The 144179-nt window shown below is 34.2% G+C and overlaps 3 protein-coding genes across 3 annotated transcripts; 2 read left to right on the forward strand and 1 right to left on the reverse strand.

Annotated features, from left to right (window-relative positions):
• The first annotated feature begins 861 nt into the window (after positions 1-861).
• On the forward strand, positions 862-23100 carry LOC129223045 (membrane metallo-endopeptidase-like 1). Its single transcript, XM_054857609.1, has 8 exons — positions 862-989; positions 9424-9524; positions 11926-11967; positions 12193-12246; positions 14743-14895; positions 18559-18639; positions 22873-23003; positions 23056-23100. Exons 2-8 carry the CDS (start codon positions 9425-9427, stop codon positions 23098-23100), a joined length of 606 nt encoding a protein of 201 aa, XP_054713584.1. The 5' UTR covers positions 862-989; position 9424.
• Positions 23101-24670: 1570 nt separating this feature from the next.
• On the forward strand, positions 24671-85157 carry LOC129223046 (endothelin-converting enzyme 1-like). The gene is made up of 15 exons (XM_054857610.1): positions 24671-24738; positions 27567-27653; positions 28650-28789; positions 37397-37616; positions 40367-40465; positions 43142-43222; positions 48059-48168; positions 48505-48545; positions 48818-48869; positions 54921-54991; positions 59885-59988; positions 65883-65948; positions 72966-73067; positions 82322-82398; positions 85031-85157. Exons 1-15 carry the CDS (start codon positions 24679-24681, stop codon positions 85131-85133), a joined length of 1413 nt encoding a protein of 470 aa, XP_054713585.1. The 5' UTR covers positions 24671-24678; the 3' UTR covers positions 85134-85157.
• Positions 85158-88470: 3313 nt separating this feature from the next.
• LOC129223047 (NADPH oxidase 5-like) lies at positions 88471-136065 on the reverse strand. Its single transcript, XM_054857611.1, has 13 exons — positions 136034-136065; positions 134015-134135; positions 126661-126811; positions 120012-120222; positions 116453-116670; positions 111506-111694; positions 109702-109871; positions 107788-107976; positions 104103-104235; positions 101767-102587; positions 94473-94682; positions 91009-91275; positions 88471-88643 (listed from the first exon to the last, which is right to left on the reverse strand). The coding sequence occupies exons 1-13, from the start codon at positions 136063-136065 to the stop codon at positions 88512-88514; spliced, it is 2844 nt and encodes a 947-aa protein (XP_054713586.1). The 3' UTR covers positions 88471-88511.
• Positions 136066-144179: the final 8114 nt, after the last annotated feature.

A 144179-nucleotide genomic window follows, 5' to 3' on the forward strand; every position in this document is an offset into this window, starting at 1 on the left:
AAGAAAAACATAATTATAAGTATCAGGTAATTGAGAAATTTTCTGAAAAACGAAAATGTTCCAAATTCCCGGATCTAATTTAAATTCCTAAGAAAAAAAAAACATTTTTTTCTGGAAACCCCCCTGAAATTTTCAGATCTTTGCATCTTTATTCCTGATTATTTACGCATTCCTGAATAGTTCTTTCATTGGGAAAGAAGGATTTTCATTTGCTGTTCATCAAACTGATTGCTTTCTTGCAATTTATGAAAATAATCGTCGTGAAATTAATGCGCAGATAGTCTGAAACCCGCGAATGAACTTTTAAAAGATGCTTTTCGGATATTTTAATACATTTCGTATGGATAAAGCACGAAGTTGAACAAATTTTGTTAGATTGTTTTTACTCAGTGATAGCCTTTAAAACACAGTATGCTTAGACAATAATACAAATGCAGTCAAGCACCGCTTATACGTTCTTGAAGGGACTATGAAAAAACGTATAAATGAAAAAATATTATAATTGGTACATGTTAATATGTGTCGGCATTACAGCGACCAATTTAAAAAAAAAAAAAACGTATAAATGACAAAAACGTAAAAAAGAAAATTTTATAAATGGTGCTTCACTGTTATAATATTTCATATTATAATTCTTATAAAAATATTTGCCAATGTGTTTGAAAAATGCAGAAAAAGAACTACTCTCATTCTTAAAAATAAAAGAGAGAAATTCCTTAAAGAAAAAAATGTTGAAGCTTGTTATGGCAGGTGCTTAATTTCAAAATCTTTGCTGCCTTTACATGTGAGTGCGATCTTGAATTCATTCTGTTTCTGGGTCTATTCAACTTTCTTACAGCTTTGTTTAGAGACATAAACTGAATGAATCTTTAAGGCAAGGAAGGGGAAGTTTGTTAAATATTTCTTTCGAATTGAAATTTAAAAAAAAAAAGAAAAATGTTTAACTGAATGAAATTAAAACGTACATTTTAAGTAGCGTGAGAAAAAAAGTAAGTAAACAAAATATTTTTTTTCATTTTCTTTTCATGTTTTATTTGCTCTTTTAAAATAGTTGTATCATAATTGTATTAGTTTACGTGTGCGGTGTGCCCACCCACAAACCCACTTTCAACCTTAGACCTTTCATTTTTGAGTTGTGCAAGATACATGCGCACATACGCGCATACAGACGTCACAAGCAACTAGTGATAATTAACTCACAAATGGTCAGAATTCCTGTTTAGGCTGTTCATATGCTCTTAAATACATGTGTAGATGCGGAAGGCTCGAAAAACTATTCAACGTTTATTCGAGGTGGAGTAAAATACAAATTTAGGCCGAAATTTGAGCGAAAAATATTTTCCGATTGCAATACTTCCTTTACTATGCAAAATTAAATTAAAGTAAATGATTTCTAATACATAAAAAAAGTTATTAATGCAGATTTGAAAGCGCTCCCGGAAGTACGTGTCACATGCCAATTTCTTTTGCACTTTCTTCATATTCTTCCTGAGAACATAACAGAACAGGGAAATGTATACAGGCACGGATCCAGGATTCGGCTCAGGAGGGAGCATTTTTTCCCATTTCAGCGCCCCCATTCACCCGGCATCCCCCTCCCCCCCCCAAAAAAATTGAAATCTCAAAGAGGAAAAATCAAATTTTTGTTTGCTATCCATATTTTCTTTACTTTTGAACATTCAGCTATTTTTCCGTTAGGTTAAAAAAATAAATAAAAATAAGTACGAATAAAAATACATTGCTACTGCATGTAGCTGCTCAGGACTACTGCATACATTGCTGCTCAGGAGGGGGCATTTTTTCCCATTTCAGCGCCCCCATTCACCCGGCACCCCCCTCCCCCCAAAAAAATTGAAATCTCAAAGAGGAAAAATCAAATTTTTGTTTGCTATCCATATTTTCTTTACTTTTGAACATTCAGCTATTTTTCCGTTTGGTTAAAAAAAAAAATAAATAAATAAGTACGAATAAAAATACATTGCTACTGGAAACGAAAAATAATTTAAATAAACTGACGTAGAACGTAATGTGATTTTATAGTGGAGTTCCCAGAGCGGGTGATACCTAGGACGTTAATTGTGATGTCACCGCTCCCCTCCCCACCCGGAAAAATAGAAAAAAAAAAAAAAAAAAAAGCGTAGAACAATGCAATGTGATTAATTATTGCAAGAACAGAAATTGATGCGCATTACATTTTCATTGTAAACAATTGCTTTAGTGCCTTAATCACAAAATGCAAAAATAGAAAGGGCAAGCGCGGATGCAATGGGGGTTATCCTTTGAGGGACTGTACACCGGCCGTTTTTCGACATTGTAATTCAAAAAATGCAATTTCAGACGATCTTCGAGGAAGTTAGGGGATGGCGAGGCGAATGGGGATTCTACAAAAATGTTTCGGAATTGTAGTCCTAAAAACACGATTGCATTCCATCTTTATTGACGTGAGGGGAAAATAGAGGCTTCAAAACTCTCTCCCGAGAATAAAAGTTCCAAGAGGAGACAGTGGTGCAGCCTGAAAATAGTTTTTGTTTTCCTTTCAGGGGGGGGGGCACTTTTAAAATTTTTCCCTCAAACATATTATGTAATATATACACAGACATACAAAAACTAAGAGGACCGTTGAGAGGTCAAAATTATTATGGAGACGATCGTTGCTAATGTTAAGGGAAGCAAAGGTTTACCATTTCCCCTCATGTCTCCGATTGATTTTTTGAGTCGATATACCACCAGTACCCACTGTTTCAAAATTGAAGATCCAAAATCGAAATTTTGGATAATCTAAAGATATAAGGAAAGGGGAGTCCCGGGGGGGGGGGGGGGACTCTCAAAGCAAAGTTTCTAGATGTTCTTCAATGATGTTACAGGGAGAAATTCAGAGGTTCTTCCCCTTAAAACTAACGAAATTGTAGTTTTAACAATACAATTTTCGTTATTCTTTATTGATATTAGAAGGACGGATTTCGAGGGAAATTGAACTCTTAAAAATGCGGTTGTATGCTTTTGATGAGGTTAAGGACCAGTGGCGGCTCGTGCCCTTAATTTAGCGGGTGGGCTCCGCTGTATAAAGTTTTCTCAATAATATTTATACAGATACAATGGAGAGGACTGCAGTTAGTAATGCTGAACAATATAAGATAGTCCTTATTGCAGTTGCTTCATTTCGAACTTCTCTTCCACTTCAAAGTTGAAATTGTTTTAGACAAATATCCACTTAGGCATTTTTTGAAAATTCAAGGTAAACAACTTAAATTTAAAGATAAGACACCCATCCCATTCGAAATCGAGAAAAAGCGCACCTAGTGAGTGACCTAAAGCCAATAACTTTTTAATTAATTAAACTAGAGCGTTGAAACTCTCTTCATAAAGTTTGAAACAATCTGAAGTTTAAAAATAAACAATAAAGAAAATCGAATAGTTTGGTCATTTTTGAGGATATGTGGCCCAACAGTGTAAAAAAAAATCATAAACTTTACGGTTATTTCCGTGGAACGTCTCAGGATTTCACTTCTTTCCCCGTAAAAACAAGTATCTTCGCAAAAAAGTTTCCTGAATCGCTACAATCTGCACGCATGCAGACTTTTCACTGTTGAGGAAAACATTTTTAGCAACCAGTTTAAAGATTGAATGAGCGTGCTTATTAAGTGTATCGGCCAAGGCTCAATTACGGTCTGTCCAGATTGACTTGATTGATCTCAGTGAAAGCAAAAAAGTCAATGGATAGCTACAGCTTTGCGAGGCAGGAATTGCAGGCAAGAGATATGCTTGGTTCTTTCTTGCATAGCTTTGGCCGTGGTCGCTCTAATTTTTATGGAGCTTTCTTGGTAAATCAGGAAGGTGCTAATCAATTACACTAAACCTACTTAATATTGCTAGAAGGCTCTAGAGACAAGCCTGGCTTTAAAAGTGGAGCTTTCGCAATTCTTCTAAAAGTTTCAAGGTTAATTTCAGAAAGGTTACTGACTTTTAGCGAAAAACGTTCCTGGTTTTTGCAAAATATGTTACTGGCAGAATTTGGGCACATCAGCAGCCGATTATTTTCCAGGAACGTTTCTGAATCGTTTTTACAGTGTACGCCTTTAAGGACTTAAAGCGATGTACCGGATCAAAAATTGAAATAATTTAGGTTTGTTCCGCCTTAGAGTACTACAGAATAGAAAACACATATCGATAAGACCTATTATACGATTAATACTTATTACTTTAGCCAAATATCAGAACAAAAAAGAAAGCGTTGAATAGATCTCGCACAATTGAAGTTTTTTTTTTTGTAAAAATTCAGAGTTTTTCACACTCAAAACCAACTATTCGAAAACAAACTCTTCATTCAGAAATTCCAATCATATTAGTTCCAAGCAGAAAAATAAATAAATAAAAATATGCATGCGATGCGATGCGGTTTAATCGGGAGGAACGCATAAAATGGAAATGCCTGTTCCAGATATTTACAGCCGTTTAAGATTGAAGACAAATACAAGAGGGCGGTTTTAAACGATAAGAGCACTTTCTTTCATTCAGCGGGCTAGCCGTTTTTTTTTTTTTTTTTTTTGCCCTTTTGAGCTGTTGTTTCGTACAAGTGACGTGTGTCAAATCCTTCCCCACCTGCTATTGCCCTTCTACTGCTGTTAAAGCTATTCTTTGGAGGGCTAGGTAGCTGGAGCCAACGCAGCAGAAATCGGAGAGACCCGGACTTGCCGTTTTGGTGTCTGGTTGAATCGTCGTGATTGGTTAGGAGCGTAGGTGTGGCAAGTGAGTAGAGGGGCAAACCAGTCGAAGCCCCAAGAATCATTCTCAGAGCTTGCAAGCGCAAACGCGAACAGATGGAAAACTTTTCACATTTTAGAAGCGATATGCAGAGTGTTAGAGATTTAAAATGTGTTTCATGTCCCCAATTCGATGTTTTTTTTTTTTTTTTAATTTTTAGCGAAATATTAAACGTTATTTTGACATGATCTATTTAGTTGTGTACAATTTTTCTGGGTGGGCCTGGCCCACCCGGCCCATAGTGACGAGTCGCCCCTGTTAAGGACCTGGTAATTTTTCAAAATTGAAGATTCAAAATCACTACTTAAGGCGATCTTCGGTGCTGTTAGATGGCGGGGTGTTCGAAAGTTCATCCTTCTGAATAATCTACAAAATTTAAGACCAGGAAACAAAATTTGAGACCATCTGTAACGATCTCGCATGCTTCGCGCACATCATTCTTATTTTTAGAAGGGAGGCGGAACAAACTAGCAGACCAAGAATCTGTTACTGTTAAAGGCTTTTAACTTAAAGATTTCTTATAATTAAGGTTTTTTTCCCTAACATTTCTTTTCCTTGTTAAAATAATTTTGCTTTCTCCAAGACATGTTCATTTCTTCTCTTCGGTGTAAGAAAGAATACTTCTTAAAAACTAATATATATATATATATATATATATATATATATATATATATATATATATATATATATATATATATATATATATATATATATATATATGTAATTTAAGTCTATCTTTGTAATTTAAGAGAGATGTAATATTATTATGTAATTTAGATCCTGTAATTTAAGTCTATCTTTAATGATATTAGGGAAATGAGTGGTTTAACGTACTTTATATTTTTCAAAACTTAAGTCCAGAAAACGCTATTGTAAGCTATCTTTCTTAATGTTGAAGGAAAGAATGGAGTTTCACATGTGCATTTTTACTTCCTTTTACAAAAAAGGAAGGATTTTATTCGCGAAAAAAATCTCACTCAAAAATCGGCCTTAATTTCTATTTTGCTCACCCCTGAATGAATGTTGAGTTTTTTTTTTTTTTCAACCCGATCACACGTGGATTGTAAACCTAAGAACGTATAGACCACCGAAATATCCATTTTGACAATCCCCGAGTTAATTACAACGAGTTTTCTCGTGATGTCCGTAAGTACGTATGTTCGTATGTGTGGATGTGCGTATGTGCATATGTATGTCGCATAGCTCAAAAACGGTATATCCTAGAAAGTTTAAATCTGGTGCGTAGACTCCAAATGGGGTCTAGTTGTGCACCTCCTGTTTTGGTTGCATTCGAGTGTTTCTAAAGAGCCTTTTGCACCTTTTTTTGGGGGATATCATTGTTAATTTCGATGCAAACTCAAGTGGTGTTATAATTTGGCAGACACTTGGTGATACATCGCCAGTCTTTTGGTCGCCAAGTTTTGTCACCAACTTGGTGACAAATTTGGCGATTTTTTTTAAAAAATCTGGTTTCAATTTGGCCACTGTTGGTGATATTTAGAGAGTTAACTACTGAATCACATTAAAATTGCCAATAATAGGGAAATAACATTAAATTGGAGTAAAAGGAAGTCATGTGATGCACACATCAGCTCGTTTTGAAAAAGTTTCATGAACGCAATTTCAGATGATCTTCGATAATGCTTCGCAAAGAGATGTTAGGAGGAAGGAGGATGGAAATTTTGTCGAAATTGAAATTCTAAACACGTAATTGTAGAATCTCTTTGATGACGTTAGATGTTAGGGAAAAGGTTTGGATATGGAACTTTCTCCCGAACAATTTTCGAAATTGAAGTTTCAAAAACGCAATTTTTGACGATCTTCGGTGATGGCAGAGAAGGGAGAGGCTCGGTCCGTCCCCATTTTTAAAATCTAAAGACATAAATAAAAACAAAATTCCAAGCCAGCTTTAACGATAGACGAAGAGATGGAATTCTGAAACTCTCTCCCGGAAATGTTTCGAAATTGAAGTTCCAAAAATATAATTTTTGGCAATCTTCTATGATGTTCAGAGGATAAAGGAGGGCCTTCTGCGCCCCGCAGTTTTTTGTTGCTGAAATGCTAAAAAAAAACGTAATTTTAAATAATAGTTAGGGAAATAATAAAATATGGGACAGGGGGGATGGCGGGGGGGAGGGGGTCATAGTTTTCTTGCGGAAACAATTGAAGACCGAAACTTTTGAATTCATCACTTGTAACCAGGATATATAGCAAAGGTTAAATGATCAAAATCAATCGCCTCTCACTTGGAAAGTTTCTGTATCCGCTGTTGAGAACGGGCAATTCGCCCTTGGGAGACGCAGACGTGCCCCACTCCTCACTGGTTGAAAAACGGTGAATGAATCAAAAATTTCTTAAAATATCTTTCTTTTGTACCCACTTCCAAAACTCCCCTTAAATTTAGAAGGAAGCTCATAAGTTGCCGATATTTCGCTCTTAGGGGACGCGGACGAGCCCCACAGCTTGAGAACCGGTGTGAAAACCAAACACATTTTCCAAATGTTTTCTTTCTTTTTACCCAATTCCAAAACTTTCCCCTTAAATTTAGAGATGCGGATATTGCGCCCCTCTAGAGGTGCGCGAAAGCTGCCCACTTCCCACACGTTTTGAACCGGTGAAAGAGACAAATAAATTTTCCATGCATCTTTCTTTCTTTTGTATCTAATTCCAAAATTTCTCTCCCGGATTTCGAAGGAAAACTCATTAGTTGCGGATATTACGTCCCCTAGGGGATATTGCACCCTATTCCCCACAGATTGAGAACTGGTGAGTGAACCAAATAATTTTTCTAAATGTCTCCATTCTGTACCCAGTTCAAAAACTCCTCCCCCCTAAATTCAGAGGGAAAATTCATAAGTTGCGAATATTGTGCCTTCTTGGGGGAAGCGGACGTGCAATACAGATTGAGAACCAGTAAATGAACCAAATTCCTCAAATGCTATTGCTTTTTTCCATCGAACGGATGGGGGGAGGGAGGGAGTTACTGCAGTTTTTTTGGTTGTGCTTTTGTGAATAATGTTCCTATAAACATAATTTTTTTAGAATCCTTCTTAGTGTTTAGGGTCACTGTAGCTGAAAGTAGTAATAATCGGGGGAGCCTTCGGCGCCCCCTTCTTACTTGCGCCCCTGATTTATCCAGGGAGACGCAATCGCCCCCATTGCCTCCCCCCTTGGATCCGCGCCTGAGTGTATAATGAATGAGAAACACAAAGGATATATCAGAAGTTCTGACTAATGATTTAAACACGAACGTATATTCACGAAAATTATGCAGTTACGAATATAGGGTTAATATCAGGACAAGCGCAAAGTCCCAAAAAAATTTCCTAAGCACTTTCAATTAAAAATCCAAAAAAACCTTTTTTTTATGCAGTAAACATCGCCTTACATTCAATCCATGGCAAAATTTTGGGTTTTTGCTTATATCTATGATACTGGAGCTCGTTTTGTTGCTTCAGAATCAGATCCGCAACGTGTCCCTCGTTCGAACCACGATCTTCAAAGAAATGCTGTGTACTATGAAACATCGCAGCAAAAAATAAAAACAAAGCAAAGGAAATAATGTGCTTGATATTCATCTATGAGAATTGACTCTTGCGTTTTAGAGAAAATGAATTTATATCGATAAAAAAAGCAACTTATGCTTGTGTGTTCCAAGTTTTTCATAAGTCGATAACGCTGATTTCCGGAATGTTTATTTCTAGTCAAAACATTTATTTGGCACCATAGGATTGTGCTGGGGTAAATCCTTTTTTCAATTGAAAGTTTCCACTTTAGTTGCATAGAATTACAGGTTAGACTTTAAAAATCTTTACTTTTCTGTCTCGACCAAATGAAACATCATGTCGGTATTGCCAGTTGAAACGCGAAATAAATCAATATTTCAAACTGTTTTTGCATAATTGAACAGAAATTCATTGCCATAAAACAAAAATGCGCTTTAATTTTAGAATCTTTTATTAGCGATTTTCAGCAGTCATATTGCGGGAAATTTGTCATGTCTGTAACGATCAAATCCGGTAACATCATAGCAGAAATCATTTTGTTGCTGTACTAATGCGTGAGTTTCCGATGTTTCTTCATGACTTTTTCTTTGTGCAAAGAGTTGATTGAGTTGAATTTTGTTGTAAAAAGATTAGTTTAAACGTATCGCTTCTCCTGCACGACTACCTTACGTTTTAAAACTTTTAATTTCTTAAAATATGCTTCAAAGACATTATTTCCTCCTTAACAGCTCAAAAATAGCACCTTTAAAATGGGGGTACGTGTTCATCTTGATGTTGCTCCTAATTTAAAATGAATCTGTTACTAATGTGTTGCTAAAATGCCTTTTAACTTTAGTTTCTAAATTTCTTAAAAAATCGAAAAATTTCATGGCCAAATTGGCTCTTTTCCTGATATTCACCCTCAAACAATTTCTCTTCTAAGCTCAAAAGTCAAAGTTTTAACTTCAAATGAGGATCAAAATTTTTACAGAAGATGACTCCTTTGTCCATTAATAGAAAGTACAGATTTTAAAAAGGATTTTTTTCTTGGATATTGCAATGCTGCCGACTACTTAAACGTTTGCTTTAAACCTTTCGTTTAAAGTTCAATTCTGCTTATCACGAATTTTTACTAACTTTATTTTTCATTTTTAATTGTACTTCTTTCCTTTTTTAGAATGTCACTTCAAAAGCGAACAATATATTTTGCTTGCAGTCTTTTGATAGTACTGTTTGTCGTCGTCGCCTACATTCTTTACTTAAGACTTGTGCATGAAGGTAAGCCGATAAAAAATGTCAGACAATTTTAATTAAGTTTTAGTTATTTCTATAGTTGAGGCAAACCTAACCTGGCAGCGCTGTAATGCTGTGATTAGGACCTGCGTAGCCCTCACTATGCTCCCAGGTTAGTTTAGCCCAACTATAAAAAAATTTCTTTAAATATTTCCACTTCCAGTGAAACGTTTTTTAAGCTGCCATCCTCTCTACCGAGATTATGCAACTGAGTGTGAGAAATAAAGAGTCCAAAAGTTTTACGATTTCGTTATTGCATTTTTATATCAATTTTATTTCAAAGCTGCAAACGGTATTCATTAAGATATCATAACGAGTTACAGTTTTTGGTAGGGGAGACTGGGGAGGCTTGACCACACGGGAGGTTTGACCCACCCCGTCATTTTCATATTCAAACACATTTGTAACTGGTGAGCACCGGAGGGCAGCATGATATTAAGTCAAATTGAAAGCTGTGTCCTTTTTTTAGCCAATTTGAAGTAAAATTAAAAAGAAATCACGTGTAACAGCTTTTTCACACAAAAAAGCAAAATTTTTCGTTGCAAGTTCATCTCTTCTGTGCGATTTGCCATTCACTCATACAGCAGTAAAATGCATTTTTTATATACTCTGTTTAATGTGCTAAAAGCTTGTATACTTACTTTTTAAATTCAAAATTTATTTTAATGCGTTTTTTTAAAATATTTTCTAAAATGGCTATTAAGGGAGGATTGACCCACGTGAGTTACAGGAGGCTTGACCCGGGTGAAACCTCCAAATTTAATTTCATTTCATGATGTAACAGTTTTAAAACTATGTACTTTATTTTATTTGTTTCAAGTAAAACTGTGTTTAGTTCAAACGAAATAAATGTTGCTCTTAAATAGTAATTAACGTCACTTTACATGCAGACAATAGTCATTTGAAACACTTTCTGTTTGTGAATATTTCTGATCAAACTAAACACAACTGAAATCTGCTTTTTTACTTTGCTTAATATACAGTCGGACCTCCATATATCGAAGTAGCAAATTGCCGGAAAAAATTCGATATATAGAAATTTCGATACATGGAAACGATCTTATTTTATCATAAAAGTATCCTAAAGCATTAAAATAAAAGCTAATTTTCGTGTATGAAACCCAATTTATAATTTATACGAGTATCGGATTAAATGAAAGTTAATGATTAAAAAATTAACAGAAATTACATTTTTACGCCAACAATACATCTTCATATTCTTCGGCAATTCAACTTGATCGCAACATTAGGGGATTTTCGTTTTACCAATGGTGATCGGGAGAAAAGTATAAACAATCTATCTGCTTAACTTGAATGATTTTTACTGAAGCTAAGAAGACTAGAAATGATAATTAACAAACAAAAAAGGGATAATTTGAAACTGATTTTACAGTGCTACTGGTTACAGCTAAGATTTGAAATAAACTTGAGGGAATTTAAGAACTTCAGAACGAAACAACGACTTAACTACACACCCTTCAACCCCAGATTTCTTATGAGTCCCGTAGCAACCTTTAGTGTGAATGTAATTTTTTCCTCTAACCTTTATTTTTCATGAGACAAACAGTCTAAAGTGGAAAAAAATCTACGAATGTCTCGAAATTTTTTTCGATATATAGAGATTTTTTCGATATATAGAAACATTTTTTCTATATAATGAACATAGAAATTTGCTGCGATTTCGATATATAGAAAATTTCGATATGTGGAAGTTCGATATATGGAGGTTCAACTGTACTTATTAAGATATTCAATACACACAGGCCCTTATTAATCCAATTCACAACTCGTAACACCTGAAGAGCTGCGCCCATTTTCCAAAGCAGGATCTAGAAAAGGCAAAGGAGGTAGAAAACGAATCACATCTAGAATTTTAACAGACACCTCTATCAAAATTGAGATAGAAAAAATGCATAATATGTCACATACCAGCTGAAGCACTGCCTTCTAGACTAGTCTAGAAGGCAGTACCTCAACTGGTATGTGACGACACACTGTACCACCTGTTCTGTTAAAAGTAAAAGTGCAGTGGATACATGCCTTTGTTAAGAGATTCAGACTAAATTTCAGACGCATAATTAGAAAATGTCTCTGACCATAAGTATCTAAAAACGTTGCTGATACTACGAAAACAATTCCAACAGTTGTTTACAGAGAAAACCTTTCTCTGGCAGAGATGGTAGAGCAGTTTTACCAATAAGAACTAAGCATGCTTTCGAGAAACTTCTGAGCTGAGACTATTCACAAAAATATTCCGAACGATTTCAATCGTCTTGAACAAGAGAGTATGAAACCAACAACAAATCTTACATACATTTATATTATTTTCTAATATTTTTCTCTTCCAATGACTTGCTGAACATTAATTAAGAACTTTTTTTTTTAGGTTACTACAGAAATAGTGATCAACAAATATTAAATTACGAAGGTAACGTTTTGCGAATTCTCACTTGAATACTCATTTATTTAACATGTATATATGACGGAAACCTTTATTTTGTATTATGAAAGAAAATGAAACAGAAGGAGTATCCATTAATGAAGAAAAATGTTTTGTGTAGATTCACACCTTTATTTGAACATTTAAATTTTACAGAATAATTTCGTGTCTCTAGTAATGCATCTTAACTTTCATTTTTTATTAATGTTTCAGCTCTAATTTCTCAATGTCATCCAGTATGTGCATCGAAACAATGCACACTTGATTGTAAGTTAAATCAATTTATTCTCTTTTTCAAAACATTTATCTTGTGTTTGACTAGCGGTACCCGTACGGCTTTGCCTGTAGTGGAAAATTAAATGGCATTTGATACGACTGTATATTTACAAATAATGAATGATGAATTTCTCGCCAATATGCTATGTTTCGCTCGGTAAAATCTTAAAATTTGAATAGAAAAAGAACAAAATCGAATTTTCGAAAATTTGCTTCGAGGCTATTCTACGAACTAATTTCTAGCCAAATTTCATGAAAATCGACCCAAGGGTCTAGGCGCTATGCGCGTAACAAACTGAGATTCAGGGATACATATTTTTAGCTTTATTATTAGTAAAGATGTGGAGATTTTTGCCATTTTTGTAGCGATTGTTTCTCTGAAACCAGAATGAAATTTGAGCCTGGTTGAAAAGAAAGAAAGAAAAAGAAAAAGAAAAAAAAAGCAAAATTATTATGTGAACAAGGCTTTGCAAGTGGGGAATAATAGAAATGTCAGTTTAAGACGTCATGATGGGGAAACATTTATGCACTAGTCTCTTGTAAGTCAGTAAATAGCCTGTTTGACAAACAGAGGATTTAATTGCAACGTTTTGATTTCTCTTCATGTATTGACTTTTGAGCCAATAACGAGGATTCAGCGTGTGGCATCAGTCAATTTGCATTGCTGCTTGTTCGAAGAAGGCAGAAGAATCATCTTAAAATCCGCTTATTGACTTTCTTAAGAAGCCTTTGGTGAACTGATGACATGCGAGACATCCTCAGACTGTAGTCAATTTTAGTTAAAATAATATTAGTTTTGTATTTTAATTTCCATTTTTATGCCACGTTTACTGTTTTGAAAACAAAAATATATTAATTAAATATTTTTTCATCACTGGGATATGGTAATGACCGACAAGAAATATAATAGCAACATTTGTGAACTTCAATCTTCATTTTTAGATGTAATTGAAATTTTCTAAAGTCATTTTCATAAATGTGAAAAAAAAAAAAAAAAAAAAAATGAATTTTGACATCTTGAATTCAAATTATGTTTTTCGCAATCACGAGTGTGTGTAATTAGGCGTGTGTGTTTGTGTGTGCGGGTATGTGTATGTGTGTGTAAGCATGTGTGTATGAATGTGTGTGGGGGGGGGATGTGTATGTGTGTGTAGGCATATGTGCTTGTGTCTGTGTGCAGGCATGAATGTGAGGGTAGTTGTGTGTATGTTTTTGTGTATGTGTAGGTGTCCTTATGTATGCGAGTGTGTATGTGTTTGTGTGTGTAGGTGTATGTATGTGTTTGTGTGTGTGTGTATATGTGTGTAGTTGTGTATGTATGCGCGTGTGTGTAGGACATGGATGCAACCTGGAGACAGCTTTCGCTATAGGAGCAGCATCGTGAGGAACCGCATCGGTGATGGTGCGGAGGGTGGCGGTGGGAAAATAAAATGATAGAGAGAACACGCCAAAAACAGTCAAATAAAAGCAATAAACAATCGTGGTTGCTCAAAAAAAAAAAAAAAAAAATGAAATTGCTGAAGAGGAAGGTAATTAGAAAAGAAGCACCTTCTTTCTCTCCCAAAGTTCATTGCATAAGAGTAAATCAGGCCGAAGTCATTACGATACCTGAAACTCGACTGTATAGCAAGCTGAAAAAAATTTTAGCTGAGGAAAAAATAATAAAACTATCATTATCATGTTCCTATTTAAACACTAATGCTAATGTTTATTTCAAATTGTCCCACGCCTCTTTATAACTCAACAAGTAGGAAATTTGTATTTCAGAAATAATATTATTAATTAATACTCTCACTGAATATACAAATAAATAAATAAACAAGTAAACGAAAATAACAATGAAATAGTTCTTACTTCCTTATAGCTATTTAACTGTTGTTTTTACTTTAACCTGTCTAATTCTAAAAAAAAAGTTCTAATAATTAAGTCAGAAGCTTGGGGCAAGTTTTGGTAAACATTTATGCTTTGTATTATTATTATTATTTTTATTTTGAAAATTTATTTTTTCATGGCTAAACAAAAGTATAGTGTTGTTAGCGTGCGACACCACCACCACCACCAATAATAATAATAATAATAAACCGTCTATGTTTTAACAACATTGATGTTAGAAATTAAAACATCTTTGGCGTCGCCCAGCTTTAAGGATAGTGGGGGCATAAGGGCAAATGATTTATGCACGAAAAAAGAAGTTTCACTATGAAAGGAAAGCAAAACAATTTGATACTCATTATTTTCCCCCCCATTAATATGGTTTCCTAGCTAGAATATGTTCGTAATTTTCTGCGAATTTCGGTTTTAAAAAATAACTCTTAGAAAACTATACAGTTTGCCTTCGTGGTAAAAAAGCTTAGATTGATACTCATCTTTTACACTGCATGATGAATTGCCTCAAAGCATTTTACTCTGTTTTAACAGTACTATGGCATAAATTCAAATTCTGTAATAATTGAAGATATATTAAAAGAGATTTTGTTTGATTTTTAGCACACTTTATACGAAGCAATATAAATGAAAGTGCCAATCCGTGCGAGGATTTCTACTCATTTTCTTGTGGTAAATGGATGGCAAGATACGGAGAGGAGGACAACTACTCTCTTTTTGAAAGGGTAGACTCATCCCTTAAAAGAATAATAAAAGGTAAAAAAATCCTTTGTTTATCAGCTTTAAGCATCCAAAAGTTTGAACAACTGCTGAAACATTTTTTTTTCATTTAACAAACGGCTCTTTAATGCACATTTAAAAAAACTGTAATGAAGAGATGAATTTAAGAAATTTGAAATTTCCACTATCAATAAACAGCAAAACGAAAAATAAAAAACGCACATCAGTGAATCATTAATTTTTTTAAAAGATCAATGGATTATGGCTCTTTATAGTTACGAGGGAAAGTAGATTCAGTTTATTTGGAGCAAGTTGAAAAAAAAAGTACTGGTTTATTTTGAAAGAATCTGAATTTTCAAATGACATGACCTGATTAATTTATACTTTTACTCCAGTGATCGACTGACAGACTGGCTCTGATAAAAGGATGCTTGACTTTGAGAAGCACACATTTACGTTTGGATGGAGAAAGAAGAAATTCTTAGTTTGACACAACGCCAACAATTCGCCAGGTAAACGGCAGTATCTGCAGACATGCGTTTCCGAGATACTTGAAAAAACGCGTTTTGGATTCAATATTAACAATAGGGAAAAGTTTAAATTAGTCGTTTTTTTCGTTCTTTTTTTTCAGCAGAAACCAAAAAAGCAAGCCTTACAGCAATGCTAACGTACAATAGATGACAAAAATGCATAAAAATGAAAAATTTGCAGTAAGTGCCCTTTACCTGCCGACGCAGAATATATGTAGGCAACTGAAAATTGTGTAGTTTGAAAAAAAAGTACCGCATTTATTGTTTAATCTTCAGCCGATCGGAAGCCAACTTAGATCAATGACTATAACATCAGCTCTAGAGTAGTTGATAAGAAACGGTGTCTGTAAGTAATTAGCAGCGAGACATATTATTGTGTTTCAGTATTAAAAAAAAAGTTTGGGATAAGTTAAAATTACTCAGGTTTGTTACTTATACTGTACTCAATCATTTTTACTTCCTTTTACAAAAAAAGTAGTATTGTGTTCGCGAAAAAAATTTCACTCAAAAATCGACCTTAATTTTCATTTTACTCACCCCCGAATGAATATTGAGTTTTTTTTCGAGTCGACCACACGTGGATAAGTGCTTAAGAAAATATAGACACGCGAAATATCCACAATGACGATACCCGAGTTAATTACAATGAATTTTCTCGTGACGTCTGTATGTACGTATGTATGTGCGGATATGCGGATGTATGTCGCAAAACTCAAGAACAGTAAATCCTAGAAAGTTGAAATTTGGTACGTACACTCCAAGTGGGATCTAGTTGTGCATCTCCCCTTTTGGTTGCATTCGGGTCTTTTGCCTCTTTTTGAGGGGAAATCATTGTTAATTTCGATGCAAACTCAAGTGGTGTTATAATTTCGCCGATACTTGGCGATATATCGCCAGTCTTTTGGTCGCCAAGTTTTGTCGCCAACTTGGCGAAAAATTTGGCTTTTTTTAAAAAAAAATCTGTTTCAATTTGGCCACTGTTGGTGATATTTAGAGAGTAAACTACTGAATCACATTAAAATTGCCAGTAATGGGGAATTGACATTGAATTGGAGTAAAAGGAAGTCATGTGATGCACACATCAGCTCGTTAATTTACTGGAACTAGTATTTTATCACAGTCAATTCACGACAGCTCGAATTTGGCAGGACCGATTGAAAATTTCTACCCATCGCAGGATGGACTTACCAGTAGGTTTGGTTCTCCAATTTTTAATGATTGAAACCTTGAGATATTTTACTGAATATGTAGATAGTATTACAGAATTATAAATTTTAAATTCAAAACGTAAATTATTTTATTAAAAATATATGAAAAATAGATACATATATCTTATTTTGCTTTTCTTTTACTGGGATTTCATTTTTCCTCAAAGCAATCCGTTATATTAGGCGGGAATAAACACTTTAACGCGATTCAGAAAATAATAAATTTTCTATATTTCGCACTGCTTATGCTATACTGCCGTTTACACTACGAAAGCAGTATCTCTCAAATTGTTGGTTTCGAGAACGAGCATTTAAGCTCTTTGATATTGCAAGATGGACACGGGCATAACTTACTGCAATCTGTATAGTGTTTTTTTAAAAATATTTTAGTGCTCCTACTGCTTTCTAGCGCTGTAGGATAACATATACCATCATACTAAACCTAGAAAGTGCGTTAACTACAAAAAAAAAAAGAGACACTTCTTTTTAAGTTTGGCCATTAAGTAGAAATAACTGATGGATAGAGTGATACTTTCAAATTTTGAAGCAAGGATCTAAAGTCAAGTGATATATTTTAAAGAAAAGTATCGGAAGGAACCAGGTTTCTTTCACTCGTTTCACGTAAAACATGTCTCACATTCTTCGTAGTAGAACCATGCGACTTGGGATCTTTGCCTCAGTGTTTTCTAAGCAAGTGATTGGACTTGCTCTCTACAGTTACTAATTCCTGCTCTAAGGTTCTTGTAGTGTAGGTGCGATAATCACATCCTTCCATACCTCTGAATCATTTTAAAAGACGCATTTGCTTGTACTATGCTTGGGATCAGTACGTCTGATGTTTCTTCTTCAGAAACACACTTCTAGCACATGATATCTTTTGCAGGTAGCTGGCATTCCACTTAGAACTTCATAAAAAATAGCTTTGCATTTATCAATTAATTTGAGCAGAATAGTAAATAACATTATTCTTGTTGTCGAATTCTACAGTAATAGTCAAACAGCAAACGTTAGAATGAAAGAAATATTGAGGGTACTTTTTAATTTTTTATGTGCTCATCTTTGTTCGTATTCCAGCAACATTTCTTAGCGAAAACAATTCAGCAAAAAAAAAAAAAAAAAACGAGTTACTTGAATCTCCACCGGTGATACTACACCTTTATTACACATCCTGTCTCAAGAAATGCTTTGATTTTTAAATACACTGTTCTTCTCTAAATCGCAACTTGAAAAGAATAGTGAACAACTCATAAAAGCAACTTTTTCAGGAGACAATTTTTAAAATTGTTGTGGGGGCTTCAGTGGCCGAGCGATCTGAGTGACTGCTTGACATTGGCACACTTGAAGCGGTGGGTTCGACTCCCACCCTCGCTCCGGTTGTACCTTCCCTTCTTTGTGATGCAAATTCTCTCATGTGTTTATATGTGTAATAAAATATATCATGCGTAACGGAGGCAAAGCACTCAGATTGTAGTCCTCATCAAAATAAACCTGTGCAATTAAGCACCGAAAGAAAGAAGAAAAATTGTTGTGATTTTTAATTTATCGTTCTCTCATTCATAACAGTTCCAAATTATTGTAATGCCCATTAAAAATGGTTCATACTATTCTTTTTGTTTACCTACTTTATGCAGTTTTTGGGTTAGCTTTTAAGGGTTCTTAGAAATTTTAATCAAATTTAGGTCAAATTACAATTTAAAGTTTCCATCGACCGACAACTTTGCTATCTACGACTTGTGTCTTTATTCCATTTAAAAGATCAATTTTTTAAAAGCATTATCAATTACAAATCTCATTTTCGGTATTTTTTGAGTTGTGTCACTATTTTTTTCAAGCGACGAAATGTCACGCAAGTTTTTTTTTTTTGAAAACTGCTAAGTTTTTTGCACCAGTTTGAACACTATGTATGGAAGTTATTTATATAAACTAGATTTTTGTACTTACAATACGTATTTATCAAACAGGAATTTTAGAGGATACAAAAGGCGAGTTAAGTACATCATCCATGAAAATGAAAATTATGTACGATTCCTGTATAAGAGAAAGTAAGTAACTTTCAATATAGCTTGTTTTTACTGCTGAGCTTTGAGAAATATAACATGGAAAGTTCTATGTGTAAGTTAAATTTCAAGTAAAATTTCACTTGCTCAAGTTACAATTTTCTTTTTTTCACCTCGTTAAGTGAATATCATACTCGAATAATATTATGTTGGACTCTTACTCAAATTAGAATAACATAGTCAAAAAGACAAAAGAGCAGATTTTAAATAGGATTAAATTGCCGAAGAAGTTCTTCGGTGTTACCTGGCGTACGATCTTAAGATGGTCTTACCCATTTCTTACAAATCATTCTCTAGATTCATTTTTGGCTAGGGTTCTGAACTCTCGTTTATCGCTTCTAATAATGTTTCACCTAAATTTGAAGTCACCCAGAGCTTTAGTCTCCATTTAATTACTGGAGAAGCCACATAATTTCCTGTGGTGTCAATAAAGCTTCAGATCAGTATTAAGACATTGTCTAATACTGACACTATGATAATTTGACTTGATTTCTTTATGAAAAGTTGTTCAAATAAGATAGTTAATATTATTATAAACCTGTTGCAAAATGTTGAAATCCAATTCGTATTTCTGACCGTGCTTATGAAGTTTGCGAGATACCAAATTTGGCCATTGCATTGGTAAACAAGATTTCTGCTCCCCACTAAGTAAGTTGCGACTTTTATATTTTGGGGGGTTGCTGAAAAAGAATATGACAAGAAAAATATTACATCACACACAGATTTTTGAAAAATCCAAAATCTTTCAAATCTCAATTTAATGCCATTTATTCAACACATGTACAAATTACGTCATTTACCATTTTATATAAACAATTACAAAGTGTAAAACTAATATAAAACACAAAAAATATACATTGTTGAAATGGTTGAAGAAGAATAAATTCGATTTTTGACGAAAAAATACTGATTCCCGTAAAAAATCCTAAATATCATTTGTAGCTTTTGTAGCTGTAAATGCCTTTACTGCGGATGTTATCTTATAGGCACTATCACGTACTTCTCAAATAAATTCCAACAGCAATCTCGAGCATATTAGGAGTAAACCGTCCTTGATATCGTGCTTCAACTGCAGAAATATTCTGGTGGAAGCGCTTCCCATGCTCTTTCCTCGCTCACTGCTCCTGTACTTTCAAAGAAACGAGCTGATGTGTCCATCACATGACTTCCTTTTACTCCAATTTAATGTCATTACCCCATTACTGGCAATTTTAATGCGATTCAATAGTTAACTCTCTAAATATCACAAACAGTGGCCACATTGAAACAGATTAAAAAAAAAAAAAATCGCCAAATTTGTCGCCAAGTTGGCGACAAAACTTGAGGACCAAAAGACTGCCGATATATCGCCAAGTGTCCGCCAAATTATAACACCACTTGAGTTGACATCGAAATTAACAATGATTTCCCCCCAAAAAGGGGCAAAAGATCCTTTTAGAAACACCCGAATGCAACCAAAAGGGGAGGTGCCCACTAGATCCCACTAGGAGTCTACGTACCAAATTTCAACTTTCTAGGACTTACACTTCTTGAGTTATGCGACATACATTCGCACATCCGCACATGCATACGTACTATATACAGACGTCAAGAGAAAATTCGTTGTAATTAACTCGGGAATCGTCATTATGGATATTTCGCGTGTCTATATTTTCTTAGGAACTTATCCACGTGTGGGTCGAGTCGAAAAGAAACCTCAATATTATTTAAAAAAAACCTCATTCGGGGGTGAGTAAAATGGAAATTAAAGTCGATTTTTGAGTGAAATTTTTTTTGCGATTACAATACTTCCTTTTTTGTAAAAGGAAGTAAAACTTAAGTGAGATTCCAAAAAATAAATTTTCAATGACATTAAACATCCCATTTTTTTGTAACTTTTTAACATGTCATTAATTAATTTTACATTGTTGGAACTTCTATTATATCTTAAGAATCGTGTCAAAACATTTTTTAAATCAATCCATGCTCTCCAATTCCTAATCACCTAAACTAGTTGTCCTTATAACTTTGTTCAGTTTTAACAATGACATTTTTTTTATTAATCATGGTAAAACATTTATATTTTGTATTTTCAAATGTTCTGCAATCCACAATGATTTCTAACATAAAAAGGTATTTTGTGTGAGAATTTTACTGATTTTTTTGAGAAATATTTTTTTTACTATGCAATTTTCTGTGTGTTCTTATAATTCTGACCACCAAGGTAAAATGTACTTAAAAAAAGGCTAATCTTATACACAACATGGTGATTTGGAAATTTTCGCTAGACTATCAAGTAGTATACCTTGGACCCATGAAAAATGTTGCACCTCAGACAGATCCGAGATACATTTAGTTACCTAGACTTACTACAAAAATCAGTAGGCTGTCTTATTATATTTACCCACGAAAAATGTTGCACCTTAGACATATCCGAGGTACATTTAGTTACCTAGACTTATACAAAAATCAGTAGGCTGCCTTATATTATATAAATATTTTGATTTTTATCGGGAAGTAAAACTTAGTTCATTACTAATATTAATTTAAGAGGCAGCTTTAATATAGGATTAAAAAACAAGATTTTAATAATAAATAAGTAGAAACTACTAGGGGGGAACTAATATCTGCAGGATTTAGATTTTTCAAACCTGGTACAAGATACATTACAACTGGAACTAAAGAACACCCACCAGTAGTGCACCTTGGCCCTGTTTACATTTTTTCAACTTTCAGTACTTAGGCACTGAAATACTTCAGTCGAAATTCATAAAAAAATATGCGTTATGCAACAAAAGGCTAACAATATTTTATTGCAAGTGAATGTACAATTAAAGGGCAAAAAGGGAAAATATGTTCAAGGTAACCCTCGTTCCCATATACTCATTAGTCTGATGATTTCATCTCATTATCGGAAGCTCTGTTGGTTCTTAGGCTTTTTTTCAATTCTTTTAACTTACTAGTGGTACCCACACGACTTTGCCCGTAGTTGAAAATTAAAAGGTCATTCGTTTCGCCTGTATATTTACAAATAATGGATGACAAATTTCTCGCCAATTGGCTATGTTCATTCGCTTTCCCATTCCACGTCATGATAATTTCGTAATTTACTTGTTCATCTTATGATAATTTTGCTCTGGAAAGCGTTCTTAAAATTGAAATAGAAAAAGAACAAAATCGAATTTTCAAAAATCGCTTCGAGGTGCACACCCCCATGCTGCAAACTAACTTTGTTTCAAATTTCATGAAAATCGGCCGAACGGTCTGGGCGCTATGCGCGTCACAAACGTCCCACAGACATCCAGACAGAGAGACTTAAAGCTTTATTATTAGTAAAGAAGAAAAACCCGAGGCGCCTTTTTGACAATTCTGATGGAAAGATCTCCGCAGTGCTTTTTCTTGCTTGTCCAGGCTTTAAAGTTTAATTTACAAAAGAAAATTGTTTTCGTCGTTAAAGCTTAGAACGCAGATCAAGTTTCATTCAGCAGAAAGTACTCTTTTGCCCTGGAGGCAGGACGTTCGATCCTTGAACTGAAAATGGGGCGAAAAAGGTAAAAACTTTATTCTTTATCTTCGAAACTATAAGTTTTTACTTACTAAATGAATTTTAACATTCTGAGTGATTGAAGTGGATATTTATTAAATTTTTAAATTTTAACTTACGGACTAACTATGCAACATATATTTTGCATAACTAAAGTAAAACGCCTAGACTTACTGAATTACTACGGTTTCTTCGATTAATATATTAACAGTTACTAAAATTTGAAGTCCTATTTATATCCAAAAATCTTAATCTAAAAAATTCCTTCACTACCTGATTCTTTTTCCTTCCGTTTTGAAAGGAATAATTACTAATGTTGAAAAATCCTTTTCTGTTAATATGAGGGAAGAAGCTTGGTTAATATAGAAAACGCCCAAGAGCTTTATATTAATGATTCATTTAATAAAAAGGTTTCTTAAAACCAGGGGCGTGCATGGGGGGGGGGAGGACACCTGTTGGCCCACGCCCGAGCCTGAAGGGGGGGCCCAATAGTTTTAAAACTAGGCTTGAAATATAGGGGTAAACAATACGGAGGGGGCCAAGAAAATTCATTTGTGACGGGATCCAAAATTTCTGTGAACACCCGTGGTTAAAACAAGGCTGAGCTTGGTCATAACTGTTAAGTTACTGGATCTTTTTCAGTCTTCAGTTAAACCACTATTACATATTGAATTAATTATTTTGAAAATTTTCAGGTTCATCAGAAACTGAACCAGTTTCATCTATGTTGAATTTTTTGAACAAGACAGGAATATACAACTGGCCGCATTTACTCCCTTACTTTGAATTTGAGCAGGGATTAGAAAAAACCCTTAGCTTGATGGCAGTTTATAATGAATTTTCTTTCATTATTTTTCAACCATCAAATGTTTTTTCAGAAAATCCTAATGGAACAAGACGTCATCATCTTAACGTTGTTGTAAGCATACCTTATATATATATTTCAAAAATAATTAATCGCGAAGAGTGAAAACATTTTACGCAACTATTCTAAGAATTCTATAAAAAGTTTCTAAGAATTTATATTCTTCTGCGGCGTTTGCTCAGAGAAGATCGTATATAAATAGACATTAATAGAGCTGCGAACGTGTTTTGACATCCAATAGAAATTTGAAGACCGAACTATTTTTCGTATAATTAACCACACAGATATTTTCGTTGAAATGGAAAAGAAAAAAAGTTTTGAGCTGAGCAGATATTCAGTTAAATAACTAAAAATAGATTCTCAATTTGAGTTTATGATTTCAATGAATCCTGAATCTTTCATAGTAAAATTTATGTAAGTGTTCTATGAATTACATTATGAAAAAATTAAATTAAATTAGTAATTCATTAATCATATTATAATATTCATATATTTTAAATTAATTTAAATATTAATTAAATTTTAATACATTTTAATTCCTTAATTATATTATTAAGTTATAAATAAGAGTAAAATACAGATCCAGTCTTCTCTTTCAAATGCTTTATGTATTTGTTTATTGTTGGTGATAAAAAAAATGGTTTAAAAAATGAGCTAGTTTTATGACTTTTTCGACTCTCTTTTAAGGGGATTGCTCCTTCAAACATAACTAGTTAATTTTTTTGGAGAGCTCAGTTGAAAAAAAAAAAAAAGGGGGGAGGGGGGGGATGTACTTGGATTAAGGAGGGTAATTTTGCATAATAACCGGAAAAAATGTTGTCAGAAGCATTTTGAAGTTTTTTTCCCCCGTTTCGTGTATCCCAATAACTCAATATTTAGGGGTAAATTCCACCCCATTAAAAGTGTTTATCCCCTATTAAAAAACACGGGTTCAATATTTTAAAGTGTTCCAAGTGTACAGTTTTATTCTGTAAGTGACACTTATAGGTTCACTTGTAAATTCAAAATATATTTCATAAATTATCGAATAAAAACTTATTTCTCAAAGTATATTGTTTCCCTGTTATTGCGATATCAGCATCTTAATATTATCTTTAAAAAATATTATTTAAAAATACGCTAAGTTCATTGTGAAAAAATCGCAAATGAAATATACAGCAATTGAACGCATCGCATTCATACTAACATGCTTTTACATTTGTTCAATGTTACCTCTTTATTGAAGATTAATTTAAATAGCGTCATTAATTATCCAAAAATTACTAATTAGAAGTCAAATATTGGAGCTATTTTAGCTATTTGTCTGCGTAACGGATCTTGTAGACTCATAGGTCAGACGAATTTACATTAAATCTATTTAACTAATTTTCACAAATATTATTTGTGTCACCATTTAATAGATTAATTCATAAAAAACGTCCATACTCTGCCTTGAAATTTATAGTTCTTATAGCGTTATTTACATTTTCAATATTGCTGTTGCTTTTATGTAAATATATGTTTCGTTATGTTAAAATTTTTTTTTCTTCTCAAGGTAAAATACCAGTATCCAGCTGCTCATGACGAGACATTGTCTCAGAAATACAAAGATATTGTCTTAGAAATGTTAAACTACTTTGATATGAAAATAGAAAGTATGCATCAAGTTTGGGAGGATTTTGAAAGTATCGATAGCGTAGTTCGAAATCTGTATTTGGTAAGTAATCCATATCCATTAAAACTCTTAGCAGTTCTTTACCTACTCAACCGGTAAACAACATTTGTAATAGGTAACGGGTACCCTGGTTTATAAAGGGTGTTTTTTAGAGGTATAGAACTTCAAGTTGGCAACACTGTTTGATATGTGTGCCATTTTGATAGCTGTCACTTGTTTTGTGTTCAGTTCGGTTTGCCATTTCATCATGAATAGACAACAAGGCAGTGCAACATGCCACACAGCGCGTAACACAATTGATTTATTGAAAGAAATGTTCGGTGAACGAATAATTTCGCGTAATGGACCCGTGAATTGACCTGCAAGATCATGCGATTTAACACCGCTGGACTACTTTTTGTGGGGCTATGTGGAGTCTCTGTTCTGCACCGAAAAGTCACAGACGATTGACGCCTTGAAAGAGAACATTCGCCACCTTATTACTGACATACGGCCTCTATTGCTGCAAAAAGTGGGAAAATTGAACTTTCCAATTGGACTTTCTCCGAGCCAGTCGAGGTAGTCGTATGCCAAAAATCATATTTAAATAAAAATAGCAAAGAATCATCTTTGCTATCTTTCGAATAATGCAACACTCATGGCAATTAACAACATTTAACTGTGTTTTATTTGAACCTAAAGTTCTCCACCTTTAAAAAAAAACACCCTTTACTAAACTGAGGGGTTATGTAATGAGGAGTCCATATAGTGAGTACCAATTAAATAATGCTAATGTAGGGGATAACGGGGAATGTTGAAAAATTCGAGATAGTAGTTACTTGAAAATGCACAGAGAGTTCGGGTAGCATTTATGTGATGCGTCTTAAGAATATCTACACTCACTAGTCAATGAATTAGAAACCCAAGATCAATATTTTATTGGACCACCTTTTTGCTCGGATAATTGCGCTAATTCGTTTGGGTGTAGTCATTGAGAAGAGATAAAATGGAGGGAGTGACGACTTTCATTCGTAAAACCCCCAGTCACGTGATGAATTTTAAAGCAAAACATTGGAAGAAATCGGGGTTTTTTTACTTGTTTTACGCAAAACGTGCCAACCATTCGTCGTTGTTGAGTCATGTGACTTGGGGTCTTTGAGTCAGCTTTTGCTAAGCAAATGATTGGACTTGCTCCCTCCATTTTAATTCCTGCTCTAAGGATATAGTGGTTTGAGCATCGAGTTTACAAGTTTCTGGAGTGCATTTACATCCAGAGAATACCATGCATTGGTTATGCAGCTTTTTAGATCTTGTAAATGAGATGGAAGAGGAGAGTGCTCTCTGTCGGATGCGTCTTTCCACTATATCCCACACATTTTCTATTTGGGTAAGATTCGGGCTATGTGGTGACCAGGGAAGGTGTTGAAAGTCTGACTGATGCTCAGTGAATCAATTTTCAACACTTCTGGCACGATGTATAGTTGCATTATCGTCCATGAAGTATCCGTCGCTATCAGGATAAAAATGCAACACTGCAGGGTACACTTGATCTGCTAGTATATATTGGTATCGCATGGCTGTTTGTTTACCCTCGAGGAACACCGGGCACCACTTCCATGCCAGCAAAACAATGACCTACGTCATTAAAAAAAAAAAAAAAAAAGAAGTATACTTCATCTCTAGTACGCATTCAAATATAAATCTCAAAGGTTTCTAATTCATTGGCCAGTGAGTGTATTATCCATGTTGTTTTCAGAGCTGTAGGTCTTGAATATTTTCTGGCCGATAGGTATTTATAGTTTGAAGCAATATAAGATTTTTTTTTTCATATTTTTAAAAATATTGATTAGTTTCTGAAGTCTGATAATTACCTGTGGTCCAAAGCTATCTAGTCATTTTTTTTTCGAACAACCTAAAGAGGGGGCATGTTGAAAGAGTGCTCATTGTGTCCCCTCCCTTATCTCTTCTTACTTAGAATAGTGTATTGAAATAATTTTAGTTGCTGCGGTTCACTCATTTTAATCGAGTTGATTAAAAATGAAAGAAAATCACTGATGTAAATCTAAAGTTAAGTCTTTAAATGAAGAAAATTTTTTTCAAGGAATATGATTGCATTTATAGTGAAAGTATTTTTGGATACATATTGTTTATATCAAATAGTAGATACATCACTCAAGAATCAAATTATTATTGAGGAAGATTGCTTGTTCCTTTGAGTTTCAACATGCCCCAGACCCTGGGCCAAGTTGAAGCACTTTCCGGACTGTTAAACTAATGTTCATTATTTTTTTACATACGGATATTTAAAGAAAGCATTTGATTTAGCTAACATTTATAGTTAAAGTGTAAGCCTAAGTGGGTCCACCAATATCTTTAATTGATTAAGTTACTGATCAGAGAGTAAAAATTTTTTCAACATAATTGGCCCTTCCCTAAACACAGTTGCACCAAGTTTGCTTTTCCAGTGTCTATTTAAATCACTTGAATTAACTTGTTTTGTCACAGTGGAAATTTAAAACAAAAAATCACCAATTTTAAACCTAAAACTTGTCGAACTTTTAATTTAGCATTTGTCTTGTAGTTGAAATTATCGCATTTAGATTTGCCTTTTTTGGTATGTTTCTGGTTTCAGCCAAAAACAAAAATAAATATAAGTTAAATATATTTAAAAAAAAAAATGGAGGGGGGACTCAATAAATACATTTTTTTTGGGTAGAAAGGCAGTTAGTAAGCGATAAAGCTACTAAAATATGAGTTGAGCAGTTAAAAATCAAGATTTCTCAATCAAAGTTACTCTGAATCACCGTATTCATACCAGAGAGGTTTTAAACATAAATTTATATTGTTTTAAAGCAAATATCTCACCATTTTTACACTGTTTATTTTTCAAGCGAAACATTCATCAAATTGATGCTTGCGGAGAGGATGCTGAGAAAGATGGTTTAATCGTAAGATGTACTGATGCAAATAATACACTGGTAAGAGCAATAATTTTTGCTTCTCAATTTAACTGATTGATGTAGAATTTGTACCTGTACTGTTCAGTTTCAGTTTATCTTAATTTTTTCCAACCTTTAAAATCCTCCCCCCCCTTTAAATATATAAAAAAGTAAGGTTGAAGCACAAAAGCAGGGGGGAAAGAAATTTCGTGTCGGCGAAAAGTAGGGGACACTTACTTTTTAACTATGCTCCAAGTGAGAATGTGGATTATCCAGATGCCAATTATCTGGATGTTCAACTGACTGGGTTGATAAGGATTTTTTTTTTTTGACTGTCTTTTGCAGTAAAAAATAGAAACATCTGCTAGTAAACAAACCGCTTTTAATACACGTTATGATTAGGCTCTGGTAATTTGATGCGTGTGACTTGGATGAGCTCATTTATGTTTGGTTTTAAACAGGAGAAGTTCTTTGACTGGCATATTACCATTAAATGCTATCGCAACGAAAAGCGGCTTTCCTCGTCCCTTTTTTAACAAATGGAATTGTTTAAGCCTCTGCTGATGTCAACTTATTAGGGTCAACCTATATTACATTTCTTTTCCTAAACCAGAAAAAAAGGAAGGGAAGTTCCTAAGAGTGAGGGCACACCCCCTAAATATCGCAAAGACTCCCCCCAAAGCGACAACCCACCAAAAAATTGAAAAATGCCCCTCAAAACACCCCCTAAAAATTTTAATGGCGCTGTCTGCGCCATGCCCTTCCCCCTAGGTGGGCACCCCTGAGTTACATAAAAACAATTTCCATAATCATTTTTTAAAGTTGTCTAATTATCCGGATTTTTAGTTTACTGGATCTGCCTAGGTTTGGATAACCAGTGTTTTACTGTAAAATCATGTACTTTACATATATATAATGCTTTTGGTGACAGTTGCATCATAAATTGCTTTTTACACTTAAAATTATTTACTTTTGCTTATTAATGCATCAACTTTAGCAATTCTGTGGTTATATATTTTATTTTTTCTTTTTCAGGTCAACCTATGTAATTTGATAAAATTTATACTTGAAGAACAAAACTTAAGTACTTATTCAAAGCAAAGCATTTTTATACCTTGCAGTAGCAGAACGTATGTGGAAAACATATTTTCATCTATATCTGATTTTTCTCACAGGTATGATATATATACTTCTAGTCTTTGTTAGTTTCATTTTATTTTTAGAAAATTACCAATACTATTTATTTAAAAAACTTACTTTCTATACAACTTTCCGCATTTGTTTATTTGGGTATTTTTTTTTCTATTTTTGGTAAGAGTCAAAGGTATATAGTTTAGATATTATATCCACTTAAATAAATCTAAATAAATTACAAAATCCCTTCCATTTAGCGCGATAAACTTTTTGTAAAATATTGGGTTCTCAGTGACTCTGGATGGTTGCTCAATGATTTCATAAGTTCACAGAACATACCTAAGTCGGAAACAGAACAGGGTAGGGAAAATAGGTGGTTTAACAAGTTGCCGAGCATCAATAGTTTAGTAGGAGAAAACACTTAGTCGACATTACTGGAAAGAATAGAACGGTTAAAACAAGCATTTGTTTTTTCAATTTCCTACACTGACGTCACGAGACGAACGGAAGAAGAAATGATTATTTTTACGGCAAAGCATGACAACGCAATGTCTAATGAAGGTAATATTGTTATAACAATTGCTGGGCTAAAGCTAACTTGGCAGTAAAGACGATTACAGAAATCCTGATAACATTTATGTGTACGCAGCCATGATAGTCATGCCCAGCTATAATAGTTTTCCTTTCTTAGATCGTTTTCTCGCGTCACAGTGTAGAAAAAAACGAAAAACAAATGCGCGTTGTAACCTTTCTATTCCTTGCCTTAATGTTCCCAAAGGTTCTTTTCGTGCTCAATTAATTTTCTTCTTCAACTTTGAAAATCTGTTTCTCCTTTTTTCTTTCCGTTTTCAAGATAGGAATGCTTACACCGCAGTTACCAACAGGCGGCTACGTAAGCAACCCCGTTATTATGAAATTAGGGAGGCGATGAGGTCAACTGAGGCAGTGAGAAGCAAAGGGATGCAAGTAGTAGATGCAGGCAATTTTAAGTTTCGAGTAAAACGCGTTTAAAGATTAGAGCCCAGGTAGGCTTTCATTGAAATTTTTTTCTAAATAATGCTGTACAGCAGCACCTACCAGGGCTACTAGTACAATCTCTTGCCCGAAGACAGAGGAGAGGTTCACCTACCATTTGTACTGGTTATCTACAAATTTTTAATTTTGCCACTTGAATTCCTTTGCTTATCACTACCTCAATTGATCGCCGTAATTGCCCAAATATATTGCCCTTGGATTATGAAAACATAATGCAGTTATGCATTTTTTCTTGTATTTTGATGCTTTTTTCCTATTTAATGCATTGAATTCATACTCTTTGCACCCCTTCCCCTGAAAAACTTTTAAATGACGAGCCTGTCTGTAGGTGACTTTATTCAGCAGCACATGGCTACTTGACAATACTTTGATACTTTTTTTTTGAAAATAACAGCCGTTGTGACGCTAAGTGGGTGGCAATGTACTTTAGTGGGCATACTGTAAGTTAAATGCTGGAAAAAACTGGCGGGCTATTATATTAAAACATATGTGGTGTTTTCATTTCTTTATATTTATAACAACAACATGATTTTGAAATTCCTTTCGAAGTCATTCAGCGTGCATTCGGTCTTTTAGGAGTTGCAACAGAAAGCTGCATTATCGAACTTATATTTTTCACTTCCCACTTTATTTTACTAAGCTAGAAACATTAAAGACTTCGTGTAAGTTCCAAAAAGATATTTTTTATTTAGTATTCAGGTTATATTCTATCAGGTGACGCAAGATTCTAATAACAAACTCAGAATAACAAATATGAGCAGGTAAGAGATATCAAAATTTCTAAACAAAATAAATCGAAGCGTCAAGCTATTGCTCTGATTGCTTTTAAAGAGCTTTCAGTAGAAACATTAAAAAAGTCGATATTGACTTGTTCTTAATGTTTGATAAATGAAGGTAACATTCTTCGAGAAGTAAAAAATTAGAAATAACCTTCGAAAAAGCACATTCTCTCTCTCATTCTTTGATGTAACACTGGCATCAATCATTGATTTTCTAACGATCGATCGCTTAAAAAGAAAAGTATCTGTCTTTCACTATTTTTGAGGATAATGTTTTGTCCCAAGGATTTTTGGTACTGAATGGATGTTTGATTATTTCTTCCTGAAAATTCTTTTACTTTTTTCGAGACTAAATTTCAAAAAGAATTTTGAACAAAAGCAGTTTTTACTGAACTTCGAAAATGAAAAATTTTGCTTCTGAGAATTGTTGCAAAAAAGTTTGAAAGAAGGAACATTAGCATCGACGCCAAGGATTATAAGAAACGGCATAAAACTTTCAGAATATATTAGGGTCATTCTACAAAAAAAAAAAAAACGCGCTTTTTTAGGTCCAGGGTGGTTGGTTTGAAAAGTATTTATCTTTAACCACTTTTTTATGAGATTTAGAAAAGTATAGCAAATTTTGAAAACGATCAATACAAACTAATAATGTTATAAAAAATTTTAAATGTTTTTTTTTTCACTGAATGGAGGGATACTTGTATGCCTCCGTCACATGTCCCAAAACATTTCTTCCCATGTACTTTTTCATTTATTTACTCAATACAAAAAAATATAACAGATTTAATAGTGAAATTTGAATCATTTGATGTTTTTTTAATAGGTTGAAAGAATTATGTTATAAAATGAAAAAAAAAAATGTATAGCATTCATAATCTTTTGAATCACTGTCACAGTATTTGTTGTATCCTCAGTTCAGGATTTAATTAAGTAATAGAATTTCCTATAGACGGCAGTACTGGCAGTTCATTACAGAGTTTTAGTAACACAAGTTAGCCCTTTTCAACTCTGGGTCTGCATCTGCATAGTGAAGCTAACGAATTTAGTGTGAAAGAATTTCAGCATTATTCTCTTTGAAGTCAAATAGGTCCTGTACTTTGTGTATCCTCCATTCTTGATTAAAAAAGGAAAGAATTGTTTGTGTACAAAATTTTTTTTATAGTTAAAATTGAATCACTTTTTAAAGTAAATTCTGAATAACCTGTTGCGTTAACCCTAAATCAACACATAGCAAAACATAAGTATTTGTATCCTCCGTTTCTGTATAGATGTAATGGAGGATATACAATCAGAATTGGAGCATTCAACGTTCTTTAAAAATCCATTTTAAGAAAGATGAGTACATTTTAATCAGTTCAAATCGTATTCCTCATACAAGATGCAATGTTTATTTAAATGAAAAGTTTAAAAATAACATTTAAAATATATATTTACTAAACGTTACCCTCCGTTCACATCAAAAATTTTAACTACAAAAGAAAGTTACAAAATAAACAATAAAGAATGTGACTAACTATGTGAGAGTAAACAGGTGCCTAAAAGGAACAATATAAATTAACTTTCAAAAAAATTAAAGATTTTTTTTCATGAATTTCAACTTAAAAAACCTACGTTTTTGCATAATGACCCATTAATAGATCGGATAGTGTTGTAGATACGCTTTATAAAGAAAAATAATCACTTTAGTTAAATGGAATAAATTTTATGAAATTAAGCTGAAAATTGCTGCTTTATTCATTTTATACTCATCGCTTCTTTTTTTCAGAAAAGTTGTATGTGAATTAAGTAGGGTGTAGTTAGGGTGACAACAAACTTTTTCTTTTTTGCAAGAAAAGACGCTAAAATGAGAACATTAAATCTAGTTTAATGAATTTTTTCGCGCATTTTGTATACATAGGATTCATTTTGATTCAGAATCAGAACGGGTTAATTTTTTTTCAGACTGTTTTCTCTTATTAATACATTCAAAGAGCTTTGATACCCACTCTTTACCCTATGGTAGGGTGAAAGGGGGGGGGAGGGGCTATATAAATAAAATAACGCATGTTTAAACAAAAAACATGCAAATGTTGATTTTGCAATAAAAATACAGTGAAATAAATGCTTTTTGATTGTATTTAAGGGTAAAAAGTTTTTTAAACACATATTTAAGTAAAGAAAAATTGTCGGTACTTATAAACCTTAGTTTTTCAATCGGTTAGGAAAACACTAGAAAATTCAAGAAAAATCTACTATCATCCATTAAATTTTAATAGTTACCAAATATCGTAAAGCTCGGCAATATTTGACGATTTCTCACCAAGACGATATCAAAGTTGAAACCAAAAAGTTCACCAACTTTGTGATAGATCGCAAATTTCGGTACAAAAGCCCGTATCCCGTATACCTATACGTAAAACTTACATTATATATATAGTGATTGCAATACCGGTATACCAAATACCGGTATTTGGAGCTATTTTGCAATTTCGTAATACCGGTATTTTCTGGGGTAAAATACCGGTATTTTCGGTATTAGCTAAAAATAATTAATAACTTTTGATAAAAAGAGTTTTTAATTTAACTAATTAGATATCTACTGTTATTTTAAATCTCAATTTCTTTTCGGTAAGACAGTATCAAAATCAAGCTATTGAAGTAAAAATTTGGCTTCAAAAGGAAGAATTTATAAAATGTCAAAGAATGAAAATAGCCAAAAGATTACAAAATGATGTTTATATCACCAGATGGTGTGACGAATCGCACTTTCGTGAGTTTATGCAAAACATGTTTTTATTTTCTCTTACGAATGTGTTTGTGCTAGAAACAATTTATTCCAACCATCAATTGCAGCGATTCTTTTTGATAATTTATAAAAATATTTGTCTCAACTGTACTGAATTTTGAAAAAAAAAAAACTTTTTCTTGTTATTATAACAAAAAGTGATTTGTTTTCGCCGGTATCAGCGTGCTGTTCTGTCTCGCTATTCAGCTTTATATCGAGCGAGATAATACTTATAAAATCTTGAACATTTGCAAAGAGGTAAGGCATAATCAGTTGGAACATGTTTTCTGACATTAACATAACCGTAAAAAATTTCGAAAAGAATATGAAAACGGAAGGAAAAAAAAAGAAAAAAGAAACTAACAAGATGGAATTCATCGAAAATTTCAAACCAAAGGATTGATAAAAAGTAAACACAATCCTTATCTGACTAAGAGAAATCGTCGAAGATGATGTTAATACAAGAAAAGAATTGTCGCTCGAAGAATAGTTACAATTAGATATAAATAATAATGGAAAAAAAAGAAAATACCCACAATACAAAAGGAACACCCACGCTTACAGAAATGATTTTCTCAAAACCAAATTAAGTTAAAGACCAAATTATTTGAAGATGAAGGACGTCCAGGCAACTGCATGTTTGCGCATTATTAACAGTACCATCTGCCTGCGTGAATTCAGAAAGAATATTTTTAACTGCAGGAAAATTCTTTCACTAAAGTGAGTTCCATGCTTAATGACAGTAGTATGTTTCTTGCTATTATTGATTTTTTATTATAATTGTTTCTTTATTTTATATTTGTTCACAATAAGTAAATAATGTACTTTTTGTACAAAATAATAAAATATAGTTACGAAATATTATGTTCTTGAATTTTTTTTTTGGGGGGGGGGGATTTCTAATACCGGTATTAATACTGGTATTTCGGTATCACGAAAAAAAAAAAACCGAAGACCGGTATTGAATTTTGGTCCGGTATTGCTGTCCTTAATTATATATTATGGTAAAACAGAGAAAAAAACCTGCATGTGTAATTTTGAACAGAAATTAGCGAAATGAGCGCCAAATTTAGCAAAATTGCACTAAAATAAGCACATAAAAATGAGATCTATTTACAGAATTTGCAACAGTATGATACAACATTTAGTTAAACCTTACCATACTCGACAGAGGTTTCGTATCTACCAATCGCAAAGACTATATATTTGAAATTGTTGAGTTAAACGTAAGGCGCCGGGTAAAATGAAAGCAATATGATATCTTGAGCGCTCAAAGGAAAAAAAAAAACTTTGCTAATTCCGTCAATCACAAATGGTGTGTATGGGTCAGTTCACACTAGTTTGCTTGCAAATTGTACAGGGAAACTAATTTACAAAATAAATTTGAAGTGCCTCAAGACATTAAATTACGTCAAATATTTGGCGTGATTAAATTACTGTCACGGATTTGAGTTTAAAAGATTTTTTTTTTAAACTACTACATAAGTAGCCCAGCTCAACTTAGCTCCAATTATCTTTCCCGACTACACCAAAAACAGGTAAGCATTGTGAAGATCATAGCTCAACTTAACTGACCCACACTATATTTAGTCGATTAACTACATTGTTCCACACATAATATCATGTCATGGACATAATGTGCACAAACCGATCTCCCAATGGAGAACTTACAAGCAAACCTGCCCAAGTGTGAATCACCGATTGGAATAAAACTTTGCACATCGATAGAACCAGGGGGCGCCGACTTGGAAAAATTATTGGGGGGGCCGGATGTCACCGGGGTCTAGGGAGTATCTTAAAGCACGGAGCCCCGCCCCCCCCCCGAAAAAAATTCAGATTTTTGTGCCTTGAAAATGCCAACTTACATATTTTCGGTGTGTATAATTTATACAAACAAACATATGTGACAGGGCGTTTTCAAAGTAAAACAATCTAAAAAATTGGTACACAAATTTTCTGCTTCAATTAGATCATGTCACTTGCCTTAAGTGAGGGATAATTTTACAGTTCCATTTTGTAGGGAGACGTGCAGTACCATAGCTAGGCTACGCCACTATACAAGGTAGTGCACTTGAATTGCATGGAAAGACACTCCCAGTGGCACCGATTCAAAACAACTATTGGGGGGAGGGTACCATAACGGGGGCCTTGCCAGGGTAAATTTTCTAAATTTGAGATAAAAAATAGTGAGTTTTATAGTTTTTTAAGCATTTTAGAGTCATATGATCAACATTAGAACCCCAAAAACTCGACTCTCGGTAAATCGACACTCTGATAAATTCGACAAGCCGACACATTTCTTGGCTTTGGAAAAAAAAAAGAAAAAATGGTATTTTTGTGAAAAGCCAATTTAATTTACACTAATAATTATACTTTTAGTCTATTAGCAGTGAATATATAGCTCTGAAAAGATTGAAATGATATTTAATCAAATCTAAACTATCATTAAAAGAATAAAGCAAAAAAGATTGATGTCGCACTTTGATTACTAAAAGTGAAATAACTAATTTAAGCTTGCTTTGAATAAGGCCCAGAGTTCATTAAATAAAAATAATGTCTCAAAATTAATGCTTTAATAGAGTTAAAAAAGTTAATAAACAGATTACTTCATTAACTCTAATAATTAAAGAAAACTATCACGCCTTCCATTAAATGTATACAAATCAAACCCTGATATATTTTTTCCAGATCAGCAACACTTAGATGAGAGCTCCGCCAGCGAGACTTCATCCGAAGGTTTGCGCACTGGGACAAATTCTATGAGTGCTCACAGCACCGTAACACTATCCTTATTCACACCACTCGTTTTCAATTAACCTTCTTACTACAGCAATAGTTATTTGTTTTAATTCATTACTAAATGTATTTTACAATGTAACTATCTTCAAACAAGGAAAGTAAAAAATACCAACATAATTTTGTGATTTTAGAAACCATAATATGACAAATTATGTTCTTAAATTATTGAGGGGGCTCTGCCCCCCAAAACAAACTATTGAGGGGGCTCGAGCCCCCTCAAGCCCCATGGAGTCGGCGCCACTGGATAGAACACTTAAAAATATCAAACACGTATTTTTTTTTAACGGCAGCAAACACCTTTAACGGGGTGAAATTGATCCCTAAGTATCGGATAATTGGGAGTTAGAGGGTAAAATGTATTCTTTTACTTCAAATTTTAATTACAAAATTTCAAATTATGATTGAAAATTTGAAAAACAAATTGAACATTCAGGATTTTTCTGAAAATACTATTAATAGGGGTAAACCATCCTTCGCAATATTACCCCATCACGGTGAATGATCCTAAAACTTAAATTTGTCGTAAGAAAGTCACGTTATGTATCAATTGAAAGCTCTAATTTTTAGCTTTACAATAGTTTTTGAATTTTCATTCAACAAAAATTAGAAAGAAGTTACCGTCATTTGCAAGAACAGGCTTTTCATTTTATTGAGTTTTTTTTACTGGTTTATATTTCGAACAATTTTCAACATAGAAATCTAAAAATTGGCAGGACTACTTATCTTGTTATATGTGTCCTTCATGCCAAATTTTATTAAAATCAGAAATGGTGAGGTCAAGATGGTAATTTTTCTGACATGAAATTCCTTATTGGCAACTAGCCGCGAGACGGGGTAAGATTGCGAGGCATGATTTACCCCAACAAATAGTATTTTCAGAAAAATCCCAAAACAAGTCATTTCAGTTTGTTTAGTTTTTTCAAATTGTCAATCATTATTTAAATTTTTGTAATTAAAATTTAAAATAAGAGAATATATTATACCCTATGAAGAATATAGAATAATTCCCAATTATCCAATATTTAGGGCTGAATTTCACCCCGTTAAAGGTGTTTGTTGCCCACTAAAAAAAAAACCGGTTCAATGTTTTTAAGTGTTCTGGTGTGCAAAGTTTTATTCTAATCAATGATTCACACATGGATGGGGTTACTTGTTAAACGTCTAAATATAATGCGTCATTAGTTTTCCCATTGAATTTTCAAAAGGAAAATATATGACACAAATTAAATAACTTCTGCTATACTTATCACTAATTTCTATTTCATTTGCAGGTCTATAGCTAATTATCTGGCTTTAAGGTGCTTCATTGTGCATTTGGATGACCTCAGTTTTATTTTCCGTAAAATTCATTTAAATCATCCGCATTCTTTCGCAAAGAAGACGCAGTTAACGAAATGGGAGCGTTGTGTTGAGTGGATTTCCAATTACATGCCATATGCACTCGGCACGGACTATGTTCCGAAGATGTTGCCTAAAGACAGTCTTAATGGAGTAAGTACGAAAGCAAAACTTGAGTAATTCTATAAATTTTGAACAAAGGATCTTTGTGAGCAATAAGTAAAATGTTTATTTTAGAAAAGGAGATTATATTAGAAAATCATATTTTTATAATTTTATGATAGACATGAAAAATTCCACATAGCGGGCCCTTTCTTTGATAAACTTTTTTTTTCTAACGACTATAAATACGAATGGTATAAAGTTGGAAATGCTTCCTTTAAAAATGAAATTCCCTAATCTCAATACAATATTTTTTATCAAAACAACAATTATCAAAAAAAAAAAGAAAAGAAGAAGACTTGTGCCCTTTGCTAAAATAATCGATTCAAATGGAGGATTAAGCTCTGCAGCAGATCGTTTGGGAAAGCTTTGAAATGAAAAATGATAGTGATGTATACTTTTTTGAAATGCCTCTGAAAACGAAGAAGGGGGGGGGGGTGAACTTTGTTGCAATGAGTCGATTGCGTTGGGAACAATATATAAACATTTTAGATAAGTAAATAAATCTATACTACTAGCTAATCTGGGCAAAACATGCGCCGGGAGATGTAAAAAAGGAGAACTTTCCGGTTGAATTTATTCTAAATTATACAGTCTTAACTAGTTTGAAGCAAAATGCTTGCTTTAAAAAGGCTACAAAGGCTGACCGCTGGAACATGTACTAGAGTTTTGGACCTTTCGATTGAATAACTGACGCCTACCGACTAAGCTATCCGATTTTCCCTAGTAGCAATGCATGCGTAAGTTGCAGTTTTATAATACGAGTTCATCCGATTTTTTAGAGTGTATTTTTCATAAAAACAGACAAAATGTAAATTGTTTGCTTAATTTGCACCGAAAGTGAGAAAAAAAATCTTTAAAATGAAGTTTGATGACGAATTAAGAAAGTTATGGCGTTCTCACAAAAAAAAAAAAAAAAAAAAAAACTCATTTGAGAAACAGAATGAATATGTGCAGTGCGATTTGACTTATGCGAAATGGACACAACCCGAATTTTTCAAGAGTAACGCATTTCAAATATAATACGAGCATCTCGAAAAAAGAAAGAAGGGGAAAATAATAAAAAAATAAATTTGAATTTTGACTTTTTAAATTCAAATTATGTTTTTCGCAATCATGAGTGTGTGGTGTATGTAAGCGTGACTATCTGTGTGCAGGCAAGAGTGTGCGGGTATGTGTGTGTATGTGTTTGTATAGGTATTGTGTATGTACGCGTCTGTGTCTGTGTGCAAGCATGAGTGTGTGTGTAGGTGTGTATGTATGCGTGTGTGTTTGTGTCTGTGTGCAGGCATGAGTGTGTGTGTAGGTGTGCATGCATGAGTGTGTGTTTAGGTGTGCATGCATGAGTGTGTGTATGTATGCGTGTATGTTTGTGCCTGTGTGCGTGCATGAGTGTGTGTGTGTAGGTGTGTGTATGTATGCGTGTGGGATATGGGCGCAACCTGGAGACGATTTTCGCTAGATCAGGCCGGATTTTTTTTTTTTGTTGTGGTACTTAAAATAGTTAATTGTTTTCTAGTAAGAAATTTTTAATTTTTTTTCTCCCCCCCTTTTTTCTTCTTTTTTCCATTTTTCTCCTTTTTTCTCCTTCCCCCTTTTCCCCCTTCTTTCCCCTCTTTTCTTTTCTTCTTTTTCTCTTTTTTTTTGGAGGGAGGGGGGGGGGGTGAGAAAACTGACAAGGGGTTCGTCTTGACTCTCTGCGGCCCTGCTTGCCCCTGCTACTCTCATCCCGATAAGTGTAATCAACTTTTTTAGTTGATTGAATTGCTAAACGTTCGCTCTACACACGAGTAAACTAGTTGAGAGTCATCTCGTTTCAGTTTTCAACAACGTTGTGGAGCAGCTGCTCGAATATATTCGGCTGATTGAAGGAAAAGTTGATTCAACTAAGTGGCCTCACGTGAACAGTACGAAAAACGTCAGTCAACTAGTTGACAAGCATTTGTTTTCTTCCTTTTAACGAAAAAGAAGTATTGTATTCGCGAAAAAAATTTCACCCAAAAATCGGCCTTAATTTCCATTTTTCTCACCCCCCGAATGAATGTTGAGTTTTTTTTTCGACCTGACCACACGTGGATATATGCCTAGGAACCTACAGACACCCGAAATATCCATTTTGACGACCCCCGAGTTAATTACAACGAATTTTCTCATGACGTCCGTATGTACGTATGTATGTGCGTATGTGTGTATGTGTGTATGTATCTCGCATAACTCAAAAACGGTAAGTTAAAGAAAGTTGAAATTTGGTACGTAGACTCCTAGTGGGGCTTAGTTGTGCACCTTTCCTTTTGGTTGCATTCGGATGTTCCTAAGGGGGTCTTTTGCTCCTTTTTGGGGGAAATCATTGTTAATTTCGATGTAAACTCAAGTGGTGTTATAATTTGTCGGACGCTTGGCGATATATGTCCAGTATTTTGGTCGCCAAGTTTTGTCGCCAACTTGGCGATTTTTTTTTTCAAATCTGTTTCGATTTGGCCACTGTTGGTGATATTTAGAGAGTAAACAATTGAATCACATTATAATTGCCAAACATGAGGAAATGACATCAAACTGGAGTAAAAGGAAGTCATGTGATGCACACATCAGCTCGTTTTTTTGAAAACTTGATTCCACTAATCACCTAGAGTGTAAGAGGCCTAAGCTACAAAATACATTTAAAACTATTTGCAGTTGTTGTAAAAACAATCGCTTTTTCTTCTATTATCTAACTTATCTTATAACTTATTTAACTTTTTCAGGTTCGTAAAATTGTTCATGAATTTATTGATGTCGCTTCAAGGTACATTGCTTTGCAAAAGTGGATTGATGATGACAACAGACGAAACATAATTTTTGCCGTACGTTTGGTTTTACTGCTTTCGATATGTTTTCTGATTTCTGCTTTTGTTATGATTTAGAACCACTCCTTTCCCCAGCAGCTATTTATTTCTTGTAATAACTTCTATGTTAGTTCAAATTCGCAATTTTAGCAGCAATATTTATTATTTGCACGTGTGAGCGATCTGCGGTAAAGTAGCCTAGAATATTTTTTTTTTTGCATATATTGTGTAAAATTCAAACGTTAAGATGGTAAAAGAACTAATAATCATTTTTTGGAGACCCAGTTTAAATGTTAAACAGGTTGACTAGAGTTGACCCGTAAGTCAGCTCTAAAATTTAATAAAATAATTTTTTTTAATGTCATGATACAAATGTTTTCCTAAATCTATAACTTTATTCAGTTCATTTCAAAATTCAAAAAGAAAACGTTGAAATATGTCTTTTAAAAAGCAGTGTTTCGATAAATTTCAATTAGGCTTGAAAATAACATAACATTGAAATAATGTCATGTCAAAAAATGAAACAATATGTGTAAAATATCTGATATGTAATGCTATGGAAAAAGATAGTAAATTCAACGAAATTTATATCATTGAGTGTAACTTTTTAATGCTTAATTCTCACGTTTAAATTGTTCCTTCATCATATAATCAAGAAGCATGAAAACTAGTACAATATAACAGACAATATCAAAGTTAATTAAAGAACAGTTAATTAAATTTTCTAACACTCCTGCGGGGCGAAGTAGCGGCATATCGAGAGATGCCGTGGTAAAAGATGTTGGCAAAAGACTAACCATTTTCGAGACACCATACCCCTATCTTTTCTTTTATTTTTTCTTTTACGACTAGCTGTTGTGAATATTTGCAGCTCAGATTTTTCAATTAGACTATTCATTAATGAAAATGAAGGCGGGAATCCATGGATATTTAGCTTATTTCGAAATTGATCATTTGATTCTTCGATTATTTGAAACACATATCTTATTTTACGTTTAAATTGCTTGAATTATAATATGTATTCGCTAAGTTTTTCATGAAAATCTTTTATAAGGAAAACATGCTGTTTGTGACTTAAGTTTCGTTTCTTCAAGAAAAAATATTTCTTTAATTTTAGGTAAGTAATATCTTGCTAAAAATAGTTAAGTTATATACAGGGTGATCAGAAAACTCCTGGCCAAATTTTTAAGGGAGTTAGAGGAAGCAAATTTACAATCATTCGCAATGTAATGTGTGTCAAGATAAGTCGCATGAAGATTGTGGATGGTTTGTGTTGCAGGGCAGCTATACTGTATAAAATCATACCGGTGGACAGCTTCCACATTGCCATCTTGCTTCGATTGCATTCTAAAGCGTCAGGGCCGGATTTAGGGGAGGGCAGGCGGGGCTACTGCTCCGGGGCCTCCACAACAAAGGGGACGATATAATAAAATTTTACAAAATATCCTAACTTTCACGGGCCAGCAAATTTTACGTTTTTTCTCCCAGAATTTTTTTTTTATTTTTTGTATTTCTACAAAGAATGCTTGCACAAAAATAATATTATTATCGATATATCAGAAAGCCCTGATTGCAAGTATCCATTTACTATCAATTTTGTATTTGATCGAACATTTCAGTGGCAAGATATATATTTTTTAATTCATTTAATTTGTAATTTGTACCTAAGAGTTAAAGAGAAATAAAGTAAGTAAAAAAAAATATCCGAAAAATGGTTAACTTTGCAGGTCATCCTTACAACTTCTCACTTCTTGAGCTCAAAAATTTAAAAATTATTTGACGAAATGACTTAAATGGAAATTTTTTAAATCGAAAATATCGGATATATACATACATTTCAAAATATTCCGATATATATCCAAGTATCAGATATTTTCGAAAATATGATAATCTTTTCGCCCCCTGATTAGGGGCCTCCACTCCTTCGTTGCCCCGGGGCCTCCACACTTCCAAATCCGGCCCTGTAAAGCGTTCTTTACCAACTTCACGCGGCGGATCTAGACACGCATTATACTGCGACTGCTTTTATATTCGTCCCCAGTAACCACTTTCAAAATTTGACCAGACATTTTCCGAAAAGTCCTAGATCGTATCTTACGTAGCGACATGTCAGCCATCTTGGGGCTAAATGCCGCTTTATTCCTATATCTGCGATAATGAAGTATCGTGTTTTGCTTCTTGAGTATGACGCTTCTTGTTTGTGGATTAACATGGAGTTAAAAAGAAACCACAATAAAGAAGCAAAACAAGCTACTTCACCATAGCAGACATAGGAAGAAAGCCCCAAGATGGTGGACGTGTCTCTACTTTATTCTACGACTCAGGGCTTTATTCTTTCGATCACCCTGTCAGGGACGCTCCGAACTTAAACTTTGGGAGGGCGGAAAATCTCAATTTACCAAATGGAACTCAAAATTTTGCCGACTTAGCCTCATAATTTCGCCGAATGATGATATTTTTTTCCGAATGGAACTCAATATCGCCGAATCATGACAATTTTGCCAAGCAGAACTCCAAATGCTGCGGAGTGACGATAATTTTGTCAAATCGTCAGACACAAAGTTGCTGAAAAGGACAGTTTTGGAACCTCCCATGACTTTCCACCTGGGAGCCATTGAAATCTGTATTTTTATATAATTTAAAGAATAAGTTACGTATATGAAATGGTTTTATAAAAGTTTTGCTCTTTTTTAGGTTCAAAACTTGACCAATTATATTGATTCCAGTGTTTCCATTCTTCAAAACGAGACCCTAATCAATTTAATTTATGAAAAGGTATGTCGTAAAATATTATTTTTTAGTTTAAAATGTGTGTTTGGCTAATTTTTGTGTAAATACTTCAAAAACCGCTAAACTTGCAACAAAAAAAAAAAAAAAGAGGGAGGGGAGTGAAAAAAAATATTGTGTTTTATTTTGGGTGTGTACTCTTAGCAAACATTCTCTAGTGCAAACATTTAATCTTGCAAGTAATTTACGACAGAAAGTTGATTGAATCGTTAGTTGCTTGGGTGGATTGACAGGGTGTTTATAAATTACTCTACTGATAACGAAAACTTATTTAAAGAAAAAAAAAAACATTTGAGATTTTTACCTACATTACCCTTTTTGTACTAGGAGAGCCTTGTGCAGACATGCAGGTGGCACTAATATCGAAAACCGAAAATGATGCCTACAAAAAAATCCCAGGGGCGCTGGGAGGGCAGTTTTGAGGGTCAACTCTTCAGACGTTTTCGTTGTAACCCATAGTTCCAACTCTAATATAACAGTTAATGTACATATTATAAGGACTGTTATGACCAACCAACCCCTGCCAGCAGAAGATTAATTTCAGCTGCACTAGTGGCTGGCGCGAAGTGGAAAATCGTTTAATTTTTCTTAGACAAATGAAAGGTGTACACGTAGAAGTGTATTGAGGTTGTGTAAAAAGCTTTTTGAGATGAGGCTTAAAATTAAAGAAAAAACGTTTAAATCAAAGAAAGCTATTTTCAATTAATTTTCTTTATCAGCGCAAGACTTCATAAACATCCTGAATAATAATTATAATAATAAAAATGATAATAATAATGATAATAATAATAATAATGAAAATAATAATAACAAAAATGATAATAATAATAATAATGATGATAATAATGATGATAATAATAATAATAATAATAATAATAATGATATTATTGTTATTAATACTAAACATTATATTATTATTATTAATAACAATAATAATAAATAATTATAATAAAAACAATAACAATAATGATAACAATAATAGTAATAATAATAAAAATGATTTTAAATTAATAACACTAAACAATAATAATTTTTCTAATAATAACAATAACAACAACAATAATAATAGTAATAACAATAATAAAACCTATATTTTGGGTGTTTCTGTTTGAACTACGTAGTGACAATATACGCGCCTGTATTTCAAGTCCTAAAAAAAAAGAAATAACACAGAATTCATCAATCATGCAACTTACTGATATAAAAAATTCATTTTATTTTTCAAAACCCCAACAGATCTATTAATTTAGGTTTAATTTTATTCTTAGTAAAAGAAATGATAATTGCTAACTTTGAATAGAAATTTGAATGAATTTTTTTCCGACTTTGCAATGTTTAATGTCAATATATTCATATTAATATTCTGTACGAGTATTTTTTATTTTAAGGATATTTTATTAACGCTACGCTAAATAATTTCTTTTCAAATGCAAATAATCAAAAAAATTGAAATTGAATTACGGGGAACAATTTCAAACGGAAGAAAATTGACTTTGAATAAGTGCTTAAAAAAAAAAAAAAATCAGAGTTAGAAATTATAATGAAAATAATAAATTCAATAAAACTAAGTTTCTTTGCAGCATTCTTTAATTTTAAGTTATAATTAAATGCTTCACACATTCTTTAAAAAAGATATCAGTTCATAAAAATTTCATACAAGTCGTGGGAGTTGTTTTTTTAATATAAAAAATCTTTTGTTAGCTATATTGGAATACCTAGAAATAATGTGAAGGTGGTAGTGTTGTACCGTATATACAGTAATTGCGAATATTTTAAAAGAAAATAAAGTAATTACAAAGATTGTTATTTTCTTTTGTTTATGGAAACTCAAAGAAATTCATCTGCTTCTTTTAAAAGGTTGAATAGTACGAAAACCAAAACCATATTTTATTATATTAAGATCACCTTTATAAATTGTCAAACTAAAAGCCATTAATGAGTTAGTCCTTTGAGCACCATAAGGATTGTGGTGGTATAATATGAAAGTCTACTGTGCTTACCAAAAATTAAAAAAAGTATTTTTTATGCAATTACTTTTTTTTTGTTAATATTTAGATTTTGATGTCTCAACACCATGAAAAAATAATTTAAATTATATTCGATAATTTATTTAATACATTTTGAACTTAGGGGATAAATTTTTTTCCCACACAGAGAGGGCGAGTGGGGCTCATAAGTGCGAGAGCAATTTTTTTTAGGAAGTTAGACTATTTTAGGCTCTCTTGAGTGACTGGGGGGGGGGGGGGGGGGCTTTTGATGTTCTCCCGCGTAAATGCTTTGGAATTGTAGTTTTTAGAACGCCGTTTTAGTAGAGTTTTGTCAACGTTTTCGGAATGGAGCGGAGTTTCCAGGGTTTTCCCCGTAATATTTTTCTTTAAAAATAAAGTCTAATCATCATATAAATAATAGTTGATGATCGAGTAACCCGCGTGTTTCAACAATGAAACTTGCGCTACGGCATGATAATTTGATAATATGTTTTCGTAATGCTTAACATGTAGGGAAATGCTTTATTGTGACAAGGCTGAACTCGATCCGGTCACTTAACTGTTTCACTGGTAAGACTGTGTCATTTCAGGGGAATGAAGAAACGAAAAAGCGGTCAACTATGAACGCTATCTACTGGAGTAGGGTTAATTCACTGGAGTTAGGGTTACAATTTCAAACTATCAAAATATCACCAAACAGGCAATTGCTTCGTTAAAATGTAGAAGAGAAGCGATTTTCATCCGTCATACCTTGACGGGCGACTTTCTAGTTAATAATAATAATAACGAAAACGAAGACTTTTGGACAATCTTTGGTAATGTAAGGGTAAAGAAGGCTCGCCCCGGAAAATATTCTAAACTGATGTCTTAAAGACTCAAGTTAAAGCCATCTTTAGTAAACTTAAACAAGGGGTTGAGGTTCTCTCCCAAAAATTTTGAAAAGTTTTGAAAACATTTTTGAACGTCCTTTATAACGTTATTTTAGAAAGAAGAACGATAGGGTTTGGAAGTTCTCTCAGTATTTTTTTTTTTTAACTGATGAAATTCGAAGATCTTAGTCTAGAACTTTCTTTGAAACTTTAGAAAAAGATCGCCAGATTTTTTTTCTAAACTGGAGTCTTAAAAACGCAGTTTTACGCTATCTAGGGGGGGGGGGGGTTCTCTTCATGAATTTGTTTCCTCAAACTAGAGTCTTTATAACGCAAATTTAAGTCATCTTTGAATTTAATGAAAGGAGGGAGTGTGCTCGGGGAAATTTTCTGCCGGAAAAATTTCAAAATTGAAGTCACAGCTCATTTTGCTACAAAGCTGTTGGTCATTTGTTTGAGAAACTATTTTCATACTTCATTTAGATATTTCTGTAAGTCATTGGAATAAATCCCTTCTCACTGGCGTTTTTAGATGTTATTTATTAGAAGTATTTTTTTAGAAACTAGAAATTGTCATTAGTACAGTCGGTAGATTCATTTAGAAATTTTGGCTGAAGAATCTTTAACAGAGTGTTTCGCTCCGCTTAAAGCTGTTTTCATGGAGGAAATTCAAGGGTTTATAGCCCCATGTTTGTATATTGAATTGCGTAGGATAAAAGCACCGAATATGGGGCACCTTTTGTTTTTGTCTCGTAAAACTAACAAGATTAATAAAAAAAAAAATAATAATATTAATCGTTAAATGAAACTCAGGAACCTAGGATTTGAATCATTAACTTTAAAAGTTTAAACTAAGCATTATAGTTATTTATTTTATTATTATTTTTTAAATTCAGAAAAGTTTTGTTTATACAGCATGTATTCTTTATGTATTACGGAAATAAAACTAGAAAACAAGTTTGGATTTCCTTAATAAATTAGTTGGTTTTCAAATAACTATTCTTTTTCCCATTGCAAGCGTAGGCTACGATAAAGCTTGACCACGAAGAAATGGCAAACATCATTTTGTTTCATTTGCAATAGGTAGAATCAGCCAGAAAGCGCCGAGTAGTAAGAGGCGTTCTGGCTGATCTTATCTATTACAAAATAATAACAACCTATTTAAAATGATGTTTCTGCTTCAAGGTCATCCGCCATCTCTCGGTGGTCAAGCTTTAGCTTATTTGAGGCATTTTTGTCATCGAAACCACTCTTCATCCTCCTTCCTTTTATTTTGCATCATGAATCATGAAATTGCTGAGACTTTCGAATTTAGCATGTAAGATTAACTGCCCTCTTTCCACGTTTTTCTGTTTATTGTTCTCTGATCATTTGAAAATGAACCCTACTGGAATATTGAGCCCTTCCCCATATTTTACGCTTTTCCAAAAATATTTTAATTCTTGATTAGATGCATTCATTATGCCTGAAATGGAGCAAATACTGAAAAAAAAAATCCATCCTAACCATCGGAATTTATAACAATACCGGAGTAAACCGTTGTAAGATTAAAGTTGAAAGCAGGGAAAAGTAATGACTTGAAACTGCAGAAGGAAAAAAATATAAAGAAAGAATACTGCATTTAATTGACTCGTTAATTTTTGGAAAAGACACTAGTCAAATTTTAGATCGCACTTTAAAAATTACGTGGATATTTGTTTTCCGTTCTTTCCAATACCCGGGGCTACACGCTACGAACAATAACAATTTACAATTTGGTTGCATTTTTTAGATTATTTGAGTTAAAACGCACTGATGTTTTGGTCATGTTGAGTTAGACACGTGATGTTTTTAAATTGAACACATTAAACTAAGAATTCTATTGGTGTTCAGATTTAAAAAAAAATACAATGCTTTAATACATAGCGCAGAAGTGCATATAACATGAAAACGTATTGAAATATGTCTTTTTTTTTCACTTCTGCTAGTTTAATCCTACTGGAGAAAGTTTTGTTGCAAATGTACTGGAATACCAAAGAGCCATGTTTATATTTTACATTACGAATCATGAAATTGCTGAGACTTTTGAATTTAGCAGGTAAGATTAACTGCTCTTTTTTCACTTTATGAGTATCGTGCATTTTTATTCTGATAAGGTTTTGTTCGTTGTTTTTGATTAGCTGATGATTTTATTATTCATTTTAACTTATAGAGCGGAATCTTGAAATTTTCATTGAACTTGGAATATTACATCATATGAATAGATTTAATTTTAAAAATGTGCATTTAACTTAAAATTATAGTGCTAAAACATTTTGGTTTTAATTTCATTACGCACAGGCATACCATGAGTCCATTTTAGAAGTAATATTAATCGACGAATAAATTTATTTAATTGAAATAAAGTATTAAAACTGCTTTTTTTCCCCAACAGCCCACTCATGGTTAATGCTTTCCATCTACCTGGAATGTTAGGTAAGGACATTTTAGTGTTCATAAATACCACCGATTGAACACAAACACATTCATTGTCTAGTTTAATTTCTACCAAAATAAGTGCAAAAGCCTTATAGTCCCTACACATATTTTTACATGTAAATAGCCTGAATTTCACCTAAAATGTTAAAATAATCCCATGAGCTTCTATGTGAATTAAGCCCTGATAACTAACATTGTTGCTATACCAGACATTGTATATATTTGTATGTGTAACAGTATCTATGTTTGTAACAGCTTGTTTTTCACAGATCTACGCTTCGGCATGCTGTTGCCACCCATATATTCCAAAGATCGACCGAAGTAAGAATTATTATTACGTAACTGTAATACACTTATTATGAATCACTTTATTTAAAATCATAATTTACCACATTTTTAATGCCGTTTAAAGTATTATATCTACATCTTTATTTGTCACTATGTCCTCGTTACATTTTTCTAGTTTAAAACAAATTACATTTCCTGATTTAGTCCAAATGGCCATATTCTTCGCAGAATTATTATCGACTTTAATATAGCGATCATTATATCGTATCAGATAGCTTTGGCATATTTTCAAGAGTGACAGCTCAAACCCTGTTAAAGGGGTGACTTTTACAAGCGCAGAATTAAGAACAGAGGAATACTTAGCACACAAGATGAATGTACTGTGTAGAGACCAAAATCAATCGCTGGTGAACTATGGTGCTGATCCAAAGAAGCTTTGTTGTGGGGTGTAGTGCAGTTAAAGCAAAAGTTGCATTTCGCTCTCAAGTGAAGACAGTGAAGCATCTTAAAAATGTGAAATGAAATCAAAATTAATTTCTCTCTCTTGCATAAAAAACGCATACAAATCTAGTTTCTGTAACAATAGGCTGGGAAAACCAAACCTGGCAGCGTTCTTATGCTGTGATTAGGAATTGCGTAGCCTTCACAATGCTGTCAGGTTAGGTTTGCCTCAACTAGAGTACATGTTTACATGTAAACGATATAGTAAATTAAGTCAACTGTTTCAAATCCTTAAAAGTTTATAATGTAGTTGGAACATTTTCAAGATTACTCGTTATACATTTTCATGATAAATTAAAACTACAAAAACCAACCAGTGTACATAACTTTGCGCGTATTGTAGTATCTGAGAATAAATCATTTAATGGAACATAAAAGTAGTACCTCTGAAAAGTTCAATCTCTGAAAGCAGTGGCTATAAATGTAGTATTAACTAGATACACAACGACAAACCGGTTCCATGGGGAACCGAGACCAACTAGTATACGGGCAAGCATCCGAAACGCCCCCATCTCCCAGTAAAACATGTGGCTTACGTCCGAGAGCACAACCCATTTTTGCCCCCGAGCCTTGACTTTCTTTTGGCTCAACGGTTAAAGCACTGGGTTAGTATGACAAAGGTCCGTGGTTCAAATCCCGCCACAGACGCATCTCGCTCTTTCCACGTCCACATCCGTACGCCACATATTGATGACCCGGCGGAGATGGCGGCATGAAACGCAGCAATAGGAACTACCATACGTCCAAAGCCCGTCATTTCTCGCTGCAATTGTTTGTGTTCCTAAGTCGTCTGTCCAACCACTGGCGTTCACTCTCACGGGTCCAACTACGGATGCTGACATTGCTACGCCACTCACTCTGCAGCAGCAGCACGCTTTGCAACAACAGCTGTAGGTGCCAGTTACTCAGCAACTGCCACAGCTACAGCCAGAACGCCTGGCTTCTCAGTGCCGCATATGTCAATAGAATCGCTCTCTCACTTTCCCGCTCCATCACTTTTGGTGGTGGGGGGAGGGGAGGGGGAGAATAATGTCATGTACGTCTGAAAGCACATAACCCAACTTTGAACTCGAACTTTGAGGTCCTTTTGGCCCAGTGGTTAAAGCACCGTGTTACTATTACAAAGGTCTGTGGTTCAAATCCCGACATATACACGCACCACCGAGAAGGCTTTTCACTCCTTCCACGTCCACATCCGTACGCTGCAAACATATGAAACTTATGCTACTACGATTCCGTGACGGGCCAGTGGTTGGAAGTAGCGCGCTACAAGTAGCGACGCTACTGTAGTACCTACATTTTTGAGTAGTTTGTAGTGTAGCGCACTACTTTTTAAAAAAAGTAGTGTAGTGAGTAGTTAACTACAAAAAATAGTAGTTTGTAGCGATTTCTGGAAACTACTTTTAAATAAACTGAAAAAAAAAATCAAGGTTCAAACGAATTTGAATGGCACAAATTTTACACAAGTACGTCAGCGGATGCAATGAGAAATAAGACATAAAAAAAGCTACCCTCAGGCATTTCATTTTGACGCCATACGTTCTATCTGTTCGACGCCATTAGTTTGTTTGCCGTCGTAATTTTCATATTTCACCAATATTTATATTGAAAAAAGCACTTATTTTCGCGAAAATGAAGATGTCGGTGATTTTGCGAGTTGAAAATTTGGTGAATTTTATATGAACAGACCGAAGATTGAAAAACAAAAATATTTTAGCGAGGCTTTAATTTTTGACAGTATTCACCAAATAAAAAGAAGTTACTGAAACTGTTATAGAAAAGGATGAGATTGAACTGTTCTGGAGGACTTAAAATAAATGCGAGCATTACAGTTTATGAGAGTATGATAACGGAAATTTTTTTTAGTGACTTCTGATGAGCGAATTTATCAATCTTTTTTTGTTCAATCCTCTTACGGTGTGTTTGTGTATTAGGGTGTCCCCCTCCCCCCCCCCCAAAAAAATGAAAGTTGATTTTTCAAGTTGCATACTCTCTTATATGTTATCCTTTTACGTCAAAAAAAAAAAAAAAAAAAAAAAAAAAAAAAAAAAATCATATAATTTGAACAACGGCAACAAGTGCTGATTATGTCTAAAAGTGTGAACCAGCACTTGTGTAGTGCTATTCCAAATTAAAATAAAATGTTTTTTCAGAAACTCAAAATTTTTGCTGATAAAACGTTGCTCCTATACCCCACATATGCACCACAAAAATATTTGTTCAAATTAAAAACCATTTCGATATCCCACACGTGGCCTAACATTTATAATTTTCTTCAAAAAATTAAGTTTTTGATACACATTTTCAGATATGTAAGATTTTACGAAATTATCAAGCTGAAAAATATAAACAGTAAAGTAGAAAAGTAGGTAATTAGCGTTAAATAGAAATTTTTGTTTTCCTGCAATTTTTAAGCCTCCCCATAGTACTCAAAGATATGGATTTTTTCTAGGTTGAGTTAAATTTTTCGTTTAAAATATATTATTTTTTTTATTATTCGTTTGTAATTGTTGATCTGTAAATGTGTTCGCCAGTAAGTTTTGAACTTGATATTCTATTTAAATTTATATGTAATTTTTTGAAAGATAACTGAAACAAAAAATACCTTTTTTAAATAAAATTATAAGTTTTAGGTCAAGTGAGCATATCTAAATGTTTTTTAATTTGTGAATAAATGTTCTTGTGGGACATGTGGGGTGCTGGGTACAGGGGCGACGTTTTATCAACAGAAATTTCGAGTTTCTAAAAAAAGTTTTTTTTTTTCGATTTGACCTAGCATACAAGTACTGTTTTACACTTTCAGGTGAAAGTCGGCACGGGTGCCGTTGTGCAAATTATATGAAATTTTATTTCACGATTGTTTTGACACAGGAGGAAAAATACAAGAGTGTATGCGACTTGAAAAAATGACTTTCATTTTTCGAGGGACAACCTATTGTGTATACTTTTTATTTACTTATTTTTTGGAAAGAAGCGAAGTAGCGACTACATTTCAAAAGTAGTTTGTAGTTGCTACATTTTGAAAAAAGTAGTTGTAGTTGTAGTTAACTACATTTGTAACAAAGTAGCTGTAGTTGTAGTTCGCTACAAAAAAAATGTAGTTTTTCCAACCACTGTGACGGGCCCTTATAAGGACTGAGCTTCTAGTTTTCAATCAGGCCTCTCGCCGGCCCTGGTTATGCTACAAGCAGGGCAGTAGCATCTCTTCTTTCCATAGCATTATTTATGGACACAACAACAGCACCCCGAATTTAAAGTCCATTATGTTTCTGCATTGACATTTTCTTTTCAAACTCACATGTGTAACGAAGTTTCGAGAATCTTTTTAGTACGAAAGTAACTTTGTACTCTTTGGACAATTTCTCTTGCTATATCTGAGGTTCAAGGACATATTTCTGTATCAGCTCATTTTTGACCTTTTCAAACCAGATTTTCAAGCGCAATGTAAATATGGCAAGTATTTCATTGTTTAAAAAATTAAATAATGTAAGTGTTACTGATTTAACAGAAATTAGAAGCACCTCTCTTTTCCTTCATTTCTTCGTTCCTAAAATTTACGATTATAAGTGCGCTTGTTTTTGACATGTCATATGAGAACTGCGACGCGTAATTTGTTTAAATTTTTAAGTTGAAAGAATAGATAAAATAAAATGTGTGGAACCATTTGATGTAATTTTGTCTAAATTGCAAGCACGTTTAAAATAAAAGAGATGGTATACATAGTTACGGTGGAGAATATGCGCCATTTTCCATACGCCGGATGACAACGCATTAAAAATGGCCCATTTACGAACCCATTTCCACACAATAGCGCAACAGAGTCACCGATGGATACCAGCTAACGTTCCAAAAATTGCAAATTGAAACAAGACCACAGGAGATACAATTTACGTAGAATTATGCAGTAAAGTTAAAACTTTGTGGCGCAGCGTAAGAGTGCAAAGGAAACTAAGTGTTCTTTATGAATTTATTTATGAATACTTATGGTAAGTTGGAAACACTGAAAATGAGCGTAAAAGGGAAACTTTCTGGATGAAAATATTAGATTTAGTTAAAAGTTATAACTGTAACTACACTTCTAACACTAACAGTTTGAGTAGTTGATGGTTATTTTACGAAATTAAAAAGTCTCAAAAAGTCATATAATGGTCAGAAGTTAAGCCTAACTTTGAAGAAGAATGTTCTCTTGCTTAAAAAGGGAAACATATTTCTCTGAATTGTTTATCACAAATATTGTTTTTTCTTTACCGTTTTTTAAAACAACGAAATTTTGTAGTCAACTTTCTACAAGGTATTTTTTATATTCTTTCTTTCTCTTTTTCTGCTTGCGGTCCAATAAACGCACACTTTCATAATTCCTACTATGGTTTTAAAGCTAAGAAACTACAATCAGAAAGGGTAGTATTTTAACAGACATAATAAGTAACTAATTTCAGTAGTTTGATTTTCGTGCATTAAATCAATAACTTACATTTAGTTAACTTTCATTGTTTATAGCTAACTCTTTTCTTTTCTGGTAAACGTTCAATTCTTTTACTTGTTTTTCAGTATCTCTTTTCAACCTATATAGAACTATGTAAAATATTTATTAAGCTTTAAAGCTTAGTAAATATTTTACATAGTTCTATATAGGTTGAAAAGAGATACTGAACAAAAAAAAAATTGTTGACATTTTTAGTTAAGATAAAAATTTTACATTATGAGACGGCACTAAATAAATATATAATGCTAAGTTGAACTCCATTTGGTTATATCAAGCGGCTTTTAAATCTCAAGTAAAGTAGTACACCGTTGCGTCAGTGTGATGTATTCTGATCAATTTTTGTGTAAATAGTCTTACTTTACAATTTTGTAGACTTAATAAGAACGAATTGTGTCACTTATAGTACGATTGGTAACCCCCCCCCCCGACAGGAAATTTTATGAATGTATCTTTCTTTTCGGTTTTTAGTGTGGAGTTATTGTGAAATTGAATTGACGAAACAATAAAATTTTTGGTCCGTTGCAAACTTTTTTGACTGAAGTGTGCTATACGGTAAATCTTTTATATTCACCATTTACTACGAGTATTCACCATTTACGAGTATTTCCTGCAAGAGTCAAATAGATTTTGGATTTATATTTTTCTACTAGCCTTTTGATTTATAAACTGCTATGTTTTGTCTTAATAAGAAAGATAACCTTCAATTTTCAAATGCAGTGAACTATTGACGGTGTCGAAACTACGCTGTCTCTAAAATAAACACTGCAAACGTTGTAGTGCTTATTTTAGAACATTTGTGCAGTGATATACAAGTGCTCCCATTAGTTTACATATAAGATCAATAAAATTAAACCCTTTCATCCATAAGCTCATTTATTTTTGCATTGAGAAAGGCGTTCCCTGTAACGCCGAAACACGTGCCTGCAATTATCTGCAATTCGTGCTTTTTGTCGTTGTTGTTTCTTACTTTGCTTTTCAACACAAAGGTATTTATTTATCTCATTATGTTTCTCTTTGAGAATTTTTTTAACTGTACTATTTACTATAATTTTTACAAAATCTTTTCTTTTCATTACTACATTCATGTACATCATCTGCAGACTCCTGAATTTTGCCACCATGGGGACTTCTATAGGACACGAAATAGGCCATGAAATTCTAAATTTCTTCTGTAAGCATTTATTATTATTTTATGCTTAGTTTAGGATATTTTGTTGCAAATAATGTATTTTTTTTTTAATACTCAAGGAATAGGCTTTGATTGTTGTGTTTATAGGAAGGATATTTTTCTTAAGTATGTTCAACGTATTAAAGAACCATGCTAATTGCATTGAACAATTTCTATTTATTTGTACTTATACTTTTTAACCGACTTCAAAAAGGAGGCGGTTATTAGTTCATACCGTATGTATGTTTTTTTATCCACTTACAGCGTCTCACCTAGTGAGCCGATATTGATAATTTTTTTTTAATGGATAGTAGATGGCTCAACTTAGGTCCCATTACTTTGTTTGGAGTATATTTGCATTAAATATTTTTTATTGAATGCGTCATACAAATTTGTAGTGTTATGTAGTAAAATGTCATAGAAACAATACAAAAATGGGTTCTAATAAGGAATGTGTCCCCCCTAACTTGAATTCACTGGCGGCATCGATTTTCCATGCTGTTAATGAAGTTGTCACACATTAGAATTTGAAGTGAAGACCAAACACAGAGTACACCTTGTTCCAGCTCATGTAACGACCTTGGAGAAGGATTTAAAGTATGAACCTGTCTCCCAAGGTAGTCCCAAAGATGTTCTATTTTATTGAGGTCAGGAGATCGACCTGGCCATTCCCTTCGTTTCAAACTGTGATCCTCAAGATACTCCTCAACAATCCGAGCTTGGTGAGGTCGTGCATTATAATCCATCAGAATGAAGTCATTACCAATAGCCCCAGAATGGTGGGCGGACATATAGATCAAAGACCTCGTCCCGATATCTCAGACCAGTCAACTACTCAGATTTACTACATGGAACACCGAGCAAGATAACTGCTCAAACAACGATTTCTCCACCTCTATAACTGTGGTCTTTCAACAGTGTTGGATTGCTAGTATCTAGTGCGCTGTTCCCTCCAGATCAGTAGAAGCCCTGAATCACTCTCCAATGTAAATCTGGACTCGTCTGTGAACAGCAAGTCCATTGCTGCTGGGTCCAGGAAACATGTTCTCTTGCCCAGCATAAGCGGATTCTTCGCTGTAGTCCTTTGATAAGAACACACACAACTGGTCATCTTGCATAGAGTGTGCAAGAGAGTTGTCTTGCATAGAGAGTTGTGAAGGCGATTTCGCTCCGCAGTAGCAGAGATTCTTCCTGATGCTACAAAGTAGTCAGCAACGAGCTGCGGCACAGTAGTGGTTATTCTCCTTCGGGGCCGAAAGAACTAGAAAATGGTCTTCTGCAGGTGTTGTAGCTCGTGGCCAGCCTGGAACAGGTCTTAATCTTCGGATTGATATTGATCCCTAAACTGTGTTGACTATGCCACCGAAACTGCCAACAACAGTTGAAAATCAACTCGACTTACACAGAAAAGTACGAAAGCTTGATACTTGCATATTTTTTCCCTCACTCGTAATAGTATGTTCTCTCTCTTATATTAGTCTCTTATATTAGTATAGTCTACTCTTTACTAATAATAAAGCTGAAAGTCTCTCTGTCTGTCAGGATCTCTGTGACGCGCATAGCGCCTTGACCGTTCTGCCGATTTTCATGAAATTTTGCACAAAGTTAGTTTGCAGCATAGGGTGTGCACCTCGAAGCGATTTTTCGAAAATTCGATGTGGTTTTTTTCCTATTCCAATTTTAAGAACACAATCATTATAAGATGGACGAGTAAATTACGAAGTTATCATAACGTGGAACCGTAACATGGGCACAAGCCAATTGGCGAGAAAATTCACCATGCATTATTTGTAAATATACAGGCGAACCAAAAGACCTTTTAATTTTCTATTACGAGCAAAGCCGTGCGGGTAGCATAAGTATAAAATAAAAGTAGTAGCTATATTTTTTTCATAAATGGTTTTAACGTTCGTTATTATCATTCGTGCAAACTATGCATTTTATTGTTACTGCAATTTTTTCATGGTGGGCTTCGAAAAACATGCTGTACTAGCTGTACCTTAACTTTTTGAGGCCAGTGTTCTTTTAAACATAATTTTTGAAGTTGGCGCAAAAACGATAGATAAAATCATTCACAGCCATTACTTAACTACAGCTATAAATTTTAGCAGGCCCAGTTTCTTCACAACCACACACATTATGCATTGATAAAAGCATATTTGAGCAACGATTTCAATGTTTCGTTCCGAACTTTGGATGATTTTCTGAAAAAAAATCTGAACGAACATGGTTACACTGGAATTTACTTTTTGTTTTTGCGCCAACTTCATAAATTATGTTTAAAAGTATTATCGATGGTGTTTAAATAAAATTATTTTTCACTTTTTAGAGCAATTTTGAAGTCGGTTCTATTATTTTTTTTCCAAAATTTTTTTGAGCAATCACGATTGCTTATAGTTCTTACTTGACTGTTTTGAATTCCTATCATTTTATTTTCTCACCCGCACCCTCTTTTAGCACCATCGCCGCGTCGACCGGTCTCACGATGCTGCTCCTCTTGCGAAAACAGTCTCCAGGTTGCGTCCATATCCTACACACATACGTCTACACACACATACACACAATCATGCCTGCGCACAGACACAAACATAAACACACACACACACACACACACACACACACACAATACACACAATCATGCCTGCGCACAGACACAGACATAAACACACACACACACACACACACCACCGCCTGCACACACACACGCGCGTACATACACAGCACTGCATACACAACACGCACACACAATCATACATACACACACACGCACCCACACACATGCGCCTACACAAACACACACGCGCATTCATACACACACACGATCGTGATTGCGAAAAACATAATTTGAATTCAAGATGCCAAAAATTCAAATTAATATATATTTTTTTACATTAAGTTTATTTGGATATATTTTCTGTTTTGTTAGGCTTATTTTCATCTTCTCGTGTTAAGAAAGTGTTTAAAAGAAAAAACTTCTCGTGTTAAGAAACTGTTAAAAAAAAAACAAAGGCAATGGAGAAATTTCTACGGAGCAACGGGTAGAAATTTCTATTAATTAATACTTTACACTTTTTATGGTGTTTATTTGTTAGGATATTTTTGCGTTAAAAAAGACATTTATTCTTTACAGGATGAATTGGATAAATATTGCTTTTGCTTGTATATTTATTGGGTTGGTATTGGATACGATACCTAAGAATGCATAAAAGTCAACGTTAAGTTTAAAAACCATTCGTTATTCGGTTCATTTTCTATTTTCGATGAAGGACGGAATGTAATAACCATGCAGAATCGAATAAGAAATAAGGTTGTCAGTTTATTCTTCACCATAATAACATTGTAAGTATGGAATGACATTTTCCAAATTGAAATTTCTTTCAAAAAAGAGTTTACTGGTATTTGGTCAGGTGGAGTGAAAGGAAACGGAATTTCAACGTTCGGTCCTTCCCTTCCTTTTGGAAGGATTGAGAGTTAAAATATTGTGCATTTTTTTCAGAACTATACTCCATAAGTAAAAATAAATACGCTGGGATTTCTAAACCATCATTAATTGTGTGTGGCTAAACATAGTTCAGGTTCTTTCTTTCTTTTTGGTTAAAAATGCTTTCGAAAGGAATTTTACGATAATTGAGAGGTGTTATGAGTAATAAAATACGATTTTAGAATGATTTTGCTGTTTTTGCTTGCTTGTGCAAAAAAAAAAAAAAAAAAAAAAAAAAAAAAAAAAAAAAAAAAAAAAAATGGCATTGAACGTTTGAGAGAGCAAGGTAAAGCTTGTTTCCATTTAAAACTTTTCTTTCTTGATTTTATATATGTTACCGTTAAAGTATGGAATCCGTTATTTTATTGAATACCTAGTTATTTCATGGAATAACTGATCGTGTCCGTTAAAGTGTAAAACTCTCATGTATTTCATGGTTAAACCAGTTATTTTATAGAATAACGATATGCAGCCCGTTAAAGTGTAAAATAATCCATATTATATATCTTGTACGACAGATACATTTACCTTCCACCCCTCTGTTACCCCCAAAATGTTCGTGTTAAACCCAGTGTGTCAACAAAAAATGTTTTTGTTTTAGAAATAATGTTCTTTGTAATTCCAAGTGTCATTTTATGCTTTTATGGTACATTTCCATAAATACCAATTATACGCAGCATAAATTAGATAAATTGCATCTTTTTCATTTTAATTGTCTATCATTAGTTTATTTATAGAATACCTATAGTTATTTCATAGAAGAACTAGTTAAAGTGTCAAATTAATAACGTATTACACACTTTAACGGACACGATCAGTTAGTTCATGGAATAACTAGGTATTTTATAAAATAACTGCATTATGTACACTGTTAAAAATTCAGGAAGATTTTCTGCTAATTGTTACTGTAAATAGGCGAACTTAACGCATCGCTCTTTTTTACGGTAATTTATACCGGAGAAATAAGCGATCCCAGCTCCAATTGGTTGCTGCGGCCTACCGAGGAAACCGTAAAATTTTACAGTAACATTTGATTTTTACGGTAATAGTTACTGCCAACATGGATGCCAGTAACAATTACCGTAAATTTTCCGGAAAATATTTAACAGTGTACTTTAACGGTAACATATACATTAACAATAATTCTTCTTGTTTTTATGATGCAAGAATGTCTAAAAAAATACTGTAATAACTTTTTGAAAATACTGGCAACCACGAATTAAATAAATCTAAACACATACGAGAAAAACTAAATACTTAAATCTTAAGGGAACTCAGAACTTTAATTTATAATGATTAAACAACTGATTACCTACAAAATTCCGTTTGATAAAATACACAATTTATGAGATTACCGTTACGTATTTTCTCATTACTAGTTATTAAAATAAAGTAACGTTCTTTCTTTCTTACAGATGAAGATAACTTGAACAACAAAACTGAAGCTGCTTTTATGAGAAAAAAGAAATGCTTTGAAACACAATATTCGCAATTTGAAGTAAAGAAAATTGGAAAGAGAGTAAGATTTTTAAAAATCATAATTCAGTTAAAACCCAAGGACATCTCGCTCATCAACTACGAACAATTGTACTTGGAGGATGCATTTAAAATTTAACGACAGCAGTGCATCAAGACTAATGTGATTCAAATCCTTCTTTAATGGATTTAAGCATCACATTTCTTTCTGTTTATGATGCTATGCAAGATGAATTCAATCGAATACTTAATGATATGTGACATAGAGATGAGATGATTTAGGAGGTGATTAAAGATAATGTATTCCATCTGGGGGGGGGGGGGGATATTTACTTGTTTAGAAACTTATCACCAGCACTGTAGTTTTAAAAGTAGCAAAATATAAACAGTGCATAAATTTAAAAAAAAAAGAGGGTGAACGTCGGAACTCTAGAAGGAAGATGATGAGTAACTTAAATTAAAATATAGATAAAAGTTCATTAAGAAATTTTATATTTCCTAAAATTCATCGTATGAAATAATAGGGTGAGGCGTCTCTAAACTATAATAAATTAATAATACGTAATCAATCTATCTATGTAGGTATCAATCAATGCTCCTCATACATATCCGCAGTTTACGTCGAATATTTGCCGAATTTTGTAGAGTTCGCACAAGGAGGTTTTATTAACACAATTTCAGTTTACGTTGGATCTTTGCTATAATTGGCAAAGTAACTTTGATGCTCAGGAATTCACATAAGAAGGATTTTGACAGTAAATCCATAAAACGTACTGTTAACATCTATTCATAACAATGACTAAATTTTTGAAACTTCAAAAAAAATCCAGAGATCAAAAATTGAATTTTAGTCATAAAATAGCTCTTGTAATGTAGCCTAGTGTCTTGAATATGCGTCAAGCCGAGAAATGCAACTAGGGAAAAAAATGAAGAGATTAGAAGAAAAAAAAACCATTTCTGTCTATCATTAATATCTAAGTGACAATTTTTACGCCATTATTTAAAAAAAAAAAAAAAATCATGGAATATCAAATTCATTAAAAATCAGAGGGTATACTCAACTTTGCGAAACAATCAGAAGGTGTACTCTGTCCTCCAATACAATACCGCTTTTCACGATAAAAACTGCAATAGACAATAGTGTGTATGCTTTCAGCAGATACATAATTTTGGTAGTTGCTATTGACTCCAGAGAATAGTGATTCATATTTATTTGTCTTTGGGAGGGGTAGAGGGGGGGGGTATTCTACGTATGAGCGTTGAAATATTGAGCAGTAACCAAGGCGTGAATGACTCAATTAAGTTATAAAAAATTATCAACGAAGAATTTGAACGAGAGTTTTTTTATTTTGGATAAAATTGAATTGAGCAATAGTTTAACAAGTTTAATATGGTTTATTTGTAAGTTAACTGAGAGGTAAAATATTAAATACTCTGTATTAAATCCTGCAACACTTAGATTCCTTTATTGACCAAATAACTTTACAAACAGACATTAATGTAAATTATAGCCTGTAGCCTTCAACAATAAAAAGACTACTCAACAAAAAAAGAACTTTTTAATTCGAACCAGTAGTTCCTGAGATTAGTAAGTTCAAATAAACAAAAAAACAAACAAACTATTCAGCTTTACATTATTAGTAATGATGTATACGTAAGTAATGAACAAGTTTTATGATTTAATTAACGAAACAGTTATTGAAGCCATAACCCACAAAGTGGCACGGAGTATAGACACAAATGGATCAGAAACATGTTTTGTGCACTCGGGTCTTATAAGAATTTTTGCTCAATTGTAGCGTTCATCCAGATGAATATCATGCACAGAATGACGGCAATCCAGGTTATTTGAGGGTACGAAAAATTATTGCGAAAGTGCTAGTGCAATTTTACATGAACTTAAAAACTTGAAATGTTAAGAGTCATTTTTTCAAAAGCTGGACAAAGTGAATGGGGGCCTGATAGTTGACACCTTCAATTTTCCTGAAACTTTCAGGATACTTTACTAGTATGGTGATAAGAAAAAGTTAAGCTTCTTTCCTCTCTCATTTGACTTGTTGGCCCTCGAGTGGAGATCAAAGTTTAGGGTCGTCATAAAAAACGAGCTAAATACATGATTGCTTTGCTTCAAAAGCAATGAGTGAACCAAGCCAATTCTTTTAAATAAGGATATTACTTGATGCTAGGTACATGATAGCATAAATATTTTGGTGACTCACTCATGGCTTTGAGGGCAAAGGTGAATTGAAACTGATACTTTTTTAACTTTTTTTTAAACTTGTTTAAGCCAGGATATCTGCTAAAGCCGTGAGTAATCCTCGGAAATAAGTATTTGATTAACTACTCACCACAGTATAGCACTAAGAAAAATATGATATAGCTTTCGTTTCTCTTGACTTTAGTAGTTAAACGATCTCAAAGTCGATGATTTTTAAAAATGCCCAAGTTTAGAGGTCAATAACTTTCATCGCGACGGGTCAACAACTTTGGGATACAGCTGTAGTTAAAGTCTGAGTGATGTAGTTGAAGATCCAGGTTAGAAACCCATGAAATCTAGTGATTTTGCTTAATTAAAACGATCTCAAAAATGATGATTTCAGCATAAAAGAGCGTTTTTTCACGAGTTCATATGAGTGCTATTCAAAATCTTCTGAGCTTAAACTCACATAATGCTAGAACGAATCAACAGCCAAATGTACTTTAAGTTCCCAAAGTTTCATGCTTCTAGTGTTATAAAATTTTCTGTAACCTTGACCACAACATGGCAATTCTTCTCACATAGCTGATCCACCATTTTGGAGAACTATATTTTGGAGATCCTTGATACTCAGGATTTGGATCTCGGAAGCTGAAAATTTGAATAGGTTAGTTTCAAAGACATTTCTACAGCTCTAAAAATTTCATCCCATTCGGGGATGATCGAGCAGGGACAGTTTGAGAAATTTAGTTCAGTTGACATGGAATCACCCTGATATAACATTGCGACAGTTCACATGCATCTTTTGTTATTTTTGACTTTATAATGATGATAAGTCATATATTTTCAACTGTATTTTAGGAAGAGGATTGCAGTTGGGTAAAATATTGAGTTCATAATTACAGTAGAACTTGCATATACACTACTTAGTAATAAACTTTTAGAAATAAACAAATTTATTAAACAAGGCTCAAAAGTAAAAATATAAATATAACGTCAAAAAAAAAAAAAAGGTTTGTTAGACAATAAGAAAAGATGCAGGTGAAATGTGCATAATGTTTATATCAGAACGATTCTACGTCAACTGACCTGATTTTTCAAACTGTCCCCACTCGATCATCCCCGAATGGGATGAAAGTTTATAGAGGCGTAGAGATGTCTTTTAAACTAACCTGATGCTAATTTTCAGCTTCCAAGAGTTGAATCCTGAGGATCTAGGATCTCCAAAGTATAGTGTTACAAAATGGCGGATCAGCTTTGTGAGAAGAATTGCCATGTTGTGGTCAAGGTTATAGAAAATGTTATTACACTGGAAGCATCAAATTTTGGGAGCTTTAAGTACAAAAGGCTGTTGATTCGTTCTAGTAATTATGCGAGTTTTGAGCTCATAAGATTTTGAGTAGCACGTATATAAACTCGTGAAAAAAACGTTCTTTTATATTGAAATCATCATTTTTGAGACCGTTTAATTAAGTAAGATGATTAGATCTCATAATTTTCTGACATGAGTCTAAAACTACACCACGTAGAGCCTGATTACAGCTCTTGCTCAAAGGTATTCACTTAGGCGTTTTAGAGCAATTGACCTAAAACTGTGATTCTTTTTGCTTCAAATTATCAGCTTTGAGACCGCGTAATTAAAAAAGTTGATTAATCGCCATTGTTTTCTAACCTGGACCTTCAACTACACCACTCTGACTACGACTACATCTGTATCCCAAAGTTGTTGACCCGTGATGAAAGTTGTTGACCTCTAAACTTGGGCATTTTTAAAAAATCATCGATTTGGAGACCATTTAACTACTAAAGTCAAGAGAAACAAAAGCTATTTTTATTTTTCTTAGTACTATATTGTGGTGAGTACTTAATCATATACTTATTTCCGAGAGTTACTCATGGCTTTAGCAGTTATCCGGGCCTAAACAAGGCAAAAAAAGTAGCAGTTTCAAATCAACCTTTTGCCCTCAAAGTCATGTGTGAGCCACCAAAGTATTTATGCCATCATGTACCTAGCATCAAGTAATATCCTTATTTAAAAGAATTGGCTTGGTTCACTCATTGCTTTTGAACCAAAGCAATCATGTATTTTTCTCGTTTTTCTGACGACCCTAAACTTTGATCTCCACTCGAGGGCCAACAAGTCAAATGAGAGAGGAAAGAAGCTTAACTTTTTCTTATCACTATACTAGTAAAGTATCCTGAAAGTTTCAGGAAAATTGAAGGTGTCAACTATCAGGCCCCCATTCACTTTGTCCAGCTTTTGAAAAAATGACTCTTAACATTTCAAGTTTTTAAGTTCATGTAAAATTGCACTAGCACTTTCGCAATAATTTTTCGTACCCTCAAATAACCTGGATTGCCGTCAATCTGTGCATGATATGCATTTGGATGAACGCTACAATTGAGCAAAAAATTCTTATAAGACCCGAGCGCACAAAACATGTTTCTGATCCATTTGTGTCTATACTCCGTGCCACTTTGTGGGTTATGACTTCAATAACTGTTTCGTTAATTAAATCATAAAACTTATTCATTACTTACGTATACATCTATACTAATAATGTAAAGCTGAATAGTTTGTTTGTTTTTTTGTTTATTTTAACGGGCTAATCTCAGGAACTACTGGTTCGAACTGAAAAGTTCTTTTTTTGTTGAGTAGTCTTTTTATTGTTGAAGGCTACAGGCTATAATTTACATTAATGTCTGTTTGTAAAGTTATTTGGTCAATAAAAGAGTCTAAGTGTTGCAGGATTTAATACAGAGTATTTAATATTTTACCACTCAGTTAACTTACAAATAAACCATTATAAACTTGTTAAACTATTGCTCAATTCAATTTTATCCAAAATAAAAAAAACTCTCGTTCAAAAACTATAACGATAATTATTTATAACTTAATTGAGTCATTTACGCCTTGGTTACTGCTCAATATTTCAACGCTCATACGTAGAATACCCCCCCCCCCCTCATTTCTTTTGAAGCAAAGGAATAATATATTTAGCTCCTTTATTTACGACCTTAAACTTTGACCCCTACTCAAGGACAAACATATCAGTTTTTTAGAAAAAGAAACTTCACTTTTTCTTATCATAGTACCACTAAAACATCCTGAAATTTTTACGAAAATTGAAGACATCAACTATCAAAAGTGTCCAGCTTTAAAAAAAAATGACTCTTAAAAACAAATGATCTATTTTAGACTTGAAAATATGAACATATACAAAACTAAATTATATTTTTTCTGCTTTTTTAAATTAAGCTTTGGGGGAAAAAACACAATATTTTTGCACAAAGAGTTAATGAACTGTCATTGTCCAAATGATTCAAATGTCATACAAAACTCATTTAATTCAACGCTTTATTCTTAACCTAAGAATAGTTGAAGCAATTCTTAGAGTGAACTTACTTTCCATCATTTTATGTCCTGCGACTGATAGAATCCGCTCCAAAATTATAGTATTTTTACATCAACCTCTTTTTTGTTGCAGCAAATCATATAAGATTAATGCTCTGATAAACATAAGAATATTTATTTTTAGGAGCGGTTACAAACTAATTATACTTGAAATAAGACTTAGTTTTATGTGGTTATTGTTGTACAGAACCGCTAGGAAACAACGTGATTCTGACCCATCCCTCTCTATTTCATGGAGAAAACTACTCCAAAGCAAGAATAAATTAATTTTTACTGTAGAAGTGCAACAAATCTATGGAATAAAAGTATTCGTACTCATTTTTAGGTTCTGGGAAATGTCACTTACAGTGAAGATTTACCAGACTACATTGGAATGACTCTTACTCAGAAGGTAAAGTATCATCTATTCTACTGCATAGACTTCGCTACATTTTTACATAAACGAAATAAAATCAAAAAGTAGATAAACAGCTATTCTTCGCAGTTGATTCCCATCTTTTACATATCGTCGGATCAGAGCAACACTAAGATATCTAATCCCAGGAATAACACCAAGATATCCTACTGTTGCTCTGAGGCAATGATATTGTAACGGATTCGGTGCGACTTCCACTTTCTTGAAATGAAGACACAGTTCTTGATAAAAACGCAGGAAATTTATTTACACTATGTACAGGAGAAACCGTTAACAACTGCTAAATTATTCATCAGCAATTATCACACAACACCGTAAACTCAACGTTTACACACGTATTTACTTCCAAATACGAAAACAACACAGCGAAATGCCTCGCTATAAACAGAGCTAATACACACACTCAGTTCGAAATCTGAATCGAAACTCCTCGTTTATCCATCGCTAACGGCTTTTATAAACATCCAAGAATTTTCTACAACATTCTTTCTGCTTCGAGAAATGCGTAGACCGTTATCAAATTTTATCAATGAAAATAAAAAGAATAGGGGGTTGTATACTTTAGCCATATGTTAAGGGGTTGTATATTCATTACGGGAAACTATTTACAGGTTATGTTCCTACAATAATTACTATTTACAGAATTTGTAACATTGCCCCCTTCCTAAGGACTGCACGTCCCGGGCAGTACAATCCCCAGAAAGGGTGCCAAACTTCTATCACAAGTTTACAAATATACACATTAATTAATAACTATCAGATACAGAAAACACAATAATAACAAGAAATATTACTAAACATTAAAAGCAAAAATTATCTACAACTTTTATGTTATCAACCATGGTTGTTTACGTAATACTCATGAACTATGGCCATAGTATGGGGCTACCCGATCATAATGTACAACCCTAGGTTTTGCATTAGGTGATTTTTGGATCCTCACTACGACGTCATTTAGTCGGTTAACGACTTTGTAGGGTCCATCCCAATGCGACTGCAATTTGGGTGAAAGACCTTTCCGTCGGATGGGATTCCATAACCAAACCTTGTCGCCTTCGTTGAATTCATGTCCAGTAGACCTTGTGTCGTATCGGGTCTTCATCTTCTCCGCCGCAATGTTGATTCGCTCTCGTGCGAAGTTATGAACGTCTTCCAACCGGGCCTGGAGATCCTGGATGTACTCCTCAGGCGATGAAGGCGCATCCGGAGGACGACCGAAGACGAGATCACAAGGTAGCCGAAGCTCTCGTCCGAAGAGCATCTGAGATGGGGCATATCCGGTAGTCTCGTGGACAGCACTGCGGTAGGCCAGCAGGAACAAAGGTAGCTTCTTGTCCCAATCCTGTTGATTTCTGGATACCATAAGTGAGAGATTATTCAGGATTGTGCGGTTAAATCTCTCCACCATGCCGTCCGATTGTGGGTGTAGTGGTGTTGTCCTAGTTTTCTCAATTCCGAAAATTTGACATAGGCCCTTAAACACAGCAGAGATGAAATTCCTCCCTTGATCGGAATGAATCTGCAAAGGTGTTCCATATCTCGAGATCCAGTGTTGGACTAGAGTCTCTGCTACGGTGGTAGCTTCTTGATCTGGAATGGGATATGCTTCCGGCCATTTGGTGAAGTAGTCGATGGAAACAAGAATGTATTTGTTCCCATCAGCAGTTCTTGGTAGAGGACCCAGGATGTCGATCCCAATTCGTTCGAAAGGAGCTCCAACGTTGTACAGATGTAGCTTCCCTCTGCTTCTCTTCTTCGGTCCTTTACGAGCAGCACAGGCGTCACAAGAATGGCACCACTTCTCCACGTCATCCTTCGCCTTGCTCCAGAAGAAGCGCTCCCGAACTTTATTGAGGGTTTTCAAGACACCAAAATGTCCTCCAGTCGCACTGCTATGTATTTCTTTCAGAACATCTGAAATCCTGGATCGAGGAAGTAGTAACTGCCACCTAGATGTCTTGCCGTCGTCAGATTCCCATTTCCGGTGTAGCACGCCGTTCCGTAAATGGAGTGAGTTCCATAAAGCCCAGTATCTTTTTGTTGCAGGACTGAAGATGGAAACGTCCTGCCAGCTAGGGCGTCGACTGTCACTTTCCATGAACTCTAAAATTGGTTTTATGTCGGGGTCTTCCAGTTGATCTTTTCGAACTTGGTCATCACTCCATGGATCAGGTTCTGATGATGTTGGAGTCACTGTCACCTGATAGGCGGTAGGGCTAGTCGTTCCAAACTGTTTCTCGATTCGGGAACAATAGTGGCAGTTCTCAGAACAGGGTCTCCTTGATAAAGCGTCAGCATTACCGTGAGATAACCCTTTTCGATGCTTGATCTCCATGTCATATTCCTGGAGCCGCTGTATCCATCTGGCTATCTGGCCTTCCGGATTTTTGAAGTTCAAAAGCCAAGTTAATGAGGCATGATCTGTCCGAAGCAGAAACTTTCGGCCGTAGAGGTAATGATGGAAGTGTTCTACAGCTTTCACTATGGCCAGTAACTCCTTTCTGGTGACGCAGTAATTTCGCTCCGACTTTGATAAGCATTTGCTCCAGTAAGCGATGACATGTTCATTTCCGTCAATTTCTTGGGATAAAACAGTTCCAATTCCCTCGTTGCTCGCATCAGTGTCCAGGATGAAGGATTTTTCAGGCTGAGGATAGGCGAGGATAGGCGTTGATGTTAAAGCCTCCTTCAGTCGTAGAAATGCATCTTCGCATTCTTTGGACCATTCAAACTTTTGCTTGCTCTCCGTCAGCTTATGCAAAGGTCGTGCAATGTTGGAAAAACCCTTCACAAACTTCCTGTAGTACGTGCAGAGCCCCAGGAAACTTCGCAACTGATGGATGTTTTCGGGACGACTCCAACTCCTGACCGCAGATACCTTCTCTGGATCGGTTTGTACACCCTCAGAAGAGATGATGTGACCAAGGTAGTTCACTTCCCGGCGGAACAAATTACATTTGGACGGGCTTAACTTCAGATTGGCTTCCTTAAGCTTTTGCAGCACCTTCCTAAGATTTGCCAGATGTTCTTCGAAGCTGCGTCCCACGATGATGATATCGTCTAAGTAGACCAGACAGGATTCGTAAGAAAGTCCTCTTAACACTGTCTCCATAAGACGCTCGAACGTAGCTGGTGCATTGCAGAGGCCGAAGGGCATCACTTTAAACTGCCATAAGCCTTGTCCAGTTGTAAACGCTGTCTTCTCCCGGTCATCAGGGTGTATCTCAACCTGCCAGTAGCCGCTCTTCAAGTCCAGGGTCGAAAACCACTTGTGTCCGGACAGAGTGTCCAAGGTGTCGTCTATCCGTGGAAGAGGGTAACTGTCTTTCTTGGTGATTTCATTCAGCCGTCGGTAATCGACACAAAATCTGGTGGAGCCATCTTTCTTTCGGACTAAGACGATGGGGGAAGCCCAAGGACTGGATGATGGTTCGATGACATCATTCTCCTTCATCTCTTTCAGGAGGGTCTCAACTTCTTCCTTCTTGGCGAATGGTAGTCGTCTTGGATGCTGCTTAATAGGGGGGTGTTCTCCAGTGTAAATCCTATGCTGCGTTAAATTCGTACGGCCGACATCCTCCGATGCTGATGAAAACAGATGCTTGAAGTCATCCACCAATTGTTCCGCAGCAGTTCTTTGATCTTTCGATAATGCCGCACTCCCAATTAACTTCGATGTCAAGGACTCGGAAGACACAGTCTCGGGGGAATTGATTCTTCTAATGATGCAGTTTACTGGAGTACAAGTTGCCAACACTTCACCTTTTCGGATATTCCTTGGCCTTTCACTCACGTTGGCGACTCTCACAGGAATTACATCCTTGGAAAGGTCCACAAGCGTAGATGCTACCAGCACTCCTTTTAGGTTATTGCTTAGGTTAGGGTATTCAATGAGTCCAAATCGAAAACTGTTGCTTTCTTCAAGGGAGCCAGGTATTAATGATTCTGACCTTGAGGGAATCGATAAATCTGTTTGGGCTATTATTTGATGAGCGGATTTGACATCACTTTCTGCAGGGAAAACGGCTATGTCTTCTCTCATCGAGTGCAGCTCATTAGTCTTGAAGTCGAGAGTGAAGTCATATTTCTTCAAAAAGTCCAATCCGAGAATGAAGGGGTCCGTGATATTAGCGACGAATGCCGTATGATGGTAGGTGGCATTCCCAAACACTATTTCCAAGTCCACTTTACCGTCAATCTCAATTTTGTCACCTGTCACAGTCTGGAGACTTACGCGTGGCGATGTCCACAGCAGTTTCAATCCAAATTCACGAGCCACATCTGTCCTAATGATTGTCACATTGGCTCCAGTGTCAACAATCAGTCTGCAGGGGTTCCCATTTACATGTGCGTAAATGAAAAGTCCATCACTGCCACTACTAGAAGAGGAAATCTGCAGAGCTTTAGTGGTGGTGATTTCCTTCCCTCGCGTAGCTTGGCGAGCCGGACAACTCCTTCGCAGGTGTCCTTCACTACCGCATTTCCAGCACTTCTGCTCTCGTTTCTTTTGGGCTGTTATGCTGCTCAAATGTCTTGTCAAGTCACCGAGTTGTCTCTCAAGTTCAGCGAGGTGGGACGACCTGGAATCAGACTCATCAGCTTCCTGAGTCCGGATTAGATGGCGATCCACACGGGTTGCTTCTTGGGCGGCCTCGTATCTCATCGCATACACAACGGCAGAATTCAAGTCTTTGACATCCGCCATCCGTAGAGCTTTCTGGATTTCCGGATCTCGAACCCCGTCGATGTAGTAGTCGAGTGCCAGGTTGTCTCGAACATCCGCAGGGCAGTCGTAAAAAGCAAGATGAGACAGTCTCTCGATGTCCGCCGCAAGCTCTTGCAGGGTTTCCCCAGTTTTCTGGAAACGGGATTTCAACTGGAGTCGGCTGAAATCTTTCTGGCACTTCTCACCGAAGCGAAGCTCCAACGCAGATGTGAGGGCGGCGAAATCCAGGCGCTGGCCGTCCGGAAGGGTCTGGAGAATGTCCGCTGCGTCACCTCTCAGGGATGCTGCAAGATGACAGGCCTTGGTAGCAGAGTCCCATCCGTTCGCCTCCGCCACTATCATGAATTGAGTTTTGTTAACCTGCCACGAAGTTTTCCCATCAAATGTGGCAAGTTTAATGGACGGTCGAGCAACCGATGTGGGAGCGCCAAACTGTACAGAGTTGCTTTCCGCGGTCGCCAATCTCCTTTCCAGGTCTTTAAAGATGTCTTCTTTAAGTTGATGAAATTTTCTATCTTCTTCTTCCAGTTTATTTTCTACAGCATTGCATCGGCCTTCCACGGAACTTAATTTTTCTTCAAATTTCTCTTCGATAGCATCAACTCGATGCTCTATCTCATTAAATTTATTTTCCATCACAGTCTTTACCGAAGTAAGATCGTTTTTAATTTCCTCTTGGTTAGAAGCTAGGTCATTTTTCAGCACCGTTAAATCACTTTTCAATTGGTTTTGATTAGCCGCCATATCATTTTTTAATTGTTCTTGATTAGCTGCCATATCATTTTTTAATTGTTCTTGATTAGCTGCCATATCATTTTTTAATTGTTCTTAATTAGCTGCCATATCATTTTTTAATTGTTCTTGATTAGCTGTAAAACTTGCAGTCAAGTCACTTTTTAATTGTTCTTGATTGGCTGTAAAACTTGCAGTCAAGTCACTTTTTAATTGTTCTTGATTAGCCGCCATATCACTCTTCACAGAGGTGATTGCGTCAAGAAGTTGTTTTAATTGTTCATCCATTGCGCGAGTAATCACCATAAAAATAAAGTCCTAATTCAAAAAGTCTTTATGAAAAAATGTCCAAAGTCACACTTACTCCAAGAAAGTCCAGAAGAAGCCCCACGTTGGGCGCCAATTGTAACGGATTCGGTGCGACTTCCACTTTCTTGAAATGAAGACACAGTTCTTGATAAAAACGCAGGAAATTTATTTACACTATGTACAGGAGAAACCGTTAACAACTGCTAAATTATTCATCAGCAATTATCACACAACACCGTAAACTCAACGTTTACACACGTATTTACTTCCAAATACGAAAACAACACAGCGAAATGCCTCGCTATAAACAGAGCTAATACACACACTCAGTTCGAAATCTGAATCGAAACTCCTCGTTTATCCATCGCTAACGGCTTTTATAAACATCCAAGAATTTTCTACAACATTCTTTCTGCTTCGAGAAATGCGTAGACCGTTATCAAATTTTATCAATGAAAATAAAAAGAATAGGGGGTTGTATACTTTAGCCATATGTTAAGGGGTTGTATATTCATTACGGGAAACTATTTACAGGTTATGTTCCTACAATAATTACTATTTACAGAATTTGTAACAATATGAAAAGAAACTGCGACCATGTAATAGGAACCATTATTTAAAATTTCTTCCCTTCATGTAGATATTCTTTTGGTTAAAAATTATTTTTAAAGCTTTGTTATAAGGAAAAAAAAAAAAAAAAAAAAACCAAACGTAGTCTGGTAGAACACGGGAGAAAATAAAAAGGCACTGTGCAACTAACTTTTAAAAAGACAATCGCAAAAGGTTGATCCGTATTGGCTACCAGGATGCTTAGAAATGCGTGGAGTCCCAAGAAGACTACTTTGAGAGTGAATAGGAATCAACGCTCTAGGGTATGCCAGTTTTGAACCATTTTTTAAGTCAGTTTTTATGCCAGTAAGAACTTAAAAGAGTACTGACGATTTACATCGTCATTCAATTTAGTTCCTTATAAAAAAAGAAAAAACATTTTCGTCATGATTTTATGAGCCTTCAAAAAATAATTTTTTCACATGAGTAATTCTCCCTCGATCTGGTCAATCCCCCCCCCCCCCCAAAAAAAAAGAAAATATAAGAAAAAGTACCAAAAACGAAAGAGAATATTTTCTTTAGTTATTATTTAATGTTCAATTTTTAACAATAAAATATTATCCGCCTTTGAATATTACATACTTATTCATTATACGATTTTGGTTTTGTTGAAATAGCTGATTGAAAAATATCTCCTGGAAGACGAACGCGCTTATGAATTTACTTTGCCATCGTTGAACTTCACTACAAGACAGTTGCTATTTCTTTCCATGGCTCAAGTAAGTTGAATATTCTTGCATTGGTCTAATATAAGTACACCAAACGAAACGATCTGTGCAAACAATTCTTACAAGGATACAAATTACTTGTTTCTCTTAAGTTCTGAAATTAACCTCAAATAATAAGTTCGTTGTGTCGTTATTTTTCGTTAAAAGTTTCTTAAATAGCTCTTTGAAGTTTCTAACTATAATGATGCTTATCTTTAGTTTTTTCCTAACTGAGGATATTATTTTTTGAAATTAAAAGTACAGCGTGGTTAAAATTTAGCTGACAGTACTCAGAGGCTCATAGCTAAAGTTCTATAGAACGGATTGAAACGAAAATTTAAATATAAGTAGGGGTGTACGAGAAAAGCGAGTATATATATATAAATGAATATTTGTCTGTATGTCTTCCATGAACTCAAAAACTACCCGGCAGATTTGGCTGAAACTTTCACCGTTGGTTATTTTTGGTACTGGGAATATTTATAGACCAGTTCGAAAAAAATCCGATCGATAGTTCTTTTTTTATTCCAATTTAAGTCACAATCCATTGGATAAATACGAATAAAATTATCGGCTGCAGAAATTAATTCGCGTGAAAGATCTCATTGATAAGAAGTTAGCTGTTGCCATTTTTCTTGAGTGTGAACAAATAAATTCTTTCTTTATTGTTTTATGGCTTTTCATGCAACGGGGGGATTTAAAACTTTTTCTATTTGATATTTTTAGCGATTGATTGATCTTGCAAACTGCGTGAGTACAAAATTTGAGTATAGTCACGGTTTCACTTGATATCTGGACCGATTATTATGAAAATTGCTATATATATGTATTTTTCCACGGAAAAGGTGCATAATATGCTCATTAAAGCCACTCGCCACCAGGTGGCACTGCAGAGTAGCAACTTCTGCCCCGTTCAACCGATTGTCATGAAAATCAGTATAATGATGTATTTTTTTTGTTGGCGTAGCAACGCGCGTCGGGTACAGCTAGTATATATATATATATATATATATATATATATATATATATATATATATATATATATATATATATATATATATATATATATATATATATATACCGTAAATAAGGTAAATTATTGAACACATCTTTTGAAGACAAAAGCTTTGTAATACTGCGAAGGAACTTTCATTTATGAAAAAACATGCTTCTACGCAAATTGCTTTGTTTTTCCAGCGCAAATAGGAGAGAAAATGGAAAACATAAATTATGCTCTGCTCATCGTAAGCTTGTCTGTGACGTCATCGTAAAGTAGTTACACTGTAACAAATTTCGGAAACGTTTCTAGATATATCAGAAACGTTTCCGAAATAGTAGGAATCCTTCATCCAATAGCGAACGCCTCAATATTCAGAAAGCTTTTTGTTATTTCAAGATATCTAGAAGCGGAAGTGATGACGCAACGCTTCGAAACCTATTTCATCCTTCCAATACAGGCGCCAATGAGTCGGAAATAACGAGAACTTCTTTTTTTCTTATCTATGGTTGCTGCAGTCAGAAACTGTTTAGCATTGGATTGCTTGTTATTTCATGTCTTGAGAGCAGTAAAATGTGTCGAAACTAATTTTACGCCTTTGCATTTTGGAGTGCCCTTGATTTTTTAGACGATGTACGCAGCTATTAAGTTAGTTAATAACCATTTGCTTCTTTACAATTTTCAATGCGACCATAATTAGATATATATTGTGTGTTCAAGCGTGAATAGTTTCAACACCCGTGTTTATACTTAATGAAACGAAACCCTTTGGATTACTTATTCAGTTGTAATGGAGGTACTTAGATTTTCTTCCGCTCATGTTCACTTGTAAGTATTAATGAATATTTTAAAACATGTTGTTATATACATTTATATTTTTGTTGATTTGCATTTGATGAGGCTCCAATTGTAACTGTTTTTGGGTTTATCAAACTAATTTAAAGTTATCCTACATACCTATGTGCGCGGTGTACTATTTGTTGTAACTAACTGAAACTGATTAATTACGCAAAAGAAGTAAGATTTATATTTGAGAAGCAATCACAGAAAAGTTATTTCGAAATACTTGGATTTACATACATTTTGGTTCAAAAAGAAAAAAAAATCAATTGTTTAATTCATTAGAAATATGGCAATGCAAATATTTTCTAGTATTGTAATATGCTTCACAAAAAATGTGCCGGTATAATTTATCTTTTTTTATTATAATTTATTCATTCATTTAAAAATATTTATACCATTAGAAAATGACCATGTTATCTATTAGTAAGAACATAGTTATGAAATTAATTCATCTGCTTATTCATTTTGTTAAATGTGGTTAACAATAAAAAAATTCCTTGACATTAGTTCCGAAAATAACATTTCCTTCGTGGATATACTAGTTTAATGTAGGACAGTCAGGAGGAATGAGTCGGTGGCAAAAATGGAACAGCTGCATTTACATGCTGAAATAAAAAGTAATATTATTTCATGTCATCGTTTTAAAAGTGATCAGTTTTTAAATACAGTGAAACCTCCCTTAACGGACACTCCCGAATAACGGACACCTCTAATTAACGGACATTTTTGCAAGTCCCATTCCCTCAATATAGGCCACTCCATGTAATTCACTCTGAATAACGGACAGTTATTTCACAAAAAATTTCCCTCGCGATCTTAGCACTTCCGTTTTTTTTTTCTTTTCACAGAATATCTTAGTAACTGCTTGCATTACAAAGCTTTTCATCCTCCACAACTGATATCCCCCCTCCCGTCATTTCCTTATCACTGTTTCTTGGAATTAAAAGGGTAGTAATGGGCAGAGGCAGCGATTGGGGCTTAAAAGTTGGGGGCAGAAAAAAAAAGAACTAAAAGGCATGGTACTTTTTGCGGGCAGCAAAAAATGAAAAAGAAAATAAAAGTCATAATTTTGTAACGGCTAGTTTTGAGAGTATTGAAGCAGATAAGTGAAAACTGATGTCAGTCTAACAATTAACGTACGTTTTTCTTAAGATTTTAATAAATTTTGTACTTGCTTTTTCTAACTGGGGCTCTCAGGAGATGCAATTGAGCAGACCGGCGCCGGTAGTAGTCGGTTTTATGGCGCCGTGGTTTCGTTGGGTTGTTTAATTTTTAGATATGAAAAAGATTTGCCCATATTTAAGGTCATATTGCCAACTGTCAATCATGCATGATGCAATAGTGATACTCGAGATAAATAAATTAACCATAAAAAGTGTGTGTGTGGGGGGGGGGGGGTTGCTCCGCCGAATCGCCGCCATTGGTAATGCAAAAAAGAGATGTCAAACTGTTTTAACTGTTTACTTTAATTGATTAAATGCTTTTTAAGACAAGTGTGTGCTGTCAGTATACCTTTATTAAGAAAAAACAGATTAATTACACTTGACGTAAAATGTAGTAAACCTTTCGCAATTGTTTCGATTGTGTTCTAAAAAGGGAGCAACAGCCCATTTTGAAAAAGGTAAATTAAGTAGTTCCTCCTAATAGCGGACACCTCCCAATAACGGACAAAACTTCTAGTCCCTTGACTGTCCGCTATTGGGAGGTTTCACTGTACTATGTTATTAATATGCAATGCACATATGGTGAGAGACTGTGCCATTGACATTTTCAAGGGGTTGCTTTTTTTAAGGTGGGGGGCGCTTTATATCATTTTATGGATGCACCATCACTCTTGTGGTGTGGGGGGGGGACTCTCGTATATATGAAATGGAATAATCATGTAATAGAGTTCAATGTTTTAATAAATAAAATATATAATGCATTTTGCGCACACTCTAAAAATAAAATCAGTAACCTATTTTGATTAAGTATCTATATTTGTGATAAACTGGAAAAGGGCAAGAACAGAAGAATAAACCCGAATGGTTCCAGCAGGGGGACTTTGGTGTCATATTTAAATTCATCAATTTCTCTGTTGGTACTTTTCGGTACACTTTGTTCGTCAAAGAAATTGACTTGACGTAAACGAATTTCGGAACGCAAAGTGTAGGTAAGTTCTGTCAAATTTTATCCGAAAATAAAAGCTATCAAGTTTGATACAAGATATGTTTTTAAGTTCTGCATTAAAAATACAATATGTTGATAATTTTGTCTTGAAAGTATTGAGAGAAAAACTGAAGTTTAATATAGTTTAACAAACAATCCCACTTTTGAGAAAGTACTCCCCTTCCCTCCCCCGACGATTTTGTGATTATGAATGAAACTACTATATTATTTCATAAATTTTCAAAAAATTATAACTGGGCATATGTTATGCTGTTAACCATGCTATTTGTCATTAGAAATTCAGAAAAAAAAATCCACGAATGATTCTAAAATTGCTTGTTTCATTGCTCTTAGATATGAAAGAATTGAAACTGATATGGCATGCAATACTATAGTAAAGAATTATTTTTTAGAAAAAATCACGGAAAAAGGATTCCGAAATTCTCAGAAACGTTTTTGAAAATTGTTTGGAGAATTCCGAAATACTCGGAAACGTTTTTGAAACTTTCATGAACCACAGCTGCACAGAATACTCAGAAACATTTCTGGAAATTACGGAAAGAGGATTCCAAAATACTCAGAAACGTTTCTGAAAATTACAGAAAGAGGATTCCAAAATACTCAGAAACATTTCTGGAAATTATAGAAAGAGGATTCCGAAATACTCAGACACGTTTCTGGACATTACAGAAAGAGGATTCCGAAATACTCAGACACGTTTCCGGACATTACAGAAAGAGAATTCCGAAATACTCAGAAACGTTTTTGAAAATTTCATGAACCGCAGCTGCACGATATACTCAGAAACGTTTCCGAATTTTTTTTACAGTGTAGCAGCCATTTCAACTCCAGCAGTAGTTTCAATTTCTTTATTCGTTTCCCATGTACCGTATTTCTGACGTATAGATGGACGCCTCATGTGATATCCATTTCGTTTCCGTTATTTAACGTCCTGGTGGTCTTTCTCGGTTATTGTGAAGCAACACTTTCCCGAAAATTTCATACAATGAGTATATTCATTCAATTTGTATCAGACATTTCGAAACCAAAAAGCATACATTGATTTAGGGACTACTGATTACAAGTGAGGAGCAATTTATCAAAAGGGAACAACACATCCATTTTTTAGAAAAATTTACTTTATGACATTTTCTAAATCTTTCAGATGACATTTATCAAATCACTTACTCTCAAGAAGTCCAAACGTAGAAAACGCTATTTTATTTAAGGGTAAAGTGTTGGTTTTTGATCAAAAGGTAACAAATTTGTCCTCTCTACGTTTTATTTAAAAGGGGACATATCCTGAAAGAATCTGTAGTACGAAGACTTTTAGATCCAAAGGAACACATGTCCAAAATCCTCAAATTTTAATCCACTACTTTTAGGTTCATGTACTTCAATGAGAGAATATGAGAAGGTGAAATGTTAGGGTTTTGGTGAAAATGGAATTATCAACATTCCGGTTTTCATTCAAAAGGGCACATATCCAAAATTAAGATGGCTATATCTCCTTGTTATTTTTACTCTAACATTTCTTACTCAGGGCCATGATTTGCTGTGCTTTCGTGCTCAATTCTGTACTCAGAGAAGTTGATACAACTATTTTGCTCTTACGCTAATTCGTTTTCCTCACCTTCTGAACATTTTTAGAATACGGATATGTTTCCTTTTGATAAATTAGTCCTCATGTATTAGTAGAACAGATGGAAATTTGTAACCCGTGTAGATTTACTATAATGTTCGTCAAAGGCAAAGTTACAAAGAAAAGGAATATATGACCTGACTTAAAATTTCAGAAAAGATTCCTTCTGAGAACTTTATAAGAAGAGGCATTGTTTGTACATAAGGAATCTTTTTTTTTTAATTTAAAAAAATTGAGACTTATCAGTGATTTTGCAGTAAAACATACTTGATTAATTTTCGCTTGTTGATTATGAAAAGAAAATTGTTTTTATCTCATTACACAATAACCGCTCTCAATTCTAGAGAAAATTGAAAATTTCCTAGGTGTTGAATTTCGTACTTTCCATCAAAATTTTGAAATGTATCAATAAAAATCTTATTTAGAGGTTGCGTCATTATGAATCGGTTATTTTTTACTGGAAAAGCCTCAGATTAATGTGATGATAACTTGAATGGCTGTTTTATTGAATTAATTGTCTCCCGATTAAATTCAGAGAATGAGCATTTTCTTTTACCAAAATGCCAAGAAAGAAAACCTCTAGGTTAAAAAAAAAAAACACGCTTTCTGAAATTTATTTAAAAAACTGTTGCTGCAGTCTTCTGTTGAAGCAATTACCAACATGTATGATCAAGATTACAAAAAAAAAAAAAAAAACACCAATGATCTATTGCTACGAAACTAGTTCTTAATTGTAGTACCGCATGTGATTCGAGTAATTTTCTTGTACATTTGATACGGATGGACCTAACGTTGCTTCTGACATTAATTGGTAATTTAATTTAACGGGGCAATATCAAAATGAAATATAATTACTTTTATTGTTCTCCAGCAGGACACAAAAAGAGTTTTTGACAATAAATGAATGTTACAAAACAATTTAAAACCTAGGTTAATTCAGGTACAGGTTGGGCTTTAAAACCAGTTTTCTCCCGAATGTATAAATGGTCTGAATATGAAACAAGGTTCGCGCAATTTGTACCTTAATGTCAGCTCGCATTTTGTTCAAGTTGAATTTGTAACACCAATAGTAATTGAAAATTCTCAGAATTGCAGTATTGATTCCTATTCTTTTAACTGGCATTGTTAATTTTAGTTTCATATTTAACAACCAATAAAATATTCTCAGCACATGTTAGATTTTTTTTCGAACTAATGCAGATCTACATCACTGCGCATCTAAGGCACAACAGGAGAAACAAATTTCTTATTGAAATACAGAAAGCATCCCGATATTAGCCTAGCTTGTACAAGGAAATGGCTTTAAGAACGGACGTGAAACTTTGATTTCAAAATTTTGGGTGATTTCTCATGGAAATTTAAGTTATCAAATTGCAGATAAATCTGTTTAAGATTTGTATTTTTGTATATAATATTATGGAGAAATACGTGCCTAAATTTATGTGAAAGCAGTTCTAAATTTTAAGTATAACTGTACGTCTGGCAGTACGTACGTACTGCCACTTTCTAACAGGTAAAGGAAGCATATGGAATGCCATTCCCTATGCTTGCTGTACCTGTTAGAAAGACGCCTTAGGTCGCTGCTTTGCTTTTGCGTATGAAATTTGTGTTACTTAAGCTCCAGGGGGCCCTCTATTAGCTGGGCGGCGCACAGTGGCCGATTTGCCCGATTTAGGTGGACAAAATTGAATTCTAATTTCAAATTTTTTTGTGTTGGATCTTGTTCTGACATGTCTGGAAGAAACGAAAATGACAATAAAAAGTTTCGGAGTTCGTTCGTTACTCGTGGAGGAACGCGTGAATGAGAGTTTTCGACTATTTTAAAGGCGATTTTGACAAAAATTTTATACTCATAAAAGCTTATCTCCAGGCAGACCATGTTTTAATGTACGTTTGTGGTGAATTTTCTTGGGTTATGTAGACTCTGAAGAAGCTATTCCATTTTTTTATTAATTTTTTTAACCATCTACTTGAAATCGGCGCATTTTTTCAGTCAAGTTTTTAACGGAAAATTTTCACATCTGCGACTTCAACTGCCTCGAATCGACGAAAACCAGAAAAAACCAGAATGATTTTGCCAGCAAAATTACTACTGAAACTTCCTCTTTCCAGCCATACTAAACTTTTTTTTTCGCATTTTTGCGCTAGGTATTTTATTTCCGAAATTGTCTATTGTTTTACGAAATTATGTTTAATTGTATTCAAGAAATTGTTTTTATTTATACAAAATAACTAAGGTATACCTTAGTTATTCTGGAAAGAGAGAGAGAGAGAATCCATATTATGTTTTGAAATTTGTGAACAGTTACTATTCTATATTCTTCCTACTTGTTATTAAAAGAAATTTCTTCATCTAAATTTTTAATTCTTTATTCAATTTTCCACATTTTAAATAGATTTGTGAGAACTGTTTATTTTTACTACATCATATAAATCAGAGAGCATTCTTCAATCTTCTATGCCTCTGACGTCACTACTTGGATTTCAATTCGATATTTACGACGGAATCTTAATCGCAAACAATATTAATCTTTTTTTTTTTTACTATATAGCTTACTTCTACATTTTATGACGTGATAACCACGTGTTTTTCCGGCAGCGCTTGCTTTTTTTCTTTCCTTTTTTTTTGTTTAATTTAGAAAATGCATTTATTTCATTTTCCATCTCCCCTCCCCCCCTCAAGCTGGACGTTTTGCTGTTTTGATATTACGTTACATTTCATAGTTGTGCGCATTTAATTCAATAAAAACAGCGAGATTTTTGTTCTTTGTCACTTACTTTACTTCGTTACTTTTTCCACACTACGGGGAGTTTTGGAGATAACTTTTTTTTTTGTTCTACTTAAATAAAAAAAGCGATTTTTTGAGTGATCTTTGTTTTTATTAGGAAATGAGCGGGGAGGTTAAAATAAATAGAGATGTAAAAGAAAATTTAGAGATTGATCGTAAAGATAGATAGCCGCCGAAGGCGGCAAACTTGAAGTAAAAAGGTAAATGACAAGTTAGCCAAACAGCCGCCGTAGGTGGCTGCTTGCATAGAAAGGTGAATGGCGTAAGAAGGCGAACTAGCTGGTCGCCGCAGGCGGCTAGTATGTAATAAACAGGCCGATTTTAATTCTGCGGGACATAAAAGTCTAGAATAATGAGACAAAGCGCAAGTACTTCCTTTGAATATTTTGAATACGATAGTACCTTCCTCTATTCCGGACAAACCGGCAGTTCAGAGGCGATGATTGAGACCATGGCTTCCTGCGATCATCCTGCCTTGAGTTATAAGTGCAGGGCAGGCCGATCGCAGGAAGTCATGGACAGACAAACTGACATATGCGTGAAGATTTTTTAATACTTTTCGACTAATTCGAAACTTATTCAAACATTTGTAACGCAAAATGACTTCACAAACATTTTACGCTTTGTACTGAGTTTGGTGTTATGAACTACAAACGGAATTTTATAAAATTCATGGATTAACTGATATTTCAGGCAATCTTCATACGTTAATTTTTTCCCATATTTCAGTTTCTTTATATCACTTGTTAAAATTAGTCAAAAAAGTGTAATACGCTAAAAGGTGACATTTTTTAAAGTAACTCGTTTAGGAAAAGCGCATCTTTTTTATTTTTCTTTTCTGATAAAGATGTGGTGCACTGTTCGAAGTACAGAAAATGAACAGCTTCACTATGAAACTGATATCCATACACCACCAAATTTTAGGTAAGTACATGCTTTACAATGCCCAATAAAATATTTTATGCTTATTTTCAATGTTTAACTGTTCCACTGGAGGAAGGATATGAAAGACTTATTGCAATTACTAGCATATAAACTTTTATATGCATAATACATGGTCCGGCATATAAACTTCTCGTATTTGGAGAGGGTACAGTGGGTGTTGAGGTGTGGTATACTGTGATGGAAGTGGTGTCAATGGATAGTAGTATACGTACCATTTTCAGAAGTAGCAGTGGCATGATGGGATGAGTAATAGTTGTTTTTTAATTGCTACTCTGCTCGCTTCGCCCACCAACTCTCGTTCACCACCTGAGATAGCTTAATGTCGTCGGATGAAAATTTATGATTTTAATGCTTTCCAGTCTGTCAGGACACTCCGGATATCCTCAGGACTGGATACCCAACCCCTTAAAGTTTAGAGGAATGAGACAAGTTGGAATCTCTTCTTAATGTTCTATATTCAACATTATCAGGATCGTCTTCGTAGATATTGCCAGGTTGGAGGAGATAGGGTTACAGACAGACACGTACAAGTTTTAATAGTATATATTTAGCAAGAACTTCGCATTAGATTCAAACTTGTACGACATGATCCTCTTCGGCAAGAAAAACTATGTTGTATAGATCAATGTACTGGATATTTCTTACACTCTTATTAAGCAATCGCAGGACAGTTGCATGTTTAAGTGGTAAATAATTCGGACATGCCTTGCCGCTATCACATACGAAGCAGTTTTTTTTTTTTTTAACAGTTGCAACGTGTGAGGTCGGCCAGGTGTTTTTGTCTTGTACCTGTTTTTGTGAAGTACCTGTGACTTCAAAAATAGATATCCAAATATTTTTGTTATACCTTGAACAGGATCATGTCAGCCAAATTAGAATGAATTCGAAATTCTTGCTGTGTAGCAATTAGAAGTCCACCGTTACGAATATGCTTCTCCCCAACACATGACGATACGCACCGTGCCATGCCCTCGCAACTATTACTGCAAATGGCACTAATATTGTTATCTATCGACACCACTTCCATTATTGTACCCACCACCACAATTCACAATGTACCCTCTCCAAATACGAAAGGATGATCTTCCAAACTTAGATATTAAATTACTAGCTTTGCTTATTGATAAGTACTTTTTCGTACGAGTTTAAAAAGTATCTTTAAAAATCATAATAGTAGCCATTTATAACTATAGTTTTTTTGACTTCATTAATTCCTAAAAGTGAGTTAAGGTTTCATAAGATTAAAATAATTTTTTTAAAGCTTAAATTAATATTTTAAATTCTTTTCTATGGATATAAATTGACACAATTCAGTATGACATAAATTACATTTATGAATTAAATGTTTTTAAAACACCTTCTGTTACATTTTAGACATTCAAACTTTTTTCATTTATCATATTAAAGACATAGAGCTAGCGAATGAAAAAAAGCTTTACTACGCCATTACCATAACTTAAATCAGTTGAGTAAAATCTATGAAGCATATTTCGAAGATAAAATTTCTAAAGATTTTTGCGTCCAGGTCTTATAAACAAATGGGATCTAAAAAGGGAATGTTGCACTTAGATCTGCAATACAGGCCCGTTAAAAGATGCAAAGTTACAGTTACGTGCACAAGTATACAATATTAATCTCTTTTTAAACGTTTCATTCACAAAACACAGTGAACGGCTAGCATTCACTTATGTAAGTAAGATATAGCTTAAGCACTAAACATAAAAATGTAAGTTTTGTAGTTAACTTAGGAGTATTTACGCGATATTTTTTGTACTTTTTTTGGAAATAGGTTTTTTTTTTTTCCAGGTGTGTAATATGCCATTTCACATTTTTACTTCCTTTTATAAAAAGGAAGTATTGTATTCGCGAAAAAAAATTTCACTCAAAATTCGGCCTTAATTTCCATTTTGCTCACCCCCGAATTAATGTATTCTTTTTTTCAAAACCGACCACACGCGGATAAGTGCCTAAGAATGTATTGGCACCCAAATTGTAGCAACTTGGCGACAAATTTGGCGATTTTTATTTTAAAACCTGGTTTCCAATCGGCCATTATTGCTGATATTTTAAGAGTTAACTATTGAATCACATTAAAATTGCCAATAATGGGGAAATAACTTTAAATCTAGTTTCATGAAATTTTGACCCATTGGTGCTTTAAAATCTAATTTTCTGTGTTTTAAAAGTTTAAGATTTCATAAAATAACTAGATTAAACTATGATTTTGAAAATTGTAGATTTAAATATTAATCTCATAGTAAATATTAATCTCATAACACAGAGGATTACGCAACAGTGGCTGTTTTGCATTCACCAGTTTCTCTAAAGTGGAAAAACGTATATGCAAACAATATAGGATTTCAAATTCTTCTCGTATATTAAAACTATTTTTAATTCACTTAGCTTTCAGAAATAAATTTACTTCAGAGTTCAAACCTTTTATAAGTCGGTGGAAAATTACCTTGTTCTGCCTCATTTGCTTCAGTTATCACTTTGTGTATGTGAGTGTGTGCATAGCCGGTAATATTTCAAAATGTTTTTCATTTCTTTAGAGAAATTGAATCAGAACCTTTGTTCAGTACACTTAACATTTTCTTTGTGCTAATTTTAGAATTATTGGAATGATGCAGAACTCCGAAGAATTTTCCAAAGCTTTCTTCTGTTCACCAGGTCGGCCAATGAATCCCCATCTCAAATGTTCTTTTTTTGATTAGTTTAAAAAATAAATCTTGGTCTTCAATCTTTTGAAAATAAATCTTATTTTTAGCAAAAAAGCTTTTCTCGAGCCATTTATTATCCTACCAAAAAAAGCACATGCAGAGAAAAAAGGTCAAATAAAAACCGCATAAATATATTTGAAATTTTAAATCGATTATTTTTTCCCGTCCAGAAATACAAGGAAGAAAGTACTTTAAAGAGATAAAATGCAAAAATAGTTGATTTTTCAGTTGAAAAATTAACAAAAAATGCTCAGAAATTAATATAGATCTCTTCCTGCTTACTAGTAGCTTATTTTAATTGAATTAACAAAGTGAATGTAAACTAGTAATGCGTGCTTTAAAAGCACGCAAATAGCTGAATTATATTTATTCCAGAACATTTGTAAAAAAACACGTTTTTTTTTCTACCACTCGGTGGAGGTCGCAATAAGTTTTGACAAATATTCTTGAGTTATTTCTATAAACGTTTCCAAAATAAATATACTACTACACTATAAATAATACAATAAGTATAGTAATATAAGTAATACACTAAAGGATCATTAAGCGTTAAGAAAATCTAAAACGGTAAAGATACTTAAATGATTGTATTTTCGATTTCTGTAGCAAGAAGTCGATGTAGAATTTACAGTTTTCTTCATCTTAGTGATATCAATATTTTTTTTATTTATCTGAGCTCAATCACTGAATGTGCGGTAAAACTATATATGATTTCAGACTTTTTTTTACAGTGACATGCCTTAAATTTTCTGGTATTACATATCAAATTATATACATTACATAATTTTATTATAGAAAAATTTAAAAATGTATTTGGTAATCCCACCATTCCTGATTTCGTCTTCAGAAATCTAAAATTATTCATAGCCGCGGTTCCCAAATTTTTGCGATTCGTGGCCCCCTTTAAAGAATTCGAATTTTCTCACGGCACTCTAGTCTATATCTTTTACATATTGATGCCGTGGGTACTTCACGGCACCACTCACCTCTCCCTGTAATGGCACATCAGAGTGCCGCGGTACCCACTTTAGGAACCTTTGATTCATAAAGTCAGTAAAGTAGTAAGAGAGATAATCCTGGGATGTCATTAGAAGTAAGATTAAGCACAATTGAAACATGAAATATTTTTTCTTCAGATTAAAAAAATTCCGGTTCACCAAAGAAATGATTGGCCCAGTATAGCCTATTAAAGCTCTTGCACCAAAAAACCAATCAAACCAACCAACCAGAGAAATGGCAAATGAAATAAATGTGATTTAATGAAAAAGTATTAAAATGAACGAAACATACGCGCTTTCCCTCCTCATTCAGATAAAATTTTACTAGCTTGCTGCTTGCCAATTTCAAGGGAAACGTGACAGACTGCAAATGGTAATTATTTCTGTCCACACACTCCAGTAATCTTGATTATAGATTGATCATTACTTTCCGCAACATATCCTTTATATATATTATATATATAATAGCGAATGATAGAGTAACGCTCCTGACGTTATCAACAATGAAACTCGGGCCACAACCGAGATAATTCGATAGTATATTTTGGTAATGTTTGACCATGCAGGGAAATGCTTTATTTTGACAAAGCTGAAATGGATCCGTAACTTAACTGTTTTACTGATAAGACAGGAGAATGGAGAAACGAAAAAGTGGTCTACAATGAACCCTATCTATTGGAGTTTAGGGTCAATCCACTGGAGCTAGGGTTAAAATTTCAACTATCAAAATATCACCAAACATGCAATCGCTTCATTCAAATTCAGAAGCAATTTTCCCCCGTTATAGTTTGACGGGCGATTTTCTCGTTTAAGAGAATTGCTTGCCGCCTCTTGGTGATAATTTCTGTAATTGTTGGTAATTTTTCATGGGGTTGAAGTATTAAACATTTTACGTTATAAAAATCCATGCTGGAAAAAAAGGTCACATATTGGATGATTGTGCAGATCAATGATAATCCTTATGTCTTGAGATGTGGTTGGGAACAATCGCTTTACAACATCCATGGAGAGAGTGAAAGTGTGACTTATTGCTCTATCCTGCTGAAACCAAGCTCTTACATCAACTACAGGATACGTTTTCAATTGAGGAGTTACAAATGTGTTTAACATATCCAATCTAGTTCCACGAATTCACTGTTACAGATACGTGATTTTCATCAGAAGTATGGACCAATAGCACTTGAGAACAGTGATTTGGGTGAAAACTGACTTGTTTTTAACTGAATTTTGGCTCGTAAATCCAAAAATGGTCTCAGTCAGTCAAGCTTTTGAGCTATAGAGGACTCAAAGTGACCAACAATAATTGCATACAATGTATGCACAATACAAAAAAATTACCTTTTGTGCTTCTGACGAATATTGAATTAATCAACAATACTTTCGAGTTCTTTTTTATTATTTGCCCTACGAAAATGGGCAATTAAAATCATTCCCAAATAGTTTGGAAAAGAAACACTTCAAAGCAGGACAAAAATATAAATCACCAGAAATTTTGGTTAACATTGTTCTCCTGTGTACTCAAGAATAATGATTACCGCAGGGGTTTCCATGCCCGAAGAGCAAGGGCGCACTCTCAATACCACAAAGAGCTCCTCAGATCCCGAACCCCTCAAAATACCCCTGAAAACACCCCTCTAAAAATTTCAATGGCGCAATTTGCGTCATGACCCCTCCCTCAAGGTGCACACACCTGACTACTACATGCAAGCGCGCTGTGGTAGTGTTGCTCAGTCTTATTTGTCACTTGAGTCACTTATTCACGCAGCGGAAATTAAAAATATAAGTTTCTCTAGCGAACCCTGCATAATTTTAAATTGCCCAAGAGGACTAAATTGAGCCAACCCGTCTAATATCTGTACTGGTGAACAATAAAAGTTTTCCACTTGAAAGCAATGCAGAACAGAATTAATTGATTCATGGTTCATATAGAACTAACTCTTTGGTAAAGTTTGACAAATATTTATCTCTTTTGTTAAAATGACATTTGCACTCTTAGTTCGAGAATCTCAAAAATAAAAAACAGAGTCTGCATATGAAATATAGCATAATTTTTTTTTATAGCGTCATTCAATGGTAATTCGAATGAAAAAAAGTAAATTAATATGGGTTTTTAAAAAATGCTGTTGAACAGTTCAAGTGATAATGAAGAAACTACAGGGTACAACTTCAGAAAATTGGAAGTAATTAGAAGTAGCGTTGCGAGTAACCCCAAAAGACCATTTTTTGAGTGAAATTAATATTTTAGTCTTACATTTGACTGTTTTGACTGTATCTACTGGAATATCATAAGAAAAAATTCAATATTAAAAAAATAATTTATTACAGCATAAAAATAAATATGACAACTCTAAAATTCAAATGCATTATAAAAAATTTAAAATATTTCTTTCCTAAATCTAAATTTGAACTCATCACATTTTGTCTGTAGCGTCTTTGCTAACTGGTCCGGACCACAAAAGAACACAGTGACCTTCCCTTTGCGTTGTTGAGCTATTGTTTGAAACACCTGAAACATGAATCAAAGTAATTCACCAATTGCATGCATGAAATAAAATGAAATTAACTATAATTTTCAAATTACTATAAAATACGATCAATTTTATAAAAACAATTTATGTAAGAAATTTAATAAACCACATATGAAAGTTTATCAACTTAACAGGTAAGTTTTTAGTGCTATACATTGATAAAACCTATTTTAAAATGTAAACTATCAGTAATAAGGTATATTTATCTACTCCATTACAATAAATTCTCTTTTCCAAAATTACAAATGCTTTGAAAGTGCATAAACTATGCAAATATAATATACAGATACATATTTTAAGGTAATAAGAATTAAAAAATGTATAGTCTAAAAAAATCAAATATTGCGCTTTTTCAACTGATGAAAAAGAAAAAACAACGCAAATGGAGTAAATTAGATTTTTCAAACTGAAACTGAAGATTAAAGTATACTTTAATCTATCTCTCCGATTTAAGCTTATGTATTGCTCTGAAGAGATGAAAAATTAGAAGACTGCAGAAGACAGTTTTGTGAGAAGGTTTTGATCCCAAATTAAATTCTCTGAATGCAGCATATTCTTATTAAAATTTACTTCAAGTTACCTGGGATAAAGTAAATTAGAGTGATTACTGTGAATCTGATCATATAGACAAACTAAGAAGATATTTACTAGTTCAAACATATTTTTAAAAATAAAGCAATTCAACACTATCCAACTCAAATGGTGTTATGATTCAGATCTATTCTTAGATGCAATTGTAAAATAGAAGAATCGGACAAATGGTCTCTGCAAAAAGCCGTTTCGGATTCCTTTAAAGCAGGGTGCCCTAACTGGGTGTCGTGGCACCCTGGAGTGCAGCAGGCAGAGGCAAGGAGTACTGAAAGGTGTTCATAGTACCAATATACAAGGTGCCCCGTTTTAACCTGCAAAAATCTTTATTTTTGCTACCGTTAGTCCTAGATGCATACTTCCAATTTGCAAAGAAGTTCAAAATCAGATGCAGGGTTAAGATATTGAAACTTTGAAGTAAAAATAAAAATGAGCCGAAAATTTCAAAATTTAACTTTTTATACGGTCCCTAACGTATATTCAGGGAAATAATCTCCATTGAAAAATAATTCCAACACAAAAAGTTTTACATTAGAACGACCAACATTCACCGAGCTATGAAAGGCAGCGTTTTGTGACTTACACCACTTGACACTCGCCTCTTGGGTGAAAATATAGCTGTTGAGAATGTTTTAAAATTATGTGTGCATAGAGTGTGGTTTCCAAATTGTTCGAGGTTTTGCATGTCTTTGCGTATCATGGTGTAACATTTGCATTTATTTTTGAATAGCAATAAAAAATGTGAATACTTCGTTTTTTTTACTTCGACAACATGTCGCTCTTCTGAAAGGACATTAAGTTCCAATCTCATCTTCTATATGGTTCCTTAAAACTTTAAACTCGAATATATCCATGAGTTTTTATCGCACAAATGTCAAACTTTTTGTGTTAGTAATATTTTTCAATGGAGATTATTTCCCTTAATATAAGTTAGGGGATCTAGGGCCGTATAAAAAAAAGTTAAATTTTGTATTTTTTGACTCATTATTTTTGCTTCAAACTTTCAGTGTCTTAACTCTGCATCTGATTTTGAACATTTTTTCAACTGGAAGTATGCATCTAGGACTAACGGTTGCGAAAATAAACGTCTTGCAGGTTAAAACGGAAACCCTGTATATGTACTTCGTGATTGAATTAGATTAGGGGGCCCTGAGAAAGTTAATTCTACAATGGGTGCTGAGAATCGGAAAAGCTTGCTATAAGGAGTCTTCACGTTCCAATGACATAATCACTTCACGTCTAAAAAATTTAACCTAAAACTTTATTCAACAAAGTTGAACTGCATTTGAGTACTGAACTGCCGTTCTTAGCAATTATGTTATTAGCTCTTAAGGAACAAAAGCCATAAACTCGTATGTAAACATTACAAAACATTGAAAGGTACAAATCCAGGTCTTCTGAGTTTTAAAATACCCCAACTCAGTAGTTATGTGTCAAGCAGGTAATGACATGAAAGAATGCACTAACTCCCGCTCAAACGCATTCAGCGCATTGCAAACTAATTAATTTTTAGATGACATTAAAATCTCATTATTGAAAAAAAAAATAAGTAAATGCACCAAAACAGAACATAGAAATGTAGGAATAGTGCAATTCTTGAAGAAGAAAAAAAAATTGTTAATGGAAGCCCTGGATTTCGCGGGAATTACATGAAGTTTATGTCTTAACTGCATCATATCTAAGGCATTGCTTTGTCTGCGCATTTGTTACAGAAAATAATTTCAATATTTTAAAGATTTATCATTTAAAGCATACCTCATTCCAATTCGGACGACCAGGTTGCGTCCGACTCTTTAGACCCGTGATTAGACAACGCTTTTCTTTCTGGTACAAGAGGTCTAGAGCCATCTGTAATCCGACGGCTTTCATATCCGAACTATTTAATGCAGAGGTAATATACATGTGAATATCCAGGAATCGATCCTTTTCTCGTAGTTGTGCTTGCTCAACTTCCAGCTCACTGAGCAAATTTACGAACCATTCGAAAGATTTTTGGTGTCTGTTGAGCCAGAAGAAATCCACCTGCAAAAAAGTATCCCTAGGGTAATTAACATTGCAAATGTTATCCATTCAAAAAATCTCTACAAAATGCTTAACAACTAAACAGTAAGAGAGCTAAGGCAGAACTACATGCAATATACTGACAGCCCGATTTTCACACCCAGAGATTGCTTCCTCGAAGCAGAGATTGAGCTTCATTGCAAAAGTATTACTGAAGCAGTCTCAAGATGTGAGAACCGGACTGTCGGTATATTGCACGCATTTTTGCCCTAACTCTGTCTTAAGGACCGTAACTTACTGTTTAAATACTTAAGTTTTTTTCTTTCAATTTACGAGTTGAGCCCCACCATCACGGCGAACTCACTGGTGAGCTTAATTTACTTTAACTACCAGTTTTTGGTGCTCTCTTCTTGAATGAGAAGACATCTGCCTCCAGCAGGATTATTCACTTCCAGACTGATGAGTCTTTATCAAAAACAAAATTACAGTCTCTGGAACCGCCTTGTCGGTATGTTACACGTAGTTTAACGTCTATTCAAAGCCGCTATTACAGTCCAACTTTCTTATATAGAGAGCGAAAAGACCGCGATATTTATAAGTAATAATTGAGTGCTCGCAAAAACTGGTTTGAAAAAAATATCAAACACTTTTTTAAACAACTTCTACACAAATACAAAGAAGTTCATTAACATGAACTTTCTCTCATATGTTGCGTTATTTTATTTAGCTGCTTTAACTTGAATTTCAACTTGTAATACGTTTGGTGGTAGTCTGCCATAGGAAGGTAAAAGGCAGTATCTGCAAGTTTAATTTTTTCTTTTTTGCATTTTTGTAATCTATTGCAAGGATCCCTAACCTTTTTTGCTCAAGAGTCACATTGTACAGTTCTGGAGACGAGGCGAGTCAAGAATCCCATATTTTAGTTTAGATGGTTTATTTAGAGCTAGCCTCCCTCCCCGTACACATACGACTTTGTTACTAATTAAGAGCTTAAGTGGTGGTGTTTGCGATTTTATGGACTTAATTTTCTTTAAAATACTTAAAGGAAAATATGCTGATAAATTCCGTTACGTTATTCAAAGATAATCAACTTTTGTTCGTTGTAAGGGGAATTTATTGCATAAGTATTCAAGCAAAATTTCAATTACAACTGAGCTGAACATATATTTCGTTGAAATGGATGTTTCGTTACGATGATATTAGCTGTAATGAAATTTTACTCTATTATCTAATTGAAAATTTTTTTTATGAGTTTACGGGCCAGAAAAAAATTTGTTCGCTGACCGAACATGACCTGCAGAACGCAGATTTATTGTACTTAAGCTTTATTGTACAAGCTTGCTTCTGTAGTTTTTGCTGCAATAAAGCACGATAAAAACGTCAAACTCCAACATTTCCGTTTTGTTAGTATAGAATCAAAGACGCGTTTTTTCCCCCTCCAAATCTCTCAAAAACTCATTTCTGCAGATACTGCTCTTTACCTTCCCACGGCAAAAGTGCACCTTCTGCCGTGAGAAGAAATGGCCGTCACTTTTTGTTAGCATAATTTGTAGCTTACTGACTTTTCGTTTTACTTCAGGCTGTTAAGCAAATTTTTATAAGAAAGGAATAGCTGGGCGGGAGAAGTGAAGGTCAAGTGAGCTCCAATGAATGTCAAAGTGCGAGTTATGTTGCCATAGACTTACTATCCGACCAACCAAGCATGTTTGTAAAGTAAGAAAAAACAACGTCAAAAAAGCACAAATTGCCGATTAAGCCCTGGTTTCCTAAAAGCGAAATCACCGAGCTTTGGCGTCGCTACTCGGCGTGACGCTGAAATCAAAGTCAAGTGATTCCGGCGTGGCCACTCACGACGTCGATTTCGCTCGGGCGCACATGCGCAGAATAATCAACTTTTCCTCTCGGCGAAAAGCGACGCCGAAGGTTGGCGATTCGCTCATAGGAAACCAATGCTTTACAGCAGACACGTATTTCGGCGTTACAGGGAACGCCTTTTTCAATGCAAAAAGTAAGGAACTTATGGATGAAAAGACATCCGATAAAAGGCTGTAATCGGCAATTTGTGCCTTTTTGACATTTTTTCTTATTTTATTCATCACAAAGGTATTTATCTCAAGTATGTCTGGTTTCCGCGTTGAATTCGGGTTTTCGTTAAATCAAAGCACGTTATAAACCAGTTCAAGTTGATTATTTGTAGTTTTTGATAAATGTTGCCTTCATTGCACGCACATTAAAAATTAATAAAACTATGCTTTTATAATTTAATTTTCACACACACTTTAGTTTATTTCAATAAAACTTTCAAGACACTTTTCTTTCAAATTAACTCACATATAAATTAAGTTACTTTTTTCCTATTAAAATCATTTTCCCGAGAAACAATAACCTGAATTTAAAATAATTCATAGTAAAAAGATTTGTTTTCATTCAATAACAATTTCTTTAAATTTATTTGTATTGTTGTTAGTTTTTCTTCGAATCAATTATTTCTCTCATTCTCTGCATTTCTTTTAATGCGCATCAATAATTTTATTTTGTATAATCCATTCCTATGCAACTTCAATCCTTTTTAATGCACGGTAATGCTTTTATACTTTAAAATTCCATTGTTTCCAATGCATGCTTTAACAATTTTCCCGCTGACTTTTTACAATATTATTACTACTACAATAGATACTTATCACATTTCAGTTGCTTTTCAGTAGCTTAAGAATCTTGCTTTTAACAGAAAGTAATGATTTCAATAAAGGTTTTATCAATTTCGTACTTAGTTTTCAGTGAATTATAATTCTCACTTCACTGTAAAGTAAAGTTGTTCACAAAATAATTGTATTCATTAGTATTTAGTTAATAAAATAAATGGTTTACTTATAAGATTAGTTTGATTCTCTCTGTTGACTAATTAATTGCAAAAAAAAAATATTTAAAAGCTCATCCGTTGTTTTCGCTTTATGAATGAACTTGGAATATTTGAATCCACTACTTTGAAATGAAACTTTTATCCCTTGCTCCCTTCCCCAAACCGACAAGGCGGTTTCGGACAGCGATAGAATGAAGAAAAAATGTCTTATTTATCCTACAGTGAAAAACACACTTTTAAAACATCTATTAAGCAGCAATGCAAAGAATTAACACTAATACTATATTTATCCTAGTACATACTATTAAAAAGGTTTTCAAAGATAACATACTTGTAACAATTTTGGAAAGAAATTTACCTTTTTAAGATGAACACTGGATACGGGCATAGGATCAGACCATTTATGATTACACTTAGGGCAGGTGTGTCTGGATTTTCTATACTGATACATAATGCTTTGAAGTATACTAGCAAAAGGTGTTACGCCAATCCCAGTAGCTATAAGTACAGCATGGCGAGCTTGGAAGATGTGGCGCGTAGGCGAACCATACGGTCCATCTATAAAGATCTGAAGGATATTCTGTTAAGTACAAACTGTGAGCAAACAGGATATAGAGTAACAGTTGAGGCTTTCATGATTAGCGTCAATGACATTTTTTTCTCTGCTTTTGAAGCAGTACTGTAAAATGAGATTAGTGTTGTGACCGGCAAGAATAAATATCGAGCTCCGTAACAAGCTAAACCACAATTTTCTCTTTAACTCATTCGTAAATAATATAAAGAATTCTAAAACATATCAGGTGAACGTTAGCCAGAAACAGTGGGTAGTTTCCAGCAGTGTTTCTCAAACTTTCTAGCCAGTGGAATCCTTATTTGACATTTTATATGTTGGTTTTAATTTTTGATAGTTGGAGTCCAATATCAAGATCAGCACCTAGGCCAGGAGGTTCAAACTTCAGACCTCCGCGGATCCCCCACCGGAAAAATTACGAACTTAGCAGACTTCATCCCCCCCCCTCCGGCGCGCTCAAAAAAGAAAAAAAATATTTGACACAGTTAAATCTATTTTTTTTTCTGATATATTTTTACGCCTTTTTTCCTTTTTGTTTATTTATTGTTCTGTATATTTTTCAGAGCTCTTGTCTGATTTTCATTTCTTACATTATTTTGAGTTATGAAAGTAAAATTTCATTTGAAATTCAATTAAAAATACAAATGTTACCAAATTTCTACAAGTTTACTAATGAAATGAATTTCTGAAGTTAGTGAACGGAACACTGTTAGCCTAGTTGAAGCGTGTAAGTTTTTCATATTAGTTGTATTTTTATGGCGTATTAGGATTTTAATTATTTACTATGGTTCGGGCAAATCTATAGTGCAGCTCTGGTTAGTTGAACTGTTACCTTGACTATGTTTACCTGTTTTAGGGGAATTCAGTGAAACTTAGACGTGTTATTGGTTCGGATTTTATTTAGAATATGTTTGAAGAACTACTAAGAAAGTTTCTCAGCTCAATTTAGTGCCAATTACCCCTCCCTATTTTCCGAAACAGAGGTAAACATTGTTCGAGTTGGAGCTCAAATTTTCAGAGCCTCACAATACCCTGGCAGCGTCGTAATGTTGTGATTAGGATCTACGTATCATTCACAATGCTGCCTGCTTAAGTTTGTCTCAATCATAGGGAGCAACCACCCTCTGCTCGTTATCGTTTTATTTGAAGTATAATGTCCCAGCTGTAAAAATGTGCCTCAATGTTTGCATTTTACTTTATATATTATTGTAACAATATGAACGTCATCATGTTTCCGAGAGTTCCGAGGAGGGGGGGGGGCTGCTGCGTCCTGCATGTACTTAAGCACACTGTAACAAATTTCGGAAACGTTTCTAGATATATCGGAAACGTTTCCGAAATAGTAGGAATCCTTCATCCAATAGCGAACTCCTCAATATTCAGAAAGCTTTTTGTTATTTCAAGATATCTAGAAGCGGAAGTGAGGACGCAACGCTTCGAAACCTATTTCATCCTTCCAACACAGGCGCCAATGAGTCGGAAATAACGAGAACTTCTTTTTTTCTTATCTATGGTTGCTGCAGTCAGCAACTGTGTAGCATTGAAATGCTTGTTATTTCATGTCTAGAGAGTAGTAACATGTGTCGAAACTAATTTTACGCCTTTGCATTTTGGACTGCCCTTGATTTTTTAGACGATGTACGCAGCTATTAAGTTAGTTAATAACCATTTGCTTCTTTACAATTTCCAATGCGACCATAATTAGATATATATTGTGTGTTCAAGCGTGAATAGTTTTAACACCCGTGTTTATACTTAATGAAACGAAACCCTTTGGATTACTTATTCAGTTGTAATGGAGGTACTTAGATTTTCTTCCGTTCATGTTCACTTGTAAGTATTAATGAATATTTTAAAACATGTTGTTATATACATTTATATTTTTGTTGATTTGCATTTGATGAGGCTCCAATTGTAACTGTTTTTGGGTCTATCGAATTAATTTAAAGTTATCCTACATACCTATGTGCGCGGTGTACTATTTGTTGTAACTAACTGAAACTGATTAATTACGCAAAAGAAGTAAGATTTATATTTGAGAAGCAATCACAGAAAAGTTATTTCGAAATACTTGGATGTACATACATTTTGGTTCAAAAAGAAAAAAAAAATCAATTGTTTAATTCATTAGAAATATGGTACTGCAAATATTTTCTAGTATTGTAATATGCTTCACAAAAAATGTGCCGGTATAATTTATCTTTTTTTATTATAATTTATTCATTCATTTAAAAATATTTATACCATTAGAAAATGACCATGTTATTTATTAGTAAGAACATAGTTATGAAATTAATTCATCTGCTTATTCATTTTGTTAAATGTGGTTAACAATTAAAAAATTCCTTGACATTAGTTCCGAAAATAACATTTCCTTCGTGGATATACTAGTTTAATGTAGGACAGTCAGGAGGAATGAGTCAGTGGCAAAAATGGAACAGCTGCATTTACATGCTGGAATAAAAAGTAATATTATTTCATGTCATCGTTTTAAAAGTGATCAGTTTTTAAATACTATGTTATTAATATGCAATGCACATATGGTGAGAAGACGAGGGGCGTTCACGACGCAGACTGTGCCATTGACATTTTCAAGAGGTTGCTTTTTTTAAGGTGGCGGGCGCTTTATATCATTTTATGGGTGCACCATCACTCTTATGGTGGGGGGGGGGGGGAACTCTCGTATGTATGAAATGGAATAATCATGTAATAGAGTTCAATGTTTTAATAAATAAAATATATCATGCATTTTGCGCACACTCTAAATCAGTAACCTATTTTGATTAAGTATCTATATTTGTGATAAACTGGAAAAGGGCAAGAACAGAGGAATAAACCCGAATGGTTCCAGCAGGGGGACTTTGGTGTCATATTTAAATTCATCAATTTCTCTGTTGGTACTTTTCGGTACACTTGGTTCGTCAAAGAAATTGACTTGACGTGAACGAATTTCGGAACGCAAAGTGTAGGTAAGTTCTGTCAAATTTTATCCGAAAATAAAAGCTATCAAGTTTGATACAAGATATGTTTTTAAGTTCTGCATTAAAAATACAATATGTTGATAATTTTGTCTTGAAAATATTGAGAGAAAAACTGAAGTTTAATATTGTTTAACAAACAATCCCACTTCTGAGAAAGTACTCCCCATCCCTCCCCCGACGATTTTGTGATTATGAATGAAACTACTATATTATTTCATAAATTTTCAAAAATTTATAACTGTGCATATGTTATGCTGTTAACCATGCTATTTGTCATTAGAAATTCCAAAAAAAAAAAAAAAAAAATCCACGAATGATTCTAAAATTGCTTGTATTATTGCTCTTAGATATGAAAGAATTGAAACTGATATGGTATGCAATACTATAATAAAGAATTATATTTTAGAAAAAATCACGGAAAAAGGATTCCGAAATTCTCGGAAACGTTTTTGAAAATTGTTTGGAGAATTCCGAAATACTCGGAAACGTTTTCGAAACTTTCATGAACCACAGCTGCACGGAATACTCAGAAACATTTCTGGAAATTACGGAAAGAGGATTCCGAAATACTCAGAAACGTTTCTGAAAATTACAGAAAGAGGATTCCGAAATACTCAGACACGTTTCTGGACATTACAGAAAGAGGATTCCGAAATACTCAGAAACGTTTTTGAAACTTTCATGAACCACAGCTGCACGATATACTCAGAAACGTTTCCGGATTTTTTTTACAGTGCAGGAACTTTTGTTCCTTTTTTACATGCCTTCTTTTTGAATTAAAATACCGTTACTCGTCCCTCCTCAAATGTATTTATCGTTTTAGCTGAATAGCACCGCGAACCCTGGCATGGACCCCCGGGGTTCTGCGGATCACAGTCTAGGAAACTCTGAACTAGGCAGCTTTGGTAATTAGTTTGGGTGGCTGCAGAGGTTGAAAATCCAGATTTGTATCTTTAAGTTGTGACAAATGGCAGAACACGCTTTTATTTTGCAACGAGCGATTGCTAGTTTTTTTTTTTTTCCAGATTAAGCAATAAATGGGGGTAAGGAGAAACCGACAAAAATTGAGGCAGTGAGAAGCAAAGGGATGTAAGTAGCAAAATCAAAAATTTGGATATATCCAGTACAAATGATGATGTAGGTAGATGAACCTCTCCTCTGTCTTGGGGCAAGAGATGGTACTAGTAGTTCTGGTAGGTGCTGTTATACAACAGGTTTTAGGAACATTTTTCAATGAACGTCTACCTAGGACTGTCTTTAAACACGTTTTTCTGAAAAATTAAAATGTCCACTTATATTCCTTTGCTTCTCACTGCCTCAGTTGTAAAATATAAGTAGCAAAGTAAAAATTTTAGCCGTCAGACTAATTATTTTTCAGAGTTTGTATGAAAATCTAGTTTAATGGTTTCCACATGGTTTCTGAAATAATATTGTTCTGAAATAACTAGTCGCCCGGATGGCCCGGTGACGAGATCTGTCATATCCTAGCATCCTGGGAAGTAGATTTTAAAGCACAGTCTGAAGTCATGTCTATGGAACATCCATGCACACATGACGATAGACTGCACGATTTTGACAAAGCAGGAAACAGTTTGACCACCTATACATGGCAGCATTGTGCCTCGCGAAGTCGGGAAGTAGCGTTCAATGGACAACTGTATATTTCGAAGGGGAAAGCTGGTTTTCAAATGTTAAAGTGTTAAGTATCATTAAACGTTCTTTAAAACAACTGTTTTTCGAGGTTTGCCGCGGACCCCCTACTAAGAGTCTATGGATCACCAAAATGTCGGTGTGGACCACAGTTTCAGAAGCCCTGGTTTACGGTGCGTCAGCTCTGAAAATAATTTCGTCGTGAACTAAAGGTTTTCACAATACTTTCAATAAAAACGGGCGTACTCTTAGCTTTTATTATACAGATTTAACATAAAATAATATCCCGGTTTTAAAAATTTATATTTAAAAAATTACACGTACCGCTATAAATGATACATGAAAATTAAGACAAAAATCCAAGTTTGTTTTGAAGGTAAGTGATAACTTAAACGTGCACGTTCCGCAACGCTGGATAGGTCGTGTAGGAGATGATTTACCCTTTATGTGTTGGCCAGCCAGATCCGCAGACCTAAACTCACATAACTTTTTTTCTTGGGGTTTCGTCAAAGACAGTGTTTATACACCATTGCCTAAAACATTGAATGACCTGAAATATCGTATGCGTGTAGCATTACAAAAAATTGATAGTGAAAAACTCCAAAATGTATGTGAAGAACCAGAATATAGGTTAGATGTGTGTTGCGTTATGAAAGGCTCATACATAGAACAATTGTGAGTGTAAAGAAACTTTGAATATTTATCGTTATTTTTATGTAGGATCATTAATAGTGCTAAGTGTTATAGTTTATGAAATTTACATTTTTAAAACCGGGACATTTTTTATGCTAACCCTGTACTTAATCTTTCGGATCAGTCTTTTGGGATGATATACTCGTAGTTCAGGGTTAGCAGTTAAAGGTGGCGCTGTGCTGAAAGTTTAGTCTGAGTACTCCATTTGTAAACATAATTTCAAAATATAAGACAAAACATTTTCTTCACCGTTGTTTTTACATTTTGCATTCACCCAAACCTTTTCATAAAATCAGTGAATTTGTATGCAAAAATACGAAGAAAAAAGTTATTCTCAGCGGATGAAGGATATTTTTTAAAAAAAGTTCCATTACAAAGGTTAAAGTAAAAACATGACTTTTTTTCATTGAGTTAAAATAAATGCTTTTTAAGTTCCCAAGAGACTATTTGTTATAGAATTATACGCGAGGTTGCTTTTATCTCTTTAGAAGGATAAAATACTTTATAAATTCAGAAAAGACTTCTTTTTAATAAAAGATTTCTATGAATTAAAGATCAAAATGAATTATATTTTTCATTTTTGATATTAAAGGAAACACGAGAAAGTTACAATATAAAAGTTTTTGTGACTGATTTTGAATGAATAAAGCGAAAAAGGCTGAATGAATGATTAATTTCTCTCAAGAGAAAAATTAATAAATTCTTATATTTTTGGAGGCACTGAGATTGCGATCTTGAAAATGTTCCTTTTTCTAAAAACATGGATTCAGATTTCCTATGTTTTTTTGATAGTTTTTTTTCGCAAATTTTTTAAACGATGTCTCCTGTAAAATTAGAAAATATTGCCGGGCTGTTGTTCGACTGCACGTTTTAACTATCGATTTCTATTCAATACACTGAGAATTTGAGACATTAGGGTATTAGTACTTTTCCTGCGTTGACGAGGATGTGAAAACAGCTCCGCTTTCAAATTTTTTATCTAATTAAGGAAACATTGACAAGTTTATTTTTTTATGATTACAAATACACATATGAATGTACAATGTAGTACCTTCAAATTGATTTTTCATTTAAAATAATCAAGACTGATGCAAAACGTAATATGGTTTTCTTCCAAATCGCGAAAAGTTTATATTTTGCTCCGCGCATGTTTCTGAATTAAAATTGCTCATAAATTAAGAAATTAGACTTAAATTACAACCAAATGTCACAGTAAGATGCTATACATCTTTTTTTTAAAGCTCGTGAAGTGGTAAATGGTTTTTATAGCAATCAATTTAAATTTTGTATAGAAATCATAATTGTGGTCCTTTAAAATGTTCTTCTATTACTTTTACCTAAATTGATGTTTAAGTCCTAGAATAGGTCTCACAAACTATGTACACAAAATTTCAGAGCAATACAACAATAATTTGTTTAAATATGATGCAAGTAATCAGAAATTTTACGTTTTGAGAAAAACGCGTTTAAAGTTTAATTTTACAATGGTCCCATATGAAAACAGCCCCTAAAGTTTTATCAATAACTTCGGAAGTATTTTGACAATCATTAAAAGTTTGGTACCAAATTGTTCAGAAAAGTAGGGACAACAACATATTTTTTTAAAAACATCGGACTTGAAGGTTAAAAAAGTCCTGAGACCCCTTAATAACTGAACTCAATTTCAGTATCATGCAGTAAAATGTACATGAAACAAGGTAACAGTAATAAAAGTACCTCTTGTACCATTAGAAAATATGTTCATCCAAAAGACTTACTTTCAAAGTTTTCTGCGTCAGTACAACATTTTCTACTTCCACTTCCCTCTTTAAATCCTTCACCTCTTCTTCCGTTTTCAAATTCTCATTTTCTAAATCGTTTTTTGTTTCTTCATCTTCGTCGTCCTCAATGACTGCGGGCATGACAATGACCGTTTGACATCGACGCAAACCTTTTTTCGCAACAGACACTCTTACAGATTTTCTTTTCTCTTTTGGAAACTTTGAAGGAGATGTTCTCCCATGAGTAGAAAACGGAACTTCCAGAAACACTGAAGTTTTATTATTCTGTTCCGCAAAAATAGCTTTTATATCACTTTTGTTTTTCAACATGATAGCTCTGCTCGTTGATGTCGAACTAAACGAAGTTCTACGATGAGGAAAACGAGCAGATGACGATCGGGAACTTAACGAACTTCCTTGACTGACATTGGGGGTCATCGTTACGTTATCGAGTTTATCTACTGGAACTATAGTCTCCTTTGAAGTGTCGAACAGATTGGACATTGAGTTATCCCCGTTTACGATCCGTTGTTCTTCAGTTACATAACATGGCGAACAATATGAAAATGTTGTATCTGGACAACTTCTACTAGAATGACGTAGATTTCCTGCAGAACTAGGCTTAAGAAATCCCGCGTCAACAGAACACTCGACTGCAACAGATGAATCGTCTTCTTTGCTGCTCTTAATACTTCGATTAAGATTGATAGTATCGACTAATTCATCGCTTAAAATCGCTTCTTTGTCTTCACGTTCAAAGAAACTGTATAGACTGTTTGTCCATTCGCCTACTCCTCGGATGTGAAGCCAGATAACATCTACAAAGAGAAGTTTGGAATGGAAAACTAGATAAAAATTTAAGATTGTAGAAGAAATACAAAATGAAAATTAGTAATAAAAATAATATTTTTTAAATGCCAGATTACTTTTTTGGATTCCACTTTTGGTCATTAGATAATATGGAGTACAAAATGTAAGGAGGGAAAAGGTATAAACATCTTTCAAAAGCGAGGCAATGGCAGCTTCAGAAAGTTGTCTAATTTTTTTAAAGTTTAAAGAAAGTTTGACTTTCTTAAATGTAAAATCTCTCTTTATTGATAGGAGCAAATGTAATAAAATTTATTTCTTGTTCAATAGAGAAGTCAATATTAATTGGAACTCCATTGAAATCATTCTGCTTTATTCAACACGTACAATAAGAAAGTTTTTCGTATTGTCTACTTATTGCTACCCTGCATAATTATTGTTTTTCTTTTTTTTGAATATATTTCCATATTTTTTCAAAAGAAGTGAATGGTTTGTCACATAATTTCTACTCTTGAGAGCAATTGTTTTCGAAGTGACCAGATATTGTTTCTTACGATCTTACTTTCTTCGATAAGTTCGCAAGCAACAAATAGAAGAGAACATATTTTAACATAATTTAATTTTGAAAACAAACTTGCAATAATGAAGAAGCAACAGGTATCCTACCCTTATTACGAAAATGCTTTTTTCAATGAAAATTCGATTGAATGCTGAGGCACCAATTTTTGACAGCACAGGGGGCATCAGGATAAATTCGTCAATTGAAAAGCAATGTCACTAATTTAAGTAACAGGTATATCATATTATTTTTGCATCAATCAGTTGCATAATTACAATCTTGTTTTTTAGCAGGGGGATCATAAATGTTCCTACATGTACATATAAGGAAATACTAGGATTGGCAGTATGACATTGAGAGGTTTTTTAGAGGCGTTAATTTGTCCCTTACTGTTTGGTTGCCAATGAAAGAAAGTATGTTTGATCGGTTTTCTATCTCCTTAAAAATGAAAGTTTCTCAAACATTTATAATTTTAAGATTAACAGCCCAACGACAATGGCATCGACTCATAAGTTAATTGTATATCAATTAATACAAATGCTAAAACCAATGTGAAGAAGTTTGATACACGTAATTCCCTTTTCAAGAGACCTCAATGCTCGTTTTCAGTGGATCAAAGAAACATACATTAAAGGCTCGGTGCATACATCAACGTCTAAATCCTCCTAATCGTCCTCGCCTAGTGGTTTCGCAGATCGGAGACTGAACGAGTTAAGACGTCACTTTGAAGCGGTGAGGTACCAATTTTTCAGGAATAGGGCCTAAAATGAGTGTACATTTGAATGCATACTGTTTGTATCCCGAAACTTACAGCTTTCTCTCACTGAAAAAAGACTGATCCACTATACACATGCTTTTTATTTTGCAATTTCGTGAATTGTTTAATAAAATTTTTTTTTCTGCCAAATTTAAACGTTGACTGCTTTTAAGAAAAAACTATTTAGCTAAAGAAAAAAAAATCACGAACCATCCAACTCAGGGGCGCTGCTTACTGTGAAAGGATGCCACTCATACTTTGCTATTGCTGGTATGTTTATGTACACATAATCCCCTGGTCTGTAGTCAAACTTCGGTGGTCTCTTGATGACTAGATGAGTTACCTGAAACAGAATATTTTCAGTTTTTCATTTAGGCACAAAACAGCAAAGGAAATACGAAACCAAAAGTACGCTAAAATACAAAATGTTTGGAATCGAGGCAATATTTACATGCACTGCTTTACGTTATTTCTTATTGTGCTAACTTATCCTCCGCGAACTCTAGGAAAAGTAATTTTCAATAAATTATCTCGGTAAAAAAATGAGAGTAAAAACTTGAATTTACTAAACTATTTCTAAAGTTTTAATACGTAGAAATTACGCTGTAAAAAACTATAATGATCAACGAACTTGCAATTCCCCGAATAAATATTTTACTTCCATTTGTCTTTCAACAGAAATGGATATTTGCGTAAGAACAGAAAGCATAGAAGAAAAATGCATCCGCAACTGTTTTTCGCTTTGAAAAATACCGTGAACTTGTTTCTTTTTCAAGACCTTAAATGTTTATGAAATTAATTTTTTTTTTTTTTTAAATGGTTACTGATTTTTTAATTCAGCTGTTTACTAATTATATTTAAAAGGCATTTGCAATAAAAACGGGAGCTACTGAACCAGTTTATTAAAAACTGAAACCGAATGTACTGAATTAATAGAAACCATTTTCAATCAATTTTTATAGTTTTTCAATTTTCACAAATTCACGCGAAACAAGAAAAAAAAAAGTCATCAGGTTTTTCCTTTCCTCAATAAATATTTAGAATCCAAAAACATTTAATTACGAACGATTGCATCTTGCTTGTTCCGATTGGATGGGGAGGGAGGGGATATGCACGAAAGAAGGTAAAATTTCTACGTTCCACTTCAAGAAACTATGCTTTAGATTTGTTTAAAAGAAACAACTCAGAAAAAAATCCTGTCTTGTTGAGTTTTTTACGTTAATCTTATTCACAGCAGGTTAATTCTCCAGAGGCATCCCTCCGCAATAATAAGCGATTGCAAGCATAAAATCAACGCAAATTTTAGTTTTATTTGATGGGAAATGCTAGACATTATTAAGTTGCACAAATAAAATTGTCTAGTTTTTTTCTCTTTGAATGCACTAAACGGAATAAAAAATCAGCAAACAAATATGCGAAACCAAATTAACTGTCAAATTTTTACTATTACTCTAAAGCTAAAAGAAAGAGTAACATCACTCAAATAAGAAGCGAAGGTATATAAATCGAGCACTATGATGCATTGTCCTTTACCCCTTAAAGAAATTAATGCAAGAAGCACTTACGTATCAACTTCGAACACGTGATGACTATTTTGTTGTTAGTGGTTAATCCGATCGAAAGGCTTTAATCACATCAATTTTTGCTTTGAAATCTTAACATTCTGACGTTGTATATTACACGAAAGTAAATTAGGTTGAGTCTGGAGATTCTTTAACGGCTAGTTTAGCTGGAAAATGAATTTTAGTGGACTTTTTTCAATGGAGCTCTATTTTAGAGCTTCTTCAGGAAAAGTGGTTAAGAGAGTGGTCGATTATTGGTCATACAAATGATTTGAACTATCTCTTATAGGAGAAAGGTCAACCTCTTAATAACTTTTATGAATCTGAGAAAGTTTTTCAAGGATAAATTCATTTGGGAAGTGAGAGTTCCAGTCACTTTCTAAAATTGAGAGATTTGTTCAGTCCCGTCATTCGGGCGATCAGGGAAGTTAATTGAACTTCCTAGGATTTAAAAAACATTATATAATTATTCATTTCACATTTACTTTTAAGTTTTTTATTCCTTCAAAATGCATGGAGTATATATCTTTTGAACCCCCCCCCCCTCCCATCCGGAAAACTTCCAAATGATGGGCTTGGATTTGTCGAGTTAAATTACAACATGAAACTCTGACAATTAAATACACTGTATTTTAAACCTAAGATGGGAGTTCAATTGCGGATTTTCAAACTTCCGTAAAAACTATCCTTGTTTGACATTAACAGTAATCTACCTGAAACTTTTACTAGAATTTGCAGATTTAAGTTATACCTTATAATTTGCTTTTATCCGAAGTTCGAGTCCAATGGCGAGTGTTAGTGAATAAGCTAACCTGCATTGTTAATGTCTTATCTTTAATAGCACCTAAATATCTGAAACAGTTTTTCAGTCAAATGGCAAACACAATCTAAATTAAGTAAATAATAATAATAAATAATAATAATAATAAAAAAACAAGAGCACATCTGACGGATAAAAGATTTGTAGGATACGTCACGAATTGCGATATTCTTCCGAACCGTGAATCAAGCAAAAACGATTCTGAATTTTCCTTTAAGACTGAAGAGACTAATCTCGGCAGTAATATACAGTCGAATCGCGATATAACGCAAGTTCGAGTTACGCGAAACGGCTATAGCGCGAGTTTTTCCACGAGTAACGGTTTTTATATCTAACAAGAAATATTTCCTTAAGGAATCGCTGGGCATAAGGATTGCCTTTCATATTGGCTACGAAACATTGGTTTCGACAATGGACTTCAATCTTTTAGCATGAAAGGAGTGTGGACCGCCGTACCAGTTGAATCATCGCTTTGTTAATGTATACAAAGAACCACTCCGAATTTTCCACTCTAAGGGTGAAAGTTAATTTAACAAAGTAGAATCCAAGTGTGCTATTTAAGCTTAAGCTAGGAAAGAAAAAGTTTCTTAAAAAAAATCGAAAATCCTCGATATGCAGAGCATCGATATCGATTGGTGAGCTTCACAGCGCCAACTATCGGCATCTTCAGTTTTTTTAGACGCTTTGATGCCATTAATATCTTTCTTCAAATGTATTGCGCTGAAGAAATACAGTTTGGCACTTTGTCTCACTCACCCATTGATCATTGCTTTTGTGCTTCATAAGAATATTTTATATTGAACAACGTACGTTTTTTTTTTTAATTTTAATGCAGAATAATTCAAGTTTTTTTTATATGGAAATGGTTTGAAGCAGTCTGAAGGGAGTTCACAAGTGTCTAAAATAATTGCTTATGTTTATCAAAAAGTCTTATACAAGGGATGCTTTTAAAGTACAGTTTTGAGAACAAAGTACAGACAGAGCAAAGAAATTTATTGCACAAAAATCTACCTCCCTTTCGCTATTTTTTGACATTGCTCTCGTGATTTTCCAAGCATTTGTAATACAAGTTTTTGTATACCTATTCCTAGAACGTTGCCGCCAGTGTAGTTAAACATTAGGACTCATTCAGGGCTTTGGCTGGGGCGTTTTTGAACTAACTCCGGACTGCACCGATCTCGCACGCAGCAACTTTCATTTGTTTTGTCATATAAAGTCTTTCCTTGGCGGTCGATGGCACAACATCAATGATAAGCTCAAAGAACATGTTACCCCACGGTTGACTACACAAGCGGCAATTTTCTACGAATTTTATACATCATTTTATGTACCAGGTCACCGTTATCATGCTTCTTCGTTAAAAACATAAGTGATATGGGTTCGACTTCCACTGATTTTTTTAAGCGCATAACATAGTTCAATTTAAAAACAGCGATCCAAACCTCTCGCTTTTAAATTGTTTTTAATTTTAAATATTTGATGCTAACCATGTATTATATAACAAAGAACTTACTTTAGAAGGTAGAAGAACACCTTGTTGCACGTAAGCTTTTTTACTGCTTGATAAATTTCTGTTGATTCTCACAGCGATTTCGACAAGAAAGAGAACAGCGGGAGCTAAAAACCACTTCCAGAAACTTGGACCGTGCAACACCAGGCAAATCCAGAACAAAAATGACAGCATGTGCAAACAGTAAAATACCTGAAATTAAAGGAATGTATCGTTTCATGCCTGTTCACTAAATGAATGCAAATGGAAAGGCTAGAATTCAGAGGAACCGCAATAGTCGGTGAGGGATCTACGATTTTTACGAACTGAGACACTAATTTAAAACTGCCGCCCTTACCCCCCTTATATCCCTTCAAGTTTTTATATTCAGTTTCAATGAACGAAAACACAGAAAGAGAATCAATTTGCCGCTCCCCAGAAGTTGACGCCCAGGGCAAGGGTCCCGTCTTGCTCTACAAATCCGGCACTGGTAATAGTCCGGTTCAATTGTTACGAATCCCGGCCTCGACTGCACCAAGTCCGTCAAGTCTGTAGGTGTATGTTGAACCTGTCCGCAGAGTTCTGAAGTCTTCTTGGAACGCTAGCGCCGAAAAGCCACACCTTTGAGTGCTTAGGTCCAAGCAGATGATGGCAATAAAGAAACCAACCTTTTGACGCTATGTCACTGTTCTTTATATAGTATTGTCGATAGGCTCTACAACAATAAAAAATCCGAAAAAAAAGTTAACTATTTGATTCGTTTCTATTAAAGATTGTTTATGACAAATTAACCCTATTAAAAAAATAAGTTTATTGGAAAATATCCATTTAAAAACAACCCTTGAACATTTCGTTTAGAATAAAGACATAAGTTCTATAAAATCCATGCTAGGTTTAAGGAAAAGTCAAAAAATCCTGATAAAATGCGTTTTTAATGGTGGTTAGTGGCGAGGATAAGAGGCAAAACTCGTACAGGAACATTTATGGTCGCGCTACGGGACACACAAACCCTTTAAGTGACGATTGCGAAATCGACCACAAATTGCACAAAGACAAATTTTGAAAATTTTTTTTATAAAGGTTTAACACGACTGTTTGAAGTTGTATCCTGTAGCCTAATAGATGAGTCGTGACGACAAAGCAGCTATCTGTGAAAGTTTGTCATGTCTCGCCATTGTGACGCTGTGCGTATTACAGTCACAGGCATAAATTTTAACAACTGCTTTAAAATTTCTTTAAAAATTATGTGTTGTTTAAAATCGTCCTTTTTTAATAACTTATCAATCGTTTCCCATTCACATCTTTCAACCCCTGGCTTTATGTGTATGTAGCGTGTCAGCAATGCGTTTGCGATCATATGTTCCAAAATAGTCATTATCATTTCTAACCCCTTCAAAATTTTGCTTTCCCATTTTCTGACCATGTACATATTTCGCATTTCTCCATAGATCCTGAACTTTAGCTTTTAAAAATGCACAAAATTTTAATGAACTTCAAAATTAGAAAAAGAAAAAATACAGAACTTTGATGTCTCGGGCTATACCTTCCCACAAGAAACTTATGTCCGAATCATATTCTTCCCTTAAAAATTACGAGGGAGAGGGCAGAGACAGACATATCTCCCTTATATAACCATTCATTAACTTCAATAAAAATGTACGTATATAATTTAAAAGGCTTTCTTTTCTCTTTTTAAAATGAAAAAGTTGAACATTTTTACTGCTTTTCCATAATTTTTCTGTTAAAGCCCCTCAAAAATTAGACCAGAAGCAATGGGTATCAAGAAACTTTTCTTTTTCGATTAGCTCCGGTTGTTCGTCCCAAACTTTCGTGGATTCGTCGAAAGTTTGCCACAAAGATACATTTGCTGATTCCCAAATTTTAAGAGTAAATTACTAAATGTTATATCAACTAAAATGTTTCTAGTTTACAACTTACTTCGAATTTTCCGCTTCTACGTACGAAAGGCATCGCCGATATCGCCATTACTGTTAGAACAGCAAGGAGTATCCATCCTGTGATGCATGCTGAGCCGCCGACCCAGCCGATTCCCATATTTGTTGTAAATAGATATTCAGACATTGAGTTTTTTTCTTGGGATAATATTGCTGAAATAGTCATTAAAATATGGAATATATTTTAAACCTAATTAGACTGCCATTTATGATTGATATCAAATGGTAGTAAATTGTAGCAATTAGCGTTTTACAGGAAAAGAGATATTGAAACAGAAAATTGTCTATAAATATTTGCAACATTTGTATGACAAACTAAATTGTCATTTTACTTAAACTTTAGAGTCAAATGAAAATTATTTTTTGAAACCTGGAGACATTCGCCTTTTCGGCATCTCACCTTTTATCATTACGAAAATGGATATTTTGTGATACACCTAATCATTCTATCGCTAACCATTGCCAGTTGGGACTCTCAGTCACTATTCAATAAGTTACCACCCTACAGCCATGGCTAAGGCAGAAATACATAAAATACATCGCCAACTCAGTCAATTCCAGCCCAGGACTGCAGTTTCGTGCTTATTAGCACTCATCAGCCCGGCATAGGAATGACCGAACTGGAGGTGGAAAACCTCTTAAGGAAGCCAAGAGTGCCAAACAAAATGGTAACTAATACAGAACTAGCATTGACCAGACCAGTTCAGTCACTTCTATGCCGGGCAGATGAGTACTAATAAGCACGAAACTGCAGTTCTCGGCTGGAATTGACTGAGCTGGCTGTGTATTTTATGTACTCTCAATCACTGTTTAGAGACAAGATTTAAGGGAATAGAAATTCTGTCAAATTTCTTGAACTCATGGCAACGGTTAGGCGTCAACAATAATCTTATTTTGAGCTCAAGAATATACTCGCAGTCCTTATGTTCACTCTGTCGATCTTTTAAAATCTCGGGTATCATACCTTAGTAGCAGAATCTTTTTCAGCAGTCTTGTGATGCAGATTAAAAAACTAAAAAATAACCTTCAAGGTAAGCCAACATTAATCGTAAAATCTGAATCAGCGCTGAGAAATGCAGAAAAATAAGTTAAAAATTAAAAACTATGCATTATACTTCCTACGTAAAAATATCAGTTACGCAGGGCGCAGGGATGCCCCCCCCCCTTCAAGGGTAATGGAGCACCCTCTCGTATACTACAGAGCACCCTCCTAAATGTGAGCAAAACTTTTTCAGACTATCCCCCCCCCTCCCGGGGTATCTGCAGCTGAGTTCAAAATGAGAAATTGCCGTTTAAAGTTTTGCGCCTCCATGTATTTGATTCAGATGCAACTTTGATTATTGAAGATACTCAGATTGCAACCTGAGTTAAAAATCTCGGTGATAAATGAACACAGAACATTGTATTCAGTGAAATATGTGACAAAGAATCACCTAGTGACCTTAACTCAATTTTGATTAAAAGTGCAGATACCACTTTTGTGCTTAGCACATAAGTATAGTTTCTTGCTCTAAGCATACTTAAGTCATTTTAATCGAAAAAGATTTTCCTGCCATTAATAGGTAATATGTAGCGGAATTTAGTACATTATAGTTTATTGTCGATTACCCGGTGCATACCTAATACATATACATAAATACATATAAGGATTCCTTTGACCACTTTCTAAAATATCGTTAAGATCCTCTACGAGTTAGTGACGTCAAAATTTCATAATCGTTACTTAATAGTTAACACATTTAACAGTAAAATTTTTGACATACTGAAATTTTTTCAAAAATACTTACCAAAATTTCCTAAGTGCATAAATGTATGCAAATAGCTGTAGAAGACTATGACGTATCCAGTTAGTTTGTGATAATACAAATGCTGATCTATGGGGAAGTATTGCGAAAATCCATGCGTTCGCAACCAAGTTAATGTCTGGCGAAGAACTAAAACCACTACGAAAGCACAATTGAAATTCAAGCACTGTCCTAAATCAAAAGAAATCAGACTTAAGTACGAAATTGGAAGATACTGCATTTAACAATTGTAACTAAAATAGCTAAATCCGGCCACCCTCCGCTGTTGCTCAGTTCAGTGTTAAGGAAGCAAATAAAAGTATTTCGATGAAGATAGATTCACCCCGAAAACATTAAATTTAATGCCCTAATTTGGGTTACTGTGTCTTGACTATACTATAGAATGAAGGAAAAAAAACATCTAAAATCGTTTTGTGTTCGAAAGCAAGTAAATGGACTACATTTCTTGTTTGTCAGTTTACAGGTAATTCTTAAAGATCGAAGTTCAAATGGTTTCCTCACTTGAAGGGACCATGCGACTCATAGTTGCCTCTGAGAAAAACTTTCGTTTACTAAACTCTAACCTCACACTTTCAAAGCTTATTCTTGTGCTTTATTGATAGGCATACCGAACGCAAAGCGTATCGGAAATTCAAGTGGATTGAATTCGAACGCCGAATCCGTCGGAATAAGTGTCATTCTTAAGAGTAATAAGTCTTCACCTTAAGGAGCCCCTATCCTATTATATGCTTCAATTAGATATTTTTTTGACTACTAATCGTGCATCCTGAAATAAAAACCAGCATAGCTTTGGCCAATAGTTTTTCGAAGTAATATAATTGGCAATACAACTCTTAAGTTCAGAATCTTTCCTATATCGTTTTGTATCACCATCATTACTTATCGCATCTTTCATACGTATATTTTTGTCGGATCTCAGCTTCTTTTAATTTATCTTAATGAATAGGAAATGTTCAAACGCTAATTTTTCGTTCGATGTACATCTTTATTGGTTAGAAAATAATTGTATATTGCAATAGATCGCAGCATTTATTAGTGTCAGCAAATCTTTGTAGTTAGTAATTTCTGAGCAGCAAAGCGATTTCGCGGTGATGAAATTCTACTCTAACCATTACAATCGCCACCTCATTAATTGCTGGTGGATTATGCCATCTGACATGATCATTTGCTGGGGCTTGATTTGATCAGCATGATTGAGTATTCTGTGTTGGCAAATGGAACAAGATCAATCGCATTTGGTCACATTCAGTTTTGACTTCACAATATGCCTTCCAACTTCAGTAGAAATTTGACAGAGCACAATCAATAGGTCATTTTAATCTAATGTGAAACTGATTTGGAGAAATGTACGGTCATTGTGGAAGAAAGGAAGCAAATAGCCAACTTAGTCCCCGAAACATTTGCAGCAAATGAAATCGTCTGAAAGTAGGAATTTTATTTTTTATTGTTCTTGAGAAATTTTGAATTCTCTGTTAACCTCCCGATTATCGAGGATCGGATTATCCGCTTGCAGGTCTTTTCACATTTTTTTAAACGGTAATGACTTGCAACTAATTGACTATTTTTTGTAAAAAATTTAAGATTTGAACTAATATTAACGTCATTAAATGTTTTTTAAACTTATGATTGTTTTATTGTTCGTGTTTAGCTTCTACATTATATTTTTTACATTCAATGTCATTTTTATCCTTTATTTAAATGCATGTGAGAGTGTTATTCATATTTTTTAGTTAATACATACACTAGTCCAGTTTCCTATCTATTGTTTGGGTTATCCGCGATTTTCGCTTATCCGCAGTTTCCGTGCCACCCTATTCCGCGGATAATCGGGAGTTAACTGTAATTCCATTAAAAAAAAACTTTTTTGGCAGCGCAAATTGAGGTAGCTGCCTTTTCCACTTGCGCAGCACGTTTCCGGGTTTTAGGGCTTTTTTAAATTGCATTGCAGTGCATTTCGGAAAAAAAGTATCCATTGTATATGTATTGCTTATCTGGAAACGCAATTCAAAGATCTGAAGGACGATCATTTAGATATGGAATCTGCAAAGTCTAGACGTTCTGCATCAGTGCCCCCTGGGGGCATGGCGCAGACTGCGTCATTTCAACTTTTACGTCGGGGTATTTTTAAAGGGTTTTTTTTTAAGGGTCTTCCAATTTGGAATTTTGGTGGCATTTAGAGTGGCTCTGCCCTTGCTTTTGGAGGGAAGAGCACCACTGCGTTCTGGACCATGGTAGGTTGATCTTGAACACTGTGATTGCGCGTCGGGAGAAGAGGCTCGTGTTCCTTGACGAGGTATTTCCGGGATATTTAGATAATTGGGATTTTGTCACTGTTGTGAAATTTTGAGCCATACTTGTGTGCAGCGGCTCAGCGAGGGGTCAGGTTAGACTCCCCAGAATTCTTTGTTAAAACATATCGCTATTCTAATACTATAGTTTATACATTTAATGACCCAGAATGTGAGTTTTGACTGTACTAGTTCTCGGGCAATTCTAACAGAAATATCATTAATAAAGCATATTAGCTTTTAGAATTTGGAATTAAAACATGGCGATAGTGAGAAAAATGATCAAGAATGCTGGTAACCTCATTTTAGCCTTCCTGAAATTTTATATCTACTGCTGCTAAAAAATATGGTAAATTATACAAAAATCAAGAAAGGAATCGTTATGACGTAAACTCATTTGTTGCTGTCGCTTCCATGGCTTCATCATTCCACGGTTTCATCATGCATGTTACATGACGGCAGGAAAAATTGAGAAAATTTTCACAACAGGAAGCAGAGCCGAATTTCTTACAATCCTCTTGCAACGAGTTAAACATTAACCCCAGTTCTCGCTTAACAATTGGTAAAACAAAAACATGTTAGTCATTTGGACCACACATCCAAACCTCTTTTTGTGCGACTTTTTTTTACGCGAACTTTTTTTGTGCGGTGTATGAAAACTTCAATCAGATTGGGACTCAATTGACGATAGTATTTATGAAACGGATGAAGTTATTTATAACGAAAATTTTTAATGCGATTTTTTTTATGCGGTCCCTATCCACCTCACAAAAAGAGGTTTGGGTGTACCGATTTTTATCTAATTCTCTCAAAACGCTTAAAATTTTAGGGACAAGAGTATACTTGAGCACTTTTCCATACCAATAAATGTTTCACGTCAATCCACCGACTACTTTTCAAGTTTTGCTGGCACAAACATACGGACGCGACATTTTAACATGAATTTCAATGCTCAATCGTTAAAACTATGGGGAAATCTGTATTAAAATCTCATGGTAAATGAGATAAATTTAATGAGCTTTGGAAACGATTTTCAAATTTTTCCAGGAGATTGGAAAGCGTTAGTGGGAGAGATTCAGCAATTCATGCAACAATTCGACCATGGAAATAAACGTTAAGTTTAGATATATTTTTAATGCCTGTACAAGCGTATACCACAGAAATTCAGAAATAAAATTCAAAACTTTAGTCAAGCTTGCTTTTACGTGTTTTGTGTCAAGTAAAAATTTAGAATTTTGATAAATTAGGTGAAAAAAGTAATTGAAATTAAAAATATAAAATTTTTTAAGTAGAAAAGGGTCAAACATTGCCAATCTTGGAAATCAAAATAGTATGACACGTTCCATTTCATCTGCAGAAAGTTATGATTTTTCGTGGATTTGATCACTTTATGATCTTCATGGTTTTTGTTTATTTTAATTCCTTATCATGAATTTCGCTCCTCAAAAAACAAGGAATGCTTTCAAGGAAAAAAAAAAGAGTAAAATACATTCAAAATACTCAAGTTTTAGAAAGATAAAGCTATATGCGGTTTTGAAAATAAAGGTACATATTTTACACGAATTATAGGAATGTTCATTAAATGTTCACTAATAGCTTTTATTTTAAACTAGCGGTACCCGCACAGCTTTGCCCATAGTAGAAAATTAAAAGGTAATTTTTTCGTCTGTATATTTACAAATAATTGATGATGAATTTCTCTCCAATTTGCTCGCTCTTGTTATGGTAATTTGCTCGTCCACGTGATAGTAATTTTCTCGCTCACGTTATGTAATTTATTCGTTCATGTTATAATTTGCTCGGTAAAGTGTTCTTAAAATTGGAATAGAGAAAAAAATCGAATTTTCAAAAAATTGCTTCGAGGTGCATACCCTCATGCTACAAACTAATTTTGTACCGAACTTCATGAAAATCGGCAGAACGATTTAGGTGCTATGCGCGTCACAGAGATTCGGACAGATACCCCGACAGACATCCAAGTATCCAGACAAACTTTGAGCTTTATTATTGGTAAAGATTTAAAATAAAAGCATACAGCAATTGCTACTGAATTTTTTTGTTCTTTTATAATATTTTTCAATGCAGAAGTGCTATTTTTAATATGGAGATGATTAAAATAAATTACATTTTTTGCCTTAAATCTTCATTATTCTTAATTTTAGTATTTTTTAAAATTATTTTGCTTTCATCAGATTCATTATGGCCAGCAGAAACATTTAAAGCGCCGTACACTAGAGACTAGACTATAGAAACATTTTACAATACTCCATTGTTGAGTATTTCAAAAAAGAGGGGATAGCTGGGTTTCAAGTTAGCTGGTAATATTTTAAATGTAAAAACAATTTTTTATATGCGCTTTAATGAATCAAATTGTCGAAAACAACAAAATCTTGCTTTATTGAATTAGCCGCTTTATTGAATCAAAACGGCCTAGAACAAGCATGATTCAAATAAGAGGCGACCACTGTGAAAGTTTTTGGCAACATTCCAACTATCGGTTCTCAGTGACAAAAGTTGTCAGTCGAAATGGATTCCAGATTTATGCTAGTCCAAACAGACGTATGCTAGACAAACTTGACGGGATTTCATTCGTAACCAAGTTTTAAAAGAAAAGAAAAAGTTGAATAATATTTTAACTTACCGCATGCTCGAGCACATATGACATAGCCGTTGCTCTGGCGATACTCGTAAGCTCTAGATATGAACAGGGTGAGGTTGATGATGAAGTAGACAAACAAATACATGACGCTGGTCCAGTTGTTTCGTATCCGTTGCCATATGAGATTTCGATGAGTTAAAAATTTCACAAATTCTGAATATCTTGGAGGTTTCATTGGTGGAATAAGCCACCGCTCAATGCTGAAAATGAAGGATTTCGTTTTAGCTTGATATGGAAATTAAAAAAAGAAAAAGTTATTCTATTCAAAAATTTACTGATGCTAGGTGGGGCGCGGGAACTTTCTTTTTTGAATTTGGCGAGCAAAAAGTGTGGAGCATCACAGAGTGGTGGAGAGAGGCTCAACGGGAAGATCTGAATGGGAAGTATTGCTACATCATGCTTTAGTCGAGACGGCATTGCGATTGTACTGTGGAGGCGCATTTTATCTAACAGCTGTTCGATAGGAATTTGGATGAAAACTGCCTGCACACTCGCCTGATTTAGCTCCCTGTGATTATTTCCTGTGGGGTTTATAACGATCGTCCACGAACCCTGGAGAACCGGAAGAGCCGCATCCGAGCCGAAACTGTCAGTATACCGGTCGACACTCCAAACAGTTGACCAAAACGTCTGTGTTCCATTGAATCAGTGTATCGACAATGTAGGGTTACACTCGCAAGATATTGCTTTCAAAACATTGTAAAGCATAATCTCCCAATATGTGATACAGGAAAAACATAATAAAAAAGAAATATATATAAAGTTTTTCATTTCATTTTCAAATAAGGAAAAGTTCTTGTCCCCCCCCCTCCTCTCCCATGAGCTTCATGATTATGGAACTAAAGAAAAGTTATTTGAAAGGCATTTAAACTATCCTAGATGCTTTTCTTATAATTAAGAATGTTATATCTTTAAACGAGCAATTCTTGTGGGTATGTATATATCTATATTTCGTATCTCGGAAACGTCTCTAACAATTTGGACGAAATTTTGGATTTAATTGTAGTTTAGCATTCTATATATGTTCTTCTACATCAGTGTTTTTTCTGTAAAAACGCGATTTTTTTAAACAAAAAGGAGTTTTTAATATAAAGTCGAATTGAGTTCAGCCCTGAAAAAAATTGTGAATTGACATATAAGGCAGACGATTTGCAACCATAACAATGAAAATTTATTTCTTCTCGCTTCAAAATTTTAAACTTGCTTAGGGTTACCAGGTTTGGCTGATATTAGCCACTTTGGCTAATTTCAATCTCACTTGGCTAAAAACAAATTCAAAAGCATTATGTAAGTCGATGTAAAGCTTTTTTTTTTAGCAAAACTATTGCTCGACCTTCTTATTTTATTTTATTTATTAATCTTCTCTTTAACATTTCAAATAATTTTATATATTTTTTTAAAATTACGCATCTAAATTTTATTTCGAAAAAACATGTCTTGAGACTGTTTATATTTTGTTGTTATAATTTTTTGGAGTGATTTGTGGATCATCAATCATCAGTTTTTATGGATAGCATGCTGTACTATGTAGCATTTTCTGGCGTAAGGTGACCAACTACACTAAAAGTACTTCCAAATGAAAATCTCGATTGGGATAAAATCGTGAATCGCAACATAGTATGAAAGGAAGATTTGGGTTAAAAACGATTTCACCATAATAAAATTGGTTCCAAGTTAAAAATCTTTTAATTAATGACAGGAAAATTGTGTAGTGGAAACGAAAATAACAGATAGTTTAAAGCTAAATGTTGATTTAATTGTATTCAGAATCTTCTTTGGTTGTTTAGTGTTATAAGAATGTCGCGGCGTTTTCATATTTATTGTCGCCATGTTTGGTCTTAGAAACTACTTTTTTGGCAATACCGTGCATTAAATATTTATATGCATCCAGCTCAGAGCTTCCCTGTGGATGTCTGTGGCGAAGAGAGGCCTATATTCAGTAGTACGCTTCTTATAGCTGAAATGATTATAACGCTGATGAAGTGTTTACATGTGTATATCTATCTCGTTTCTCGAAAGCATATCCAAAGATTGGCGAGAACCTTAATATTTCGTTAACGTAATGCTTTTCAAGTATATTTGAAAAAGTATCGAAACTTAAAAAAACACGAGTTGGCAAAAAATAATTCTATTAAAGCCGAGCGAGGCTCGGTCGTCCAGGTACTTATAATTAAGAAGAGCGAGGTAAGTCAGCTACAGTTGCGTTACTTTCGCTTATTATTTTGTTCGTACTATTTTTTCAGTTTGTAGGTAGAGATATGTATTTTTCGTTACTACGTAAACAAACAAGACACTCAACAATCGCCTATAATCACAATTTGATGTAAGGTTCACTTGCAACGAACTTTCGCGGAGGATTTTCTATTGACGTTTAAGTTAATTTAGTTTTGCACAGTTACTTAAATTTTAACTTTAATAAGTGTTTCATGTTACAATGGTGCCTGGTTTTTGAAGATTTTATGTATCGACATTCATACTAAAAACTAACTACATATCTAGAAGAAAGGGCAATTTGACTAAACTTGTTTTGTTGATACTACTGCCGAAATTAATGTAGATAATTTGCATATTTTTAATCTTAGTTCCATTAAATATAACTCATATTTTCAGGTGCGTAGAAGTATTTTGATAAATACGTGTTATTTGTTATACTGTGTCTCATAGTGAAATTTCAGCAACATATGTTTTCTGTACATATTAATTGTCGTGAAATTGTTTATTTGGGATATTTCAGACCTTTCACATTCTTAAGTTCAGGCATTAGATCATTATTTTTTAGTTTATTATTTTTTCAGTGGAAAAGGTTTTTATTTCCGATAGAGCAGACGATTCCCATTCACAGCTAAAATGAGTTTAGAGATTTCGAATCTAATCTTTTAAGGCTTTTCAGTACAAACAGGAAGAAACGCATTTTTCAGTACATATCCCGCAACTAACAATTTTTTATGGAAAAGTGTCCATATTTTTCTCTCGGACGGTTGATTTTGATAATTTTAATCAGTGGAACATTACTCTCTATCAGGCTCGGATCAGTGCAGGGGGGGGGGGGGGGCACATCCTTAAGGGAATCAACGGCTCAAGAAATCAAAGAAAAAACCCCCTAGCACTAAGACTTATTAACGATGCAAATATACACTGTTGACCACTGAGGAGGGAGCTCTGCAGATTTGTTACAAGGGGGCCAAAACTTGTAGATCCGGGCTTACTCTCACTGATCAATATCATTGATTAAGCTATCGTACCCCCAGTGGTACTAAAATGATCATTGACAATGAAATGAAAAGCAAGTTGTTTTTATAAAAGAAAATTAACCTATCTCATAATCTAATTTGAAATTACGGCCGTGACCTATGTCCCAGTGGTAGCGAAAGCGTTAAATTCACGAAATCTAATTCCTGTATCAGTTTAAACTGTTTGGAGAGAAAAAAAAATATGCAGGCATTCTTGCCTGTAAAATGGAGTTAACGCAATTAAAAACTATAATCATGCGAGGATACAACTTTATACCTTCCTCAATGGTTAAATTAGAAAATTAACAAACCTTAAAGTGAGGTTTTGCATAAAAGCAGGATGCCGTTCCAGTTGATTTTTGAACTCGTTGAAGGTTATGGTGCCGCTACCATCAGTATCAGCATCTTCAAACAGCATTTTTGTAAGCTCATCTATCTCGCATTCTTCGAATTTAAGGCCATTTTCTTTCATGCACTCGCTAATCACATTTCGCAGTTCACTGAACTGAATGGTTCCATCATCTGGAAAAGTAAAAATAAAATTGGAATCTGTTGCTTTTTATTTCGAAAGTGCTTCCAATCGCTTAACAATTAACCACGCAGCATTGAGTTCTGTCGAAAAAGGGGTAAATAAAAAGTTTAAAATTAAAAAAAAAAGCGCAAACAATAAAATAAATAATATATTTCACAGCTCTTTTGCGTCTGAGAAGACGGGTAAAAAATTTAAGTTAAATAGTAGACAGCTATTTACTGAACTAAAAGCTATCTGACAATGAACTGCTGCATTTTAAACAGCCCCCTCCCCCACGTTTGAGATTAATGTCCCACACCAGGGTAGTATTATATGTATTGCATTTTATTAATGCTTTTAATTTCAAGGATCGTATTTAAATATTTTTGCGCAGTTTTTTTTTCATCAATTAAAATAGTTGAAGACCTCGATGCAACAGGAAAATCTCGTTGAATTCGTGTTTTACTTTGAAAGAGGAGGAAAAAAAAAACTTTCCAGCATGTACAAGAACGAGACATCTCCAATCAATATTCAAGATATTGAAGAAAAGGAGTTAAATCTGAAAATAATCACTCGCTACCTGGTGACTAAACGTCTTACTTTGGCGATTAAATAAAGTGCTCAACTAGACATAATTATCGGGCACTACCCCTGATTTTTTTCCCAAAAACTATTTCTATTTCGTTGCACTAAGTTGGTGATTAAAAAAAAAGATACCAAATTAACATAGTAAACCACATCACCAAGGGACAGGAAAAGCCAGTGTGCATTTCACACTCCCACCCCACAATCGTAAGTACCTACCTTAAAAATAAGCAAACTAGCAAGCATGTACAAAAGATTCGGACACACCTTAGGGATAATTTAAAAAAAATCAAAGGAATGAAAATGCAGTTAGGTCACTCATGCCAATCATTTCTTTCACAGTACCTTTCAGTGTAGTGACTTTTCGTTTCGTCAAACAGATTCCAGGTTAAGTGAGAACGAATGGAAAAATATGACTAGTAATCTTGAAGTATGTACCGACCACTGGTGACAAATTAAACACAAATTTCAGGTCTGAAAAGAACTGTAGCAAGTTAAGTTTCAGGAAAAGACTGATTAACTCCTCAATAATCCAGTTACAGTACACCCTCGTTTTACGTGGTTTTATTTTACGCGGATTTGATTTTACACGGTCTAAGGTTAGACGAGTTTATTTTGTTGGACGCAGATGAGTTTTCGATTGTACGTTGATGCGACGTTGCGAACAGACAAAATCTTTCTCTCTCCCTCTTTCAAAATTCAAACTTTTGAGATTGCGCCTTCCGATAAAATTTTACGTCAAACCCCCAAAACGGCAAAGGAAACTATTTTGCTCACTTAGGCCTTCAAGGATGATGACTTGTTGTCCTAGCTGGTCGAATAGTGGCACAAGTCGTTCAAGGAAGGTCGGGAAGAAGTGGCCGAAGAGGCTCAATCTGGGAGTTCAATATCCTGAAAGGACGATAATGTCACTCGTTCAACAAATGTACAAGATTTACCGAGTAACGACTGCCGCATGGATGTTCATTTGATGTTAGAAATAATAAATTTGACGAAAACCGATCATTGAATTGTTTCAAAAGACATGGCGTAAGAATTGCGCGAAACTTGTGTAAGTCTTGTTCAACCGCCTTCGTTGTCAATTCCTAATCCCGAATGTGTGTTTTATCGGTGCAACAACCCCCTATGACTCCGGCATACTTCTTTTTACAAAGGGTGAAAAGGAAGCTGAAGGAAAGCCAGCTGGAGACCCTGGACGACATTCAAAAACCACAACGAAGTGCCTAACAGCATTCCCAAAAGCGAGTTTTAGAGGGCCTTTGATGAATGGAAAACCCGTTTACAAAGGTGTATAGACGCAGAAGGAGGCTATATTGAAGAATAATAAGTTTTGTTACATGTTTGATAAAAAATTCTATTAAAAAAAAGAAGACTCGTTACGTTTGTGACCCTGTACACTCAAATTTGTTTTGTTCGCTTGGATAGGGGTAGCATAAAGAAATCGCTCAAAACTTCACGAGTGTCTGTAAAAAATAGTTTTCGCAACAAAATTTAAAAATATTTTTTAATGCTTTGAAGAGGGACCGCACGAAAGAGTCTCACGTAGAAAATAACTCAAAACCTTAAGATATAACTAGGAATTGCTTCTTTAAACAAATTCAAGACACTGCAGCATTTTTGAATCTCTTTCAAAGCTTTTATAATTAGTTCAGTCAATGAGTGCTCAAAACAGGGGTGTAGCGTGCATGGAATGCGATAATTTTTGACTTCAGAATATTGTTGGGGATAGTTAGTAAGTAAACATACTAAAAGTCCCCGACCCGGGGGGGTGAGCTAAAGGTGGAAGGGAGGGGGGAAGAAAATTTTGGGTTTTTCAAGAAAATGTCGGAAACGGTGGAAACAATGCGTTTAAAATAAAAATTCAAGCTAAATAAATTTACCATGAAACTGTTTCTACACATATGTGTCAAATTTCCAATAATTTTCCGGGTATACGTTATGAAAAATCGATGATTTTCAGAAAAATTCTTTCTTTTTGTCAAACATTTGCTCTTAGTGCTTCCCAGGATCAGTATTCATGAAAATTGTCATTGACAAAGTTGTAGAATTTTAAATTTCCTTCAATTTGACATGCTACTTTGTTATATTTTATTCAACCAATCAAAAGTTACAGATTTTCAAACACTCACTTTCATGGCGAAAAATGGAACACTTGCCATTCACAAATTTTAAACTGACTCGAAAGGATCGCGTACTTTCTTCAATGATTTGACAATCCTGATGGACAATAAAAAAGTATTTGTGGATTACTACACCACAAATGATGTTTAAGGGTTGCGGGATGGTGATAAAATTATAGTTTTGTGACAAGGGGGAGGGAAAAAGTAAGAAGTGAGACATCATGCATTTTTTAATACCAATATGTTTATAAAAATTAGTTTATGAAAAGTACTTTGTGACAAATGGGGAGAGGGTCAAAATGTTGAGAAAAAGTGTAACATCATTTATGAACAGCCTCTTACCAAGAAATCGGACGAAGATTTGCAGAAGTACGTTAATGCAGTATGAATTAGCTCCATACCCATTGCATTATTTAACGAAAGTGAACTGAGGAAGTGTAGAAAGCCAGCATTTCCTCAGTAAGAAATTTGTTAGAAGTAATTAATAAGTAAACATACTGAATGTCCCTGACCCTAGCGGGGTGGGGTGTCAAATGTCGGAAGGGGAAGCCAAATTTTGTGGTTTTCGATTATATCTCGGAAACGGCAGGAAAAATGTGTTCCGAATAAAAGTGAAGTTTAACTAAATTTATTTTGAAATTGTTTTCCTACATATATGTCAAATTTCCAGTGGTTTTTTAGGTATGCTTTCTTAAAAACGAATACTTTTCGGGGGGGGGGATCTCTTTATTTTTGTCTCAGATTGTCTCTGCCAAGCAGGCGCTCAAGGGATCTTGTGCAGCAATCATGTGGCAAGGACCTTGACGGTTTTCTGTGTCTTGAAAATCCACCGGCTGAACACTTGAACTGCAGATTCAAACCTGATACCAAAGAAATACGAAGCCTATGCCTAATCATAGCGACACCCAGCTGACAAGCAATCAAAAACTATGAAGTTCTAGCATGTACTCAGTTTCGTTACTCTTATTGAAATGAATAAGTGACGCTATAGCAGGATAATGAAAATTTTAATAATAGAAATAAGGTAAATGTAGCTCACCGGTAGCACCTTTTAGTAATTATAGTTTTTATTACATTATTATTAATCATATTTTGAAAGTGTTTATATGGAATATGGACTGACAGTAATTGGAAAATGAAAATATCTTTAAGGTGACATCTTGGTTCTATTTTGAGGCAGAAGGGTCATGTCACCAGCAGTGGAAAAGTTGTTCTTAGAAATTGGTAATGTATTGATGTCATCGTCGTCCCCTTCGTCCTGGATAAATATTTTGATTCCGTTGTTGCAACTGCCCTTGAAATGCAAGCTTACGACAGAGTAGTCTAACGATGATTTTCAACAAGTGACCTCCTGGTCACTTGTAGAAGAGCAATCTGTCAACACTTGTAGAAAAGCAATCTGTCAAAATCATCTTCCAGATTCCGTCAGGAGCAACATCCGATTCCGAGAGTTTCAGCACGAGTTAGCCATTCCTCCTTTCCCAAACCCCCAATCCGGTACTTCACCATTAAGTTCCTATACAGGTAAACTTGGTGGTACGGCAGAGTTAGAGACTAGTCTTGATGTTTGCAGCTACTTTGATAAATGATCTGTAACGGAACTCATTGAGGGACTTTTCTGTGGCTAGAGTACCATACCATGAAAAGACATCTGACCCCAGCAGCCTCAATGGATTCAGGGGAAGAAGAACTGTTGATATACCTTTGATACATGTTGTACGATTTAAAATTTCTGGCAGAATGTTGTGATCAGTTGAGGATTTGGCTATTAAGAGGACAACCAGGAGGATTTCCTCTCAAATGATAGCTACCGAAGAATTTTGCCATTTGATGATAGCCGTCTTTGCAATATCAACGTCAACATCACCTAAAGCTCGGAGCGTATTTTTCTCGTTTTTCAGCAGCTTCATCAGTAGCGGATTTGTCAGCTAACTGTTATTATGAAAGTTGGACAGAAACTTTCTTGTTTGATCGTCGTATCAATTTTCTAACTGACGTCCATATGGTTTATACAGTCTTATCTTTTTGCCGACTTTCCTCAGTAACAACTAATTCAAATTAAATTAAACCAATGTCGTTATCAATTTCCTTTAACAGTATGTATAGTGCTGACTTCCTGCACGTCCTCAGTCCACCAATTCATACTGCATATACGTAATTTTGCAAATCTTCGTCCGATTCCATGGTAAAGGGCTATCCATAAATAATGTCACTTTTTTTCAACATTTTTAACCCTCTACCCTCCCTCCCATCCCTTTGTCACAAAGTTCGTTTTCAAGCTACTTTTCATAAACATATTCGTCTTAAAAAATGCTTGATGTCACACTTCTTACTCTTTCTTTCCCCCTTGTCACACAGTCGCAATTTCGCACGACCCCCTCCCCCCCCACACACACCTTAAACATCATTTGTGTTGTAGTAATCCTCAAATACTTCTTTATTGAACAACAGGATTGTCGAATTCATTGAAGAAAGAGGAAGTTCGCGATCCTTTCGAGTCGGTTTGAAATTTGTGAATAGCAAGCGTTCCATTTTTTGCCATGTAAGTACGTGTTTGAAATTCTGTATCTTTTGATTGGTTGAATAAAATATAGCAAAATAGCATATCAAATTGAAGAAAATTCAAAGCTCTACAACTTTGTCGTTGCCAATTTTCATGAATACTCATATTGTGAGGCATTAAGAGCAAATGTTTGACAAAAACAGAGAATTTTTCCGAAAGTCATCGATTTTTCATAACATATACCCAGAAAATTATTGGAAATTTGACAAATATGTGTAGAAACAGTTTCATAGTAACTTTATTTAGCTTGAATTTTTATTTTAAACTTATTTTTCCACCGTTTCCGACATTTTCTCGAAAAACCCAAAATTTTCTTCCCCCCTCCCTCCCACTTTTAGCTCACCCCCCAGGGTCGGGGACTTTTAGTATGTTTACTTACTAGCTATCCTTAATAATATTCTGAAGTCAAAAATTATCGCATATTCCACGCACGCTACAATGTGTTCATTGACTGGACTAAATCCTTTGATAATCTCTTTCGTCCATTGAAGATACTACTCCGCACTTCTTTTTTTCGTCGGTCATGATTCGGTTTGATTGGAACTTTTATATACCGCATAACAAAACGAGCTGATGTGTGCATCACATGACCTTTTACTCCAATTTAATGATAAAGTGCCTCAGAGTAAGAAAAGAAACTTTAAATATTTTCATCCCAAGTTTTTTGCGAACCCGAAGCAAAGGAAACGTTTTATGTAGATAAATACTCTAAATAAGGCGAAATTAAAACCAGATGATAAAAAAAACCGCCTCATTTGTCGCCAAGTTGGCGACAAAACTTGGCGACCAAAAGCTTGGCGATATATTGCCAAGTATTTGCTAAATTGTAACACCACTTGAGTTTGCATTGAAATTATCAATGATTTTACCCCAAAAAGGTGTAAAAGACCCCCTTTGGAACATCCGAATGCAACCAAAAGGGAAGGTGCTCAACTAGACCCCACTAGGAGTCTACGTACCAAATTTCAACTTTCTAGGACATATCGTTTTTGAGTTATGCAAGATACATACGCACATACGTACTACACACATACGAACGTCACGAGAAAACTCTTTGTAATTAACTCAGGGATCGATAAAATTAATACGCAATACGTTCTAGGCAAATAAAATAGCACGATGAATTGAATACGTTCAAATATTATTTAAACAGTGAGCATATATTCAAGAAAGGTTCTTACTATTCAAATCGTAGACATCGAAGAGAATGCGCAATTTTTCACTTGGGCTTTGCTCGGCGAAACATCGCATGACTCGCATGAATTCTTCACGCGACACACTTCCGGAGTTGTCAGCGTCGAAGACATGAAATATTCGTTCAACGAAAAACATCTGAAATAGAAATATTTCTAGTTGTCAAGTGGCAGTAACTGTGCACAAAATAGTTGTGAAATACTGTCGTGTGCAGGTAAACGGCAGTATCTGCAGAAATGAGTTTTCGAGATATTTGAAGAAACGCGTTTTGGATTCAATGCTAACAATAGGGAAATGTTGGAATTATACTCTTTTTTTGCGCCTTTTTTTCAGCGGAAACAAATAAGCGAGCTTGTACAATTAAGCTAACGTACAATAGATGACAAAAATGCAAAAAAATGAAAAATGAAAATTTTGCAGTTACTGCCCTTTACCTGCACACGGCAGAATACATAAGAAATAGCGTACATATGAAGAAACAGTCTAGGTGGTTCCTATCACTTAATGTTTAAAATTCAAACTCGTAGATATGAGTACAATGAACTAATGTGCAAGAAGTAGTTAATAAATATAAATACATCTGCTGAATTATTTATATTAGAGCAACAACCACTGACACGATGACAGCTTTCAGTAAGGTTTTAAAAGATATTTTTTTCCAATAGTAGCATTTAGTGAACATCAATACTTAACATAAACACTCAAAAAAAAAAAAAAAAGTATATATACCATGAACGATGTTAGCTTCCTTTTGGGGAGTGAAACACCAATCAAAATTCACCATAGAGATTACAGCAAGAGGGGAAAACTATTTTCTTTCAGTGAACAGATTTAAAAATGAAAAAATCAATCTATTAAATCCTTCTTTTTAAATTTGAAGGCAGTTATTAAATAACATTCTAGTAAACATTAATATTAACGAAGAAATTCAAGCATCACATGTCTATGATGTTCGTTTTTAGAAAAAAAAAAAGATACATGAAATGCCCCCCCCCCCCCTCAATTCGAAATAGTCCCTCCCCCCGATTGCTAGATTATCACTCAACACACACGTACATAATATTTATACAGCGTGTTTCCAGTTAGCCTGCAAAACCTAATTTCGCAACCGTTAGTCCTGGATGTATACTTACATCAATTGCAAAAAGGGTCAAAATAAGGTGTAGAGATAAAATATATAAAGTTTGAAATGAAGAAGTTAGTTTGAAAAAATACGAAATCGAACTTTTTATACGGACCCAAATAGCCTAACTTTTGGTCAGGGAAATAACATCCATTAAAAAATAATTCCTATACAAAAAAGGGGGATATTAGTACGACAAATATTTACCGAGTTATGAAATCCAACGTTTTGAGACTCGAACCACTTGACACTAGCAGTCAATAACACCTTGGGGGGGGGGGAGTATAGCGGATAACAAGGGATTAAAAATATATCTGTGCATTGGTGTGTTTTCAAATTATACGAGTTTTTGTAGTTCGTTTTTACGTATTATAGCGTATCATTTTGATTTATTTAAATATATATTTATTAAAAAATAAATATATATTTTTTTTTGCTTAGACTACCTGTCATAATTTTGAAAGGGCGATAAGTTTCATTTTCCTCTTCTGCAAGATCCCTTAAAATTTTGAACTCCAATTTCTGCTTGAGTGTAATAGTAAAAAAATTGTAACCAAAAGGTTAATTTTTTTTTTGTACTTTTTCAATGGATATTATTTCCCTAAATATAAGTTGAAGGACTTGGTTCCTAAAAAATATTCTTTCTTATTTTTTCACTAATTTTCTTTTTTGCATTCAAACTTCTCAATATCTCAACTTCGCATTTTGATCGTGTTTGTAATTGGAAGTATGTATCTAGGACTAACGGTAACGAAAATAGAGGGCATTTAGATTAACGGCGGCACAAGAACTCTGCAACGAGATTCTCTGGTAAATTCAGTGTAATTGCTTAGAAATTAAAGTGACGATCATGATCGATAATGATAATATTTCCAGAAGGTTCTACGAGGTGTATTCAAGTTAGAAGGTCTCCCATTTATTTTCTTTGAAGTGAGAGTGAGTAGGAAATCTGGATGACTTTAAAGTTTTAAAAATATTCCGTGTGTAATAACAAATAGCAGCACTATACCAAGAACTTGTTAAGACCATGAACGATGTTGGCTTCCTTTTGGAGTGAAACACTAATCAAAATTCATCACCAATTGAGTAAAACATGATATGGAGGCATCGTTAAAGTCAAAAACGTGTTCATAGGTGCGAAAGTTAAGAAAATTCAATGCCCTACCCTAGCTTTTACGAAATTGATCAGGCAGGTTCGTAGTTAGAGCTTATGATTCTTGCCTTAATTCTCTATATTCTTTAAACTTTCCCACCCAAGAACGCGCACTTTCAAACCCTGATGACAGCTTCATCCTTAGAGCAGGAGCCAAAATGGAGGGAGCAAGTCCAATCATTGGACTTGCTAGCTGGATAACAAAAGTTGATCAACGAACTCCAAGTCATGTGACTCAACAACGACGAATGGTTGGCACGTGTTGCGTGAAACAAGCGAAAGAAATCTGATTTCTTCCAGTGCTTTGCTTTAAAATCTATCACGTGACTTGGGAGCTTGGATTCCTGAATAAAAGTCTTCACTCCCTCCATTTTATCTTTTCTCAATGGCTTCATCCCATGTCTCGCTCAAATTCAGTAGCTACTAACTCCTCAAGGATATCCTACCTAAAACCAGCCAACTCCGACACTTAGAAAAGATAATTGAGTCAGAGATAAGTTGGTTTTAATTTTACATTAGAAGTATTACATGTGTTAAATTGATTAGAAGAAAAAAAGTATTTGAAGCGGAATTGAATAATTTTAATTTTGATTGTTGCATCTTATTTTTGAGCTTTAAGGAAGGGATCCGGATCCCGAGGCCACCCCCTTCTCTTCGCCACTGTCAAGTGAATTTCTAATACAGTTTCACTCCACAATAGAAGAAATAGATTTTTTACACGTTGCGTTGATCATTCACACTAAACTCGACTATTTTAAACATCTGAAGCATCTTTCGCAGCAACGTTAACGGTGTTTACTCTGTTCATGGTATATAGTGCTGCATTCACGTTAATTTCAGACAAAATATTTCGCCTACATTTTAAAAGCATTCGGATCCTTACTGCAAAAAAGAAAAAAAAATTACTTAAACGCATTTAATACATTGAAAACCATTAGAAACTTCCATTGAACTAGAACATCGGAACGTATTTTTACGGAAAAATCAGCATTATAAAGCTAATTCTCATTCTATAGACACAGGTATGAATTATTTTTGTCCCATTCATTTTAAAATATACCGTCGTTATGACATATAAAAAGGATTTTCAAAATTTTCCGTGTCGCCACAACCTTAGAAGGATTAGGATTTTCTTGCGGCATCGTATTCTCTCAACTATACATGTACCTATTGATACCATGGGCACTTCGTGGCAACTTTTGCCTCTCTGCAGCACCCCAGGGGGCCACGGCATCCATTTTGGGAATCCCTGAATCCCTCAGAAAAAGGAATGATTATCGAATAAAAGTTTCATGCTTTTACTCAATAAAAAAGTACTAAGTTTTTTTTAAAGGCAAAATAAAGAAAATTGGACGCCCTTGATAAGATATGAGAGTGGATCAAGAAAAATGAACGCGATAAAACTTTAATCATTATATAGTTAGAAAGAACATCTTAAATTTAGCTATCGGGAAAAAATACACAGGGGGAAGCTGCTGTACCCACGGACGGTTGTACCTACGGACGTTGGTCAGGAAATTCCGGATATCGTCGCGAGAGATCCTAATTGGGGTTCAATGTGTATGTCACAGCCCTCTCCAGTACCCCAAGAAATTTCAACGCCATCAAACCAAGATTTAAGAGTCTATAACATTTTTTTCGGTTTTAATAGGATCTAAGTTAAAAAAAACATGAGCAATTTCTTTTCTTTTTCGGTCGTCGTGGATTGTATTATTCATTTTTTTTTTGCAGCTATCATGATTCCCTATATTTTGAAGGTTTTGTTTCTGATTTTTAATGTTGTAAAACTGTGCTCCTGTCGATGTGACTGGCTTGCAAAACCAAAATGGCGTACCTTTGCACCCAAGGACAAATAGTACCCACGGACGGCAATTTTTAGTCTCCTTGGGTCACACCTGAGTCTTCTTACAATGTGAAGTACCTCAAAATGGTGCCTTGTCATCAACGTTTGAAATTTGCTTTCAACAATTATGAATTTGAAGTAGGGCTTGAAGATAGAGTGTTGAAGTAACCCCCACCTGTTTTCATTTGAAGTAGACTTTTTCTAGACTTTTTTTGGTTTAATCGAAACTGGGTTTTTTGTAAATGGGTTAATTTTGGTTAAAGGTTTCAATTTGCATTAAATTGAGGTTATTATGTAGGTACATAGTGAGCCATAATATCCTGAATCTTGTTGTTTTTTGTTTAAAAACATAATTATTCATAACATCATTAACTCTCTTAAGATTAATACCTTTTTTTTAAAGAATTCACTGATGTTAACAATTCTGGAAAATTAAAAAAAAAAAAAAAACGAAAAAACCTTCGATTAATTTTCAAAGTTTAATTTCTGTTAGATATTTTATTTGATGTTATTTTCAATGGATGTTTGAAGTATTTCAATATAAAATTGCTTATGAATATGTATTGAGTATAATTTAGTTCCTCAGACATATTTATGTATTACTTTTTCGTATGACTATGGGCACAAAGGTACCTGTCCGCGGGGTGAACGGGGTGTTGTACCCACGGACAAAATGATGCATACCTGCCAACATCTGCTGGGAAAAAATCCAGTAGATGTTTAAGAAATCCAGTGGATGATTACGATAGATTTTTCATTGTTATTTAGGGAAGAAAAGGGATTTCTTATAATCCTTAGTACAACCAAATATTCCTTACATCATATACACAATCAAGAGAAATGATCAAAATCCAGGAATCTCCCGGAAAAACCAGTAGAGTTGGCAGGTATGATAGATGGTGTAAGAATTTTTTTTTTGAAGGTGAAAGTTTTGAGATTTTCGCCTGACAAAAATTGCCAAATTATATAAGTTGTAGATTCCGCCAGAAAAAATTTCCGATCGATTATTTATTCCAGAGACCAGCAAAAATTGAAAAGTAAATTTTGTCCGTGGGTACAGCAGCTTCCCCTACAATGAATTTCCCTGGCTCAAAATTGCAAAAGCAGTTTTAACTTTTATGAAACTCATTTTACTCTAATTACCATGTTAAGATAAAAAAGACAGAAAACTGTTGTATGCTGCATGTACAAAATTAAAGAGAGTAATCTTTATTTATTTGTTCAATACTACTAAAACATTTTCAATGAATCTACAAGTAACAGCCTGTCAGAGCATAGCTTCAGGACACGACCCTCAATACTTTCAGAACATTTTTTTATTTAACGGATTATTGCATTTACAAAGTCGTCATTGATGTTTTATTCAGTCGCTAATTTGAAAGCAAATATATTTAAATGGTTTGCGATCATTTAAAATGATTCCCCAAGGGAAGACTGTTTTAATGAAATATTTTCAAAAGCATTTAATGTATTTAAAAAGTAAAACTTAATAAACCTGCAGAGGAATCTTAAATGTCATAACATAAGAGTCACTTACAGTAACCATTTTAAATATTATGAAATTCTTTTAAGTATGTTGTTCGTTAAACTTTCAATGGCGGTTTTAAATAACAATTCTTTGCTTGAATAATTTTGAAATATGAAAAATCTAAAGCAATTTGTATTTTAAGGGAGATAGTGTGCTTTAAACTGTACTTATCTCATTAATTTGTTCCATACCTAACCTTGAGACTCAAAGACGTACTGAATTCGTAAAAGTTTTCGAATTTTGATGAGTTACACGAATTGACTCTTTGCTGAGATTACTTTCTTGTAACGTAATTGTTGGGGAGCCAAGTAAAAGTTGTCAATTATTTTCTTCTCAAACCATAATTGGAAGACAAATCAGGGAAAAGTATCAAAGCCTCGTTAACGTCACTTGATGTTCCATGGGTAGGATAAGCCTCCAACGCCCAAAGGAAAAAATATATGTATTCAGTCATTTCCTCTTAATTTAAAACATTAAATTATAGCTAACCCAATGTCTCGAAAGAAAAATCAACTGACTAACATGTTCATGGTGATGTGTTTTTAGTTGATTCAACTCATCGGGATAAGAATGGAAGAGGGACATATGCCTGGAGTGCGTGGCGAGTTGATTGTCATGTGAAGGATGTTAGGCGATTCCTTCACTGTTCTACCTGGTTACACTTTGTGATAACCGCCCGATCGAACGTGGATTCAACTCAATTATAGAGCGTTTCGAGTGAAAGGTGCCTTAAGGCATTAGAAATGCCGATAATGTTTATAATCATTTATTTAAATACAACTATACACCGTGGAGGACATTAAAATATGAATATAAAGCTATATATGAGGCAGTGAGAAGCAAAGGGATGTAAGCGCCAAAACTAAAAGTTTAGAGATAAATAGTGCAAATATTTGGAAAACTTGTTGTCTGTTATGGGACAAGAGAGGTTATTAGTAGCTCTGGTGAGTGCTGCTATACAGAAAGATTTAGAAAAAAAAAATCAACTAAAGCCTATCTAGGATCTGATTTCTAAACGCATTTTACTCAAAACTTTAAAAAGTCCACTTTGCTTCTCAGTGCCTTATATGTAAATATTACACAACGTTTGAATGATAAAGTTCAATTTTTTAAGGTTAAGAAATTTCACCTCACCAATTCTGGGCAAAGGAATGCCATTTGGATCATTGTTGGAACTGCGTGCGTGTCCAGGAAAACTTTAGTGAGTGATTTTTACTTAAGTGTGCACATTTTAGTTATTTTTTGGTTGGGATAAGTTGGGTTACAATTCGTGAAACGTAATGCAAGTGAACGTGATTTGATGAAAGTGTCATCTTCGAAGTTTTGACTACAGCATTAAACCGTAGAATAAAGTAGCGATATGTCCGCCATCTTGGTGCTAAACGATGCTTTCTCCCCGTCTCTTATAGTGTAGTAACGTGTTTTGCTTCTTGATCTTGGTTTCTTATTTAGTATGTTAATTCAGAGTTAAGAAGCACCACAATCAAGAAGTACAACAAGCCACTTCATCATAGCAGACCTAGGAAGAAAGCGGTATTTAGCCCCAAGATGGCGGATGTGTCGCTACTTAAACTATGCTCTAGGGCTTTAGTTTTAGCAGGAACTCGAGTTTCAGCGCGTCTTTGAAAGTAAAATTCATCTGGTATAATTGCTGTATCACTTCTTGCACAAAGAATTGGAAAAAAGGTACTTACGTTCTTTGACTGGACGATTTTCTTGAAATGGTTCAGGTCTATTTCTTGTTTGTCTCCAACTGTATCTTGATATACTTTTTCTAGATATTCAAGGTTATCCGGAGTTAAGCCTTGACTAATGCTATAAATAACAAAAACCTCGTTAATTGCAAGATAAATTCAGAATTAGCGTTAATTATAACGAAAAAATAACTATTTTGACAAAAGAAAAAGCTTACGAGCAAATACAAAATATAAGAAAATAGGATATTCCATCTCTTAGAACCTGAATAATAAATGAGAAACCTTTCTTTGCTGATACGTCATTGGAGGCATACGATCTATCCTTAAACCAATTGAAAGCCAAAAAAAAAAAAAAAATACTATGGAGATCAACGATTCTCAACCACTGGTCTGCCGAACCTGTACGTCCGAAGAAAAATTCGACCAGTTCTCAGAGATTTCTTCTCGTTTACAACAACTTTCTTCTATTATTTTGTAAAAAAAGAAGAAACCTCAGCCGGTAGCAAACTGTCTTTGCGAGGGTTTAACGGCTCTTGAGCCAAAAGTTTAGGTTTTTATTTAAAAAATAGGACTAATGTCCGGAAAACAAAATCATATGTTTTTAACAGTAAAAAAAAATGAAAGAAAACATCACCACTCCGTGAATCTTCTTCAAAAGCTCTAGCCGGTTCGCAGGTCAAAAAATGTTAAGAAACGCTGATGTGATTATCCTTTTTTAAATGTAAAAAAAAAAAAAATGCTATAGTTTCCATACATTTCTGTAAAGGCAAATATCAAACTCATACATAAGATCTATTTATCTGGTACTATAAGCAATAATTTGTAGTGTGAAATATCAGTAGAATCCAGCCAGCATTCGATCCATTTTTAGTAATGATTAGGAAAATTAAAAGATGTATTTGTGATTTTTGTGCCCGGATTATATACATTAAAAATCGTTAAAATATGCTTTGCAACAGCAAAACTATAGACTAAAAACTAAATACTAATGTGCTAATATTTTTTTCACTTGCGAGGAGAAATGACAAATGTTCTCGACAATTAATAAAACGAGTTGCTTTTCGATTTTTGCCAATTTGTTACAAACGCAAAACAAATCTACATTAAAACAATTATTCACCCAATGGTACGCCATCCATTAAATTTATCATAACACAACACAAGATGGGCTTCAAGGTTTTCCTACTATACGACATTGTCTATTGTCATTCAATATCATTTCTAATGATGAAAACATCCTTTCAACATATACAGATCTAATCGTGAAATATTTGTTGAGCTAAGTTTGTGCCGTACAGGCTTCCTCCTTTTTCCCAATAAAAATATATTTCCATGTAGAGTCCAATATTTTCCACAACTGCGTATCAAACTATTCGCGAATATACTATTACTACTTCAAATAAATTTACAAGGGAAAATTTATACGGGAATGACTGTTGGAAGAAATCGAATTGTAGTTTTTAAAACTCAAATTTTTGTATTTCAGAACCACTCAAGTCCGTTTCAGTCAGAGGGTTGAGTCTTTGTTAAGAAATATTTATAGTTTTCTCAAAGCTAAAATTAATCTGTAGTGTTTTTATTTGAAACAATTCCGGTTTTTATACATTTAAAAGTAATTTCGTCCAAAAGAAGTAGAAATATGCATTTACATATGCGCACATTCATTTACATATAAGCTGGCTTCGATGATTACCCGATTTGAGAAATAAAAAGTTATTGTTCTTTTAAAGATTGAAAATGCAACTTCACAGGTTTCAGAAATAAACGACTTCATCACAACCGTGTTGAAAGAAAAAAAAAATGTTCAGATATGAGAGAATCTGTATAACAGGCTGGATAATAAAGGATTCCACTGTGATATTTACAATTTTCTCCCTTGGTATTATATTTTTTGAGAGCTGCGCCCAATTTAATAACTGAACCGAATACGAATAAAATGAATAAAATGTTTGCAGTTTAATAAAAACGCAATTACTTCACATACTTAAGTAATACAGTAAAAAAAAAAACTCTTACCGAGAAGTATCCAGATTGGCCATAAGCTCCATGTTGATGATTTTTTTTCCCTGCTGAAAATGAGAAAATTGTATATTGTAAAAAAATAATAACAGATTAGATATCTTCATATTATGAAAACCTGTCGTCACAAAGTACTATAGTTATATTTTAACGCTCGTAAACAGTAACTTCAAATTCTAATGAGACTAAAATGAGACCGAATGATTACTATTTCGTTTAAACTGTTTCAAACTGCGTCGGTAAATAGAGATGCGATGTAGTAGAGGAGCCAGAGTGGGACAATTTTAATTGTTATTCCATTTTTATCATCGCTGCGCTGAGGCCTAAGTTGAATAAAATACAGTTAAATTTTAAAAGCAGACTCCTTAAACGTGTGTGTGTATGTGTCGAAGGGGGGGGGGGAATCCTCCCATGTCTAAGTCCCTTTCGCTTATTAACAAAATTTAAACACATTTCTCAAATTTACCAAATTTTCAAATGACGTGCATTTAATACTCAATGAGCTTTTAAGCATTTTAAAGCTGTCAAAAATTGGGAATTTACAGTAAAACTAACTTTCCGAACTTCAACTATTTAAATTATTGATTACCCGAATCGCTTTCAGAATTAGATCAAAAAAGAAAAAGTGATTGCACTTGCTGCGATTCGCAAAATAATGATTCTGTTGATACACGCTGTTATATTTCCATCAGCGAAGATATTTAAACAGAAATACTTTGACCGAGATGTTTTGCAAGCAATCACTTATTTAATAGTACGGAATGTTCATAGTACAGACTGTATAATGTATAGCACTTCGTACGCTTAGCATGAAAAGCGTTACTTTTCTATTTGATTAATAAAAGGCTTTTATTTAAAAAGTGTTTTCTCTCATTTTCAACATACATACAGTAATTGATTGAAATAGATATCTTTTTAGGATAAATTCAACTATTCGAATTTTCGATTCTTCGAATGGGGTTCGCTCAAAATGGATTTGGATAATTGAAGTTCTATTGTACTTCTACTGTACACGTACGCGGTACTCTCCACTCCAACGACAATTTGAATTATGTCATTAGACCTTTGTTTTAACTTGATTGACACCGAATTGAATGAACTGTTAGGATGTCTGTCGCACCGACAGTGATCGACATTTAATCAATTACAAGAGCATGCGGCTTTTGGCAAGTAGAATAGTTAGTAAACTGTTTTAAAATGAACTTGTGAATCTCATGAACTTGTGTCAACTCATGACTTGTGTCACTCTGAACTTGTGTCAACTCATGAAAATATTCGTATCGTAAATGAGATGTCGCACGTAATATTAAAAGTTTTGTTAAATTTCAAGCTCAGTTTTGTTCAGTTTTCATAGCTCTAAATAGATTTATTAAGTTTTTAACGATGAAAAAAGTTATTTTTCAAAGAAAGAATCATATATTCAAGACTATGTTTTCGTGTTATGGGAAAGTGGGTGTAGTAATACGCTGTGAAGGAAAAAACTTCGAATCTGCGAAGTATTTCAGAAGTTGATCACATTAAATTAAACAAGCTGATGCGTGCATCACGTGACTTCCTTTTGCTCCAATTTAATGTCATTTCCCATTACTGGCAATTTTAATGTGATTCAATAGTTTACTCTCTAAATATCACCACCAGTGGCCAAATTGAAATCAGATTTGGAAAAAAAAAAAAAAAAAAAAAAAAAAAAAAAAAAACCCGCCAAATTTGTCGCCAAGTTGGCGACAGAACTTGGCGAGCAAAAGACAGGCGATATATCGCCAAGTGTCCGACAAATTATAACACCACTTGAGTGTACATCGAAATTAACAATGATTTCCCTCCAAAAGGGGGTTTTTAAGAGTGTTTCTAAACAGCAAAAGACCCCTTAAGAAATACCTGAATGCAACCAAAAGGGGAGGTGCACAACTAGACCCCACGTACCAAATTTCAACTTTCTAGGACATACCGTTCTTAGTTATGCGACATACACACATACATACGTACAAACGTCACAAGAAAACTCGTTGAAATTAACTCGTGAATCGTCAAAATGGATATTTCGCGTGTTTATATGTTCTTATGCACTTATCCACGTGTGGTCGAGTCGAAAAAAAACTCAACATTCATTCCGGGGGTGAGTAAAATGGAAATTAAGGTCGATTTTTGAGTGAAAATATTTTCCCGAATACAATACTTCCTTTTTTGTAAAAGGAAGTAACAAAAGGTGCCCCTTATCCGGTGATTTTATCCTACGCAATTCAATATACAAACGTGGGGCTATAAAACCCTTGAATTTCCCCCAGGAAAACAGTTTTAAGCGGAGTGAAACATTCTGTTAAAGGTTCATCAGACAAAATTTCTAAACGAATCTACCGACTGTACTAATTTCAATTTCTAGTTTCTAAAGAAAATACTTCTAATAAATAACATCTAAAAACGCCAGTGAGAAGGGATTTATTCCAATGACTTACAGAAATATCTAAATGACCCTACTAGGAGTCTACGTACCAACTTAACTTTCTAGGACGTACCGTTCTTGAGTCATGCGACATACATACGGACATACGCACATACATACAGACGTCACGAGAAAACTCGTTGTAATTTACACGGGAATCGTCAAAATGGATATTTCGCGTGTCTATATGTTCTTATGCACTTATACACGTGAGGTCAAGTCGAAACAAAAACTCAACATTCATTCCGGGGGTGAGTAAAATGGAAATTAAGGTCGATTTTTAAATGAAAATTTTTTCGCGAATACAATACTTCCTTTTTTGTAAAAGGAAGTAAAAAACAAATGAACAGAATTTGAAATGCCATTTCGAGACTTTTAAAATATTAACCTTTCAATATTACCGCTCAGTACCTGAAGTGGGAGATGTAACACTTGATATGGAATTCAAGCTTATTTTGTACGATTTTCGTAACTATTAACTGATCATTGAGCCGTTATTAGCTGTAAACATTGAGAGGAAAATGCGGTCAGATACAAACCGACTATTCGGTTTGTATCTGACCGTTCAATCCGTTTCGCGATGATTATCTGACCGTTCATCGTTTTCAAAGCGATTAGGGGCTTATATTTTGGAATTAGCCAATAGAAAATTGCTGAAAAACGACATAAAGCGTCTAAAATAAATTTTTGAGCTGGAGCTCCCAATTTTTTTGTTTCAGTACGCGGAAAAAAAAGCAATGGGGGGGGGGGGAGGGGTAACACTAACTTCTCCAAGTGCTCAAGAGGCAAATTCGCAGTAGTCAACTCTTCTACGGAGAAAAGGATTCTTGATGTCGAACACAAAAATACACATTTCTAACAGACTTGACTCAAACTTTAAATAGTTAATCGTAGCGGAAAGATATTTATTGTTCTCGAATCGAAAAAATTTTAAATAATAACGTTCTGATTTCTTTATTTTGTAAGTAAAATTTTACTGTGTGAATATTTTGCTTTAAAATTTTTAATGTCATTTTAATGCAGTGGTGCCCAACTTTTTACCTGGCTAGCAAACCCAGTATTAAATGGATTCCTACTGAGAATAGACATTTTCTCTGCGTGGGATCTAAGCGGGACCACTCAATGCAGGGTGCTAGTCCTGTACACAGAACAACTTTTCCGAAATTTTGCCCTAAACAACCCTTTAAAAAATGGAACTTTAACAAGCATTTTTCAAACTGCATTGCAGCCATTTGAAAGGAACACTAAAAAAAAAGTACTGACACCTTCTGGTATAATTTCGGATTACCCCCCAGTTTCGCCGTCGTTTCAAATTTCCTCTCCCCTTTAATATATCAAAAGGCATGAACGAAACTGGAAAACAGATCGGGGGGGGGGGGGGTCGTGTTGGCCAAACTGGGGGATATTATAATTTCTCATTGATTGTAAATGAAAAACTACAGTAAAAGAGCAGTGAAAGTGTAAACAGAAATAGTAACGTCGCATTCGCGATCTTTCCACTCGGGTAAAAGTTGGATCAAGTTTTTAAAAAATGAATAACGTAAGGATACAAGAAACTAAAAAGCAAAGTTTTACTGACCTTCATTCACAATGCAAACAGTAAATGAAAATAGTAGCGGACACTAACTTTCCGAGGAAATCGCGATCGCAAGTAGTAACCAATTACAAAAACTGCAATCGCAAAAACGAAACTTTTGTGCAAAATATGAACATCACTTAATTCGGATCACAAAGATGTTAAAAACATTTTGTTTCCCTACTTTTTAAAAAGCTCATTTTTAAAAACAGAAAGCGGTCAATCATTCCGGATTTTTTTCCCCCCTTGGAAAGAAGAAAATGAACCTCGAGCGAGTTTTGATTTTTTTTTCGTCATAGAAAAGCTTTTATATATTTTAGTCACCTTTTCTTAGAAACAGTCGCTGTTTTTTACAATTTACGGCAATTAATAGACGATACAAAACAATATTGATGCAAAAGTCATTTTTGGTCATATTTTGGCTAAAATAGTCGCCATTCCTTCAAAATAGGAGCAACAGTCTTTTTTAGTCGTGAGTGACAGCTATGAAAAAAATATGTATCGTTGATATATCCCACATCTCTACTTACGTTACAAAAAAATAAAATGAAAATCAAATTCATCACCTGTTAAGTTTTCAATATTTTTGCTTTTGAGTAATGTTTAAATTCAAATATTTAAGCAAAATAAGAAAACTTGAATTTCGCAGGCAATTTGTGATATTTCTGTTGCATTCATTTAAAAATGTTTCATGTTAAGTCGTAGTTGTGTAGAAATAAAATATTCTCTTCATCTCATGCTTTTTAACCGACTTCAAAAAGGAGGCGGTTATCAGTTCATGCCGTATGTATGTTTTTTTTTGTTTGTTTGTCCACTCATAGCGTCCCACCTAGTGAACCGATTTTGATGATTCTTTTTTCAATGGATAGAGGACGGCTCAACTTAGGTCCCATTACTTTGTTTGACCATATTTGTTCTTTAGGGAAAAAGTTATGGGCAAAAAAACAGTAAATTTCCCTATTAAATGATTAAAATGATATTGTAGCGAAGTTCGCACTTTTCATCCGTGGATAACGGTGGCTCAGTGGTAGAATTCTCGTCTCCCACACGAGCGACCCGGGTTCAAATCCCGACTAGGACAAAGTGAATTTTACTAAAATTTCGTTTCTACTGTTTCCCGTATTTTCTCGAATGTTCTATTAATTTCTGTATCTTTTCAAGTCTGGAAAGTTCCAGCACTTTCTCAAGTTGTATATAAGGAGATGTAACGTGCATTCGTGGTTCTGAATAAAGATCTCGAGTTGAGACTAACGAGTATTCGCTTCATTTGGCTTTCACATTGTCTTCGCTATCTTCATCTACGCGACAATATGAAACTCATTGTTATAAAAGTTTGGTGCCATATAATAGTAATTGTAATGATAATTTTGAATAAAGGCTTTTCTAAAGCAATACAGCGATATAGAGCCGAACTTCTTACTAGGTAACTTCTTACTTTTACTGAAATATCTACATTTACACTAAAAAGAATGAAATAAAAAAAATTTGAAAAAAAAAAAAAAAATAGAACCGACTTAAAAATTGCTCTAAAAAGTGAAAAATAATTTTATTCTTTAAACACCATCGATAATGCTTTTAAACATAATTTTTGAAGTTGGCGCAAAAACGGTAGATAAAATCATTCACAGTCCATGGCCCCACTGAATACTTAACGGCCGTGGCAATCGCTGAAACTCATGGCAACAAAGAGGGCGCCACTGGCTACCCCTGTTTTTGTTTAAACTTCGCGTGATTGTGAGTTTTGGCGCTTTGTCATCTGTGAATACGTGATTTCTCGACTTATTATCGGGCGTACGTCATTTGACGAAAATTTTAATTTCAAAAGAAGGAATGAAGAGAAAAAGTGCTGAATAAACATTGTATTACAAAGGTGAAGAGCATTTCTTATTGTTATTTTAATATCATATCTAAAATTACGCGTAATAAAAAATTTTAACCAAACACAGAAAACATATGATTTTTTTTAATATTAATGCGTAATTCTTAATATCAAAAGTTTTTTTTTTTTTTTGAAAGCTTAGCAAATTTTCAAATTTTTATTGAAAATCCCCTGGGGTTTCCTTTTTGGATACAACAGTTCTAAGGTTGATGATATATGGCAGGCAGCCCTCATTTCTAATTTTACATGCTCATTTCCATGCGAATTTTTTCTGCTCAGTAAATTACATCAAAAAAAAAAAAAAAAAAAAAAAAAAAACACTCTCCGCAATCTGTAAATACATTCATTTCTCAAACTTGAGAGGGTCATTCATTGCCCCTTTTGACCCTGATGGGGATTAGAGGGGGGGGGGGGGGGTATAGGAATTTACGTTAACAATTCCCATTCTTTTCGCTCGTAATGTATATTTTACAACGAATACCAGAATTTAATTAAAAATGTACGCTTGGGAACAGGCCCGACATTTAAAAATTCGCGGGGGGGGGGGGGGGGCAAAGGTTTTGTGTTCGGGAAAAAACAACAAAATACGAGAAAAATGCCTAATTTTAGTATGTTTGTAAAATTTAGGGGTGTCATAATTGCCCCCCCCCCCGTGATATCCCCACTTGACAGGCCTGGTTAGGAATATTCTTTTTCAAATGAAGAAGAACAATAGAAAAGTTAAAAATATGATGGCAGTTTAAGAAAATGAACCATTAACATAATTTTAAAAACATTTAAAATCAGAGTGTGACTAATACATGGTTCTACGACGGGTCCGTGGTTCTCGCACCAATATTTTACGGACACCAAAATAATGTCATTTATCTTTTTCCCCTTCCTTTTTTAGCACATCTCATGTTATAACAACTTTAGTGTAGGTTTTAGTAGTATATTAGTGCACAATACGCATAGAGATGCACAAACGTTTAGTGCACAAGAGCTATTTCGAAAAAGTGCAGATTTTTTTCCCTTACAAAAGGAAATTCATAGCATAATCAAAAAATAAATAAAAATAGCATGGAGCTAGAAAAAACTTTCATTTTCCCAAAGCTTAGTTTTTAATTAATTTTTTTAAATGTCCGATTTTGAAAATAAGGCGTGGTCTTTATGACGTCACAAATGATGTACTTTGGCGCATCTGTCTACCGCGTTCCTACGTTATGATGATCAAGAAGCGAATTACATATTGCACTCGACGCTTACTATCAATCATATAGTTGCCAACACTTGTGAGTAAAGAAACTAATTGAATATTGTGCTCTGTGAGTGGCATCAGTGAATGGCATTTCATCACTTGTGATGTCATCTGCAGAAGCGTAAACAATGAAAGCGTACCGATTAATGCATTTTTTTAAAGTATTAAACTTAGTCAAGTTATTTTTAAAAAAATGGTCAGATCCTATGATTTCAAAAATGTTCTTTCAAAAACAAAAAAAAAAAAAAAAAAAACCCTTAAAATTTCGGAAACGACCCTGTTGCTTCACACGCTTTGGTCATTAACTGACTGCATAAAAAGTCTCACGTAGAAAATACCCAAAATATTATATTTAAACGAAATCAAAATAAACCAAGCGATGATAATTTTGCCGACTCCCGAAAAATTTCCCGAATTAAGAAATTTTTGGAAAGTCAGTGACTTCCCATCGGATGCCCCTGTCGACCCATGATGATACTACCATGCACTCGTTTGATAAATAATTTTCGCTCGTTTTATAAATAATTTTTATAAACTACACAGAAAAAAAGTCCGCGCAAAAACAGGTTTGGGTGTACACACACACATCGGAAGGCGCACAGACCGGAGAGCGTTCACTTTAACTCAGGTTCTATCCCCACCCCCAGGCTTCCACGTTACCTATAGCATTCCGGGTGCTATTACTTCAATATATTTTTCAATTGTTATAAAGTGTTCACGCAGTAAATAATTTTTATGATAAAGGTCAGAATCGGCCATAAAATATGTATCTTATTTACGGCCTCGTATTACCTATTCTAGAAAATCAACAGTCATTATGACGGGTGCAAATTTCTTGGTCATTTCCATTTCATTCCATTTGTAGAAACAAGAAACCCAACGAGTAGGATCCTATCGCAATTCATGATCGTGAATAACTTAATTCGAACTCAAGCAGCCAAAATTCAAATTATTATTATTTTTTAAAATTTATTTTTAACATTTAACAAATACATGCAATAGGGAAAGAAA

The sequence above is a fragment of the Uloborus diversus genome, chromosome 5 (assembly GCF_026930045.1).
Source record: "Uloborus diversus isolate 005 chromosome 5, Udiv.v.3.1, whole genome shotgun sequence".
Lineage (NCBI taxonomy): Eukaryota > Metazoa > Arthropoda > Arachnida > Araneae > Uloboridae > Uloborus > Uloborus diversus.

What these genes read in the sequence shown, in the direction of transcription:
- LOC129223047 (XM_054857611.1), bottom strand. Translation starts at nt 136,065, where the DNA reads ATGGAGCTTATGGCCAATCTGGATACTTCTCG. An exon ending in GTGTTCTTCTACCTTCTAAA is followed by an intron (nt 104,236 to 107,787) that starts GTAAGTTCTTTG and finishes ATTCTGTTTCAG; the next exon opens with GTAACTCATCTAGTCATCAA. An exon ending in CAGCGCCCCTGAGTTGGATG is followed by an intron (nt 102,588 to 104,102) that starts GTTCGTGATTTT and finishes TTCTCTTTGTAG; the next exon opens with ATGTTATCTGGCTTCACATC.
- LOC129223046 (XM_054857610.1), top strand. Translation starts at nt 24,679, where the DNA reads ATGCATCAAGTTTGGGAGGATTTTGAAAGTATCGATAGCGTAGTTCGA. An exon ending in TAGTTCGAAATCTGTATTTG is followed by an intron (nt 24,739 to 27,566) that starts GTAAGTAATCCA and finishes TTATTTTTCAAG; the next exon opens with CGAAACATTCATCAAATTGA. An exon ending in TGAAATTCTAAATTTCTTCT is followed by an intron (nt 54,992 to 59,884) that starts GTAAGCATTTAT and finishes TCTTTCTTACAG; the next exon opens with ATGAAGATAACTTGAACAAC.
- LOC129223045 (XM_054857609.1), top strand. Translation starts at nt 9,425, where the DNA reads ATGTCACTTCAAAAGCGAACAATATATTTTGCTTGCAGTCTTTTGATA. An exon ending in CCTTAAAAGAATAATAAAAG is followed by an intron (nt 14,896 to 18,558) that starts GTAAAAAAATCC and finishes TTTATCAAACAG; the next exon opens with GAATTTTAGAGGATACAAAA. An exon ending in CGATTCCTGTATAAGAGAAA is followed by an intron (nt 18,640 to 22,872) that starts GTAAGTAACTTT and finishes GAAAATTTTCAG; the next exon opens with GTTCATCAGAAACTGAACCA.